At 41.9% G+C, this 136,526-nt stretch overlaps 1 protein-coding gene across 4 annotated transcripts; it reads right to left on the reverse strand.

Moving 5' to 3' along the window:
• Nucleotides 1–16,799: 16,799 nt before the first annotated feature.
• Nucleotides 16,800–94,360, reverse strand: ADAMTS20 (ADAM metallopeptidase with thrombospondin type 1 motif 20). Of its 4 annotated transcripts, none has more exons than XM_081928908.1 (39): nt 92,573–94,360; nt 90,879–91,225; nt 76,109–76,274; nt 71,883–72,142; nt 70,039–70,122; nt 69,388–69,512; nt 68,834–68,874; nt 68,474–68,579; nt 67,397–67,543; nt 66,366–66,507; nt 63,647–63,751; nt 60,746–60,891; nt 59,102–59,283; nt 58,869–59,005; nt 57,881–57,998; nt 57,051–57,146; nt 56,589–56,755; nt 56,354–56,483; nt 54,791–54,917; nt 54,274–54,484; nt 53,815–53,979; nt 53,051–53,215; nt 52,476–52,598; nt 52,256–52,363; nt 51,324–51,488; nt 50,785–51,075; nt 49,539–49,700; nt 48,493–48,669; nt 29,746–29,913; nt 26,347–26,520; nt 25,385–25,555; nt 24,358–24,558; nt 24,119–24,248; nt 23,915–24,009; nt 23,736–23,830; nt 23,024–23,157; nt 20,878–20,969; nt 17,802–17,906; nt 16,800–17,362 (listed from the first exon to the last, which is right to left on the reverse strand). In XM_081928908.1, exons 1-39 carry the CDS (start codon nt 92,661–92,663, stop codon nt 17,273–17,275), a joined length of 5,739 nt encoding a protein of 1,912 aa, XP_081785034.1. In that variant the 5' UTR covers nt 92,664–94,360; the 3' UTR covers nt 16,800–17,272. The 4 variants fall into 4 exon arrangements, with proteins under 4 accessions (XP_081785034.1, XP_081785036.1, XP_081785035.1 ...); XM_081928910.1 differs by lacking the exon at nt 92,573–94,360 and adding an exon at nt 85,543–85,647 and having other exon boundaries at nt 90,879–90,995; XM_081928909.1 differs by lacking the exon at nt 20,878–20,969.
• Nucleotides 94,361–136,526: the final 42,166 nt, after the last annotated feature.

Below are 136,526 nucleotides of genomic sequence, written 5' to 3' on the forward strand. Positions count from 1 at the left end.
ATGCTTGAGTTTTCTCAGCCGTGTGTTTTAACGTCTCGGAAGCCACCCTGAACGGTTAAAGAAGCAAGGATATGTATGTGTATGCTGCATCAAAATATCCAAAAGAGGCCACAGACTCCCAGATCCTTAAATGTGCCATTTAAAAGGCGTCCTAGGATCCTTGGGGCAGTCAGACTGTTTGGGGGTGAAGGAGGCCCTCTTCCGTGTGCTTTCTGCCAAATCTCCACAGCCTTCGACGTCTGCACGAGGGTCTCTGTTCATCATTTCTGTTTATGAATGCTTGGCAGAAACATCTTGCCTTGGATCCAGACAAGAAAGTTGTGGGCTGTACACATTTGGACTGCGAGGCGAGTTTCTGTCTCTGTTAATAAAACATCTCTTGGAATTAACGCAGAAAAGAGTGGGCGCCACTTGAAGTCATGCAAAGCCACAAGTTTCCTCTGCTTTAAAATTCTGCCAGAGATACTACATCCTTCGGAAAACTGCAACTAGAAGTAGTACATCTGGCAGAAACACGGCATCTTCCAAACTCAAAACAAACTAAATCGAACATGGATGTTCCCAAGTTTTTTATATCCACCAAAGTGCATATACTTTACTGGGAGCTGGTACCCACACATATGTTATTTACATGTACAGTGGTACCTCAAGTTACATACACTTCAGGTTACATACGCTTCAGGTTACAGACTCTGCTAACCCAGAAATAGGGCTTCAGGTTAAGAACTTTGCTTCAGGATGAGAACAGAAATTGTGCTCCGGTGGTGTGGCGGCAGCAGGAGGCCCCATTAGCCAAAGTGGTGCTTCAGGTTAAGAACAGTTTCAGATTAAGAACGGACCTCCAGAACGAATTGAGTACTTAAGCCGAGGTACCACTTTATGGGGAAAGGCATTCAGATGCAAGACTGGTATCCATAGATGGACAATTTTTTCCTAGACCTGGTTCTCCTCTTCACTGTCTCAACCTACATCTTCGCCTGCCTCTCCGTCTGATCATAAGTGGCTCACCCAGGGGCATCGCATGGGGAGGCAGTAGCCCTGAGAGCACAATTTGGGGGGAATGAACCAGGTGCCCCCATGCAGAGATCCTTGTCCTGCCCTGCCTGCTGCCAGGGGTCTCTGGAGCCCGGCCTTGCCTTACTGCTGCGCCCGTGGCCCCCTCACTGAATGGCTGCCCAGCCAGCATTGGTGATTAATATACAGTGGTACCTCGCAAGACGAATGCCTCGCAATACGAAAAACGCGCAAGACGAAAGGGTTTTTCGCTTTTTGTGTTGCTTCGCAAGACGATTTTCCCTATGGGCTTGCTTCGCAAGATGAAAACATCTTGCAAGTTTGCTTCCTTTTTCTTAAAGCCGTTAATACCCAGTGAATCTGCGCTCCGCAAGATGAAAAAATCGCTAGACGGCACAACTCGCGGAACGAATTAATTTCGTCTTGCGAGGCACCACTGTACACAGAACAATAATTATACATACTTTATCAACCTTCTGAGAAAAATACAAAACATTAAACAAAGCCACAAAGACTTGCGAACCACCCAGCCTAAAATGAACTTATAATGTCTGGTTTCAATAGATTTTTCAAATGCTTAGCTCAGTCTTTTGGATAAGTTCATGAAGATACCAACAAAAGATAAGTTCGGTGATATTCACAATACCGAGAGGGGCTAGTAGAATTGTAGATACAGTAGATGTTAATAAAGTTGTAGACGACAGGGTGCCGGCGTTTTGCACCTGTTTCGCCCTGGTAGTCCAAGTAATCAAAAGGCCGCTGTTCGCCCCGGATGGGGCCCTTTAACTGGGGCTTGCAGGTAGCACACTCCCAAGATAGTTTTCTGGGCTTCTTCAGTGGTCTAATCTCAAACTCGATATATTGATATTCAGTCTTATAGTGAATACTGTCTCTTGGCTTAAGCTTAAGAGACTGATTTGCGGGCCCCTGAACCCTCTTTGTCCCGTGCCCATCCAGCAGCAGCAGCGAGAGCTGGGCTGGTGGGGGGGTGTTCATTTTCCACACCCAGCCCCCAGTCCTGCCCTGTGTAATTGAACTATATCCTTTATAACCAGTTTGGATACGATGCACTAAGTCTCACTGATTCAGGAGGACTTCCTTCTGAATGAGCCTGATCAGGACTGTTGTTTGGTATTTAGTTGAGGTCAATTTGACATTTTCTTCCCTAGAACGGCTAGTAGGTTTGCTGCCAATTTGCCGGTGACTTTCTTTGCTGTATTATGTTTTAAAAAAGAGAAAAGAGCCAGTTCTTTGCCTAACTGAATAATTATTCCTATTGGTTTTAGATTTATAGGTGTGTGGGATTTATAGAGTATCCCAAACCTATTAGTAATAATATAATAATAATAATTTATTAATTATACCCCGCCCATCTGGCTGCCACTCTGGGCGGCTCCCAATCGAGTGTTAAAAACAATAAAGCATTAAATATTTAAAAACTTCCCTAAACAGAGCTGCCTTCAGAACTACAACAGAGATGTAAGTAAGAAAGACCCCTGACCTAAGAAGTTTGTAATCTTTTTTTAAAAAAGGTGCTTACAATCTAAAATGTAAGCTCTCAGTTTATTATTTGCAGAATTTCCTATTCTGTTGCTCCCTTCATATTCAGATATATTCCATTCACCGATGTGCAACTGCTGTCATCCACGTGAACTGTCTGGACTGATGTGTGCGAGAGAGTGATTTATTCTAGTCTCCTGATGGAAAGGCAGCAGCATTATTCTTCCTTGGCGGGTCTTCAAACCTCTTTGGCCGTTTTGGCAATGGCCTTTCAGATGTAGGAATACTGACCCGGAGTGGCTAGACTAAGGTATTGCATGCAACAGTATTACTTAGTAGCACCACAGCTACCACCATACACTACTTCATGTTGTAAACCCCTAATTGCATTTATTTGGAAATTACTCCTACTAATGTTATTGGATCCTACAGCCAATAAAGTATGTACATGATCACTTCCACACTGGCTTATCTACTTACTCTCTTCTCAGAGAACGGAAATACAAATTTGCCTACTGAGAGAAATTGAAATGGAAAGCTGTGCCATCCCTAATGTGCAGAAGCCGACTTCCATAAGCAATCCCAAGATAAATCCACATTGGGTCTGGAAGCGAACATAGACTCATAGAGTTGTAGACTTGTAAGGGACCGTGAGGGTCATCTAGGACAAACCCCTGCCTGCAATGCAGAAATCCCAACATGAGGTCGCCCATCCAATTTGAAACCATACCAGACTCTGCTTAGCTTTACAAATGTGGCACTATGAGGCCAACACTCATCAATATCATCTATCTATCTATCATCTATCTATCTATCTATCTATCTATCTATCTATCTATCTATCTATCATCTATCTCTATCTATCTATCTATCTATCTATCTATCTATCTATCTATCATCTATCTATCTATCATCTATCTATATCTATCTATCATCTGTCTATCATCTATCTATCTATCTATCTATCTATCTATCTATCATCTATCTATCATCTATCTCTATCAATCTATCATCTCCTGCTGATCTATAAAGTCCTATTTGGGAGTGGGAGCAGAGACTATGCAGTGTTTCTCAAACTCGGCCCTCCAGATGTTTTGGGACTACAACTCCCATCATCCTTAGCTAGCAGGACCAGTGGTCAGGGATGATGGGAGTTGTAGTCCAACAACAGTTGGAGACCCATGTTTGAGAAATACTGATTAAAGACAGTCTATGGCAGGGTGCAGAACCTGTGACCCTGCAGGTGGTGTTCAGCTCCAACTTCCATCAGCCCCAATGAGCAAGGCTGACAGAAAATGGATGATGGGAGATATAGTCCAGAAGTGTCCAGGCTGGAAAACCACAGGATCAAACTCAATGGAACTTATTTTTGGATAGACGTGTATATGATTGCATTGCTAATTTTCTTCACAAGTCACGGCTTTCAAGTTTCAGATAACCTGGAGATATACCTAACTGGTGGGCCAAGTTAAAACCATTTGCTTTTTTGTGTTTTTCTCCCAAACTCCTTTGAACTATTTTTAAAGCTCTTAGCTCTATCATCAAATCCCTATCCTTTCCTGTTCCAAGTTTTCAAGATCCTAAAGAGAGAGCTTTTTTATTTATTTAATAAGTCCACATGCCAATTGTATGTCGTATAATTACAGCTTGAATTATTTAACTGTATAAAAAGCATTATATCCCTCTTGGCCTATGGAATGTCCCGTGAATTAAACTTGTTTTGCTCCTGTATCAAAATTGATGTTCCTTTTTCAGATTGGAATGACTTCAGATTAGCATTTCTCCTGCTGCACAAGGCCATCTGCATTAAATTGGAAGAGGGGAGATCTATATGAGGAACTTGTAATGGGATAAACTGTGCAGGAACTGTTCTTTTGGCCATTTGCTTGCTTAAAGAATGGTTGTCATGAAGGTCATTGTGGAACAGACATTTTCAGACAACCTCCTTCCATTGAGGATTCTACTTGAGGTGGCCATAAAAGTTACCATGCAATGAGGATAACTGGCCTCTAATTTCTGCATAGTCCTCTTCAGGAGCTCGTTTTGAACATTCAAAGGGTAAATGAGTGTGTACAGGATGCAGCCCACCTCCTAAATGAACCTGTGTACGTCAAGGTCTAATTCCTCTGTTGCAAACCCTATGTGTAAGTGTGACACAACAGACACGCCACAAAGGAATGGAAAACCAGCTGCAAGATGGGGAAAACTTTCCCACCTCTCCCCATCCAGAGAGGAAGCACATTTAAAAACAAAAAGCCAGAAATATCTGATCCCAAACTGTCAGCAAACATCACAGCTACAAATGTGTAACAATTGTCTATGTTTCCTATTACAGCTTTTGGGTTTTACCAGGTTTTACTCAGAGTTGACCCATTGAAATGAATGAACCTAGGTTAGACATCCTAGCTTTTGGGTTTTACCAGGTTTTACTCAGAGTTGACCCATTGAAATGAATGAACCTAGGTTAGACATCCCCCTTCATTTCAAGGAGTATGGTTAACATTGGATACAACCTGGTATCTTGTGTTATTCTAAAGCACCAAAGCTGCAGCAAGCAAAGGCAGCACAGTCTGCTGCTTGTGGCTGGAAAGCCAAACAGGATGTTTGTGACTGTTGCCATGGGAACAAAGGGGCAGTCCATTCTGTACTGAGCACCGGATGTTAGCTCAGTGGGTTTGTCATATGACCTGTACAGGATGTACATGGGTGGAGTTATGGTTTTTTCTCTCTGTTTGTTGAAGAGAGCAGACATGTTTACTGGATGACCGCTGAAAGACACTAATAAAAGGACATGTAGATACGTTACTGTCTGTGTCTGATTCCCCTCCCTGGGGATATGCAGGGAGGAGGAGAGGAGGAGAAGCAGTTGGTGTGTTTTCCTCACAGCCTGAGGAAGATCGCCGGAACGGACCTCGTGTTTATCCTGCCGGGAGTCGCCGGAGGGAGGTCTAAGGAATTCAGCCGGTGCCTGATCAGATAGGCACATACCGATGACCGGGTAGCAGAATTCCAACATTGGTAGCAGAGGATGGTTCCTGTTTTCATCGCCCTCTGCATCAAGAGGTGGCTTCCATGGATGCCTGACCTGAGAAAGCTGATTCTCTGCAGCCAGAAGCTGACCAGAGCAAGCTGGAAGCAAAAGCCACGGAGCCCAGGTATGTGATTTTCGGGTTTAGAAGAGTGGATGCAGATTGAGTTATTTTCTCTGCTTCGAGGGAGCAGCGTATGGGAAACAGCTCCAGTTAAAAGTGAAACCGCATACCAAACATTCCTGTGGTTTCTTCTCCAAGGGATTGGAATGTGCTGTTGCTAAGCGACGCCTTTCAGTGAAGGCTAATCCTCAGAGAGGAGAAGTGAAAGCAACAATAGAATGTTGTGGCTGGAACAAAGGCTGAGGAGCTCCTGGAAATTTCCAACGCAGCCAGCGTTGAGAGCTGCCAGGTGCACAGAGTGTAAACAAGCCAGCTTTTGGATTTTAGAGGCTTGTGTTTTAAAGAGTCAATGCAAGGACTCAAAATGGATGCCAAGAAGGGGGGAGCCCTGCCTTCTCCGCCCCTTTTGACCAGTGACAATTATGCATCTTGGTCTATTAAGATGAAGGCCCTGCTGCAGAATCAGAGACTGTTTGACGTGATTGAGAACCCCATTCCTGCAGCGCCAACGCGTGCTTGGGAGTCACAGGATGTGAAGGCCAGAACTGCTATAATTCTGTGCGTGTCAGATTCGCAGTTGATACACATTCAAGGCTTAGAGCACGCGAGAGATGTTTGGAACACGCTGAGAAGGACACATCAGAGAGATGCAGGTTCTTCAGCGTTGCTGTATTTTGAGAAGCTGACCAACCTGAGGCTTGCGCCTGATGGAGATGTTCAAGCACACCTGACGGAAATGAAATTTCTGCGTCAACAGATGGTGGAACGCAATTTCCGTCTGCAGGAGGAAGTGTTTTGCTTCATGGTGATCAACAGCCTGAATCGGACTTACAAAACGGTTGCCAGTCAGCTGGGGTCCCTCCCAGCAGCTGATCTCACGTCGGAGAGGGTCTTTGCCGTGGTTCTTTGTGAACATGACAGACTTGCCGCCCTGGACGTGAAGGACAAGGGGAGGGAAGAACGGAGTTCTAACACCCCCACAGCTCAAGCTACTGGAGGAGATGCTGTAGCTATGAACGTTGTCCGATGCTACAATTGTGACCAGACTGGGCATCTACAGAGGAACTGTACGAAGCCACGTCGGAAGAAAGGAGCTAAGGCGAGCTCCACAAAGTCTGAGGCGTCAGACAAAGGTCACACCAAGCCAAAGGCAAAGACTGCAAAGGCTTTGATGTCGCTAAAAGCCACACCAGAAGCGGGGAATTTCTTTGTTTTGGATACTGGAGCCACAGTTCATATGTGTCGACACAGAGGACTATTTTCTACGTTTAAGAAACAAAGCTTCGCTGTGCAACAAGCCAACGGTCAAGAGCTGGAAGCGACCGGAATTGGGACTGTGTTTCTTAAAAGTCTGAACTTGACTATAAGCAATGTTTATTTGGTTCCAGAATTGAAGTTTAATCTGCTCAGCGCTTCGCAGATTGCCAAGAAGGGACTAAAACTGTCCTATGATGATCAACACTGCGAGATCTACAAAGATGGAGAGTTGTATCTTTCTGCCAAAGAGAAAGATGGACTGTATTTGTTGATTTTTGATCAAAGTGATTACATGAAATGTAATTCTTGTGATTCTAACATGATTTCTTTTGCAGGTGTAGCTGAGAAAGACGTCAAGCAGGTGACCTCGAGGGTCAAAAGAGCATTTAAGCGGGTGTATGCTGATGTGATTGGTCCTTTAGAACCATCTAGAGGCAATGCAAAGTATTACCTAATATGTGTTGATTCTTTTACAGGTTTTGTCTGGATCTATCTTTTGGAGAGACCGAAAGAAGCCTTAGAAAGGTTTAAAGAGTTTTGTGACAAGGTTAAAAATATGCATGATGCTGACATAGATTGTCTTTGCACAGATGAGAAGCCAATTTTTCTTTTACAGGAGTTCCAGAGGTTCCTGAAGAAGAAAGGGATAAGACACAGACTTGCAGCTTCCGAAGCATCTTGGCATAAATGTGTTTGTGTTAGGGTGAACAAAGAATTGCAAAAGGGAATGCATGCGCAATTGCTAAGTTCACATCTGCCACATGAGTACTGGGCTGAATCGCTAATGTCATTCTGTTACACGTGGTTGAGAAAGTTTTCAAAAGAGTTGGGAAGTTCTCCTTTTGAGAAACTGTTCCACAGAAAACCTTCTGTTGCCCATTTCAAGGTTTTTGGGTCTCATGTGAGAACAGAAGCTCCAGGTGGAGTAAAGAATGCCAGAGGCATTTTTGTGGGTTATGAAAAGGGTCTCTACAGAGTAATTTTGTCTGAATCTGGAAAGGTGATTCTCACAAAATTTCTAGAGAGTGCTCCTGAACAGGAGAGAGTGATTGTTCACACATTTCCCACAGGTGATGATGATTCTGATGATGATGATGTTGATTTTATTGAGTTCAGTAGCACTGATGATGACAGCGATAGCTCAGACAGCTCAGTTGTCACAGTCATTGAGAGGAAATCTCACATAATGACTAGACCCTCAGAAGAGGAGGACGAACCACTGATTAAGCTTAGTACTGGTTCTCCAGAGAGTTCAGAGGCTGAACCAGAAAGCAGAGAAGAGCAGCACCTCTTACGTAGGTCTGAGAGAGCAACGAAGAGTGTACCACCCAAGAGGTATTCACAAGAGTTTGCTTACTTAGCTGTTGCTGTTGTAAACGACCAAGGTCAGATTGAAGCTGTGTCTGAGTCAGAGACAAAGGCACAACAGAGAGTTGTTAACCAAGGTAATGCAGAAGCACTCATTCCTTGGAAGTCACACAACCAGAGAGGTACATTGGTAAAACCAGTGGCGGGTAGTTCCAAGGGTGGAACTGAAACAACAGGGGAATGTTATAAGTATAACAACTGTTTGTTTTCTTCTCTGGATGACGCTTTGCTCGCAGCACGCATTGATACTTTAGGGGGAGGATGTTATTCTAAAGCACCAAAGCTGCAGCAAGCAAAGGCAGCACAGTCTGCTGCTTGTGGCTGGAAAGCCAAACAGGATGTTTGTGACTGTTGCCATGGGAACAAAGGGGCAGTCCATTCTGTACTGAGCACCGGATGTTAGCTCAGTGGGTTTGTCATATGACCTGTACAGGATGTACATGGGTGGAGTTATGGTTTTTTCTCTCTGTTTGTTGAAGAGAGCAGACATGTTTACTGGATGACCGCTGAAAGACACTAATAAAAGGACATGTAGATACGTTACTGTCTGTGTCTGATTCCCCTCCCTGGGAATATGCAGGGAGGAGGAGAGGAGGAGAAGCAGTTGGTGTGTTTTCCTCACAGCCTGAGGAAGATCGCCGGAACGGACCTCGTGTTTATCCTGCCGGGAGTCGCCGGAGGGAGGTCTAAGGAATTCAGCCGGTGCCTGATCAGATAGGCACATACCGATGACCGGGTAGCAGAATTCCAACATCTTGATCCATCTTTACAAAATAAATAAAAATACAGATAATATTGGAAAAATATGTGTAGGCTAGGAAATCATATTGCAGTAATGTAGACATAATCCCCAAGAAACTTTTTCGAAAAGGGTTTCTTGGATGTAGTGGAGAATCGGCCGTGCGCCAGATCAATGTGTGCACAGCTGTTGATGTTTAAGGACAGACTACAGACATAAATATAATATAGCCAGAGATGCCTGTCTTGTGCTATGGTATTTTTCTTCAGCAAAGCATATTCAAAGGGAGATCTGTCATAACTGAACTCGAGGGGAAACTTATCAGAAAACAGAGCACAGAATCTTTTCCTACAGCCAGAATAAACACACCCAGTACCTATGAAGCTGAGGCCTTGTAAAACGAACCGCCACAAACTGTAAAAGAAAACCTTTATGTGTTAAAAAGGGATCTGAAGCCAAACAAGCCAATTCTCTATGGGCTTAAGTATAAAAAAGGCCCAAGGATGCGGAGATTATGTACTTGCTATTCTCAAAATTATGGCCATCTTTCCCCCCGAAAAGAAAATCCTAATATTTGTGTTAAACTGTAGGCTATGTATGAACAAGGGAGACTTTACAAAGCAGTCAGAAAGCTCAATTCTTCTTGCTTAGGACAGCACACTCGCTTAGGATGATATACACAGTGGAAGCTAGTTCATTAGGGCAAGTGAGGCAATGGGCCACAAAATCCACTCCATGCTCAGTCAGTCCCACCTGCCACAGGGGGACACCAGCTGTCTGCCTGCTCATCCTTAGTCCCAGTGTTGCCCTTATAAAAATGCAGCAGTTGTCTCCACCTACCACTGGCTCTAGCACCATCAGCCATTTGCTCTAGCGACCCCTACTGTTGTCCTCCCTAACTTCTACCTAGCAGTATCAATTAGTATCAGCCTCAAGTGGTGGCACAGCCTATCACATTCGATTTTGTGAAAACCACATTTAGTGTCGAACACACTGATCTCCAGCAAACCAGGAACGATTGCTTTGCTTAATCTGAATAACGTAGAAGAACTAACTCTTCTTCTTCTTCTTTTTTGGAAAATAATATTTATTAAAGTTTTAAATGTTACAAAAAGAAAGAAAATAAAAACACCATATTAAACAAAAACAAAACAGCACATCACAATAAGAGAAGGGGGGGGAGAAAGAAACAGGGGGGAAAAACAGAAAAATAGAAACAAGTAAAAAACACATCAAACCTTCCCATAACTTATCTTTCATTTGCTTGTTTCCTTGACCTCCTCACACCTCCCTTTTTTGTATTCTGGTTCGGTTAGCAATTTCAGCAAATCCTTTCCATCTTTTCCAGTTTTTGTCCTGTAAATTATCTTAATATAATATAACTTAACTTTCCCTCCTTTCACCAATTAACAGTCTGTTTTTTCCTAAACCTTTATATCATTTCTGCTAAAACCACATAGCTTCATTCCAACATCCTTCTAACATTCATTAATTTTACAATGTTTCTGTAGATAGTCTTTAAATTTCTTCCACTCTTCCTCCACCGACTCTTCTCCCTAGTCTCGGATTCTGCCAGTCATTTCCGCCAGTTCCATATAGTCCATCACCTTCATCTGCCATTCTTCCCGGGTGAGAACTAACTCTTCTTCTAAGGGGAGGGGGAAAGGACTAAAGAGTGCACAGATCTGTCTTAAAACGTTCCTACTTGCAAATGAATTTAATGTAAACAGGAACACAATGTATTTTGCTATAGGAGGAATGACTGCAGCAAGGTGATCAGCTGCGACTGGCAAAATTGTTGCAAGGATCTGAGCAAACTGCCTCCTAACTATATCCAAGGCTACCCTTCCTGAATCCCAAAATAGTTTTCGACCTTCTAGGCGGACAGTGGACATTATTTTCTCTGCTCTACAGCCTCAATAAAAATGCAGAGATCAAAACCAACCCCTGTATACAGCATTTATTGACCTGACTAAGGCTTTCGGCACTGTAAATCGTAATGCCCTGTGGACTGTCCTTCTGAAAACTGGCTGCCCAGATAAATTTGTGGACATCTTTTGGCTCCTCCATGATAACATGACAGCAACCATTGCAGATAACAATGACTCTCAAAATGAACCATTCACAGTGGGATCAGGTGTTAAACAGGGTTGTGTTATCGCCCCAACTCTGTTTATTATTTTCACTGCCATGATTCTACACATTGTCAAAGCGAAACTCCCCACTGGGGTAGAAATCATATTTCGAACAGATGGAAAGCTCTTTAACTTGAGTAGGCTGAAAGCAAAGAGTAAGGTTACCATAACTTCCATCATAGAGCTTCGATATGCTGATGACAACGTAGCGTGTGCACACTCGGAGGATGAAAAGCTTGGCGTATATCTCAACATGATACAGGAGGCCAGCAAAATTAACCCCACCACATGGGAATCCCTTGGAGACAATCGCAGTGCCTGAAGACAATCAGGTTGTGTGTCTACAGCAGTGACCAAAGGAAAATAGAGAGAAGAAACACCATGGAACACCTGTAGCAGCAAAAATGGACGCCTTCATTGGCCTCACCTGCAATAAAACATGTCTCTTCTGTTTTGGTCTCAGCCACAGCAGGCATTGTAACTTTCATTGACTTTACCCCCAAAGGCACACTCTTCCATCATCTCCCGAGACATACAAATGCCAACAACTGCCTCAAAACTGCACTTTTCCAGCAAAGCATTTTATGCTTGTTTATAGGTCACTGGGCTTAACATCTGTGCATTAAATTGTAAAGATGGTTATTTTGAATCAGTGTAGTTTATAACAATGTTAAGCATAGCCACTAGATGGGGCTGTGCACATTATTCTACACGCACACATATCAAAAAAAGAAATAAGAATAAAATAAAGAGTGCTCTGTAAGTTTTCTGTCATTTCACTTAAGTAATGGAATGGAAATTCAACATGAACATGATATCACTGAAGCTTTCGTTTCAATATTCCACATTTTAACCCAGCAGCAAGTATGTTCAATCATATCAGATTGTCAGATTTGATATAGATGTTATAGACATATGGTCTTGCCAGACTTCAGAAGCTGACCACTCCTGATTTTTTTTTTAATCAAATATAAAAAGTGTTGACTTTCTCCTTCCCATTTTGAATCCTAAAGCTTAGGATGTCCTGAAGTAGGTCACAAGAGTGAAATATACTCCCTTGAAAGTACTGAAAATTAAAGATCTAGGCGAAAAACTTGGCATTCATTTCTTGCTTTGTTCAAACTCCATCTTTCCTTCTGTAGCTGTGAACTCAGAAATTCATCTGAAAATTTCTGACTTTTTTCTCAGGACATAGCCTTCAAGCTGAACAATGCCTCCCTTTGTATGAGCACCCTGTGAACTAATGCTGATTACCTTAACATCTCAGTCTGAAGAAGAAATTGTCTAGCGGAATATTATACATGCACTAAAATATGAATCCCCTGAGCCTGAGCCCCTACCAAGGTTGGATAAGCATGTTTCCATTTTCACTGGTTTACCTTGGCAAAGCAGCTGGGCTCCTCACCCCTCACCCCGCTTTCCCATCTTCCATGCAGATGTCATTGTGACTTTCAAGTACAAAGAAAGTCATTTGCTAATGCCTCAGATCTTTTCTGTGGTGAACAACAAAACTGAGGTGCAATCCCAACTGAGCCAAATAATAATAATAATACAGTGGTACCTCGGGTTACATACACTTCAGGTTACATACATACAGACTCTGCTAACCTAGAAATATTACATTGGGTTAAGAACTTTCCTTCAGGATGAGAACAGAAATCGTGGAGCGGCAGTGCAGCGGCAGCAGGAGGCCCCATTAGCTAAAGTGGTGCTTCAGGTTAAGAATGGACCTCCAGAACGAATTAAGTTCTTAACCTGAGGTACCACTGTAATTTATTTCTACCCCGCCCATTTGGCTGGGTTTCCCCAGCCACTCTGGGCAGCTTCCAACAAAAGATTAAAAATACATTAAAACAACAGTCATAAAAAACTTCCCTAAACAGGGCTGCCTTCAGATGTCTTCGGAAAGCCAGCTGGTTGTTTATTTCCTTGACATCTGATGAGAGGGCATTCCACAGGGTAGGTGCCACTACCAAGAAGGCCCTCTGCCTGGTGTAACCAGGCTTCTGTGACTCACGTTCTGGTACCCTTCCATTTGGGTTAATGTAGTTTGTTCCGGAGGTCCGTTCTTAACCCGACACCATTCTTAACCTGAAGCGTGCTTTCACTAAAGGGGCCTCCCGCTGCCGCCATGCCGCCACCGCCTGATTTTTATTCTCATCCTGGGTCAAAGTTCTCAACCTGAGGTACTACTTCCGGGTTAGCGGAGTTTCTAACCCCAAAGTGTTTGTAACCTGAGGTACCACTGTAATACCCTATGACCAGGGCTTTCTTTTCCAATTGTGTGTCATTTGCAGACCGACAATAATGAAAAGAAGTGAATGCTGATCATATTCCCTTGATGGATTTCCATTTCAGATGCAGGGGGAATAAGTGAACTCCAGCAATTTCTATTCCAATTTCTGTGTTCATCGGAATTATCTGATATTGCTACTCTCAGTGGTACCTCGGTCTACGAACAGCCCTGTTCACGAACAATTCAGACAACAAACTCCTCAAAACCAGAAGTAGGTGTTCCGGTTAGCGAACCTTGCCCTGGAAGCCAAATGGAAGCCGAACGGAGGAAGGGCACCGGTGGCGGGAGACTGCCCCTCAGTTTAAGAACGGTTTCGATTTAAGAACTGACTTCCAGAACGGATGAAGTTCGTAAACCGAGGTACCACTGTACAGAGAACTGCAGTCTTAATAAATTAAGTTGCACAGGCTCTTTCTTCCCAATGTAGAGAAAAATGTCAAAGGTTGAAGAGACGCTGAATGATTTGCACAAACATCCCATAAGTGATTTGCTTACACATTTAAGCAGTGTATTTAAGCAGTGATCACATGGCATATTTATTACATAAAGTTTTTTTTATAATTTATAACATAGGTATCGTAAATGTAAACATTTCTAGGAAAATAATGTTACAGTTTTCATGTTTACAAGTAGAATAAGGCACATAGTGCAAAAAAAATACTTTTCTGATACAGAGGTCACAAAATAGTTATCTATATGTGTTAGCTCAAAGGCAGTTAACTGCCCAAAATCCCGTGGTATGACTTAGCCCTTATTTTAAATATCTTTGTGGGTGATATTAGTATAGCTGCCATTTTTTCCTCTACCAATGCTTTACTGGCAGTTGACGGTATTTGGTTTAATTGTCTAGGTTGCAATGCTGATCCATTAAGATGAATGGGGCGTTTGTCACAGACTTGAATGGAATGAGGATTGTACCTTTAGCTGGTATTTGGCTTCAACAGTAGGCATCACAAAGAAAACAGAATCGTACTATATGCTATACATTCCAAATACCTGAGAACTTGTTATGAAATAGTGTCAAAATTCAATGTAATATTAATTATATTATTATAATAATTAATTAATATTTGGGGTTTCTGGCAAGTCCAACAACCAGAACACTTCTTAAAGACAAAACTCTCTACCTATGTGGAGACAAAGTGGCACAGAACAATGACTTCCTGATGTGGAAAAAGCAGGACACTTGAACGAGGACCACTAGGAGCACTAGAAATCTAAACTAGATCTCCCTAAAGTTAATGAGCTCTACTTCCTACATAGCTTCTTGCATGAGAGTTTCAAAGATGCAACAGAGGTTTCCTTTAACATATAGTATGGGCACTCATTTTGAAGTATTTGGGCAATCGTTGTATACTTCCATGTGTGTATGTGTGTATATGCACAACTGAATAAAAAACCCCCTATAATATACAAAATTAATTTGTTGTCATAGTACATAGATGAGAGGTAGGATCGCTAACATTAGGTTCAGAACTATGGTGGTTTTCCTTATGTGATTACTTGCTTTTAGCCACAATAGACATTAACTTTGCTAAGCATGTGCCAAGGAGATTTCTGAAGCTGAGCTGCGTCTGTGTAAGTACCAAAAATGTGATGTGAAAAGAGGACAGGGGCACAATGAAGAAAGCTACAGGAACTGTATCAGCAGAAAGTATATTGATATGCACCTATCTGAGATAGATCTGGGGACAAGTGTAATCCCTGGCAGGGTTTTGCAAAGTTGATCAGTTGCCATCCTAAAGCAACTTACTAGAGAGTAAGTCCCAGTGAACCTAGAGGGATTTAAAGATGATTAAATATATTTAGGATTATGCTGGGCATTATATATTTCAACACCTTCCGTGCTTTCTAACGTAACTGATCAAGCCAGCTTAGCAGATGTGAACTCTTTGTTTTGTACAGTAATAAGGATTTTAAGGGACGCGGGTGGCGCTGTGGGTTAAACCACAGAGCCTAGGACTTGCTGATCAGAAGGTCAGCGGTCCGAATCCCTGCAATGGGGTGAGCTCCCGTTACTTGGTCCCTGCTCCTGCCAACCTAGCAGTTTGAAAGCACGTCAAAGTGCAAGTAGATCGATAGGTACCACTCAAGCGGGAAGGTAAACAGCGTTTCCGTGTGCTGCTCTGGCTTGCCAGAAGTGGCTTAGTCATGCTGGCCACATGACCCGGAAGCTGTACGCCGGCTCCCTTGGCCAATAAAGCGAGATGAGCGCTGCAACCCCAGAGTCGGCCGCGACTGGACCTAATGGTCAGGAGTCAGTCCAAGGATCTTAACTTATTCATTTAATAAACAACTTTACAAAAAGCCAGTTTGAGTTCTCTTCTCCTTTTTGCCAGGGGGTCGGGTGAGAATGCTCTTGTGCAAGTGAAATGTGCACAAAGGGAGCGCCTTCACAGGACGATCACATGTACAGTAGCTCGGTTGGTGAGAGCGTGGTGCCCATAACACCAAGTTTGCAGGTTCAATCCCCAAATGGGACAGCTGCATATTCTTGCAATGCAGGGGGTGGACTAGATGATCCTCAGGGTCCCTTCAAACTCTACGATTCTATGATTCTAATGGAATCATAGTAGCAAGCCCTACCCCCCTGGCCTCCATGCAGCCACGTGCCTATCTGTTTGGTTTCTATGTGCATACAGACTGTGCAGAGAGGGCCCGAACCTGCAGTTTGGGACTTTACTTTTTTGCAGGGTTGGTTTGCATATAGGACCTTGTTTCGGAGTCCCAGTGTTGCCCCGAGGGGGACTCTGATTCAGATGATACTCCAGTGTCACACTTAAGGGAAGTCCTCTGTACATTTGGCCTGAAGTTGTGGCTCTTCCATCAGTGCCAAGTAGCGGGGGTTGGCCCCCCTAAATTTGCAATGAAAGAGCCAACCCCCCCAAAAAAAGTTCCGGAGTGGCCTTGCTGAGAATCTGCTATTTGTAACCATTTTCTCTGCAGGTCCCAATCCCCAGCAGAACAGGATAAAAGGTAAAGGTAAAGGAACCCCTGACCATTAGGTCCAGTCGTGGCCAACTCTGGGGTTGCAGGGCTCATCTCGCTTTATTGGCCAAGGGAGCCGGCGTACAGCTTCTGGGTCATGTGGCCAGCATGACTAAGCCGCTTCTGGTGAACCAGAGCAGCACACAGAAACGCCGTTTACCTTCCCGGCGGAGCGGTACCTATTTATCTACTTGCACTTTGACGTGCTTTCGAATTGCTAAGTTGGCAGGAGCAGGGACCGAGCAACAGAAGCTCACCCCGTCGCAGGGATTCGAACTGCCGACCTTCTGATTGACAAGTCCTAGGCTCTGTGGTTTAACCCACAGCGCCACCCGCATCCCTCTAGCAGAACAGGATACAGACTGTGAAAGAAACATGCCCAGGTTGGAGCAGGCTACGTCCCCATGTAAATTCACTATACATTCAGCCAGTGTGTTCAGAGTGCTAGGAAGCTGCAAGAAACCCCGGATCTCAGAGAAATGTATTTATATGCTATGTGCATTTGTAATCACGTTTGCCATGTTCATGTCACTCGTTGCAGTTTTATGTGTGCGCATAAAACACCAAGGGGTCCGTTTTCCTTTTAAATGGGTGAAATGGCCTTAAGATTGTGCCCAGCAATCTGTGCAGGAGGTTGTGGGTGTGGCAAGAAGCAGAGTTGCCGATTAACATAGAAGGAGGAGTAGGAATTCAGAGTAGACAAACACTGCAGAGTTGAAAGGATTGAGGAAATAACAGCACCTTCAATATAATTCTTAAGGATTTCTTCTCCTCCTCCTCCTCCTCCTCCTCCTCCTCCTCCTCCTCCTCCTTCTTCTTCTCTCTAGTTTATTTGAAGTTGGAGACCAGTGTTTCCATTAGGAATGCATTTCCCACAGAATCCTCCACATCTTCCATATATCTTAGTATCATCCTGAAAAGAACAGAAAATCACTTCGTGAGAAGCATGAACTCATAGCTGCCTTGGAAGCAACAGCGCCCCTTCGCTGCAGTGATGCAGAAGTTATCTGAGAACCAGGAATCATGGGAAAGAGATGAAGCATTGACCTGCAGGTCCTCTCCTTCTGTGCCATGTGGCAGGCAACTCCAAATCACTCCCCACCACCACCCCGCCCCCAGCCGCCCTGCCTTAAAACAGGCCTGCTTCTTCCAGATGTCTGCTGCCACTTTCTTTGTTCTCTTGCTTAAGAAGTCTTCTGAGATTAAGTCTTTACCGCCTCTTCTTCTTCTTTTTTAATGCCTGACGCTTTCCAACTCCTTAGTACCTGACTCAAGGTTCCTTTGCTGCTAATTGAAGCAGCTGGAGCAAACACTCCATCCCTGCAAATAATCATTGGTGCAAACAGACTTACTTGAGATTTGTGTATCTGAACTGTGACGTAATTTCCCTGAGCGATCCACTTTGCCGTAGGGGATAGCCTCAGCCCGGTGCCTGCCAAATTGATGCCAAACTGCCCCTTTTCAAGTGGAGAGAGAAAAAACATACAGATCGGCTTTAGAGCTAGGCTAGTAATATTGCAAATATTTGTGCAGGTGCGCCCAGAAATGAACAGCAGAAGCGGCAATAAAAGAAAGATGAGGCAAGGAGGGCTGAGGTGGGGTGGAGAGGATATGGGGCAGCATCACAAATGAGGAGGTAAGAAAGGGGGATAAGGGGATAAGTGGGGGGAACGTGACGTAGCAAACAGCACAGTGACGTGTAATTGATTTAGAAAATCTTTCTGCTCTAGCTACCAATTGGTTGGAAAGCAGATTTTAGTTCCTGAAAAGCTGTCGTATCACCCAGTGAGGAGAAATGTCACATGGTTCATACCCCAAAAATGAAGAAACAAGCACTTAGAAGGAAAATTTCAATACAGTGTATATAAGACCCTTAGTATTTCCTCCATCCTTCCTTTAATTTCTCTCAGTGTGTGTGTGTGTGTGTGTGTGTGTGTGTGTGTGTGAGAGAGAGAGAGAGAGAGAGAGAGAGAGAGAGAGAGAGAGAGAGAGAGAGTGTCAGCTGTATGTGTGAGTGTCAGGTGGGCAGAAACATTGTCAGGTATGTGTGTGTGCTTTTGTTAAGTGTGTCAAGGGGTGTGTGTGCATGCGTTGTCATCTGTCCAGCATTGCACATTTTTGCTCCCCTGCCTCCAGCCCATCTTCAACAGGCACCAGTCGCTACCACGTTAGATATTTGAAATAATAATAATAATAATAATAATAATAATAATAATAATAATAATAATAATACAGTGGTACCTTGGGTTACATGCACTTCAGGTTACAGACTCTGCTAACCCAAAAATATTACATTGGGTTAAGAACTTTGCTTCAGGATGAGAATAGAAATCGTGCTCCGGTGGCGTGGCAGCAGCAGGAGGCCCCATTAGCTAAAGTGGTGCTTCAGGTTAAGAACAGTTTCAGGTTAAGAACGGACCTCCGGAACGAATTAAGTACTTAACCCGAGGTACCACTGTAATAATATGTACCCCACCCATCTGACTGGGTTATCCTAGGCACTCTGTGTAGCTTCGAGCACATATAAAAACATAATAAAACATTACACATTAAAAAGCTTGTCTATACAGGGCTGCCTTCTAAAAGTTACATCCTAAATACACCTGAAAGTGGGGGAACCTGCCATGGATTAGGGCAGTGTTCTTCAACCAGTGTGCCATGGCACCTTGGGGTGCCTTGAATGATGGTCAGGGGTGCTGCGGGAAACACCAGCCGCTGTCCTTCCTTCCCTCCCTCCCTCCAATGCCTTCTCACATCTCTGCCTCCCAAAAGCTTGCACAGCTGTTTGTTGCAGCAGCCCTGGCTACAAGCTCAGCAGGCAAATGGTCCTCTGGGGCTGGTCAGGGGAGAGGAGAGGAGGCTGAGGGAACACTCTGCAAGGGAGGATGTTCGAAAAGGGGCTGCCAGCTCTGCAGGCAAGGGACTTCTGAGGTCTGGAGCACATATCCCTACAGGGGAGCCACAGAAAGAATGTAGTTGGTCAAGGGAGCCATGGACTCAAAAAGGTTGAAAACTTCTGGATTAGGTCAATGCCTCTGTCGTACTGCTCTGAAAAAGACTCGACCTAAAGCACAATTGCTGAAGAGAAGTTGTGAGATCACAAGAGGGCAGTGTTGCATTGCAGACTCCAGATGCAACGGGTCGGAAGGGAGAGGGGGTCTACAAGAAGTGGCGAGACAAAGGAAGAGTGAAAGAGCAGGTGAACAGAAAGAGGGGGTTTCAAGAAAAGAGGGGAAAGGGTAAAAAAAGAGAAAGAAACAGGAACAAAACACCTCATGGGATTTGGGTACTGATTTCTGCCAGACACTAGGAAAATTCTCACATCTCTACAGTGCTTGCCAATGGCTGAAAATCCCTCACACTGCTTGGGAATGTGCCCCATCAAATGCAATGAATGGCAAGCCAAATTCTACAGTCCTTCTAATCATTGGAGTCACTGAACATTTGAAAACGGATAAAATGTGAGAAACCAGCTGAAGATGAGGCCGAAATGAAATAAAAAGGGAGCAAGCAAGAAAAGAGGGATATTTGGGTATTTAAAGATTTCAACAAAATCAACTATATATCTTGGAAAGTTGTTTGTTCACCCCTTGTTTGGACACTTCTGGACATATTGGAATCACATTTGGTTCTGAGATCAAAGAGTTTGTTTGTTGTCCATTTGGACACAATTTTCAAACAAGTTGGCAAACTTGACTTTCAAACCTTCCGTGATATTAACCAAATACAGTACGGCATAATGGCTCCTAAGATCAAGGGGGAAGGTTTTCGCCTATGTTTGGATACAGTTGGACGCCATTTTGACTCAAGATGGCATACCAAGCCTTTCAAAACTACACTGATTCTTTCGATTTCTGAACCGGAGGAATCCCAGCCTGCACAGGAGTCCCCGCCTCCAGGGCCGGCTGAACTGGGGCAGGGCCTTGATTCTGAAGCGCCTGCACCTGTGCCGGATCCTCAGGAGCAGGCAGCAGGTGAATCCACTCTGGCTCCAGAGGTGGTTGAGGACTCAGTGCCTACAGGTGAGTCTCCCCCTGGGCCCAGTAACCCTTCAGCCTCTCCTGAACTGCAGAGGCTCAGGGCAGAGAGGCGAAGGGAACTGGTTTCTCCCAGGAGGAGTGCTCGCCTTAAGGCCAGGAGAGGCGGGTCTTCTGGGGGCCAGGACCGCCCCTGGCCTCAGAGAAGATAAAGGCCAGTCAGCCCGGTCCCAGGTTGCGGGAGCAACGTCGTTGATGAGCTGTTTCGGCCAGCATCCAGTCCTGTTTCCCCCAGAGTTCCTGTCCTTGCCCGGCTTCCCGCTGTGGACCCCGCTTCACCCGAGGAGGACTGTCTGCCGACCCTCAACTCAGGTCCTGGACCTCGCCCCACAGAAACCTCCCCCCTGGACCAGCACAAAAACTGAGTCCCATCTCTATCCCTGACACGTACCTGTGGGCATCTAGCAGCGCTGTAACAGTCTCCAGCTGTGGCAAAAGGAACGGGCTTCCCAAGTATGGTGTGAGCAAAACGGAAGTCGGTGGCTAGCAAGCAAAAGTGAAAGCTTGTTATGGCCAGCAAAACTAGTTTATTTCTTGATTCGTGCCCGCCCTATGGAAGGTAAGGTAAAGAACCCCTGGACAGTTAAGTCCAGTCAAAAATGACTGTGGGGTTGCGGCACTCATCTCACTTTCAGGCCGAGGGAGCCAGCGTTTATCCACAAACAGCTTTCCGGGTCATGTGGCCAGCATGACTAAACCGCTTCTGGCTCAACGGGACACCGTGATGAGTGCCAGAGAGCATGGAAGCACTGCTTATCTTCCAGCCGCAGTGGTACCTATTTATCTACTTGCACTGGTGTGCTTTCGAACTCAGTGGTGTAGCGTGGGGGTGCAGGGGGGCCAGCTGCACCGGGCGCAACATCTGGGGGTTAGGGTTAGGGGGCACAAATCCACGGATTAGGGGGCGCAAATCCACAGGTTAGGGGGTGCAAATTACTTGCCTTGCCCCGGGTGCTGACAACCCACGCTACGCCACTGTTCGAATTGCTAGGTTGGCAGGAGATGGGACAAAGCAACGGGAGCTCACTCTGTTGTGGGGATTTGAACCGCCAACCTTCTGATTAGCAAGCCCAAGAGGCTCAGTGGTTTAGACCACAGTGCCACCCGCATCCCCGTGAAAGAAAGGGTGGATGAAGATCTACATTGGGAACAAGGAGGGGAATAAAGGTCTACAATGGGAACAAGGGTGGGAGTGGAAGATCAGCAGCACCTCTTATACACCAAGACGCTGCTGTAGAGGCAGCATGGGGAGGCTGCCAGGGAGGAGGCAGAGCTGGTCTCTAAGGAAAGTGCCAAAGTTGTTGCTGCTACCTCAGCAGCAGCAGTAGCAGCAACATCAGGCAATGCATTCCCTGGAGGCCAGATCGCTGCCCCTGTGGATCCTGCCATCTGAGGCAGTTGCCTCAGCTTGCCTCATGGGTGGACCAGCCCTGCCCTGCGCCTTCAGAACTCTGAGTTGATGGAGGCCTAAGTGCATGGCAAACATGGAACTACACCACTCTATTTCTCTCCCCCCCCCCCCCCGTTCCCTTAAAGCATCTAGTTTAAGCGCTGGAACAGACATGGCCACGGAAGTGCTTGAATAGGTCTCAGGTCTCTTTAAACTTTTGCAAATAGCAACCACCGTGGGGCGCTCTCTCTCTCTCTCTCTCTCTCTCTCTGTGTGTGTGTGTGTTAGGACATGTCAGGACAACAGGGGAGGGAAAATATAATCCTTTCAAAGAGCTATTTCCCCGCTGAAAATGGCCTTTCTGAAGTTACTATCACCCTATCAGGGCAGGGGTAGCCTTGGCTGCAGTAATCTATGGCCTGGGAAGCTCAGTACTGTACTGAATTGATACAAGGAGCTTTATGTGGGTCTGCCTTTGCAGACTGTTTGGGAAAGCTGCACTGGTTGCCTCTGCATATCCAATACAAAGGACTGGTTTTGACCTATAAAGCTCTGTCCATCCCAATAGATATTTGGAGCGCCTCTCCTGACATGAACCTACTTAGATCCTGCCGTCTTCATGTGAGGCCCACTGCCCCCTCTGAGGGAGGTTGGGAGGGTGGCAAAAAGGGAGAGCTCTTTCCACTGTCATTCCCCTTGTGATGTTGACATTAGTGCCATTAGGAAAACCATAAAAGCCTCATTTCTGCCTTGATCTGGATTGTGGTTGCTATTTACAAAAGTTGAGAGAGAGCAGAGATCGGATGACAAATCTCTAGCATTGCACTGAGTTTGGCCTTTGCACAGAATGAGAAGAGAGAACAATATGGCCGGCTGCTTTGGGGAGAGGCTACACATACAAGCTCACCTCTTGATAGGAGCATCACACCATAATGATGTACGCATGCGAAAACCTATCACAAATCAAACCCCACCAAGAAGATATTTCATTGAATTTCACATCACCTCCAATATATCATTATGTAATGAAAGACGGGGGGGGGGGGGTAGACTTTTTCTTTCAAAAGGGCACTACTGGGAATACAATTTGTGTTTCCAACAGTCACTCAGTCATTGCAAAACACAGTATTATTACATAAAGACTCACTTTTAATCTCCAAAGAACTGAGGTCAATTCTTATTTTCCTAAAAATGGTGTAGCCAGCTGCAGGGTAGTCATCTCTGCACATGCAGTCTTGCCGTCTGCTTCCATTAAAAGGACACTCGTATGGATTTTGCAGCCTACAAATAAACGTTCTTTAGTTTTTGCTTTCATCACAGCAAAGTGCTATTCCTTATTAAAAGCCTGAAGAGGGTGAAAACTAATGAGGTTACATTATGCAACACGGAGGGTTGTATAAACGCCTACAGATTTGCAGCTGAAAGCTGTGAAAACAATCCAGGAACGCTAAACATCTTTTAAGTCCTGTTGATATTACGGAGAGAGGTGTAAGCATGTCCTTAACTCTCACATTAAAAATAAATAGGATTTAGAAATTCTTAACTTTGGCTGGATCATGCCCAGCATATGGAGCCACTGCAGATGCAATGGTTAGAAATAAGCCATGCTCTGGTTGTGAGTTTTGGTAGAGCTCTGGCCAAATAATAGCATGGATTATGGGAGCTGGAGATGAATTCTGAAACTATTTGCACATGCTCAGTTTGGAGCATGCAGGGTACGACCATTTAGCAATTCCTAGCTTCTTCAACATTAATTCAGACCATAACAAGGAACAGACATATACGGTAATTCTGCAACTTACATATGAATACAGTATATCTACAAATAAAGAAAGGTTAAAAAATTAAAATCACAGTACCTATATCCATATACTTCTGAAAAGTTATCTGCTTCCCCTTTGGCCAGTGTTAAATATTCTTTGGGATCCTCTAGCCACATGTCTGAACAAAAAATCTACAACAGAAACATAGAATTCCTTTAGAAAAAGATGGATTTCCTCCACGTATCTCCCCTCTCAGATAAAAGGAGTAACAATACCTTTATCTTTCTTCCTTTAATGTTTAGCAAATATTCTCCATCCTTTCTAATCTTTTTTCTGATCTGGATTTCTTTGCAGCTGGTTATCATCTCACCTAAAAATAGACGTGTCAGGTCATTTGTGTGTGTGTGTGTGTGTGTGTGTGTGTGTGTGTGTGAATGAAGCATTCCATTGTATCCGCTGCACATATCTGAATTACTTACAGTCTTTTGCGTGGCAAATCCTTCTAGCTGCAGGTTTCAAATGTGACAGACACAAGTCACTGGGTGAACCACTTTGGGTCATGCATTCCACTCTTCTTCCTGCCGTCCCCTTTCCACAAGGTGCTGAACACTTAAACAGAGGTCGTAGAAATAATTTAGACAACAGCAAACAAGTCACGATGGAGGCCACAATTCCTTCCTGGACTGAGGCATCTTAACCTTGCTGAGTCAATACTCACCTGACTCCATTTCCCCACATTCCATGATGCGGCAAGTGGACACGCCACAACATTACATTTATTCATCAGTGGTGACTGAGCCAGTGGGCAATTTCTGTATGCTATTTTCCGAAGGCTGTTGGTATGGCTGCTCCAGGCATTGTGGGCTTCTACGCAGTATGAGGTCTTCTGCTGGTTCTCAAGATAACAACCAGCTGGACACTAAAATAATATAATTACTGTCACAAAAGGCACATGAAGTTAATTGTTATTATACTTGTGAGTCGAGGACCCGCCACCCGCTTGAGGATAAGAAAGACACAAGGACAAAGTATATAAAAATTCCTACCAGGCCCCTTGGACAACCAAGGCGACCAACCACAGGTCCATAGCAAGGTCAAAAACATGGAAATGAACTAAAGGGAGGATGGGTGGGTGATCCGTTGAAACCCAGCAGCGCAATGAGAGGGCAATGCTGCCGCTGCCGCATTTGAGCAGCTAAACCCCATCCCCTCAGCTTCCACCTGATTGGTTGGTTGCCAGGGAGTGCGGCACGGCAACTGGGACAGCAGACGAAGGGGCCAGAACGCCCCCTGCCGACACGGGAAATGGCTCCCGCTCACAACTCCTCCCGTCTGGAGATATTGCAACCTTCTTCTATGCATGTTTCCTAGAAGGAAGTCCCTTTTTCAATGGGCTTACTCCCAAGAAAGTAGGCATAGGATTTTATCTCTTGGTAGTTCCACCTCCCTCAGAAATTCAGGGTGGCAGCTGCTCTGCAGAAGACTTTTTTTGTGTGGCAACCCCTAAAATCTTTAGGCTACATGCCACAAAATACAAAACTTTTTCAACATAAATAGATGTTCATGTTGGGAAAAGCAGCTCCAAGGTCTATAACCTTAATAAAAGCAAACTGAATTGGTGAGAGAATTCAATGAATGTTTTTGAACTGTTGGTAGGAGAGACTGTTTGTACTCCCATGCTTTTTTTAAAAAATGCATTTGTTCTTGTTAGGTATAAAATCAGTCACAAATGCACATATACATACCTGTGAGGAGTCAACTGTAATGACAATATATTTACAGGAAGCCAATTTGCATTTCTTGCTGGATGGAGGTTTCATGCCAGAATCACAGAGTCTTTCGTTTACTTGGATTCCGTTTTCATCCACACACCTCACCTTGCGGTATGTTTCCCTTTTTTGACATGATGAGGAACACTGTAGATGACAAGAACAAATCCTATAAGATAGACTACATTTCTGAAGCTGAGTTTTTCCCCCCAAAGAAGCTTGTCCCAAATGTGGCCACTCTGAAAGCAAGTGGAATTCTGTAGCTACTCGTTTTTATTAAAGCTTTATATATGATATTAAGCGGTTGGTGCTAAGAGTAGCATTTCAGGGTGGGCATCTCATGGAAGCTACATATTTCATGTCTGCCCTAGTGGAGAGCTGTTCAAGTTGTTCCTCAATCAGGCATTTGGATTTTCCACACTGGGTGAAATATGTCTATTTCACAGAAGACCGAGAGTCAACGGAATAAGGAAGTTCACATCAAAATCACTTCTTGTTCCCTGTGTGTCATCATGACATTCAAAGCCACTCAGAGTTGTAAAGGAAAATGTATCACTGTTTTGATTTCCCCATTTGCACTATTGGGGCACCCTATTAATGCAGCCATAGAGTCATATATCATAAAGCAACCTTCAGATCTTTCTTCAACAGATCGCCTTTGATCCTTAAAATATGTGTGTCAGTAGCGTTACCACCCACCTCACTTTATGGGCATCTTCATTGGCAGGGACTGAAGTAGACAAATATGTGGGCAAACAGCAGAATGCACAAATAATACACATATGGGAACGGTGTTTCATGTCACCGTTGAAAACTATTATGGTCTTCCCACTGCAAATATTTTTTAACAAGTAGTATAACTGCAGCCAAACCTGCAGACATCTGTAACTGGTTTAAATAATCTCAAACAGGATGATTATTTATTGGCCTATACTTACATCTTGCCATTCATCAGTCAGCCAGTGATACTGTACACAGGCAGGTAGCCAACAAGGCCTCTTACTAGGTGGTTGCATCAGATAATTACACAGCACTTCATCAACTCTGCCGCTGCCTCTCAACCTACAGTAAACATCCCGGTGTTGAACTCCTTCTCCGCAGGTCACAGAACACTGAAATAAATAAATGTGCACACACAGACATAGAAAAACCAGGGAAATGAATGAATGAGACGTAACAGGGCAATCCAAACCATATCTGCACAGAGGAAAGCCCTGATGAACTCAAGGGTGCTTAACCCAAGTACGTATTGTTAGGAATACGACATTCATAATCTTTAATAGTCACTAACTTTGCTAGGGTATACATACTCTAAAATAAATCAGTGGGGTTTACACCCAGGTAAGTGGAAACAGGACTGCAGCCTACCTACTTACCTTGGAGTAAGTCCTGTTAAACTCAGAATGACACTTATGAGTAGGCAAGTATAGATCTTTGCTGTAAAACAGCACAGGAAATCTTGCTCTATTAGTGGGAGACAATTGTCAGTTGTGAGCCATTGCACCCACAAGCCATATATGGAGAAATATATCAGTGTCATTTTCTCTCAGTTCCCCATTTTTCTGATTTTAAGTTTAGATTTCCACATCAGTTCATGGTCTCTCCTAGAATCCACCTTTTCATGTGAAATTTTGCCCAATATCTACATTTTTTTTTTTGCAAAGCAGCTTTCCTTAGTATAATGCATTTTATGTTGTTTTCAGTAAAATATACTGTATGCGCTTATATGCACATTTTACCTTGGTTTGGGCATCTTAGTACACATTACTTGGCTGAAGAACTGCATTGCAAAATTCAGGACAGTGTGAATTGTGAAGGGTGGCCGAACCTCAGTTTGCAGATCATTTTGGGAAATGTGGATTAAGTTCACCTTTAAACGCAGGCTGAATCAAAATTATCTCCCATCCCTTGTTGTGTAGGCAAAAGTGGAGAGTTCCGGCATTGGAAAACCACAATATATGGTTGTTAGCATGTATTGTCGGTCACGAGCTGTGCAGGCTTATAAGGGGGGCTGGAAAGCAACTGAGCAAATGTTCTCTTTATTTCTTAGCACTCGTACATGGCATTCATGTAACTGGTAAAGAGGGAATTTATTCACATGCTGATGTCACTTGCCTTCTCTCTCACGCAAAAATCAAAGGCCCCATGCTTTCAAGCAGCTTCATCTTACCATTGCCAATGTTTTCCAGACTTCAAAAATGACTGAATCATATTTAGCCATTATTGCCTCCACCCTTTCATTGCATATTTGTTTCATTATTTTTTTAAAGTCATACTCTCCTCTGCAGCCTTTTAATGTTAATTCTCCATGGCACATTTCCTAAAATGTGTGCCTCTTGAAAAGGCAGAATATATAGGCTTCTTGTACGTGAGTGAAAAAAGCACATACCACAACTTGTTTCCATTAACTTTATTTGAAAATCGCAGATGGGGAGCTGGAGTTTCTATTCTCCAGACTCATTTGTATCGTAACTATTAACTTTATGGTGATCTGTATGTAAGCATGAAAGGAGAGCAGATCCTCTATACGTGTTTTGCTTTGTAGTCATCTCCATCAATTGCATTCGCTGACGCAAGGCACATCCCTCCACAGAATGTTAATTAACTTCAGAACTGCATTGACACAATGCGGCACAATGAAAAATGATGTGTAATAATTTAGGACACATATATGACCGCATATATGGCCACTGGTCCCATCACCTCCTGGCAAATAGAAGGGGAAGAAATGGAGGCAGTGAGAGATTTTACTTTCTTGGGCTCCATGATCACTGTAGGTGGTGACTGCAGCCACAAAATTAAAAGAAGGCTGATCGCCAAAGAATTGATGCTTTTGAATTATGGTGCTGGAGGAGACTCTTGAGAGTCCCATGGACTGCAAGAAGATCAAACCTATCCATTCTTAGGAAATCAGCCCTGAGTGCTCACTGGAAGGACAGATCCTGAAGCTGAGGCTCCAATACTTTGGCCACCTCATGAGAAGAGAAGACTCCCTGGAAAAGACCCTGATGTTGGGAAAGATGGAGGGCACAAGGAGAAGGGGACAACAGAGGATGAGATGGTTGGATAGTGTTCTTGAAGCTACCAGCATGAGTTTGATCAAACTGCAGGAGGCAGTGGAAGACAGGAGTGCCTGGCGTGCTCTGGTCCATGGGGTCATGAAGAGTCGGACACGACTAAACGACTAAACAACAACAAATGACCGCATTGTCCTAATCATAAAGGAAGGGCTGTAGATGAATAGTAGAACATTTTCTTCCCATGCAGAAGGCCCCAGTTTGTATCTCTGGCATCTCCAAGGTAGGACTGAGAGAGACCTGAGACTATCCTGGTGATGATTCAGTATAATGTAGCTTCCTAAGGTCCTATTATGCTTTCACCACATGTTAAGAGAGACTAAAATGAGATGGATGGAAGGGGATGATTGTAGCAGGCTTGCACAGCTTATGGCGTCTCAAACTGGCGACAGCTCTTGAGCCAAATATTGTGGCCTGCTTGGTGTCTGACATCCCATGCCAGCCCAGGCAGACCCCCAAATTCAAGAGGCCTTATTGAGCGGCTGGTAAGTTACTGTCTATTGTTGGCTCACTGTGTTCAGCCCAGTGGTGTGCAAATTGTGCATTTCTGAATTATAGCAACGGTGGTCCAATGTGTTCAGAATCAACCTGTGACTAGCCTAGTATCACAGATTTGCCACTTTTGTGAAATATTTCTGAATAACCGGAACCACACAATACAAGAGAATACTGCCTAGTGAAGGCCAAACACTTAAAAACCTCATTTATTTCAATGGGAGAGTTAAAATCCAGTCAAATCCTGTGTTTACTCAGGATTCTTCAATGGGGCTTATTTCCATGTGACTATAGTGTCCAGATAATGGCCTAAGAAAATTAAATGCTGTAGCAAAACTGGATTAGTACCCCAACTTGGAAGTGTCTTAAATTCTTATTAAGAATGTACTTGTCCCCCACCCCCAACATTTCCCAAGTGTTATTTTTTAGATTGCACTGCTTGGTGTCTTTTGGTATTTTGTTCCTTGAGTTTCATTGAAAGTTTGTATTTTCAGTTAATTTGTATTCTATTTTATGTTGCTGTTGTTTTACCTTGTAAAACTCTAAGAGCTTTTTAATACATTAATTGGTCTATAAACTGATTAAACAAATAAGTAAATAAATAAATAACAACTGTCATTAGACAGTAGATTGGACCATACGAGCCAAACTCTACTGGGTGCACCACAGTACAAAAAAGTTAGGTACTATATTTCATGGCAGAAGGTATGACCTTCTCTGTACTGCAGGACTGTATCATGACTTGACTGCAAGACTAAAAAATACCTCATTCCACTGGTTGGCCTTCCATCCAGGACATCGGGCAGCTCTGCAAACTTTGTGGGTTCGAGGCTTCTTTAAATGCTGGCACATATTATCACCTAGTTTAATTTGGAAGTTGTTAACGCAATATATGTCGCGATCCTTTACACCCTTCCCACAGGATACAGAGCACTGTAAAAGAAAGAAGAATCACACGTTCTCAGCTGTTTGACTTTAGAATGACATTTTCATAGCAGAACCATGGCCAATTATTGGTACAAATATTGCATGGCAAAGAAATGCTACTATGTTGAATCAGGTCCATTTGGGCCACAATCATACACCCACTTAAGGGAGAGGGCCCTATTGAAGATATTGGCACTTACTCGTGAACAAACACTCATAGGGTTCTACTGTGTGGTCAGCCATGTGAGTCTTGAAGTTCTCAAACAGGACATGTTGGCCAGTGATGCAGTTACACAATTTTGGAATCCAGACTTAATGGTCTTACAGAGAATCTCTCTGTGTTGCTTTGCTTACTTTGAAGTCAGCCCCGCAGTGTTTGGTGGTCCCCCTACTCACTCTGCTAAGTGGGTCCTCCTCCGATTCTACTCTCAAGTCCTGCCCTGGCACCACCACTGATGTTGACAGTGGACCATGTCCTGCTCTTTGTTCCCATGGCCTAGCACCCAAACATTCCATTTTGCTTACATGCTTAATAGCATGTTGATGTATCTATCCTCTGTGTGACCATCCATCTCTGTATGATTCTTTACTCTGATTCTCACCAGTCTTATAACGGTGAGAGGAAATCTTACTGGAAAGTCAGGTGGAGTTAATACCAGAGCTGGTCAGTACCAGAGCACCCTACGAGGCCCTATCACTAACAATTCTCTTTCTGTTTTCTGTTGCCCTGATCTGCCCTGGGCTTGGCAGACATTTAAATTTACCACATTGGCAGTGACACTACTACATGGTGGGCCATAATGGGAACTTAAAATAGCAGTTAGACCCAAATGCTCAGGGCAGCGAAAATAAGTCGGCAGTTGCCTGCTTATTTGTAGTTGTGTTTAAGATTTGCCTACTTCAGCAGCCTTACTTTCCCGAAAGCAAAAATTAATACAGTTCTTATTTTCAGCAAATGGAAACATTTCTAAGGCTACTGACTGAGACTTGCATTTTACATCGCTGTATCTAGCAAGTTGTCTCATATTTCTAGGGAAGTTACATATAGATTGTATGGTGGAACTTGCCTATAGTTTTACTGAAAAGTAGGATTTACTTCATTGTATATACAGCTAGGACTAGGGATGTCAGCGTATTTGTTTTCTTATGCTAAATTTTCAACACTACAGGCTTTGTATTCTGTTACACTTTGAGGGTATTCTAATGAGGGGGAAAGACCCATGCGAAGGATATTTGATATTTCCTGCAAGGTATTCTTTTCTCTTATCCGAGCCCTTGAGCATGAGGCGACAGAGAACCTGCCACTTTTGCAAACCTTATCATTATAAAGGCATTTCAAAGAGCCAGTGCTGGAAGGATTAAGTATCAAAGGACCCCAGTGATAAGCTCCACATTAAAGTCTTTACACTGTAAACAGAACTTGATAAATGGTGGCACTTAAGTAAGGCAGGTGTTTGAAAAAGACACAACGTATTTCCTATTGTCTCAAAAGGCTCATCTTTTTTCTTTTTTTTAAAAAAAGTTCACTTATACTGTAAGGCAGATCTAATCATTTAATTTCTTTATCTGAAGTACCAACATGAAAACAGATCCAGTGTCAGTGTATTAGGCTGTCCCCTCCTTCCTCAGCGGTTTCCATTTCCGCAGTATGAGCTATTCCTCACCAGACACTTTACTTCCATTTTTCCTCTGTTTCCGAGGTCTGCGGTTTCCAAACAATATTCACCGAAGGCAACAGTGTTAAGGTAAGAATGTTGTTCTGTTCTTTACTTTCATAGCAAGGAAACATGCCTGGTCTATTCAGTGATTACCGTATTTTTTGCTCTATAAGACTCACTTTTTCCCTTCTAAAAAGTAAGGGAAAATGTATGTACGTCTTATGGAGCGAATGCAGGCTGCGCAGCTATCACAGAAGCCAGAACAGCAAGAGGGATTGCTGCTTTCACTGCGCAGCGATCCCTCTTGCTGTTCTGGCTTCTGAGATTCAGAATATTTTTTTTCTTGTTTTCCTCCTCCAAAAACTAGGTGTGTCTTGTGGTCTGGTGAGTCTTATAGAGCAAAAAATACGGTAATAATAAAAAATTAAGGGTGCAATCCAGCCACAGCTAAGCAAGTCCTTTTTTCAGCAGGAATTCACCAGAGTTCAGTTCCTGCACCTCTCAGGTGGGCACCATTGACATTATAAGAGAGCAAAGCAGGCGTTCATCGTGAGTTCCGGCATCTCTTTTTCCAGAAAAACAGCACTGCTTTAAAAGCACCATCAGTTTCAATGGAATAATTAAGCCAGTGCTGAACTCTCCCCATTTGAAATCTACAGGATTTGCATTAGAAGGATAATGCTTACAGTGCCAATATAAAAAAGCAGACGGCTGTTAATTAGTAATTCATACAGCGGCTTGTTATAAATGTATTGTTTGAAATGTAAAGATATAAATGCTTTAATTGTGACCTGCTGAATCCCTCAAATGTATAACGACAGCATGCAAATGCTCTGAAATAAAACCAATGCTGTCTTTGATCAAATGGGCACCAGTTTTGCTTGCAAGGAATATGGGGAATATTTTGCTGTTTACAAAAAGCTCATTTTAAGTTGTGCTTGTATAAAATAACACAAAACAGGACGCAGACAATCTATACTATAGAAGATGGTGTTTGTGCAAGTGTGTTTTATGAAGTCACTGTAGTAGGTTTAGCTTCTTAAGAGGATTTCTTGATAATGGTCAATGAAGTGTCAATTAATGTACAATAAAATAATGACAAAACAGACAGAGTATAGAGTGGAAGTTAGTAATTCAGAAAGGATAAAGGAAAAAACATTAGCTGTACACTAGTAATGGAAGGAAAGCAACAAGAAGTGCAGCAGCTGTGGAAAAAATATTAGGAGTGGGGAAAGTACCAAATGTATGGTTTTAAAAAAAGTCTTCCTTGGCCTAGTTTGATGATGTGACACTGCTTATAAAAAGTTTCAAAACATACATGCAAGAGAGTATTGTACTCTACTGAATGGGCAAGCGGATTCATCTGCCTTAGATAAAGCAACTGGTCTATTGCGACAGGCTGATGCCTGAAACATATTGGGAATTAAAATTATCTCTTTGTCTACTACACAGATGGTGCCAGAGGGCAGGATCCATCAAAGTTGTTCTGTCAGCCCAAGAACTCCAGAGCAGATTTGGGAGAGGCATGGGGTGTGAGGAGAGCAGAGGGAGGAAAGTTCTGTTGTGAAGACGGAAATCTTTGTGCCAGCGGATACATATAGAAAGAGCCCTTAAGTGTTAAGACACTTATTTGCTCTAGATGAAAAAGCTAAAGGCCAAAGACTCATACTCCAGTGTTGCTCTCTACTGAATTTTACTAAAATCTATGGGATTTGTTCCTTACACATAACTGTGCCCGACTGTGTCTCTCTATTATTAACTTTGCACTAGTGATGGGTGAGCCTCCTCTGCCTCGGTTCACTTCAGGTTGGCTTGGAAAGAAATTGAGTTATCTCCTCCCAAATTGGGTCCACTCCCAACCTCGTAGTCACTCAAACTTATCTTCCGCCGGTACCTCAAAATCCCCCCCCCCTTATCAGGTGGCAGTTATAATAATAATAATAATAATAATAATAATAATAATAATAATAATTTATTATTTATACCTCACCCATTTGGCTGGGTTTCCCAGCCACTCTGGGCGGCTTCCAACAAAATATTAAAATACAATAGTCTATTAAACATTAAAAGTTTCCCTAAACAAGGCTGCCTTCAGATGTCTTCTAAAAGTCTGATCATTGTTTTTCTCTTTGACATCTGGTGGGAGGGTGTTCCACAGGGAGGGTGCCACTACCAAGAAGGTCCTCTGCCTGGTTCCCTGTAACTTGGCTTCTCGCAGCAAGGGAACTGCCAGAATGTACATTAAGCTGTAGGGAGACTGATGTAAGGGATGCCTTTCCTTCCTACTCCTCTTCTCTTGATACTTTTGTGTGATATGTAGCAGGGCACCAGACCAACCAAAAGGAGCCTTTGGGGATGTAGTCTGCATCTATTTGTAGCCGTGGCCTAGGGGCAGCACATTTTCCAGGGCCCACTTTGCCTGGGTTGGCATATTGCTACACCCCATGGAGATGGGAGGCCTCTCTCTGTCACCGTTCCCTGTAGCCTAGACACAGTGCAACTTGCTGCTACAGCCATACTGTGGTCTTCACTGTAGTCCAGTTAGTGGTGTGGGAGAGCAGGGTAGGGTAGAGGGGCCTGAGGGAATCAGCTGAATGGAGAGGGCTTGGGACACAATGAGTACAAGGAATTCTTCTCTAGCTCAGATCAAAATCTGAACTGAAGAAAAATTCAGGGATCATGTTTCGTGGTTGAGCTACTACTACCCCTTGAAACATGGATGCGTTCCTTCCAACATGTCTCCAATGAAAATAGGAGTGTCCTACCTATTCCATCATCATCACCATCATAATTTTATATATGCCCTGCCCACCTAGCTGGGTTGCCCCAGCCACTCTGGGCAGCTTCCAATATATAAAAACACAGCAAAACATTAAACATTTAGAAACTTCCCTAAACAGGGCTGCCTTCAGATATCTTCTAAAGGTTGTATAGTTACATATCTCCTTGGCTCAGGGGTGGCATAACTCCATACCTTCCAATGTTTCTCTGACAAAAATAGGGTCATCCTACCATACCTTCCAACATTTCTCTGATGAAAATAGGGACGTCCTAAGGAAAAATGGGACATTCCAGGATCAAATCAGAAACCGGGAAGGCTTCTGTAAATCTGGAACTGTTCCTGGAAAACAGGGACACTTGGAAGGGTCTGTGGTGTGTCTCAGCTTGTGGGCACATAAATTTCATGAAGGAAGTCCCAAACTCTGAGATTTGCATCACTTTCTTCCTAAGTAAGAGGACACACTAGCATGTAGTATACTAAGAAAACTATCAGCTGAAAATTCATGTGATCAACAAGGTGTATTTTGCATTCAGCTATCCATATCTAAGTGGAGAAAAAAGCACTAGGCCAGCATTTAAAGGTTCAGTAAATAATCTCTTGTTACAAAGGTAGTTTCCTGTAAATTGCCCTAGACATTAATCTCTATAATAGATTAATAAATGCATTTTCCCCCTAGCCAAAGCACTTTAAACTCCCACAGGTTTCAACAGGAGAGATTTATGCATGTGCTTAAATCTCCCACTGAAATTAATAGGACTTAAAAGTGCTTAACTTTGGCTGGATCGTGTGAATTTTATTGCAAAGTTAAAAGTTTTTTCACTGCTGCCACTTAATTCCATCTGTAAAACTAAACTGAGAAGTCTGTTCAGGTTTGTGTTCAAAAGCTTCTTTGCTTGCGCTTTAAAGGGTCGCTTTTCAGGAAACCGTACAGACAGGAACTCTTCATATAGCTTTTATATCTTTCCTTTCAAGAAACACCCCACATATGTGCCACCAAGGGGCCTCCATCATTTGGACTGCAATTTAGATCAATCCTGCCTCTTCAGTAGTGGAAAACATTACCTTTTACAAAAAATACTGTGCGGCTATTTGGAAACAAATAAAAGCAGACTATTTTATAGCTACAAGAAAGGAGTAAGATTGCTTGAGATATCTGTTTCTAACTATGCATTTCTGCTTGTTTCAGGGCTTACAACAGCTGTGCAAGGAACTCCAGTGCCCAAGAAACAACTGGCCACATCTCTCTAGAAACAGTATATAGAGTGCATAATATCATATGTGTAGAAACATGGAGATACACCAAGTCAATTCTGCAGGTTCCAATCCATTGGATTGTGTCTAAGATCACAGGCCTAGGTTATCTAAATGGGTGGGTTGTGCAGACAGGCCTGGTTAACCATGACTTTAGGGTTTTTCACCTTTCTGATTTTCCCTATCTAAGTTATTGGTTGCTAAGGGGTGGTGGGTGGAAGGAGAGTGATGCAGTTTGGGGACAATTTAGGGCAAAACCGACCCTTCTCTGTAATAATGGGATTGTGTAGGCTATGCCAAAAGTCACTGCATACTTGTTTCCCCTTCCCTCGGGAGTCCTTGCAATATACGAACTCTTTCTCCACAAGCAAACTGTTCATCAAAATGATGGGTATTTAGCGAGCAATAATATAGCTGCCAGTTAGTGTCAATGGAGTAGAACGCTGTCCTTCCAACTTAATAAACACAATAGAGTTATCACTGCTGACACTTGGAGGATTTAACAAGTTTCGTTTTGTGCTAGTTCAGTGCCTTTTCCAGGGAAGGTACCTGCTGTCTGACTCCTTTAAAAAATGATCGTATGTCAGGGACCGTGCTGAGGAGGGCTGCACTGAGGAGGAATGGAGGGAGCCTCCCCCTCCCCCTGTTCCTGATCAGAATCCTGAATCTTCCCAGGACAGTATAGATTTGGAACAGTGGTTTGCAGAGGGGCATAGTTCAGAAGGCAGAAGCTGGGAAGTACTAGATGGGGAACAGCTAGGAGGAGGAGAACCGGGAGAGAGTTAACAGACTCACTGTCACTTGAAAGTGTTCATCTGCTCAGTCCAAGGTCAAGAAGAGCAGATAAGGTGGCAGCAGACAAAGCGCAGTGGTTGCAAGATCAGGTTACAAGATGCAGTAGTGACGGGGTGACTAGGGAGGAAGTGGGTGGAACCCTTAATTGGGAGCACCTTCATTCCTAGGAATGGACTCTTTGCTCTCTCGCTGTGATCATTAAAGTTTCTAACTGGTAAGAGACTCTTTTATCTTTGTTCTGCTTATCTACTGCCAAAGGGGGAGGAAGGAAGCCAGTTCCCTGAAGCCTGACATCCTATCACACCCATTGGCACTTTATTGCATAAGTAGTTTTTGGCAAAGTAATCAATTGCTTGCTGCATCTCACACAGACAAAAGAAATAATTGGCTCTAGCCTTAAGGAAAGGCCCATTGATTCCAGTGGGTTTACTCTAAAAAGGATAATCCTAGCTAAAGCTCAGAAAAATAGTATAGTCCCTTATAGGCAGATGCACACACTTTCTACAAAAGTGCCCCCCACCGCTCTGTTTTTTCTAACCATTTTATTTCTCTTTGAACATTTTTGCAATTATACTGTTAGAAGATATGCAGCACAATAATCACAATCATCTCTACATCACCACTCCAACATAAGTCTTATCATTGTCCATGGGACTTACTGCCAGGTACAAGATTTCAGTCTTAAATCTTATTCATTTGATGATTTATACAAAATACTTGCATTGGACGTAGCATACAGAAACCATTCGCCATAATTTGAAGAATCAAATATACCGACTAAATTGAAGCTGAATGATCTCTTATTTATGCTAAGATTCTATTACTTATCTCAACTGGACTAAACTAACATCTGTTGTATGGCAGATTCTTTTAAAAATATTAACACATCAAAGGGCAAAAGCTGGATTTGATTAGTATTGTTCAAAGTCTGTAGGCTTCTCTGGTAACTGGGCCTTTGTCTGCTAAATCCCCTTTTCCTTTAAATAATAACATTCAAGGGAGATCAATCAAATGCAGCCGCTGGAATACAAATGAATTCATATGATACAGGTGTAATATTCACATTCAGACACCTCAAGACACAGTTGATTGCAGAATCCTGAATAGTTGGGATGTTCTGCAATAAACTGTACTGGAAGAGATTGAGGTGACAAGGCCTGTGAAATTTCATGAAGCCATTCACCATTTGTATCCCCACCCTCCTTCCCCAGCTATAGTTCCTCTTCTTCCTTTTTGCACCATCTTTCTCCCCTCTTTCCTTTGCCTTATTGAGGAATTTTTACACTCAAGCTTGAGCTTTCAAGAGGCAAGAAAAACCTTCGGAAAAACCCCACACCCATCACAGTAGCCTTTCAGGTTTTCCTAGCCCCAATAATATTGTTGCTTCAGATCCATCTGCAGTGATTCTTCTTCACTGAATGATCCCAACCAGTTAGGGATTACACAGAGGGTCCCTCCCAACTTAGCAATTCTATGATTCCATGACTGCAGTCTGACACAGCCAATGAGATTAGGCCACATCACTAACAGATAGTGAAACCACCCCTTCGAACAGTGGAGATGCGCTTCTAATATTCTCGCCTTGCTGTGCTGTGCAGGAGGTTACATTGCCTATTTAGCCCTGCACAACCAGGCTTTGTCCCCAGTCCAACTCTAGTGGCACGTTGCTGTGTGTGGCTAAGTGTGGTGGAATGTGGATGAAATTAAATATTCGGATGGAAAAAAAGCAACGTGTTGTGAATTAGTGACATCAGCTTTTGGCTGTGCATCCAAAGACACATCTTCAGCCTCATTCGGCTGCAACTGTGTCGGATTGGATCAAGATGAGAAGTATCAAACCAGTTTCTCTGGCAACAACAGCACATTCCCCCCCTCCTTTTTAAAAATCATTTTTATTGATTTTCCAATAAAAAATATCCAATCATAATCCAATTAGAACAAAAAAACTAAAATAAAAAAGACCAATTTATAATCCAAATTGTAATTATTGATTTTTGGGGGCTCCCCATAGTCTGGACCTCTGAAGCATATCTCCAAATCTCAGTCCTGCCTCTCCTTGTTGTTTTCATATTTTCCACATCCCAATTTAACCCTCTCTCCTCAAAACACCACCCTCTTGCAACCCTCCACAAAGAAGTGCTTAAATATTATATCAATCCATCAATCAACTGTCTTCAGGCACAACAAAGCACTTCCATCTAATTATCAGGACAGTTATTGGGATATTAGGTGGAGGGGAGCCAATACCTCAAAGCTGAATCTATGAAAAAACAAAGATGTTGTGTGCCACAAGTTCTCATGCCTGGGAAGTGGGGAGACAGCTCATTCTGGATGGGGTTGCACTCCCTTGCAAGGCGCAGGTCCAGGGGTGACTCCTGAATTCAGCACTGTCACCAGAGGCTCAAGTGGCCTCAGTGGCTAGGAGTGCTTTCCCCCCTACTCTCACTGGTTTGCCAAGCTCTGGCCCCTTTTGGAGAGAAATGACTTGGACACTGTACTCCATGCTCTGGACACCACCAGATTGGACTACTGCAATGCGCTCTACATGCAACTGGCTTTGAAGATGACTCAGAAATGTCAACTGCTCAAAAGTGCCGTGGCCAGATAAGAGGTTGCATTTAGATCTCTGTTTCAAAACAGAGACACATCTGAAAATGTCACTTAATGGCTTTCAGCAAACGCTGAAGTCTCAGCTCTTTACCGTGACCTTTGATACCTGAGATACATATTTTTAAGACCTTATTTTGAGATTGTAACTTTTTTAAAAAACTGTTTTTAATGTTGTATTTGAAATTGTTGCAACCTACCCTGGGACTTCTGAGTGAAGGGAGGGTAAAATATAGCAGCAGCAACAACAACAATTTCAGAATCATGATTCTGACTTGGTGTGCTAAATTCAAATGGACTGCAGGACCAATAATTTGCCACCAAGCAAGGAACACACCCATATTTTAAACCTGAAAATAACTCATCTGTCTGCATCACTGATCATGATGCAGCAATCATTGATAGATTTGCACCTTTGTGCTTAAAAAATTAGCTCTGTAAAGAATAGAGTTGAATGTGAATTCAATTCAATTCAGTAGAATGTATTCTCAACTATTTATGAAGCATAGATTTTTTGGTAATTGCTGAATATTATAACAATTTGATTATTGTGGGATATTAAGAGAAAATCTTTATTGTATTGCTAATTGTTTATACCAGGAATAACAATGACTTTAGTATAGATTGTCTTCAGCTCTTAAATTGCCTGATTGTTTATATAGATATTTTTGTATGTATAGGATGCTTATAAATAAATACATTGATTTGAAAATGAACATCAGATTTCAAACTATAAAGATAATTCAATAGTATATTGTGCAGGAGTATTTCAGGAGGTCACTAGGCCATTATGTTTGACATCTCTATTGCAACTGAAATCTCTATAATAAAATCGTGTTGGTCTACTCTTCTCAGCTATGTCCCCCCCCCCCCCAGGATTAAACTACATATTGGAAAAAATATAATGCTTCTAAGATTCAATTATTATTGAACAATATGTAAGTGTGTCACTATATAAACTGATTTTCACACTGCATAAAAGTTTAAAATTACTTATTCAATACTTACTATCAATACACACTTTCCCCCAACTGCACAGATATATCATCATTTCATGCAGTATAATATGCTTTTTAAAAATAATAAAAAAGACATACACACAAACTTGTTACAACAGAAGGAACTATTATTTTTGCTTTTGTCTTAACAGGGGTCTTTGCCGTGGCATCTGATTACCATCCAAGAATCAGAAAATATCTCTCTCTCTCTCTCTCTCTCTCTCTCTCTCTCTCTCTCTCACACACACACACACACAGAGAGAGAGAGAGAGAGAGAGAGAGAGAGAGACTTAATTTTTCATTTACTCATGTGGTGGGATCAGCTGTCAATAAATTTCCTCCCTACTTCACAATTTGAAGGCCAGTCATTATTTCAAGTACAGATGCCATTACAATATTATCACCAGCTGGTAAAATGGCAAAGTTTTAAAACCGCTTGATATATCAATCATATGGTTACTGTATGCATAATCACAAATGTCTTCCCATATAAACTATACACAAGTGTGTATTGTAAGAAAGGTAAAAAGGAGTCCTGGACAGTTAAGTCCAGTCAAAGGCGGCTATGGGGTTGTGGCGCTCATCTCGCTTTCAGGCCGAAGGAGCCAGCGTTTGTCCACAGACAGCTTTCCGGGTAACATTGCCAGTATGACTGAACCGCTTCTGGTGCAACGGAATACCATGATGGAAACCAGAGCGCATGGAAACGCCACCACAGTGGTACCTATTTATCTACTTGCACCGACCTGCTTTCAAACTGCTAGGTTGGCAGGAGCTGGGAAAGAGCAATGGGAGCTCACCCCGTCACAGGGATTTGAACCGCCAACCTTCTGATCAGCAAGCCCAAGAGGCTCAGTGGTTTAGACCACAGTGCCACCTGCATCCTATCTATGCATTATATTGCTGTTCAGATATAATCCTTTACTGGATATACCCTTTGCCAGTATACTGAAGTGCACCTTATGAAGTAATGATTATAATAATTGGGTATCTATTGAGGCTAAACCAAAACAATGACTTTGCAGCTCTGCAAAAACGAGGATCCCTTTCCAACATCCTTCTGGAAGGCTCAAAAAGGGGCAAAGTGTTTTTAGCATGGCTGCATAGATGTACTCCTATTTCCCTTTAGGTTTCATTCTGCATTACCTGTCAGCTGGATGGTGTAGAGTTGGATGGTCTGGTGTTCATCTATTTCTGCAGCGCTATTTCTCTTTAAACTAGTTATTTTCCCATAGAAGCAAGTGAGTTCCTGCATAACCAGATTTGGTCACATGAGATTATCACTGAGAACCAACAAGCTAATTCGGAGTAATGTTCAGGAAGCATTGCCTTCACTCTGAACTGATTTCATTTGGTTTCAGTGATGTTGCTATGTAGCAACACCTGACGGACATGTGATGATGCCATTATTACTAACAAGATACCTAAGCTACTTCTCTTTTAGAAAGAAAAAAGTTCAACAGCTGATGAGGCTATGTAGGCACACTAAACTAGCATGAGAGAATGAGATTTTCAGGGAACATCTTGAACCACCCTAAAACACCATCCAAAATGTTTAGCTGGAACTATCAATCCCTCCACCCACCTGCTTCAGAAATGAGGAATGCATGCATTTATCACAAGATGAAAGTCACATTAGGGAAAGAACACTGACAAAGATGATGGCTGGAATGATTCTGTCAACAGCAACAAAAGAATTCACACACAAAGATGAAAGTACGAATAATTTGCTAAAAGATCACAGAAGAACCAAAGAATATTTCAGCATGTTCCTCTTCAAATGTAAGAAAACTATTATGCCAACAATATTGAGACAGATGTACTTTTACAATGTACCTGCAACTGTTGGGCATGCACAGGAGCGAACGCAGGGACCCATTTGCTGTGTGTTGGGTCTAGGTTAAGCATGGTGAATGGCAGAGGGATCTGCTGTGTAAATCAAGAACATTTCAGCATGGATTGACAATATGGACAGACTAGTTACATACGAACGAATTGCATATTGACGCAAATTAAGAATGGATAAATATGAAGAAATCTGGAAGGAATACTTAAGCGATAAGGCGGGAAGTGGTGGGAAGTAGGGAGGGAGAGGTGGGGAAATATTGTTAAAAGGGTGTAGTTATAGGTATATCAGTACTCAAATCTGAATTGTTAAATTGTATTATTAGTGTTATTGTGGTATTGAAAAAACGATTAAATAATTTTTTTAAAAAAGAACATTTCAGCAGGGACAGCATTAGAATCATGAATCATGAATAGGACTGATGACATTAGTAAATTACATCATATTATTTAATATATCTTTAGGAGCTTATTAAGAGAATTGATGATATTCTCTAACCACATTATATTACTTAATGTAATTACATATATTTGATGATAACAATGAAACGTTAATATTGAAGCAAAAAATATCAATAAAATGGTCGAAGAGGATATGTTTGAATCACCACTTGCTTGACAAGAGTCCTGCTAGAGAACAAATAGCTGTGTGTGGCAGAAAAAGTAGGTTTCATTGAATTTCCATGCGGAACTGCTGCAACTTTTACAGGAGCAGATTGGAACACGTACAGTTTGATTGACTGATTCATGTGTTTCAGGAACAACAAAAACAAAATAGATTGAGACATTCTGTTTTCACTGAGGAATACCCAATTAAGGCAGATGAAATTTAGGATTTAAGAACATAAAAATAGCCCTGCCTGATCTCAGGAAAGGCACATTTTTGCAAAACCGCAAGCGAGACAGGAGGGGGAAAGCCTACCCCTGCTGCTTCCTCCCAGAAATTGGTATTCAAAATCATTCTTCCTCTGAACATGCAAGTAGCCACTGATAGACATATTCCCCATGAATCTGTTCAACTCCTCTGGTTCCATGTCATTTATGTACATAAGAGTACCATACACACAGTTTAGGGGTCACAAATGCCTACTGTGGGTATAGTGATAGTTCTGCATAGTATAGTGATTGTTCTGCATGAACAGAAGTACTTTCCAAACTAAGGCAGCTCATATTTGCAGCCGTTGAACGATCTAGCAAAATGTACTTTAAAAATTGTTGTAGGGAAAACGGCTCAACAACTTATTATAGCTAAGCAACTTAAAAGCAGCTCATTTTGTACATACCTCTTCAGGTTAGCTCTTCGTTCTTCCCCAAACAGGGTAAAATATGGTTTGGGATGCTGCAAAAGAATGAGCTACAACTCAAACCATGTCGTTTCACAGATCCCCCAATGCCTGTATTATGAACTTGGTGGAAACAACCTCAGGATCCAGGAAGAACTGCAGGCACCAAGCAAAACTGAAGAAGCAGAGCTCACTCCATCAGCTCTGCTGCGACAGGCCAGCTCCATCAGGCCTCCTCTCCCTTCAGCTGTCCTCTGGGCGAAGCCATTTCATCAGGCTGCCTCAGTGGGAAAGATAGGAAGCAGGGTACATTGCATCCACTTTTCTGGAGCCCCAGCTCCACCAGGGACCTCCTGCCTCTCAACTGTGCCTGAGTTTCAAGTTTTATTTTCCTCTATCCTCCTTGTTCCTTTTCCTTTGTGTGTTGTATTTTAAATTATTTATTTGAATGTAAGCCTGCAGGTAGGGAGTGTCTTGCTTTGATTTCATGTAACCTGCTCTGGAAGCCTTTTTTGGCTGCTCTAAATAAATAAATGTGCTCTAAATAAATAAATAGATGTACACACACACCCATCTCTACAAAACAGAGTTCACGTGTAACAATAAGCAGCTAGGACTGCTGGCTTATGGTGGATTGTTGTGCATAAGAAACTTCCTAGTTTATCACTCCTGCTTCATTCCTTCCCAGGAATGAGTAGAGAAACAAAGTAAGACATGGTTGTGCTCAACCTCCCATTACATCCAAACCTAAGATCAAAGCATGTTGCACTCCAACAAGCCAGGTTTGGAAGCCAGGAACAAACCACGGTTTAAGGCTGGCTAGCAATCATGGCTTGCACAACCCTGGGTTTGGTTATAACAAGAAGCCAAGTTTGGTTCTCCCAATTGTGTCAGAGGAGTAACGAAGCTGGAGTAAGCAAATAGTGTGTCTGCACACAATAAACCATGTTACACCAGCAACCCTAGTTACTTGTGACATAAGAATGTGGCCAAAGTACACCACAATTAGTGTGCATATTTAATCCGTATTAGCTGTTAATATAGTTACTTCAGTGCCAAAGGCAGAAAAATACCACCTTTCCCCTTCCCTTGTGGTCAATGACAATTGCATATTAATTTGATAACAATTTGTATTTTTTCTCTTTCGTAACACCCAAAACCTACTACTTGAGATGTCTAAATGGTAAAGGACCCCTGGACATTTAAGTCCAGTCAAAGGCGACTATGGGGTGCGACGCTCATCTTGCTTCAGGCCAAGGGAGCTGGCGTTTGTCCACAGACAGCTTTCTGGGTCATGTGGCCAGCATGACTTAACTGCTTCTGGCACAACGGAACACCGTGACGGAAGCCAGAGCGCACAGAAACGCCGTTTACCTTCCCGCCACAGTGGTACCTGTTTATCTACTTGCGCTGATGTACTTTCAAACTACTAGGTTGGCAGGAGCTGGGACAGAGCAACGGGAGCTCACTCCATTGCGAGGATTCACACCGCCAACCTTCCGATCAGCAAGCCCCAGAGGCTCAGTGGTTTAGACCACAGTGCGACCTGCGTCTACTGTACTCCACCTAATGGTAGAACCAGCCCTGATTGAAATGACACAGTCATACTGAAATAGTATTTGTTCTAGATCACATTGGTTAAAGGATTCAAACTGCCATGAAACTTTAGTAGTTATGGAATGATTTCCTCCTACCTGAGGTATTTTTCTTTCTGACACAGAAAGGAATGTACCTAGATTCCACCAAGCGCTAAGTGTCTTTCTGGTTCAGAATATATTTTTGATAATAGATAATATAAGTCCACACATAAAGGCCATGACAAACTCTACAATATTTCAATCTTTAATTATTTAAGGGTGTTGTAACAATTATTCCCCTATGAAAGCATTAGCACTGAAGAACAGCACATTTATTGTCATATAAAACACTTCCACATCAATGGTTAATTCCAAACAGCAATCCAAAAACAAAGGATGAATTAATAAAAGCACATTTAATTATTAACAATTATGAAGCCACGAAAGACAAATGACACAACAATTAAATCAAAAAGCAATTATTTTGCATAGACACCAAGTAGTATCCATATAATTAAATTAAATTATCAGACATAAATTATTATTTATTATTTTATTCTGTTAACTACAAGGTAATAGAACATTAACATGGACATTTTTAAACAATAACAACAACAACAATACAATCAACACATTAAACTTGTTTGAGAATTTTAGAAATGTCTATTTTGTTCTCCTTTTTCAACACAATTATGCGCTGGATGGAGTGTCAAGTGTTTAGAGTCTTTTGATTTCATTGTATGAATTATGTCAGACACTGGCAGATCATTCTTTTCTCCCAAAGCATTAAATAAAATCAGCAATCAGCGTATAGTAAGACTGAAGTTAGTAAACAAATCATTGGACAAATATCAGTAATGAGGTATTCTGACGCTTGACAATATTCAGCAGCAGAGGAAGAAGTACGTAGTTGGTTTTGAAAGCAAGATCCTGACTTCCCTTTTAATATAAAAGACTATTAAAAATATAAATACTTTCAGGCACTATAATAAGTGAGTGGAGGCACTTTTATGACAGAAAATTCCATCTTTACATTAACACGGGTCAAATAAATATTCTTTTACTTATATATACTTCATCTGACTCCAAGGACTACTGAAGCCAAGAACAGATGGTGGCCCCTGACGTAATGGTGAAAGGGGTTGAAATATATAAACACAGAAGAGGATTGATAATATCTACTGCTTCTTGATCTACAAAATAAAAGGAAGCTAAAAACTGCACAGTAAATCTTATTTGTACATAATTTCAATAAACAGAATTAGTTACATCCTGAGCAAGTTAGTTGCACTTGGACCCCACTGACAACAAGGAGAAATATCACGAGGAGAAGGAGTTTGGATTTGATATCCCGCTTTATCACTACCCAAAGGAGTCTCAGAGTGGCTAACATTCTCCTTTCCCTTCCTCCCCCACAACAAACACTCTGTGAGGTGAGTGAGGCTGAGAGACTTCACAGAAGTGTGACTAGCCCAAGGTCACCCAGCAGCTGCATGTGGAGGAGCGGGGAAGCGAACCCGGTTCACCAGATTACGAGACTACCGCTCTTAACCACTACACCACACTGGCTCTCAGCAATCATGACTAACTTCCCACTGATTTTAATGGAGCCCAAATGCAATGAACTTGCTCTGGATCCAGCCCAATGTACTGCTGAATTAATGCATTTAGGATAAAAATGTCAGTTCACTTATAAAGCCTTATGAGAGAGAACAGAAACCCATCTAGGAGTAAATACAGAAGTTCACAGCTTCACCAAGTTGGTTGGTTACTTCCATTCACATGAGAGGGTATTGGAGCTACAAATGAAGACAAAAGTAGCTTCACATATTCTAATAAACTTAGAGCCTAAATAATTTTCTATTGCATTTACTTTTAACTGAGTAAAACTATTATTCTTTCCAGTACTGGCGGCTTTGCCATGTCTTGATCTTATTTTCATTTATGTTCTAGAATCCATGCCTCGCTAATTGGGTTACTGGCATATTCATGCATTAGTTCCAACATCATTAGTTTTTACCATTTCAGAGAGTCATTAAGGAAAATAAATATTACGAGGTATGACCCAGACACATCTTTAGCACCACTGAATTCAAATGGAGAGAATTCAGCCAGAGTTTAATTTTACAATTTTACAATTGTAATGAGTGCAATTTAAGCATGGAAATGCTTTGCAAAATATTCTGGTGCTGAATGTTCAGTATGCTTTAGATTGAAAGTTCTATTTGCAGCATGAAAAGGTTTTAAGAATTACTTAAATATTTTTGGGCATATAAAATATTTCTTTATAAAATTGACTTCGAAACAGCGGAAGAAAAATAACTGCAAATGGATATTATAGTATTAACCTGATAGATATTGACATAGTTAAAGAGAATGCTGAACAATTTTGCTTGCAAAATTGTTGTTAATAAAACCAGAGGCTTCTAATAAATGCAGTGAGTTTTCCAGCACGATCTGCTTAGCTAGACTAATCAGTGTTGTTCTGTTATCCAGTAACTCCCACTATCCAATTCTACTCCCAAAATAATAGTATTGTGATTATGCTAAGAACATGACTCAAGCATCTTTAACTACAACCTACTTAGGGCTCATCCATGCTTACCTTAGCTCCGCACAGGTCTGAACTTTCCAAGTCTGAGTGTCTGAGCGCTTTTGTTTCTTGCCCCAGCACTTTCTCCATGAAAACCTGCTCTTTACCATTGAATCGGAGCAAATGGCAATCTGCAGAAAACCTGAAGTGCTGTTTGCTCCAATTCAGTGGTAAAGATTGGGTTTTCCTGAGGGAAAATAGCACTTGGGCACACACTGGGAAAGTGCAAACCTGTGTGGTAAGCATGGATAAGCCCATTAACTGCTTAACTTTGGCTGGATAATTCACATTTTTTGGGAGGGGAATGGCACTTGTGAAAGCATCAATGGCAATAGCTATGTATGTTTTTGGTACAACCAAGGTGTGATCTTGTTCAAACACAACAATAAAACATGCCTTGTTGCTCTCCCCTTTGTGTGTGAAGGGAGGAGACTTAAATCTCATTGGTTTGTTCTAAACCATTTTTTCCCCATTTCATCTGAACTCAGGCAACTGCAGTCTGTACAAACCAGGAATAGATACTTTAAATATCCTTACTCACACACAAATAAGACGGGGGGGGGGAGGCGGGGACACAATCCCTAGACATGTGCAGACTAATGCTTATAACTTCAAATCAAAATCTATCTGAACCATAAAATGAAGGCTGTTGTATTTTATACACAATGCAGTATTATACATATTTCTGTAGCCAACAAATATGAGTCTTTATCACACACTGTATGGATGGCATGGTATACATTACTGAATATAAGGCAAGCCAGCTATATACACAACAAAGAGTGTTCATTATTTTCTATGTACAAAAATAAATATGTAGAAAACATTATAGACTTTTACGCTGACTTTTAAACAAGTCCCCCTTTTCGTTGTCTTCAAAACCAGTTAGTAACAAAAAGCTTAGTCACTCTTGATGATCAGAAACCTACATGTTTGTTCCCACACCCTAGAGTGTACAAAGCATCAACTTGACTTCTATTAGAGTCACTGAAATTGCCACCATTGACTAGCCACTTCCAAGGCTTGTAGCAATGCAGCAGTTACAGGGGTTTACACCAAGTAGCAAACTACATATACAAAATGCATGCTGAATGCACTGTTCTTCTTGTATTTAAACAAAACTTCTACTTAATAAACAAAAAGGCAAAGGGGAAAGGAAGAAAGTAAAATAAACATGATAGTGAATACTACCGTACCGATTTCCATGGTCCACGATGCCATGAAACTTCAACAGGACACGCATGTATGTTGCACTGTGCTCTTTCAGGTGGTTTCTCTAACAGTTCACAGTTTTGATCATTCAGCACTTGACCATTTGCAAGCTGACAGATCACCAGTCGTGTCTTTATTCCATCGCCACATGTCTGAGTACACTGGAAGTTAAATACAGATCAGCATTTTCATGAATGGCACTGTTATCAAGAAGAGCCTGTAGTTTATTGCTAATAATTTTAATTATCAAAGACATCTGTATTCCTTATTCCAATCAGCTGTGTGTGGCATTCATTGGGCTTATCCTTTCCATATGAGGAAAACAAAACTGGTGTAGCCATTTCTTTTACATAAATGTGTATACTGCCTGGTTATCTAGAACTGGTGTTTTTTTTGTAAGGAAAATAGCTATATTAGCGTTGTTCTTACGTGGTTAGGCTGATACAAGGTGATTGATCCAAGGTCACTTCATGGGTGAGTGGAAATGTAAACCCTGGTTCCCCAGGTCCTAGCCCAACAGTCTAAGAACAACTACTATGAGTATTACCATAGAATGCTTTTTCAAAAAAGAACTAGCTAAAAGAGGAAGCCTATATGGGTCTAATGGGTTTACTCCCAGCAAGTGTAGTGAGTTGCAGCCTGTTTTATATACCTGTAGAAAAGGCGTACAATAAAGAAGACATAGATATTTGAGAAGCATGACACAAAATGACAGGTGAAAACAGAAGAAGATAAGGGGGGGGTGGATTATTGGAAATGAGATGGAATATCCACTGTTAAAAATACAACAGACAGCAGTGAAATTAACGTTTCTTTACTATGCTAAAACATCTGCAAGTCAGCCTCATTCTCATTCCCTACTTGTGAACCAGGGCTGGGTTTGTCTAGAAAATGGACTAAATTGGTAACAAATGTTATATTGCTGGGTTCATAATGCTGCGTGGAATTTGTCTAACATCAAATAGTAAGTTAGAAAGCATTAATAGAAATAAATACTCTTTTTTAACCAAATGGAGTCTAATCATCTTACTTCTCCCCAGTCCCCATAGTTCCATCTTGGACAGGGACCAGAATCGCAATGGCTGGAGTCAGGTGGTTTCAGTGCTTCATCACAGAAGCTAGCACTTCTTCCTTCCTCATCTTGGCACACCACGACCCGGCGGTGAAATCCACCAGCACAAGTACTTGAGCACTAGGAGGCAATAAACACAATATGCTGCCCTAGTTGTGTGAATACCAAAAGAATACAATGATCCAGTTCACACTTAGCACAAAACGCAGTGGATACACACAGGTGTGTTGGGTCGAGGAAATGAGATCAGAGTCCCTTTGCTCCATCTTTGGTCCTGCATCTGCTGTGGTGGCTGTGAGCCGCTCTGAGCCCAGCTCCGGTAGGGGAGGACGGGATACAAATAAAAACTTATTATTATTGGCTAAGTGTGCCAACTGAATTCAGGCATGAGGTTTGTGGTGCTTCAGACAAACCAGGAGCTGCAACAAAGGCTTGCTCTTGGCTTACAGTTTGTGGTTTGTATGGAGTAGACAAAGTACAAGCTTGGGTTCAGACAGCACACAAAGTACAACCATGGCTTAGCTCACAGCTGCACCGCAGCAGCAGGTCTATAGGAGGAGCAAAGTGGCAGCAATCTCCTCTCTGGAAGACTGTATTTTCACACTATGCCATCCTTCAGTTTAGAGCAAGGAAGGAGAACCTGGTTTGCACCTAAAATATAACATCAGGGTTATATATAGTTGTGGTGTTCAGTGAGGGAAGGGAAACATGTAAGGAAGATTACAGTATATGTGTTGACAGTTTGCATGTGGACACCTCTGGATCAGGGACCTACAGGATGGAAAAAGTGAACGGCAGCAAGATCTGTTCACCTTTAAAGCCCTAAAAGGCCTCGGCCCAGTATAGCTGAAAGAGTGTCTCCACCCCCATCGTTCAGCCTGGACACTGAGGTCCAGCTCCGAGGGCCTTCTTGCGGTTCCCTCACGGTAAGAAGTGGGGTTACAGGGAACCAGGCAGAGGGCCTTCTCGGTAGTGGTGCCTGCCCTGTGGAACACCCTCCCATCAGATGTCAAGGAAATAAACAACTATCTGACTTTTAGAAGATATATGAAGGCAGCTCTGTTTGATATTTTATCACCTTTTTTCTGTTGGGAGCTGCCCAGAGTGGCTGGGGAAACCCAGCCAGATGGGTGGGGTAATCATCATCATCATCATCATCATCAAATGTTTGCAGAAAAATGTACACAGACAATGATTTACTTACTGCTCCCCATGGTCCTGTTCTCCACTGGTTTCCTTGAGGAGAGTGGTGATTCCTTGAGTTTACATTGTCATGTGAATCATGGACCTTGTGTATTGGAGGATAATCCTGGTGGTTTGGATGTTCACGTGTATCCGGATTGTGGTGATAAACTGGCTGGCAGGGTGGCATGTTACATTCTTGTTCTTTTGCAGGGTGGCCTTCGGGATCACAGTAATTCTCATCAATTTGTTGATGGTGGTTGACACAGACAACTTGCCTTGTTACTATTCCATTACCACATGTAACTGTGCACTGACCAAAAATTAACCCAACATTTATGTGACACAACGTAACAGGAAAAAGTGATAACCAATGATTAACAATTATTTTTAAAAATTGCAATTAACAATTATCTACATTTGTGGAGCAAGGGTCAAAGCAACTCTACGCATGCCTCACCAGAAATTAAACATAGGAAGTCTTTCTACCTAGGTGTACACTGGCGTTCTAATATAAAATAGGAAAACAAAAAACGAAATGGGAAAAAGAGTAATATTTACAGGTGACCAGCTTCCAGATTGCCAAACACCACAGGGACTAAAGCAGCTTGAAAGTTCTTCGGGTCGTGGCAAATGTGCACAAAATGATTCTTCTGCTACTCTGCCATGACCATCCCGGCAGCTTACGTAACGAGCGTGGTTCCCCTTCCCACAAGATGCGGAACACTGCAAAGACAGACCAAAACTGTTCTAACCAAACAGGAACATACTCAGGACCCAGAGTGAAGAAACCTCTCCTTCCCTAAGTGTAGCTAGGGTATGTTCCTTAGTTAGGGATGGCATGCTAGTCAGCTGGGCGCCTATGGTCAAATACTGCCAAATATTCAATGAAGTCAAGAATGTCACTGTGTAGTTGGCAGTTTACCTAGATTATTTTCATTATGGTGCCATTTGTTAGCACTTGACTCCCTAGCCCTGCAGCTGTCAAGGTAAGCCATCCTGCACAACAAGACTTCTTATAGTGGCCTTGCTTGAACCCCAACCGGAACAAAGGACCCTGACCAGGACGACCCATCTTACTCGGACAGCAGGTGGGCTGTTCTATTACTGATCCTTGCCCCATGCCAAGTCAACCCCATGTTCTTGCTGTAAATTGCAGCCTGTTTTTTTTTTTTAACCCACAACTAGTCTGCCTACCCATTATTCTGCTCCTGGGGACAAGGTGTCCTATGCATGGTGCACAATTTGAAACAAGAGATAAGACCAGCAAACAAATGCATAATGTTGTACTATAAACGTTGCAAAACAAATGGGCTAAATTAATTTGCCGAAAAGCGATGCAGGAGTTTTTCATCTCTTTTTCATATCAAGAGAAGACAATTCTTAGGATCTTATCCTTATCCCAGTTTACATTTTGAAATGGAGAAGTTTAAGTAATTGTGAAATAAAGAAGGAAAATGCATGTTTGATTGCACCATTGCAACATCACTCACTGGAGTCCATGATCCATATCTCCACTGAGCCGCTTTATCAGTCTGGATCACAGGAAGTGATGTTGGCCACAGCTTGATGGTCTCTGGACAAGAAGCCATTTCACATTCCTAAAGGTGACAAAGTACATTTTGGAAACATGAGATGGCTGGTAGGGTAGAATAAAACTCACTTAATTGTTATTTTTTCACAGCACTTTCTCTAAATACTTGTTTTGCTTACTTGGCTGTCTCCTGGACGAATTGCAGCGCTGCACTCTCTGTTATCGTCCAAAATAGTTCCATAAATGCTAGCAACACATTTGACTGCACGCACTTGATACCCATGCCCACATGTGACAGAGCACTAAACACAAACAATTCCATAAAGATAGAACAGATTAGACTTAGGATCCACAGAGATAAATGGAAAATTCTTCAGTTCCAACTGTTGCTAACCATGTATTCCTCTTCTTAAATTTCTACAATGGATTCCTATACTGCTTTGAATGAATTTGAAGGTTCTAGCTCTTGCCTTTAGAGCTCTCTATCTCCTGGTTCTCTTTCTCTCTATATATATTCTCTTCTCCCATAAGTTCCTCCATTGCCTGTTTGTCAAGTTCTCCACCTGATCCTCAAAGTCTTTCATCAAATATTCTTAGGCCATGTACAAAGACTTAGGCTGTAATAAAGATTTTTTGGAGCATCGTTAACCTCAGTGTACCTGTCCCCCTGTCTTTACAGAAATGGTTTAAGAAGAAGCATTTTAGTGGTGAAATGCTTGAAAATAATATTATGTAAGGACTTCTATGTACTCACTGCTCCCCAGGGTCCCACTTGCCAAGCTGCACATTCATTAAGTTCACATGCTGTCACTGAATGTGGCATAGAGTTTGGATTGCAGAAAACGTTTTCCAGTTGTTCGTCATTCAGTTGACACCATACTTGTCGATGCCTCATTCCCTTCCCACAAGTCACAGGACACTAGGCAGAGTATCAGAGATGGTAAAAGGATTTGAGTGTTATTTGTTGATTGATTCATGCAGCTTTTATATTACATCTCCTCCTCCAACAAGGCTCTTGGAAGTAACAAACAAAGTAATAAAATCTGCATAAGTAAAAAGAAAAATCCTAACTTTTATTATCACCCGCTATAAGTTCCTCACACTAATAGCATGTTAAACCTATGTTAAAAGCACAAAAATCAGCAAACCTATCATGCCACTCCCTGCCAGGTGTCTGACAGCTGTTTTAGAGGTGGGTGCCTGCCACTGCCACTTTTAAATGTGAGTCAAGCTTTGCTCCCATCCATGGCAACCTAAAATGTACTGTCCAGCCCACAGAATTATGAAATATATTGATTTTAAGTGAGGAGTGGGAGCTGGGTAAGTAATGAGTTTGGGCAAAAGGAATTTAAGTTGAGAAGGGATCCTAGGATGATGAGAACTCCAAACTCAGCCTAAAGGCGCAGTTCACCAGGAATCTCTGGCAATAAGAGACCTATTGGCATTCTGAGTATCCTTAGCACCGAGTGGAAAGGGCTTAATGGCTTCAAAACAGTGAAGTCAATCTGCACACATTACCTCGCTCCAATCACTAGTGGTCCAGCTGGGGCACAAGAACTCGTTGCAGCTCTCCGTAATAATCTTTGGAAGTTCGTGACACTCTCTATCTGCCAGCCGGCGGCCAAAGTTGTTCATACAAAAAGCTTCTCTGGTTCTCGCACCTCGTCCACAACTCCTCGAACACTGGTTTAATCGAGAAAAGACAAGAAACCTATTATTATAAAATAAACAAGTGTGTGTTAAGGAATAGAAGCACAGATATACATCAATGCATGCTTTGGGCTGGAAAAGATTTAGCATCTTGTTCTGCGGTTGTTATAAACTGTTGAATGAATGCTTAAAAAAAATTCTTATGTTCGAAAACAGCCGGTGGTTTACACACGAATGGAGCTTTCTGTTGCTTATCAGAAAATACAGTGAGGCTACAGGACACTTTTTAATGCAAAAGCGAATCATAGGAAGGTTCTAGATCTGTACCTCGGACCATCCTGTGTAATGCCAGCTTGTTAGAAGACAGTCTCCATGACAGGGTTCTCGGATTGGTGGTTTCTGTTGATCAGCACAGTATTTATCATCCACTGGAACACTCAGTCCCTTTGAAACAGAGTACTTCATACAGTGGATGTCTAAAGATCGAAACCCCGGGCCACACCGAGTTGAACACTCACTTTTGCCAGTGTTATGCCACCTATAAGTATAAACTATTATATAAAACTAAATATGTTTTAGTGTGTAAAGGTAACCTAAATTATGAAGGTCTTCAAATAGAATGGGGAGCAAACAAACAAACATTAAGCTTACTTTTTATTATTTGTAATCATTCAATGCAAGAAACAAAAACTCAAGGAATTTTTTAAACACTTAAGGAAATCATATAAAAAAAAATCCAAACACAGTGAATTAAATGAGTTTGTGGAACACAAAAGGAAATCCAGAATATGTAACAGTTTGAGTTAACGTTAATCTAGTCATACAATTTGATAAATGTTTATACCTTAATTCACATTCTGTATTACACTGTTCTGTTACGGCTGTGGGACGGGTTATATGCTCACATCTTTGGTCAGAGACCACCAAATGATCACTCCTTCGTATGCATGTAACCTTCCTCCTGTGAAGACCTTAAATAAAAGGTTTAGAAAAAGTTAAAGATGAGATTTATACAGGATGAAAGTAGATTTTATTTCAGGCTTTAATCTCATCAAAGCTTAATCTCATCAAAATTTGCAATAAACATTTTAGTTCCCCTCCCCATCTACCTTCCTTGTTCACTTCAGAGAGCTGACAGTCTCCAACATCAGGGAGGAGACTCAGCATTGATAAAACTGAGGTAGCCATGAGGAGTTCGATTCAGAAGTTTTCAGCTCCATTTGAATTAAACACAGCCTGTCATATTATTTGAGCCCAATATGTGGTTAATCTTACTTATGGTTTGTTTGAAACAGACACCAACCTGTGAGTTATGAAGCTGTTGTGTTTAAACAAACATTGGTTAACATCAACCACATTTTAGGACTGAATTACTTACTAAACTGGAGTTAATTAAAACCAGTGAAAGCTGCCCATCTCTTTGCAGTCTTGCCTTGAGGAGGAAGGGAGAAGTGTGAAAGTGAGAGGCTCAACTCTATTCCTGCCACACTAGTAGTTTAGCACAACACCAAAACACAGGGATCGTACATATAATTTGCAACTTAGTTATGAACAGGACAGCATTCACAAAATGCAAATTTTCTTGCATGGACATTTCATAAAGATGGGAGCTTCTCCCTAAGCTTCTTGGTATACTGAACTAGAAATGTCATTTATTTATTTTTATTTTTTTAAATTTGTTTTCATTGAAAGATTCTCATGGATAACAAGGGTACATACAACATCTCTGTTTTCAATTCATAAGATCTTTTCTACAGGCCAGTTACATTTGGGGTGAGACATTGCTCTGTTAAGCATTGTGAGGTTGGGAGGAAAGAACTGGTGAGTGAGAGGGGGAGAAAGAGGGGGGGATAATGTTATTTCAATCTTTTGTGTCTAGAGGTTCTTTATTTGTCTGTCTGTCTGTCTGTTTGTTTGTTTGTTTGTTTTGGTTGGTGGTAGAGATGCTGGGAAACCCAGAGCACAGTTGGTTGCATTCAGTGAATCACAAAGTGTTTTGTTTGTGTATGAGAGGGGGTGGGGGGTGCTGGGTCAATTTAGCCATATCAGTCTACATGCTGTCAGGGGGATTGTGTTGCTGTCTTGCATATGTAATAAAAGGAAGCCACACAAGGGTGAAGGCATCCTCTTTTACTTGTCCCCATCTAGTAGAAGCATCATTTCCGATTATTTTTCCATTGTTCCAAAGTTTTTAAAATCAGAATTTCCTTGCTTTTAAACAGTGAATCTTAGGAAAATTATGAAGACGGTCTACCAAGTTGCGACCTACACAAAACTATGTTTCGCACACACTTCCATGATCAAACCACAGCAAGGTGAAAGAGAAATAAATATAATTTATAGCAGGTTAACAACAAGAAATTTTGAAATATCTTAAAAATCACATCAACCAAGGAAACGACAATACCTTGACACATTTTGCTGCAGTCCTGCCAAAGCCCATAGGGGTCCCATATAAACAGATCCTGGCCTTCTTCTACAGGAACATTGAATGAGTAGCGAATGTCGGGGTTGTATAAATTCCCTACGCACAACACCTAAACAAAGATGTTTTAAAAACTGTTTTTCAATGAATTTTTCCTCACTCCTGGTGCATAAAAAAATGCAAATGCGTACTATTAATTAACATATTGAAGATTCACCTGCAAAAGAATCTCCTCTTCCAGCTGGCCAGTGCTGTTTATTCGCTCCACTGTGTTGTTTGACCCACTGTACTCAAAATTAGTTCCGTACATACTGATTTCTTTTTTAGACAAGCTCACAACAAAATTTCCATTCAGGAAAAAATGCCCCTGAGTGTTGGATAATGCTATAACAACATTAACAGAAACAATCACCATTAGTGCATCTTTCCTTCATACTTACATGCATTTTGCACATTGGTAATGATTTAAATATTGCTAGGGAATTACAATATGGAACATTAAAACAAATTCCAAGATTCAATTAATTGTAAGAATTAATCTGATAAATACCACTGAACATGGTAAAATACCACTGAGTCAGCTTATAGTAATATTATGCAAAGGTGTTCAAGAGAGTCTTAGGGCTGTTGGATTTCTCATAGGGAATAAAGCCAGTAATGGATTATCTGAAACACTTACCAAGATAGTTGTCGTCTTCTGGCTTCCCTGAATAGCTGTGCTGATGTATGTCAAGGTTTGTTGCTCCTTTGGGAATTTTTACTACAATGTTATAGCCTAGAATATAATTAAACTTAAATTAATCCTATGAAAGATTATGCTTGTAAACAATAAACTTCCCAAGAGAAGTGATAAACCTGAAGAGAAATTAAAGCAGCTTTTTGGTTTGTTTGTTTTTGTCCCCTGCCAGAATAACAAGTTACCGCTAGATAATCACTTCCAAGGAGCAACAGAAACAATTTATTCCCTATATAATATTGCTTTGTTTATTAATTATCTTAATCACAAGCCATAACAACAAAGACAAAATAAGAAAAAGAAAATTATGTATCTCACAAGTAAAAACACAGCATTGGTAATGCATGTTTGGGTTAAAGGTGGGCCCCAGGTCTGAAAAAAGTTTCGAACTACTGATTTAAACCATTAAAATATGTGGCACTATACTAAACTTGCTCATAACACTCCAACAGCTTTCCTTTCTGTAGCTGGGTTTGGGAATGAAATGAAAGTGATGTTAGAAATAAAAAATATTATAATATAGGGGTTTGAAATTACAGCCTTTTTTGAAAGGAAAATATGTCTGGCATAGTGGACAGCATTGTGGAATGTAGAAAAAACGATTTAATGCCAATATTTATTATTTTAATTTTGAATTGTTTGAATTCGCTACTAGAAAAACACAGCTGACTGCACACACACAAAATCAAACTTGAGAATCTGTTTGGCATATGAAAGCCAGTGTCATATGCAATTAAATATGTAAATAGATAGATGGATATCAAGAAACATACCATAATGAGCGCTATTGAAAGTTCCTGCAAGAGTTCTACATGAAGAATCATCACCACCACAGATTCCACATTTATCTCGCCTTGCCTTAGAGTTTAACACATGATCACAGCCTGCTTGCTATGGAAACATGTCAAAATGTTTTTAAGTACATGCAACAGCATTCAATTTACAGGTAATTCAAATTGCTCATTTTAACCTCTCATTCCTCACACCTTGCAAGTAATAATTCATTTAACAATTCTCATAATCAATAATGCATTTGGTGCTGTGTTGCAACAATGACTAGCTTTACTAGTCTATAAAAGAAGATTTCCAAACAAACGAGCACACCAAAACCATACTTCTAATTCAAGTCTGTTACAACAACAAAATATGAAAAGCACAGGTGTGCTGGATTGTATCTAGGAGCGTGTTCGAAACAAATGGAGAGGTTGTGCTCAGGGGAGGAACAATCAGAAACGGGGGTGTGGCAATAAAAAACACCCACCAACGTGTCATCACACACATCATCTGTCTGCAAATGTTTTTTTGTTTATTAATTGGATTTTCCATGCTCAGGGAAAATTCAGGTTTAATATGAAAAAGTGTGTGGACTGGCATTTTTATGATGACAACATCATATGGACATTGCTGTACATGTATGTTTGTGTGTGTGATCAGGAAGCTCCCTATGAACTTGATTTTGTGGGCAACAGTTCACAATACCAATTTCAGGATGTCAGTTTTATCAACTCCAACTAGGTTGGGTGTTTGTTTTCTAATGACCACTGTTTTTAGCACTATTTGTACTTCTCTATCTTTCATTTCCCTCTGACCTCTCGCTGTTTACAACTCCACCTCCCAACAATGCACACATATGACATCTGCTATAGTTCATGAAAGCTTATGCCATAATAAATATGTTAGGACTTTAAGGCACCACAAAACTCCTTGCTGCTCTCAAACAGTTTCCAAAAAGATTTGTGTTGTTTTAGTGAACTCAATTACCCTGCATAAGCCTTGCACACATATATCATGAGTGTCTGTTCCACATGGAGTACCATCAACAACCCTGTCTTTCAGTTGATAGTAGGATGTTGTGCCAGAAACACGGCAAAAAAGCTTACAGCGATCCTTCGTAGAAACTGTTGGGACAAAAAAAGCCAAGTATGTTTTTTGTCACATGTGAAATTTTACGCAAATAAATATTTAGTTTAAAGAGGAAGTTTCTCATTACTTACTGCCAGTGTATTTTGGAAGCCAACGCACGGTAGATGTTAGCCCGTTGATGTTGAAATGTTTACCATCAAACTCGGAGCACTGCTGCTCCCGAAAATCTTTTCTGCCTTTGGGACATGAATCAGTATTACAGGATCGAAATTTCATCCTGCGGCCAACGCAGTATTGTCCTCCATGCTTTGGCCTAATGAAAATTGCATTGCAAGCATGTTAAGCAGAGACAGACAGTCACATTCAAAACAAACTTTCCAAAGAGATCTTACTGATTTAATCTAAATAACATGGATGGCTTTAAAAGACGATTGGACAAATTCATGAAGGAGAAGGCTATCAATGGCTAGGCTTTGCCTGCAGAGGTAGTGATACTTCTGAATACCAGTTGCTTGAAATGACAGGGAGGAAGACTGCTCTTGTGCTCAGGTCCTCCTTGTGGGTTTCCTACAGGTTGGCCACTGTGAAAACAGGATGCTGGACTAGATGGGCCATTGGCCAGACTCAGCAGGATCTTCTTAAGTTCTTAAGGTGATGGCCACCATTGCATAGCTTTAACAGACTTCTATCACAACACTATAAACAATATTTTCAGAACTAAACTACACTGCTGTGATTTTCGTTTATTTGAATACACACACACACACACACACACAGCCTTTCAATTAAAAATTTCCAGAGCAGCTTTCAATAGGTAATAAAACACATTGCAAGCAAGAATATTTAACACAGCTTAACAGCTGTAATGTGCATCATGGTGGGAAGCCATTTATACAATTGCAAAGTGAATGGGAATTAAATATAAAATGTCATCATTGCATAAGCATGAATTTTTACAAACCCCACCACATTATTCTTAGGCTTCACTATCCACTGCCAAAATGCCAGGATTAAACAAACCAACTATTACAATATACACAATAAAGATAGCTTATGTTTCATTTGGCTTTGGGTAATGCACTATTTATAATTTCTGCCTTTAAATTTCAAAAGACACATAGAAATTATGATCCAAGTATGGTAATGTGTCTTTAAGAGCTCGAACAGGCATGCTACTCTTGATAGATGATTCAAAGTATAGCAGTTTGAAAGCATACCAGTGCGAGTAGATAAACAGGTACCGCTGCAGTGGGAAGGTAAACAGTGTTTTCATGCGCTCTGGCACTCGTCATGGTGTCCTGTTGTGCCAGAAGCGGCTTAGTCATGCTGGCCACATGACCTGAAAAGCTGTCTGCGAACAAATGCCGGCTCCCTCGGCCTAAACTAAGATGAGTGCCTCATCCCATAGTCACCTTTACCTTTTACCAAAGTATAGTCATGTGTTTTTAAGAACTCAGAGGCAAACAGCCATGCCTGCCTGCATCTAACTAAACAGAACAATAAAATTGGGTTCCAGATTAATAGCATCTGTTGTGTGGCCTAAGGGGTTGAAAACAAGCTTTGCGGTCCACCACTCACCTGTTCACATGTGGCAAGTAGCAATTCCTTCCAGGTAAAGTAGGTGGTTTCAAGTGATAATGGAAAGGCTAAACAGTATGTCATTATCTGATATGCTATGGAAACCTGCTATTAATTTATTATTGCTTTCAGAGGACTAAGCAGAGTAAACAAAGTCTCAATGGACATATATTTAAAATGAAGAACAAAACACATACTCTGGCCGATTACACAGTCTGGTTGCGCTTTTGATGCCACCTCCACATGTCCTGGTACATGAACTGTAGGGTCCCCAGGATCCCCATTCTCCATCTACAGGGAGCTTTTCCTTTTCTTTGCTTACACAAATCCCATGCCGGCAATGCTGTTCAATTAACAAACATAACAAAAATCATCAAAATTAGAAAAAAAACTAATTCAGTGTGCACAGACTCTGATAATCAAATAGGAGAACAGGAATTGATATCAAAGAAAATCAAATTGGTGTTAGAAGATTACTGTGTCATTTAAACACTATTTAACAAATTTTACTTTCAAAATACTATTAACAATCTGGAAAGTTCAGCATCTAAGCTTTCTTTTATGCATTTAAATGAGATGTCTAACAATTCAAAAGCAATCTGCTCCTAGTATCTTTCATTCAGAACATCAGAAAATCTGGCAGCTGATATTTTTACACATACACTGTGCAAAGAGATAAGCATGAACCCTAATTTATGCTGATCAGAATAGAAAGCAAACCTAAAACATGTGCAATAAGATGGGCCTCCAATATGCAACAGACTAAAGGAGTTTATGTGTGTAAAACTAGTGTTTATGTACAATGGATTTGTTCCTATGAAACATGGGACAATAAGAAAACCAGCTGTTTTCATAGCACTTGTAGAAACTTTTTCATTTTCCACTCAGACAGGATAGATTTCCTGCTTTCATTCCAAATTAAGGGGTTTATTTTCAGTATGGTGTGCAGCCACACAATCTACCCATAGCATGTGAGTAAACGATGGAGGCCTTATGCAACCATGCCAGTCCAGGCAGGGGGCAAATAAGGTACCTTTAATCAGGGGTGCCAACATGGTGACCTCCAGCTATAGCTGGACTACAACTGGTATGGCCCCAACTAATAGTCTAGCTGCAGCCACTGAGAATATTCCCCCCTTACCCCAACTTGTTTCAACTTTTGGTTGTAGGCATCAAGTTGTCTTCAGAGACAATGCAAGAGTGTGCCATTGGGGGTAAAGTCAAACCATTAGAAAGTTAGAGCGCCTGCTGTGGCTGTAGAAACCAACAGGACACAGAGAGGGGCCTCACCTTCTGATCTTAAAAGAGTGGACAGGATAATATGGCATGATACCTGAGAGCGAACTGTGTAGCACATGAAATAAAAGTGGAGTTAGTTTTATATTTGCCTGGAAAGACGATTCTGGAATGTTTGAAATTAAACCTAGAAATATTGTACTAATATGGCCACTTCCATAGAACTGGAATAAGCCCATGTTAACATCTGGGATTTAATAGCTTATTCGATAAAGATGTATCAGTTTTTTATGCTGTGCAGCATCTCTACAGAAAAAACAAGATGAAGTCACAGTAGAAAAATTACACACCAGACCCATCCCAGATGTTCGTGTCATACAGTTTTTCTTCAACCTAGCAGTGCTTGTGCTTCAGATATACTTATTTTATTATTTATATATCAAGCACTGCACGCAAGACTTGTAATCCATGAGCACAAATGCAAAGATAGGAGTCCAAATTAAAGGGTAAGAAGAGCCATCTCCACTGATAATTAAAGCTGTGATAATAATGCCTTTTGCTACAGGGCATTACTGAAGCAAGTACCCCGATTTTAGGTTTGTTTAGTGTATTTCACAGGAAAAAACTTTATGAAATGTTATCTACTGTGAGAACAACTATGTACTTCCCACAGTAAATTCCAGTCATAAATCAGCCACTGTCTGTTCTGGATACAAGGAAAGGGCAATGGGATTCCCCCCCCCCTTGGCGATTAGGTCAGTGGCTTTAACACAGCAATTGCTTTCCCACTCTGCCAACTACCTCAACTCCTTAGAGAAACCATCCCTCTATTCTAGCCATGCACCTCAGAACACAGCAAGATATAGGGACAGCCTGAGCTTAGAGAAAATATTTCCACAGTCACTCCAACCATTTTTGTTGCTGAGGAGATCAGCTGGAGATTAGCCCCTGTACAGTGGTACCTAGGGTTAAGTACTTAATTCATTGTGGAGGTCCGTTCTTAACCTGAAACTGTTCTTAACCTGAAGCACCGCTTTAGCTAATGGGGCATCCTGCTGCCGTCACGCCGCCGGAGCCCGATTTCTGTTCTTATCCTGAAGCAAACTTCTTAACCTGAAGCACTATTTCTGGGTTAGTGGAGTGTGTAACCTGAAGCGTATGTAACCTGAGGTACCACTGTACTTGTCCCTGGAATATAACGCTGCTAACGACTGCCACTCGTGAGGGCTGTAGACTACCTTCAGGATGCTATAGGAATAGGATGCCTCTGAAATCTAGTTGATGCCTCCACATACCAAAGGCTACTGGTGTTCAGAGACATTCATTCACTGGGACAACAACAGAATGAGAGGGCTATTGTGGGCTTCCCATTGGCACCACTGTGAGAAAGAAGATGCTGGACGAAATAGGTCTTTGGTCTGATTACCCAGTGTAAGGACTCTTATGTCACATGTCTCTACCATTGTCTGGACTGGGTACAGGGAAACACTAGGCCAGATTGCTTTGCACTACATCTAAACTTCTGATGGGTTTAATGGCTGCCTTCTAGTGGAAAAACGGATTACAGCAGGAAATAAGATACTGTTTCCCTCCAATGGAAGCATAGATACGTTCTGAATTGTTAATTCAGAATTGCCTTCTACATCACAGTTTTCATTCAGAGGAGACCTCCAGCAATGCACTCCACTAATGAAAAATCAAGATTGATTTCTTTCAGTATTATTGGTATATATATATGGATGTAACAGCAGAGAGATAAGGGATGGCATGAAGACATTTCAAGATAAGGATAGATCTAGATGTGGACAGAAAGCCAGTGATTTAAGGAAAGGGAAATGGTAGACGTGGAAAAGAAATCTTACCATTCCATGGCCACATTCTGTTCCATCGGCCAAAGGCATGTGCTGTGTACGGCAACCCTTATGAATGCCTTCTGCACTTGTGCACCACAAACGTTTGCATTGTTTCTACCAAACAAACAGGATACACTTATTTTTCATCAATCTATAGATGCAATATCCCCAACTTAAACTATGTTTTGGTTTTAAGCTACAGGCCAGACCTAGTTGTCAACTGGGAACAACCCCAAGGGTGTCTGGAAGAATGCAACCTAAGGAGAAGGATGTTTTACAGAATATTGGGTGGTAGATATTTGGTAGATCCCAAAGTAGATCCCTTAGCATAAGGCACCGTCCCCAAAATTTGCTCTGGAGGGTTGTGAGAACTCTCGGAACAGTTGTGGGAGAGAAGGGACTGGAGCCAGAACTATTCCACAGCCAGAAGTCCTTGCACCAGCAAAAGTATATCATTAGATACCACCCATGTGTCCTGAGTTCGAACACCAATATTCAAATATATTGAATTAAAAATGAAGCGTGCAAACATTCTTAAATGTGTCTTCAAATACTTTGAAGGAGCAACCAAGAAAAGATTGTGGTTCTGTTTACATTTTAAAGTGAAAAGCCCTGTTTGAAACATGGACCATTTATCTTGAACATGATCCACATGTATTTTGTACTTAGATATCTGCCTGCCAAATATACCGTATTTTTCACACCATAGGACGCACTTTTTCCCTCCTAAAAAGCAAGGGAAAATGTGTGTGCGTCCTATGGAGCGAAGGCAGGCTTTCGCTGAAGCCTGGAGAGTGAGAAGGGTCGGTGCGCACCAACCCCTCTCGCTCTCCAGGCTTCAGGAAGCTATCCGCTATCCGTGGGAGACCCCACGGCTAGCGGAGCGCTGCATTAATCCCGAAGCTTGGGGCGTGCGGAGCTCAGCGCACCCCAAGCTTCTGGGTGCCGGCAAGGTCTCCGCTAGCCGTCTAGACCTTGCCGGCACCCAGAAGCTTGGGGCGCGCTGAGCTCCGCACGCTCCAAGCTTCGGGATTAGCACTCCGCTAGCCGTGTCTAGGCTGCGGATAGCAGCCTGCTTCCCGGAGCGTCGGGTGCCCTGAAAACAGAGCACCCGGCACTTCGGGAACACATCCACAGCGTGGGGACCCCTGCAGGAGATCCCCGCAGGGCACCCCACGCTGCGGATAGCAGCCTGCCACCGTGCCGGGCAGACATCCGCAGCGTGCGGAGCCCTGCAAGAGTTCCCCGCAGGGCTCCCCACGCTGTGGATAGCAGCCTGCCACCCGGCGGGTGGGGCCCGCTGAAGTAGAGCGCCCCGTGCGCCAGGCAGACATCAGCCAGCCCCACAAGCTTAGGGGACAGCAGGGAGGCGCAGCGCCACTATCCCGCTGTTCCTCGACCTGGTTCGGTTTCCCTGACCTGCTTTTGGGGGGGAAATAAAGGGAAATTTTTTCCCCTTTATTTCCCCCAAAAAAACTAGGTGCGTCCTATGGTCCGGTGCGTCCAATCGTGCGAAAAATACGGTAATCTTGTGGTGAGTGAGGCTAAGAAATCTCTAAATGGTCATGTTAGAAGATACTCAGCCCACTAAAGGTACAATTCTATGGCTATCCTAAAGTGAATAGGAGTTTGGGGGATCTTCCTCTCCATGGCCAAAGCAGGTGGTTCACCTGTTTGTTGCAGTTGCAGAAACCACAACAGCTGTCTCTGCTCCAATGGTGGTTGGAGGGAGAATGGGCATATCAGGGATGTGCTGAGGGTAAATGGATTTAATCCAAAGCCCTCCCATTTCTAACATGCCCTCAAATAATGAAGTACTCCACTTTGGGATTGGGATACTTATTTCCCCTCCCCAGTGGGACCAACAGGAGTTTCAACAGAAGAAGCAGGGGATGAAATATGCTTCTTCCACATTCTGTCAGGCAAAGTGAGTCCATTTTTTATTATTATTTTGGATATGACAGTAACCACTCAGTCCCCCAATCTGGTAGGACTGGTCTGTTATTAATAAAGTTTACATTATAAACTTTTGGCCTTGAGCTAAGATCCAAAGAACTACACTAGGTAAACTTTAAATTCCATTTTGGAATCAAAGGAGGGGAAAGAGGAAGGAAGGGACAAATCTATGTATCTGATAATACGTCTCTTTCTTAGCTCAGTGTGATTAAGAACTATTCACAAAATACATTTGGGTTACTTTTAGATTAGCTTTTGTGAATTTGCTGCCCCTTTACTATCAAACTCTATTTCGATACTGCATTTCAAGCAATATCTTACTTCTTCTGAATATTGTCCTTTGCAGAGGAATGAACACCTCTACCTTGGCAACATTTTTTAAAGATGCTACTTTATCATTTTATTTATTTTATCATTCTTTTATCTTGCTGCTAACCTTCCTTTATTACCGATTACTGAGTTAACAGAGTTGATGTATTTTGTTTCCATTAAAAGTATTCATTAAATGTTGTTAAATATTTATTTCTAGCTCCTCCATTACCTGGGTCACTAACAAAAGAAACAATTAAAAGCTAATAGAAATCTTGTGGTATGGCACTAAAATGCAGGATACATGTGTTTTCAAGGATAGCAAAGGAAACAAGGAATTACAAATTAAAGGGGGGTGCCAAAAACATTTTCAACCATCTTCTCAGGATTTCAAGATAATTTCAGCCAAGTTTTGAAGTGTTATGCAAGTATTATAAATTGTGTTTTGCATTACGTAACTTACCATGTAAGGACATACTTGTGACCCAGGTCCAAACATAAGCTCACACTGCTTGTTCACATCATAGAGGGAACCAGGCAACTGAGATTGAAAGTCATAGATTCTTCCATTTGGTTTGTCAAGAAGGCATTCCCCATAACCAGTGCTATAATAAACAAACAGAACTTCTCTTAAACGACCCATTGCTTTTGACTCAAACATACTTTGTGTCCGGGAACTGACATCGGAGCCAGAGGTGGAGGCAAGGCTCCCAAGCGATGCCGGAGAAGGGCCCAGCAGGGAGAGAGGGAGCTCATCGGCTGGGGAAGGAAATCAGCGTAACACCAGGGATAAAGGGGGGCAGATGGGGGAATCGGCAAGGGGCTCCAGGACTCCTCGCCGGAGACCAGCGGGGAGAGCACGGGTCCTCCGCTACCCACACCCACCCTGCGCAGAAGACTTCCGCACAGGGAAAGTAGGCGTAGACTTGGTGTCAAAGAACTTCTTTGCTGGAAGAAGTTCAAGAAACGCCCACTGACGGATTCTGCTAGCGACTGAAACAGCCACGAAGTGAAGGGCTGTCCAGCCAGGAACAGGTTTAACCAGGCAACCTAGCCAGGAGTGGCAGCAACTTACGCACGAGCAACCCCATATAACCATTACACTTTGTAAATAAATTTTAGGACTGGGGTTGATTTGCTATGGCGCACTGCTATTAAAGAATTCAACTTAATGCAGTGCTATTACAAGAAATCAACTCTGGGTTTGTGAATTGATGCATAACCTATGTTCTGACACAAAATAAGCACATGTTCAAATGTAATATAGTTGTGTTCTAAACTATGATGAATTGTTTTTACCTTTTGTAAGGAAACCCCAAAATGTTAATTTATTTGAAGCTTTTCTCTTTCTCCCCCTGCCCCTCATTTAACACCTATTTTAATAAAGTTAAGGGTTGAAATTCTGCATGACAGAGAAATCACACAAATGCTCACCACTACAACGTCCATGTGCTAAACATATGCAGAAGGTGGCTGGACTGGAACCATACTTACTCAAGAAATTCAGTAATGTACTTCTCACTGCATTTTGACCAAGTCCATGGGTTTGAATGGTAGTTTAAAGTCGGGGCCATTACATGATATTGATGTTTAATCCCAACTTCTTTACATTTAAAGCTATCATCATGGGGAACATTAAACCTAATACAAATACAAAACAAATTCAGAAATAGCCTTTTACTTTTCAATAACGATACGAGCAAACATTAAACTGATGCATCGCCTCATTGATTATGACAGCACTTAAATAATATAATGGGGTTATTTGCCTTTTCAACAACTCACCTATGGAAATATATAATTTGAATCTCAGCAATGTTTTTAGAAACTGGGAATGAAGATATTGAAGAGTAAGAGCTGTGCATATTTGGGGCAGAAAGTGAAAAGACACAGGCGAGTCTCAACACAATCATATTCTGGCAAATTCCTACACAACAGCATGGTGGGGCAGCAGCGCTCACCTGACCACTGGCCAGTCACGTTGCCGCTGCTTATCAGGAGGTAAAAGTGGGGAGGAGGCAATGGTAAGATTGGCATAGTACAAACACACTGCGGAATCACTCTACTGCTCCCACCAGTGCATTTACGTCTCACTAGCCTTGCTCCTCCCACTCTACTTCCTGGTAAGCAGCAGCAATGCAACCAATGGTCAGAAGAGCACTGCTGCCCTACTGCCGTCTACTACTTAAATTCATTTCAAAATATGCCAGGTTTTGATGATAACCTAGAGTAGCACAGTGGCCAAGATATGATACTAATTTACACCAGAAGGCCAAGATTCAAGCTATTCTCAGCAACGCCACTTGCAATGACACGAGATATCTTACGATGTTCTTGTTGGGAATCAGTAAGATAAAGTACTGTATATGAACCACTACGAACACTCCCAACTTTAGAGTCTAAACTGCTATATGAATGCTAAGTATTAGTATGTAAATACAGCACTTCCTTGCAAGCTCATGCTTTTTCAGCCAATCATGCAGAGGCTTCCCTGCAAAATAAAAATAAAAATACTGTGTCCCCTATGTAAGGCAAATGCAAGATTTACTTGGTAGAAAAGACAAGACTTACACGTGTCCAAGTTCATGTGCTATTGTGAATGCAGCACTTAATCCATTTTCCTCGCTGATGGAACAGCTACGCAGTGGGTCACACATTGTACCCAGTTCAGCTAAACCTATAAAATGGAATTTGTTACCCGATTGCAAAACAGGTTATATAGCAGCAGTGTTGTCTTCACAGACAAATGCAGGCCTAGGACTGTGATCCAGATATTTATCATCATGTAACCATATGCTTGAAAAGGTTCAAAATATGTTCAAAAAGTTTACAAAACAAGATAAATTACATTAAATACTCATTTACAATTTAAAACAACAATTGTTTTTATTTGCAGAAAGATGGTATGGTCATCTTTTTGCTTTAACTTACCTAAAGTGTCACATTTTTCTCTAGCTCTGCAGATATCTTCCCTTAAAGAAACAAAGGTTTTCTATGAAAATTTCAGTCTTAAAAACAACAGGGAAAACATATTCCAGATACCTATACATACTTTTCTGAATCCCCCTCCCAAATGGAATTCTTTCATTAAAATTTCAATGGTTTTAATGGGCAAGTGCCCCATTTGACTAGTTCTTAAAGATGTACTTGGAGTAAAGCAGCACCTTGGGATCAAGGGGCCTAGCTGTGACCCTAAGCATACATATTTTTTATTAAGATCAATGGCACTAAATTCCAAAAGAACATGCCCCACATGTTTACAGGTGTAATATCAGCCAATCCTCAACTAGACTAAGACCGGAAGCAGATCAGGGGTTTATGCATTCCTTGTCAATATCCCTTCCCTCTTATTTGCAAATTCCTCCTCCTCCTCTTCTTAATCCTGATTGTTCACACAAAGCTTAAGAGGGCCCAATGGTATTTCTATGCAGTAATGTTATGGAACAGGGATAGTAATGAAAAATGAGTTTTCTCAGATACTGTACCTAGTGATAAGAACTGCAGTATCGTGGTGGGAAGGATGAGCATCATCCATAATGTTTTGTGTTTGCTGCCATAAACAGAAGTTGCGAAGAGTGGTAGCTGCGTTAAAACTGATAGCTGGTCCTTCCTGTACATAAGTTGCCAAGACAAAACAAGGATGGCAAGTTTAAGTCCATTGCAGTTATATTATAACGCAAGACCAGCTGTGGAAAAGATATCTCAATGGTACATATCTGTATGAATTTTGAGCAAGTTGATGACCAGAAAGACTAGTTGGCAGAGTCAAGGCTGCGCCTGGTTAATATTAAAATATTATATTATTATTATTATTATTATTATTATTATTATTATTATTATTATGCCACCCTATGCCCGGAGGTCTCAGGGTGGTTCACAGAATAAAATAGCCCCCCCATGATAAATAATAAACCTGGCCATGTTAATCAGTATTAATAGCTAGATCCCAGTTCTAAACATTTACACCAGCCTGTCTGCCTGCAATGTATGTACAAAATACTTGGCAGAGCAGCTAGCAAATCTCATTTCAAGATTTCATTTCAATACTTTTAAAAACATTAACTTCTGAAAGTACACATTAAAACTGAAAATTGCAGCAAGTTACTCTGAATCGTGAAATGAATGCATTTTCTTACCTGTTCATTGTGAACTACAATTAATTTTACAATCATAATATTTATTTGATTTCCTATACTTGAATCTTTGTAGATTGTAGCAACCTAGATAAATAAAAGCCAGAGTGTTAAAATTCTATGGTACTGTACATTCAGTGGATTCCAACATTGCATTGAGCATTCATTCAACTCCTCTGCCCTATTTGATTTAGCATGCAATCTTATCCATATTTTCCAGGCAGCAAACCCCACTGAATACTGTGGGTCTTACTTAGGAATAATGAAGCATACGATTGCACTGTCTGAACCAATTTTCATGTCACATTTTCTCTAACTGCAATATATACACAAGCAGAGAGACTAACAAATGCCACCTTAATGACAATTCCCGGTCAGAATCAGCACGACAGTTATTTAGGCAAATGTAATATGAAAATTAGCTAATTGTCCTGTTGTCATCAATGGGACAAACCCATCAAACTTGAGAAACTACTGGTACATTCTTGCCATACCAGGAAAAGGTCATGTATTATGGCAAACCTCTGGCACAGTATTCAAATCTCTCCCCTTCCAAAAATTCTAGTTATTTTCTAGGTGCAGCAAGTATTTTAATAAGCCTGTATACTGGCTTAAGTTCCTATTTTTATATTTAATAAAGGCAAAGATAATTCTTATGATACCGTATCTGTGCTTTAATAAATATATATATACAGTGGTACCTCAGGTTACAGACGCTTCAGGTTACTCTGCTAACCCAGAAATAGTACCTCAGATTAAGACCTTTGCTTCAGGATGAGAACAGAAAGTGGCGGCAGCAGGAGGCCCCATTAGCTAAAGTGGTGCTTCAGGTTAAGAACGGACCTCCGGAACGAATTAAGTTCTTAACCCAAGGTACCACTGTATATATATAAGTTCCATGACTGTCTTAGCTTTAGACCTCATCCACAACCCAGTTAAGGCAAAGTTCTTTAATTTAAATGAAATGAAAAAGGTTTATTTTAATCCATATTGGTCTGAACTGTACCTAACAGATTAGTAGAAGCAAATCTGACATTATATGTATTCGCAGCATTATTTGTGGATATCTGGGGCTCAACATTCCTCTGACATCATTTTTAGAGCCAAATTTACTGTCAAAAAGAATTTGTCACTGGATACAGCCAACCAAGTAATATGGGCCTGGATCCAAAGAGCTGCCTGGGCTTGTGCCAGGTTACTATGCTAGCCCAAATGAATGTTGTTGTTTTTCTTGAATAGCCATATCATTCCTTCTAAAAGCAAAATGTGTGACCCTGTGCCAATCAGCTTGGAAGCAAAACTGGACATTCACAAACAAGGTATTTTCTGCATACACAGGGGAACCCCGGGATATACAGAAGCCTACTTCTTTCCTCTCTATAACCCCTTCCTGCAAAAGAGAGTCAATTTTTCTCCAAATTAAAAATGTTTGCATTATGGAATCCTGGCAGCAAGAGGCTGGAGTGCAGGTGCAAATCTTTTGCTCTGTAACTGTGAAATCCCCTGTCTCACAAGGCTGTTCAAGCTGGGGAGCATGTTTGGCTAATTCTCCAACTCTCCTTCTCGCCTGGAGGAAGACCAGGGAAATTGCACTCATAGGCTCATGGATACACTGCAACATGTCATCCGGTAGGGGAAGGTTGCCATTTGGGGGGGACGACACAAAAAGCCTTTGATCACAATTCTGGAGGTTGCAGTCTAAATGGTACGTTGCTTAAAACAATGACGGGGAAGCCAGGAACAGTTGTCTGGGCTCTGCTTTGGTCCCTCCAGGCTGACAGGGATACAACATTAATTCTCCTCAAGTACCTGTTGGAATACATCTGTAATAATATAGGCTTACTTACTATTGACATTAGCGTTAATACATAATGCTGCAAGTTCCGTCCATGGTGCTGAACCATTCTGACATCAGCCGTAACCATCACCTCTACGTATCGTGGATAGGAAAGGAAGCGTTTCCTCCGGGAATGTGGGTTGTTTCTATCACTCTCGACAGAAAGGTTTTTAGAAGCATATTCTACAACGGTGCGCTCCTGAAGTACATTTATGTCTTTCATTAAGCTGCTCTCATATGGAAATAGTAAAGTGCTTTTCTTTGGCTCTTCTGCAAAATAAAAACGAACAATTACTATTGCAAATACAATTTGCAAGGCTAACACCCTAATGCTAAACATATTTCTTGCAGTCCCCTTTCAGCTTAAAGGATCACACACAAAGTGAGGGAATCGGCTTGAAGAATGAACCTAAGTTTTTGTCTGTTTGGATTTCAATTCCTCCCTCTGCCCTTTATGTGCTAGGCTGAAGAAACAAGTTACTTGCTTTGTTTAGGTGTTAACTCCGAATTCTGGCATGTGCGGGCTCACACCTGAGTTCTTTGTTGCTTCACATGCACACTTCTCAGTCCCTATGACCTCTTTCAGGTCATTTGGGAGGATAGTTTATATATACTGTATATATAAAAACCAGTAATGGGATTTGCTTGCATACTTAAGAGGACTCTTTGCACCCACAGGAACTCAGTTCTGCCCTTTTTGTTTTTCTTGCTTTGGGCACCATTGTACAAACAAGGGGACAGATAGAAAAGAAGATTGGAATGTTACCATTCTGCCCAAAAGAGAACAGAAACTAATCTATGCTCACTTGTCTATGTATGCCAATAAGCAGAGTCAGGCTAGCATAGAAATTTGTTTACATTCAATGTCATTACTACATTCAATAGCTAAAATTTCAGCTTGGGCTATTTGGGCAACACAAGCTCTTTCTCTGCCAGTCAATAATTGCCTACAGGCACCTTATAAAGATCCAGGACGCATGGGAACAAGGCCAACAATCCCCAGCCCTGAAAAAGAAGCCTGAATCAGTCTTGCTCATATTCTTCACCCCATTCCAAACAAAGATGGGGATGCTGAATACCAAAAGAAAAGATGTCCTAAACTTGCTAGTTTGCCTGAAGGCTTTCCTATAACGCTCTACTTCTGTTGTTCTCGGTGGATAAAGCAACTCTGAAACTTGGCATTTGCTACATAACACATGCACAATAAGAACAAAAGTGTTATTCCAAAACCCATTGGTTAGAAATCCAGACACCATATGGCAACACCTGTGCGTGGAAACGGCAACCCTTAAACAGGCCTCTTCACTGCTGGCTGTTATCCAGTACATAGTGTGCTTCTTCAAGTGTGTAATGCTTATGGAATATTGTCTACCACCTTTCTTTTTTTCCAAGTTTCAATTTCGCTCAAAACAAACTTTAACAAGAGTACCCCTCTTAGTGCTATTGTACCCACTACCAATGTTTTATGTACTGTGAATCTTTTTCTGCTTAGTTCAATGGCTTAGCAAAAAGGTTTCTTTTCACAGAAAAAGAGGTTGAGAAGATACAACCTATTTATACACAATGTGAGTTATCAATTACAGCATTAGGGAACAAAAAAAAATATGGTTGAGATGCAGTGATAGAAAAACAACTGGCCAGTGAAATTAAAGATACGCAAAATTAAAAATACAGGAATGAGTCACAAAAATGGCAGACTGATAAACTGTGAATTATAAAGTAATAAGCTACAAGTATTACATACTTATAAAACTGCGTTCCTACCTAGCTATATGGGGGGGGGGAGAGACTTTCATAAAGAAATGGCAGTAATGCACAGTGATGAACATGGCTTGGAAATTAAGATGCTGACTCTCATATGAAACAGCGAAGAACTAATAACACTGCCTAATCTACACAAAAATACGGGATTGCACCACACAGACCTTCCTAAGGTGACACAATCTTCTTGCTAAACATACATTTCCCTACCTAGTTTTCCATGAATGAACATGTTATATCTGAAGACTCACTTTGCAAAACTGGTATTATATGTCTTGACCACCTATGATACCATTATATACACAATAAAAATTCCAATAGATTTCTACTCACACTGTCTAAATCCCACAAAGTTAAATGGAACAGATTTCCAGTTACCGTAAATGTGTATCGGATTGCAGCCATCATTTTTTAAACAGCTATACTGCAGGGTGGACACCAGGGGGTGACAAATGTAAAGCATAGAGAAGCAGATGTTGCTCTGATGCAGGTGGAGAAGAGTGACACCACAAACAGAAGGGGGTGCCATAGATTTAATTTAATGCAATCTGAGTTTGATTAGTCACAAATATGACATAACCACCAAAAATCTCAATAGGCTACATAATGCACAGGCTTTCTAAACCCTAGTAAGCCCTTGTACAACTCCTGCTTTGTCTGGAGAGAGATAAACCAAGATCCTGAATGAAGATGCAACATTAAGCCAAATCTTAGGCTTAGGTCTTCATAAACGCCCAGAATTTATTATGCTTTATTTTGAACTCAGTAGTTGTGATTTTGTGGGATTTGGATTTTTCCATTTTCTAGCAGCAGGGTGAGTAAAAAATGGAGAAGTAATTTGAGGAAGCAATGGAAAAGTCTGATTGGCAGGTGATGTTGGGAGGTAGCGTTGGCGTATAGTTATGTTGGACACAGAAACTCTACTCCCTGTACAATGCTGCCTCTTTCCCTAACCATAAGAGGAATCGTGGTATACAAGAAATGCCTTTTTAAACAAAATGCACTGAACAGATCCTCACAATTATTTCCTATGTATCAAATTAAGAAACAATTCTGCACATGATGAATTGCAGAAAATTGCCAATCTTGCTTCATCAAACCAGAATTGAAAGGCTAAAGTATATCCTAAAGCATGATGCCTTCATTTCTCTCTACCGCCCTACTTCACAAAATACAGTACTGTTTAAGGGGCATTCTGCATTATTCACAATTGTCAGAATATTCTTAATCTGTATGCAAGCCCTAGGCTGAGCGCTTGGCAATGGTGCCAACTCTCAAAAACGCATGTGATCTAGTTAAGAAAAATGCTGCTCGGAGAGCATATGTTAAAACAACAGCACGTATCTACCATTTTTGCTGTTTCCAAATTTATAAACATAAGCCTTTTCCTTCAAAAGCAAACAAACGCTTATCCATTTTTAATAACAGTCCCAGGTTATCTAATTGAAAATCATACAAATTTCCACTACACAGGAATTACTGGAAATGCTAGGTCCAATTCCTAGAAAAGGAATGGACACTGTTCAGTAGCCAACTAAAAATGGTGGGGGGGGGGGAGAGTATTTTGGCATTATCTGATGCCTGATCAGCCAAGTGTCACGACACACCTCCAGACTGCAAAGCCTTTTAATGAAAGGAAGCCATGTAAGACTAAACGAAGGAAGAAAATGGCCTGTTCACATCTTCCAATTAAATTTCTAAAGCTAAACAAGAACTTTATCCAACCTGATTCTGCAATTAAACCCTGCTTGGTATTCTCCATACAAGCGCCATTCTCCTCTGGAACTAAAATACACAATACAATTTTTAAAAATAGCTCTAGTCCAATCATACCAAAGGACACTGCAGCCTTTAAGATGGAGCATCTAATAAAGAACATGGAAGAAAATGCTGGCCAGGTCTCTTGAGTACAGATCAGAGCAGCCGTATTTTACTAACCAGCCAACCTTTCTTAGATGCCAGCAGTAGCAGATCATGTCACTTCAGCACAGATACTGAGAGGACAGCTACACTGCAGACTTCAACTAGTTTAACAGTCTTTCCCTGCTCCACAGGAAATGGGAAATGCAGTTTTGTGAAAAAAGGTGAGGCTCTCTAATATAATTCTCTGTCTAATACCAATTCCTAGAATTCTATGTGGTAACAAGTCTGTTAAATGTGAATTCATTACTTAGATACATCCTTCATCTTCAACAATCATGTACAGCAGGTATAGGGAACCTTTGACCCTCCAGTTGTTGCTGAACTACAACTCCCATCAGCCCCTGTAAGCATGACCAATGACCAGCATCTGCAGGGCTAAAGGTTCCCCACACCTGACTTACAGCATCTTACCCAACACCACCAACATGATAGAGAAACACAAGCATATCTCAATGAAGACTAATATCACCATGGGATAATATCAACAAACCACTGGTGATTCTAACAAGATAATAAATATATTGTCCATCACTGTTTAAGATTTAGTTGTACCTGAAGTTTCACAAGGTTTATAGGAATTCTGATAAGAATCTTTCTTAAATTCTTTGTGTTTATATATTAGATGTGGTTTATTATGGTCATCTTCTTGTTCATCTTCAGCTGCTGTCATCAAAGGTTCCAAAAAGTATTCACCGTCATGGGACTTAAATGTGCCCATCTGAAAACGAAAGAGAAGGTGTCACTGGAGAAGCTGCAGCAATCCAAATGTGAGCAGGTTAATGCCTTTAAAAACGTAATCACAGTTGCATTATTTATTATATGAATTAACGGTCCTTAAACGTTACAGGAGGGACGCGGGTGGCGCTGTGGGTTAAACCACAGAGCCTAGGACTTGCAGATCAGAAGGTCGGCGGTTCGAATCCCCGCAAGAGGGTGAGCTCCCGTTGCTCAGTCCCTGCTCTTGCCAACCTAGCAGTTTGAAAGCACGTCAAAGTGCAAGTAGATAAATAGGTACCGCTCCAGCGGGAAGGTAAACGGCATTTCTGTGCGCTCCTCTGGTTCACCAGAAGTGGCTTAGTTATGCTGGCCACATGACCTGGAAGCTGTATGGCAGCTCCCTCGGCCAATAAAGCGAGATGAGCGCCACAACCCCAGAGTCGGTCACAACTGGTCCTAATGGTCAGGGGTCCCTTTATCTTTACCTTTAAAGCTTACAGGCAAAACTGGGATTTCAAGCTTTTTTATGACGCTGAAACACTGATGTTGCACTCCTATATGCACTTACCTGGGAGTATGTCAGAATGAACAATATAGGGTTGGCGTATTTCAAAAAGTGAAAATCTGGACACAAAAGGGGGGGCAAATCTAAATAAAAAAAGGAGATGTTTTTGAGCTATTTTGGGGGAAATTCATGCTGAGCTCCAGGGATATGTGCATTTATCAGACCAAAATCAACCCAGGCTTGCCCATCTGCTTTGATGATTCTAGATAACATTGGGTCAATCACACACACAGACACAGACACACACACAGACACACACACACACCCCCATGGCGGCGGCAACACATTAAAATGTTTGCCCTATCAACTTTTGATGGTACTTTCTGTGCCTACCATGGTGACCAATCAGTTACGGTTCCTTTGTTCACTCCCACCGTTCCTTGGATAACTGTAGTAATTCTAGAGCTAATAAATGCCAACAAACTTATTATAGGATTGCCATATTTCAAAAAGTGAAAATCCAGACACAAAAGTTGTCGAACGCTTTTCCCCCCTCATTGCAAAGTTGTTGAGCTTTCTCTTTTTTGGGTGGGGGAAGAAGGAAATCTCTTCGATGAACGAATCCCATCTATGTCCAGGAACTTCCGAATGCATGGCAGCCAGAAGACATGCCCAGGATTTCATTATTATACTTGTAGGTAGTTTCAAGTCATCTACAAGAGCCTTTATCTGAATGCCATATCTAACTTTTAAAATTAATTATTGTATACTAAGAACGTATATTAAATTAATCGCTCTCATTTACAGCATTTCTGGAAACTGAACAAAATGCTTCTGATGTACCAGGCACAAAATTCTAGAAACAGTTGCACAATTTACTCCTGCCTGGAAATCTGTAGTAGTACCATTACAGATCTACATTCTTATTTTATAACAGCACTGAAATGTGTATTAAGGTATTATAGTTTTGCTTTATGAACCTTTTCATTTTCTCTAGAAACTGTGGTCAGTGAGAATTCATGTCACCTGAGCACAAGAGTGTCTGATTTATTATTATACTGAATGCATACCATGCTGAGCACTGGATGGTTGGCAAAACAGCATCCACTACAGTCTGCTTTTGCAGCCTAAATTGCAGCAGCTGAAACACAATGTGGTGTGGGCCTTCCACCGAATAATATTTTACTTTGATGTTGAACCAGGCAAACCACGTATTCCAGTATCAGTCTTAAGTTGTTGAGGGTTTTGCCTTTAAGGCCATGTTTTGAAACTCATATGCAAGAAAGCTTGTTTGCTGTTGTTAACCACCTTGAATGGCTCATTCAACTAATTTCAAGAAGGGCCAGATCTGTGGGAAGTTTTCCTATCCTTATTGCATGTGTGATCTGATACCTGTATGCTTGATCAGTAGACAGATCCTTTACAACATTGTCAATCAGTGAAGTAAGAGGCTCTCCAATTGAGAGTTTGGTGAATGAAAGCTCAATTTCAAGTTATGTAGAAGTGTCTAGTATCTTACCAATGTTACCTGTCCACTTGTTGTTAGAGAAGGTGTTCCCATCAAGTGTTGTGATCTAGTGTTGCAAGGGTAGGTCATTGGTGCAAAGAGCACAAACCAACCAGATCAAGCTTACGACCAATCTTGACCTGTACCCACTGCATGGTAACATGCTCCCAGCCAGTGTTAGCATTTGTATAATCACTTTCAATGGCCTGAAGGCTCTTACCAATGCCCTTCGTCTTCATGACATCTACAAGATCATTAGCAATAACATCAGCTGTTTTTTTCTCTCTTTGAGCCTTTTTCCAGAGTGAAGTAGTAGAGATATATTTCACCTGGCTCACTGTACACAGAATAATGCTGTTCTGATGCTGGGGAACTGGGAAACTGCCATTGTGAATTGTCTGCTTTCAACATAACTTTAGTTGTATCTTCATGACTATCAGAGGAGATGCAGTCAATTTCACCCTTCTGACAAAGATAATCCAATTCCTGATCCAGAGACTACATAACTTTTTATTGGGCTCCCTTGACTTTATTGTGATAAACTCCAAGTCTCTTGTCCTCTCGGTGATCAAGCCAGCATCCATAAAGGTGGTTATGGTGATAGCAGCTGTGGCACGCAGGCTAACACCCAATCCGATGCTCTGCATAGCAACATTATGTATTTCTAATGATGTTGTACTCTGCCTTTTTATTAGAAGTGGAAGGTTTACTTGGTTTTCCTAAAGTCAATTCATAACGTCCATCATTTCCATCTTGGACATCAGGTATTTGTTCTTTTATTTTCATCAGCAGAGAAAATTATTTCATTTGATGGTATGGAAGCATCCTGTTTACTTCTTTGCTTATATCCAGCAAGGCTTCTTCTCTTGCCTTCTTGCTGCTTCCACTTTTTGACTTGCCTGTTATTTTTCCCAAGCAAGAGGATATCCCACTGAGTCCAATTCTTCAGCCTTAATTCTTCCAAGAACTTGGAAAACTGCAGTTTATGTAACAGCAATTGCTGGCTGCTCATTTCGTAATACTGTGAGATTTATGTGAAACAAAACTCAGAAAAGTAGCTATGGCAGGCTGCCATGGGTTTTGGTAGACTTGGGCCTCCAAGGACAGCTGTAAGTAATTGAAAGATGGCTCTTGGGGAATTGTCAGTCACTGTATAATGAGCCCCAGGTGAGAGGAAGATGGGGCTGATTAACAATAACAAATCTTCAGCCAGAGTAAGCTTGAAGAGGATGTTAGAGAGTCTGGTGGTCTCTGATCAGGATTATTGAACAAAAAATATAAAGCTGAATAAAGGGTTGTCCAGTAAATGAAATCTTATTCTGGAACCAAGAACTGGAAAATTAATGCATTCAGAGAATCAGGAAGCATTTTTGAAGGTTATAAATCCAAGTGTATGAACTTATGGGTAAAGGTTTTCCTTTGAAAATATGTACTTCAATGAGGGATGGATCTACACACGGGGGGCGGAAACCACTATAAATAAGCTATAATTTAAATCGTTATAACAAAAGAAAAAAACCCACTATGTAAAATTACATAGAAAAGTTTTGTGCTCTACAGTGTCAACTGGTGTTGCATACTTATAACACATTTGAAATGCTGTTTTTCGACTAATGTAGCTGATTCCAATATGATGGTTCGGTGCTGATAGAATGAGGTCACCCCTCTGAGGTGCATCATGCTCTGACTTTGCTCTTTCTTTGCTGACAGGTGAAAATACACCTTTCAGGAGGGATAAAGTGCATTAGGTACCGATAGCACCTTCTGTCACACTGTCCTGATTTCTGATTTTGTTGCTGCGGTTTTATCGCAGATGTTTACTATCAATTGTTTCTTGATGATGTTGATTTTTATTTATCTTGTTGTTGTATTATTGTATTTGTATTTTCTCCCCTGGAAACATTGGGTGAAGAACAGACTATAAATGCTTGCAATAAATAATACGTTAGTTTTGGCCATCCAGTAAATTCAGCATGGCATTTTTACAATTAAAACATTATAACCAGTGAACATAAACAAGTTCCAAGGCCATGTAACTCTAAACATGATGAAGACATGAACAGCTATTTCAGATAAGTGTTTTGTCGTCATCTACAGAGGCAAAGAGCGTTTGCTCAAGATGGCATACACACACACACACACACACACACACACACACCACACACACACAACTGGCAAGTCTGCAGCAGGGGAACTATGACATCCCAATTCAGACATAATGACCAAAAAAACCTGACACTAATTTTGAAATGGCTTTACAGTATTATATGGATTATATGAAGACAGGAAAAACATCTTCGAATGGCTAAAGACCACTTGTAGAAAGATGGTTACACACTTCTGCACTAGCACATGCACAAATAAACATAGACTTGCACAAACTATCTTGCTATTTTCAAAATAAATACCCCAGGTATGGACAAAGGCAAGGTGGGGATGCCTACTTTATTGACTGATCTATCTGCAAGTCATAATTTAAGAATGGAACAAAATAGATAAGTTGCCTCTTTTTCTTCCCAGAATGAGGCAAAACAAAGACTCCTGCATTCCTCTTCCCCATACAAAAAAGAGATATCTTTTTTCTATCTGTTTTTAGCAGCAACTCTTTTAAATAGGTTTTGGATTTTGGTGAATTATGGCACAATACACTCTGGCCCACACAGCTGCTTATGCAGCCAGGTTCTCCCATCAGAAAACATTAATAAACCAAGCTTTGTTCATGTCCCCCAGAAACTCCCATTCCTGACTGACACAGCCTACTCGGACATGCATGGGAATCAGCGGAGAAAGAAAAGGCAGGATCAGATTAATAAAGGCTATGGTGACCTTGCAAGAACCCACATGGCAAGTGAGCGAAGGTCTCAATTTGCCTATTGAGAGAGGACCAAGGGTTTCTTACCCCTGCTGTTTATAAAGAATTATACATGATGGAGCAGGGAGGCTGCGTTTCTAAATGCATTCACTTCAAATAGAATTTTAATATCACTGCACTATGTGATAAAACGGTGAATGCAATGTGCTGTAAACAAAAGCACATAACAAACAAGCTTAGCACTCCAGGATAAATCATCAGTTGAATCAAGTCAAATACTCCTTTGTAGAGCAACAGACCACAACTCTATCAAAGGCTGCTTTAAAGCCCACTACATAGCCATGAGGTCAAATTCTGCCTTTCCATCTACAAGTTTAAACCTCGTTTACTTCAATTGGAATTGTACATGCATGAAGAGGACAAAAGCCCTTTCATTTGTGCATACTAAATGATAGAATGCATGTTAGAAGGATCTTCTCAGTCTCCAAGTTAAAGAGATAGAAAAATGGTGTGTTGAAAACATTTTACAGCTTGGCAATAAGGTGTGCTGACTCTGAAAACAATAACCTGTGCTCATTGCTTAACAAAAACAATATTAAACACACACACACAAAAGGAAACATGGAGGCAATCAACTGGAACATGGCAGGCACAAAAAGAACAATGTGTAGATTTTACCCTGGATCATGTTCTGGACCTAACCACTAGCCTAAAATTTGGGTTAAGAAACATTTAGCATTGGACAGCAAAGCAAGTTTTACTAACCAGGTCACATAATAGGATTAATGCATATATACCAGGGCTTTCCAAGCCATGAAATTTTGTGCATGTACTCATGTATGCAATGATACCGTTACCCTTCTAACTTTACTATCTGTTAATATAATCAGTTCAAAATTCTATGAATGGAAAGACCTTTGGAATGAATGTGAGCTCTTTAAATATTACCAAAAGAGGAACAGTTGCTGAAGGCTATCTTAAATAAACAAGACTTAAAACAGTAGAATACAAAATGGCAGAACAACACTCCTTGGAAGAAGAATGTCAGATTTCAGGACAGTTTTACTTGTTTGCCTAGGGAAGGGGTGGCGAGATTCTTGTCTATGAGCCAAATGTAGCTGGGCATGGGACCCTAATAGACCCATGAGGTCATTTCCCCAAAGCCACTTTCACCTACACCCAAAAGGTAATGATAGGGCAGCTTCAGCTTGGATGAAAATGATTTTCAATCTGGTTTCAAGTCTGGTTTGGGGTACTCAAACTGCTTGGTGACCTGTGCTGGGAGAGGAACAGGCAAGAAAAATGTTGATCCTCTTTGACATCTTGGTGACTTTTGACACCATTTACCGCACTGGGGCTACTGCCAAAGGGTGGGACACAAAACTCTTAAATAAAGAACTAAATGTATTTGATAAGTCTTTCTTCCACTTCTTGCTTTCTTGATGACTCATTTAATCACATCAGTCAAATTGCACATATCTTGTCATGCATATATTCCCAGGTCACACAGAGAAGCCCCATCCCCAGACACTTCACAACTTATTGCCAAGAGCTTCACTGGTTAAACTAGTTCCCATTATGCCCAGTAATACTGGTATTATTACTGCCTTGCAATGCATGTCATGGAAGGCTTAGACCAGTCAATAAGCTATATAAGAAATGTATCATCTCTCCTCAACAATATCAAAACAGCAACAGGAAATTCCTGAGTCCGCTCAGATACCGCAAAGTTCAGTGCCACCTAGGGACATACAATTACACTATTTACTGAGTATATCACTAAACTATTACTATATAATTGGTTCTATATGTAAGCACCAGTTAGGCGCAATCACTAACTCAAATACTAAATGACAAGCAAGTTGTTACCCACATATATTCATGTAAAATTCTTACATCAACTAGTTTGTTACAACAGCTTTCTGTCTACAACTACTACTACTTTAATGAAGTTTCACATAACTCCAACACTAATTCTACCGTATAAAGTGAAAATATGTAGTTTGTTACGTTATAGTGTGCATTATCTAATACTATTGTGGCTAACAGCTTCAACAACAAAAGTTGTGAAGTTGAAAGCAACTTCACAAATAGTCTTTAAAGCAATTCCTAATACTTTGAGGGTTTTTACAATCAAGTGGTTATAAAATTCTGATGCACAGCCCACCGATTCAAAACTGAAACAAAATAAACAAAGGGATTCAAGGAAAACATACCATGCAGTAAAGATTAGTGTGAAAATGTTTGTCAAATTCTTAATTCTAGACAGTGGCGTAGCATGGGTTGAGAGCACCCGGGGCAAGGCAAGTAATTTGCACCCCCTAACCCGTGGATTTGTGCCCCCTAACCCGTGGATTTGCGCCCCCTAACCCTAACCCCCAGATGTTGCGCCCGGTGCGGCCGGGCCCCCCTGCACCCCCCACGCTACGCCACTGATTCTAGAGCAATAATTGTGTTGTAGCAAAAACAGCAAAGAGTTTTATGGTGTCTTAAAGACTAACAGCTTTATTGGGGTATAAGCTTTCATGGACAAAAACCCACTTAATAAGAATAAAGGCACTGGTGGGAATTACTCCAGTGATGAACTCCATATTTGTATTAAATGAGAAAAAGAATACCTGTGACTGACTTTTTTCTGTAGATAAGGATAACACATTACGATAAAATAACTGCTAATACTTGGGGGGCGGGGCGGGGAGAACAACACCCAGTTGTGTAGCAGAAAATTCCCCAATGCTTTATTTTTCCAAGGTAAATTCTTTATTTTTGAAGTTCCTCAGTAACAATGAACGGGTACGAATTGCAAATAAATATTATGCAATATGATTAGTTACAAAGTAGTTAGCTTTGTTGACGAAATACAAGTAAAACAAACATGCTGAAATAAATAACCTTCTAGGGTCTCAGACCTTTTTCCAATGAAAACTGAAAATCTACAATACAAATTACTATATGCAAATTTACTTAGGAAAATTTTCTAATTCAAAATTATGGACTCAACTAAAAATTGCAATGATTACTAACAATGTGATCCTGACCTATGGTATCACAAACACCATTTAGACATAAATCTTGAGCCCTAACATTTTCTGTAATGGAGAACTACAAAGACACCACAGAGCCAAACCTCCTAGCAGACCTCGCAAACAATAAATATTGAATCTTTAACTAAAGTGGCAGCTCCTAGATTTTAAAGTATGAAGCCACATCACTGGAAATGTGTTTTATTGTAGAAAAGTAACTCAGTCATCAGACTCTCATCAATGCTGAAGATTGCATGCTCACTGCTTTTCATGAAGGTTGTTTAATAAAGAAATAAAGAAATAAAGAAATAACTCATACTGTTTTGTCAAAACTGGACAGAGTAACAGCTCCTGCAGGAGAAATATCCAACTTTCGACTCGGACGTGCCACAAATACTATACCACCTGATTCTAATACCACATTTCCCACCTACTAGATTGTCTGAAGGCATTTTCAGTAGGGCTGTGTCATTTCTATGTTTAGAACATGATCTTACAGACCACAGGCATCTAGCAGACTATGAGTATCAAATAATTATTTAGCAGCAGCAGCGGTGGTAGTAGCAGCACTATAGTCATTTTGACCCTATATAACAAAATGGATCATTCGCCGTGCAGTAACCCTTCCTTAAGGTTCGCAGAGTATATCATGACGACACAAATGAGACCCAGACCTATATAGATCAAGTAAGGGTAGACCCATAATGAGTGAACCAAGTGCTTCTGGGCGGATAATTAATTTTGGAGGAGATAAATTGGGGGGAATACATTTAAGATGGCTTTTCCTAGATGATTTGGGAGTGATGGAGAAGCATTGGTCAAATGAAATTAAGAGTTATTTGGAGCAGGACCTGTGAGGAAATTAGTTTTGGGTAAATGAATTAAAAGATGAATGGATTTCAGGTGAACTAGGGTGGGATGCAAATGAACTTACTATGAATTAACTGAATATATAGGGGTTATCCTGATCGAAAATTAGTGAGTTTGCCTTCTGTAACATTTAAATTATATATTTGCATACACAGATAAAACTTGGCATATGCAGATATTATGCAGATTTGTGTCTACGGGTCTGTGCCCTGTATCTTTCAAGCAACTAGCAATACCCTAGGACCATTTAGAGATGGAAAGCTGATATCTTAACCACATATAGCAGAATTAGATCCACAACATCTGGAACTATGGAAAAGTGAGGTAATATTTGACCATAAAACTGGTTTAATTACAGGTAAGATGTTTCACCAAATTTATTGTGTCTGCCAAGAGTAACACCAGATTCTCCAAGAAGCCAGGTCTTTTACATTAGGAAAGGACTCTGTCCTATTGAAGAAAGACTGCATTGTGGTCAATTGTATACTTCACTCTGCCTTTCTTAACAGACTTTGGTGACAACTAAGTTTAATAAGAATTAATATATTTTACCTCTTTGTTTCCTCTCTGGACTATGTTTAAGAGGCCATTTTGATCCACCTGCAGCCACTGAAATCCTCAGCAGATCTGGTTGCCCATTTCTGTAGGAAGCTAAAACTGACCAATGAAGTGAAAGTAAAAGAAAAATATAAAACTTAGAAAAATGTAGTTAGCTTGTGGTGTCTAGAATGAATTCTAAATTATGTCTGCCTGCCTGCCTGCCTGCCTGCCTGCAAATGATCAGGCACATGTGTCATTGCACATAACTCCTGTGTCCTTTGGTTACAGCACTGATACATATTTCCATTTTTCCCCTTAGCTCCCTTTTCAGTCATTCCCTTCTAACATCTGCATGCCAGAACGTATGCACATTGCATGACTGAATCACATCTTTAAGAAATGTTTCTAGTTAGCCCACAGCATTTATTCAAGAAGTACTTATCATATGCTTAGAACCCCTTCAGTGTGTTTGTGTGTGCGCGCACACACAGCAAAAACACTGCCATGTAAGCTGCTTGACAGTGGAATGGTCTCCTTCAGGAGGTTGTGGTCTCTCCTTCCTTGGAGGTTTTTAAGCAGAGGTAGAATGGCCATCTGTCATGGATGCTGTAGCTGAGATTCCTGCAATGCAGGGGGTTGGACTAGATGACCCTTGGGGTCCCTTCCAACTATTCTATGATTCTATGAAGAAAATGTTATATACAATGGTATGTTTACACCTGGCAACCTATACATAGATTTTCATTAGATGTGCTTTCCACAGAGGAATTTTGTCATATCTGAAGCAGTGCTTGTAGAAGTGCCCTCTTAATAGTACACCCCTAAACGTGACTACTCAGAAGTAAATGACTTTTTGTTAAAAGGGGCTCACTCCCAGATAAGTACGTGTAATATTGCACACTGGAACCCGCAGTGAACAGTAATGAATGTATCTCATTTATTTCAGGGTTGAGTACATATATTTGAGTGAAGGACTGCAGTCACTGCGCCTAGACCTTCAGTCCTGCCACTGCTATAAACTCTGTTTATTTAAACAGGCTTGGACAAATGCAGAATTATGATAATATACTCTACTCAAGTAACTATATATCTGATTATATTCAGGCAAATTGCATGCACATTCAGTATATGTTTGAAATCTTAGCTTGTAAATGTCTTGTAGGCTTTTTTAAGTCCTATTTTTTTCTTCCTCTGACATTTACAGCAATGATCCATTGCAGTTCCTCACAAATATGTGAAAGTGTGTGACATAATTGTCATCAAATCAATCAAAGGAACTTCTCATACTTCAATTGCAATAATGAAAGGAACTGTTCTCTAATGTATCAGGGTTTGGCACAAAATGAGGAAAGATTTTTTTCATCTGGAATCATTTTCACACTGCTTATTATATAATTATTGATATTAATATAACTAGCCTTCTACAAAATAGGATTGCATCCCCATAACTCCAAAAAAATGATGCCACTTGATAATGACACAACTTGGTTATTGATATTTTGAATGATTTACAAATGCTGAAGACATGGATTGGTTTGGATTTAATATCAAACTATGGTTTGGCGCTCTTGCAATCCTGGTTTGTCTGGTTTGGAAATACTTCCTCATATGGTGTAGAATGAAAACAGAATGCAGAACACTCATTAGGTAACAAAAGCATAAACATGGGTACTCACGAGGAACTCACAGGAAGAGAGATAGGGTAGAAAAAGATACATATTCCCCGCCCCAAAGTTAGAATATCCTTCAGAAGCTTGGAGGACCATTTCCACTAAACATTAGGTATTAAGTGCTGAGCCAATTCAAGACTACCTTTGCCTGGAGGGTACCAGTAGATTGAGAGGCCTTTAGAGCAAACATGGGAAATGTGTGGCTAGACTACAAATCACATCACCTCTGGCCCTGGGGTGGGAATAGGCAATAAAGATACAGTTTGATTCCACATAGCCAGAGTTAGAGTCCTGGCTGCCAAGGACCACACCTGTGTCCTAGATTTTTCTTGCAGCTTTAAAGTATGCTGAGAAGCTTTCTGCTGCCTTGTGAAAGAAGAACAAGGGTGAGGGAGGTGTCTGTCATGGGTAGAGACCATTATCAACCCTTTAGAATTCCCCCCCCCCCCGATTTCTCAACTTCTGTATTAAGAAGCATGGAAGGGAGGTTACAAGTAGGTTGATAATTACAGATTTTCTGTGTAGCAGACCCAGATTTGTCAAATAAAAAGGGTTTCTTTGACTACGTTCAAAGAAAGAGGAAGAAGAAGCAAGCAATAGGTCTCTTGAGTGAAGAAGATGGAGAAATGCTATTGGGTGACAGAAAGAAGGTGGAGCTGCCTCTCTCTTCACCCAAAATGAAATGGTAATGGTAATGATTATGTTATTTGTCCCAGCCACTCTGGGAGGCTTACAACAAATTATAAAAGTACAGAAAACATCAAACATTAAAAATTGCCTATACAGGGCTGCTTTCAGATGTTTTCTAGAAGTCAGATACAGTGGTACCTCAGGTTACATACGCTTCACGTTACATACGCTTCAGGTTACAGACTCCACTAACCCAGAAATAGTGCTTCAGGTTAACAACTTTGCTTCACGATGAGAACAGATGAGAGCAGGAGGCCCCATTAGCTAAAGTGGTGCTTCAGGTTAAGAACAGTTTCAGGTTAAGTATGGACCTCCGGAACGAATTAAGTACTTAACCTGAGGTACCACTGTAGTTGTTTATTTCCACAGAGTGGGCAAAACTACAGAGAAGGTCCTCTGCCTGGTTCCCTGTAATCTCACTTTTCACAATGAGGGAACTGCCAGAAAGCCCCTGGAGCTGGATCTCAATGTCCAGGCTGAATGATGGGGGATGGCGATGCTGCTTCAGGTATACAGGGCCGAAGCCCTTTGGGGCTTTAAATGTCAGCAGCAACACTTTGGATTGTGCTCAGAAATGTGCTGGGAGTAATGGATTCTTTAGCTGAGATTCCTGCACTGCAGAGGATTGGACTAAATGACTCTCCAGGTCCCCTCCAACTATCAATTCAATGTTTCTATGAAATCTCTTTTTGTTGACTGATAATAGGCAACAGTGAAGCTAGAAGATACAACACTGTTAAATTATAACAAATAAGACAAACTGAAACCACAACAGCAATATCCTATTTTGAAGTTACAGTATGCTCATAATGTATCTCTTAGTATGCAGGTTTGCCAAAACGAAATTGAGAAATAGGGGCTGGAATAGTACTTAGGAAACAAACCAAAACGGCAAGCCACAAATTTTCACATCTTAAATATGCATAACTCTAGATCATAAATCTCAACACACTTTGAGCCATAAATGCACTTCAGCAAAGGGCCGGAAGAGATACTAGAACAACTACTGAAACATGTGTAAAGATTAAGCACCAATTGCACCATCAATTCTACTACCTAGGAAATAATAGTAAATAAAATGAAATCCTAATGTGATTAATACCAATAATAAATAAAGGGGTTTTTTTGTAAATAATATAAACAAAGGTAAAGGTACCCCTGACTGTTAGGTCCAGTTGCGGATGACTCTGGGGTTGCGCACTCATCTCGCTCTATAGGCCAAGGGAGCCGGCGTTTGTCCACAGACAGCTTCCGGGTCATGTGGCCAGCATGACTAAGCCGCTTCTGGCGAACCAGAGCAATGCACGGAAATGCCGTTTACCTTCCCACCAGAGCAGTACCTATTTATCTACTTGCACTTGACGTGCTTTCAAACTACTAGTTGGGCAGGAGCTGGGGCTCAACAACGGAAGCTCAATCTGTCGCGGGGATTCGAACTTCCGACTTTCCAATCAGCAAGCCCTAGGCTCTGTGGTTCGGACCACAGCGCCACCCACATCCCTGAAATAATATAAATAGCTTTCAATAAAAGAGCCAAATGGTTCTCAGGAAACAGTTAAAAGACTAGAAAGCCAATCATTTCAACAGAAATTACCCAGGATACAATCCATTCCCCCTTTGCATTTAACCCATCACTTTTCATGCATGGGGATTTCTTCCCACTGACCCATCCCCTCTCAGCAGCCCTCCTGTGGCCAAAAACTGGACTCACAGGACATTTATACATGCTCAATGGCATATACTAAATGGACCTCAATTGGACACATGCTCAATGGACCTTTCCATAACCCTCTGTTCACCTTAAGTACCAAAACACAGCTGGATCTCACAGTGGAAATGCCTTTGTAGGTTTAAATGGCTTGCAGAATATAGTCTATTTAACTCCATTCATCCATGTACCAGTAAAGCCTTATGTCAAAAAGTGTACAAAAGTGCAATAGCTAGATTCCCCCATTCTTTTCAAGATTCCAGCACTCAAAGAGTTTCAGTCTTCCATAGCTCAGATCTCAAACAAACTTCCTTAAAAAGAACTTAAAATGTTAGTTAATCTGTTGACATTGCTAAAAGTAGATCTGGACATAAATTAAGTCATAGCTGGAAATATGAAACACGGGCTGAAATTCAAAAGACCTGAGTTATTCCAGCAGCAGATGATGAATCCACTTTTTTGACACGAATCTAGGCTCAGAAGGGCTAGCTGGCTGTAGAAAGTGCTCAAATATCACACCCATAGGCAACACAGTAACTTTTTAGAAAGCAGATAGCACATGGGACCTGAGAGTTCTGCTTCCAAGCCCTAGCACAGACTGTTGCATGGTCTTGGATACATCACTTCTCAGCCTTAATTTCCAATCTGTAAAAAAAAATACATGAATAAAGCCTTGCAATTTGCTAGTGGTGTGGAGCACTTTCCCTAGTGAGTAAGGCGGACAAAACTTGAAATGAAGTGACACACCGTGTATGTTGCAACGGTTCTTTATAATCCCTTCTGAGTTTGCAAAATCTCACAAAACAAAACACGAGTTTTTCAGCTGTTTTTAATGAAATTAACCAAAAGCTACACTTCCTACATTTATGCGATTTCCAACATTTAACCGATTTCCGCCCAGACGCTGTTTAAAAAGGACATATGGCAACCCTATATAGTCCCATTGGAAAAGGTATATTCTACTGAATTCCAGCATCATACTGTACTTTGGACGGAGAAAAGAGACTGCCAGAATCCCAAACCGCAACACAGTTTTGTTGCATTTTACAAAGTTCATGATATCAGACAGAATGCCATTAAGGTAAATGTAGATATTATATATAAGCGCCATATATGTATCCCAAAGAGTATCATCTCTGTTTGAAGCCAACAGTGCTTCAGAATCTCTTTCCTTTATGGTCAGCAACCCATAAAATCTCCACTTCAACAGTCAGCTGTCCAACAAGTCCGCTCTCCCATTCAGACAGAACAAACCTGAATAAAAGAAACACAGTACTTACCAAGCCACCACAAATGCTGAAGATTGCTGTGTGCATTTCCTGTGCATTAACATGCCCACGGTAGAAGCAGTGGCGCAAATCTGAGGGGGGCTGCCTTTCAGTGGCCCCCACATGTACTTCAATATAGTGAGGAGCGATGAAGCTGGTGTCAGCACTCAGATTCAGCTGGAAAACCTGTCCATAGGCACTGAGGCGGTAGTGAGTCCTGAAAGGGATGGGTTCCACACCTGTCTCCATGCTCCTTTTCCTCCTTTTGAAGTGGTGAGTATGAGGAAAAGTTTCTCCAAATTCATTCACCCGCGTGGGTGTCACTATTTCATAGGACGGCAGATGTTTCACCAAAGTCTCTGCAACAAAACAGCAAAGGTACACACTTTGAATATGGTGCAGATTCCTGATACAGGCATGGGCTCCATCACAGGCTAGACTTCCTATTCTTTGGGGAAACCAGTGCAATACAATCTGCCATTTTGAAAGCAGAGAGGTTGAGCAAATAATCTGCACATGCACCAACTCCAGATAGGATTGGGGCAAAAGCCCTGGTCAAGCACTTTGGCAATCCATTGCCAGTCAGTGTAGACCAGGCATGGCCAAACTTGGCCCTCCAGCTGTTTTGGTACTACAATTCCTATCATCCCTGACCACTGGTCCTGTTAGCTAGGGATGATGGGAGTTGTAGTCCCAAAACAGCTGGAGGGCCAAGTTTCGCTATGCCTGGTGCAGACAGCAATAAGCTAAGTCGGCCCAATTCTCTGACTCAATCTTTCGGTCGTCATGGTTTGAAAAAGATGTAGAAACTAACAATGGTGCAATACATGCATCATCAATATACAAAGGGCAAAAACAATGGCTTTTGCTTCACTCATACCTGACCTTCCTAACAATACAATACAGGCTATATTCTGGCTACGCTCCTACGCACCATTTTAAAACTTCAATACTGATGATGTTAAGTCACCAGATGAATAAAACCAGTCCAAAATCTCAGGGCTCTTTCTAGCATTCATTGGGTGCAAATTGATTAAAATTTGCTCAGAGTACACATACTAAAAATTAACGAGCCTAAGTTAATCATGCTAATTCAGTGGGCTGACCCCCGAGTAAAATTTAGCTGAGTTAACACTGAAAGTCTGGCATATTCCAAAACACATCCTATGATACAAAACTGAGAAAATGTTATTTCCTCAGGAGCTTATGAATTAATCCCGACGTCCATGCAAGAATAACAGAAGGCCAGCGAAAACAGGCACTGCTCCTCTTTGACACTGAATAACTAACTCCAAACACAACCCAGGACAAATGTCTTTCTTATGGGTGCCTGAAATGTTATTTGCTCTGGCCTATCTGCCACAGTGTAACCATGTACGAGGACGGGGAGAAAAAGGCCTTCCAGCAGGCGGGAATGCACCTGAAAGAGACCAGCGCCCAGTCCCAGCCGCCAACCCCGGGCTCTGCCTTCGCGTCGGCGCGCGCCGCGCGCCCTTCCCGCACGTGCGAGGCTCCTTGCGCACGCGCGCTGGCCTCACGCCGCCGTCCCTCCTCCTCCTCCGCCAGCGCAGCGCCAAAGCCTCGGGTTCCTAGAAAGCGGCTGCTGGCGGAGAGGGGCGTGAGGCGAGTGGCCGGGGCTTTTGGCGCGGGTGCCCGAGCCCGGGCGGGCGGGCGGGCGCGCTCTTGGAACCGGCCGGCTCTTTTACCTTGCTTGGGGTGCAGGCGGGCTTCCCACGTCCTGGCGGCGAGCAGGGCGGCGAGGTACAGCAGCCGCGCCAACCCCTCCGGACCCCGCATGGTTCCGCCTGCCTCAAACGCCTCGGGCGCCGCTCCTTGCTGCCTCAGCGGCGGCCGCGGCAGCTACTGCAGCCGCTCGCCGGCTGGGCCGACCTCGGACGGCGCGGCTCCCTCATGTTCCCGCGGCGCCCGCGCTGCGCCCGCCGCCGACGCGTCTCCTCTTCCTCCTCCTCCGCCGCCTCTTCCTCTCCGCCCCGGCGTCCCCGCTCGCCTGGGACTTCTTCGCGAAAGGCGACGCTGCCGGCTCGGCGCGCCCTGCTGCTGCCGCTGCCGCCGCCTCCCCTCCACGTTCGCTCCCTCCAGAGCTGCTGCTGCCGCCGCCGCCTCGCTCTTTCCTGCCGCGCAAGGAGGGAAGGGTGCCAGCTTCGCGGACTCTCCGGCCACCCCGGGACCCCCGACATCAAAGACTCTGCCCGCCCCCTTGGGGCAGGGACCTGACCAGCGATTGGAGGAGTCGCGGCGGCGGCGGCGCTACCGACTCGCTCGCGCTGGCTCGCTCTCGCACACGGAGCGGGCTGGAGGTTGCGCGGCTGGCTTGCCAGAGGCCGGTGGCGGAAAGGAACCGGCCCTGTAAGCAAGGCGTGCGGTTCTTGATTCCTGCATATAGGTAGCCTCGGGACAATAGAAAAGGAACCGGTGCAAAAATCCACCTTAAAAGTTCTGGGAAAGAAAGCACGAGAAATCGAATCCCAGTTGGGTTCTAGGGTTGCCAGATTTCGAAAAGTAAAAAAACCAGGACACCCCGAAAGTTCGTAGGAAGACCCCAAACTGCTGAACGCTTTTTTAAAAGGAAACCACCTAAATCATTGAGCTTTTTAAAAGGGAAAGACGTGGAAAAAACCCCATGATTTTTCGATTGACTTTCCTGAACTCCAGGACAAAGCACCACTTTTGGGAAGTTCCCCCCCAAATGTCAATTCCGCCTTTGAAATCCCAGTAGTGTCCAGACGTATGGCAGTCCTAAACCCATAGAAGGCAGCCAGAACAAACCCCCAAAGTAAGGCGGTTAGTCTCACTGGACTGGGCAAAGATGCTTAGGGAGGAGAGGGGGCTGCACTCTAGGTTGATGCTTGTCTGCTACTGGATTTTTTATTTTTTTAAAAAAAACAAGGTGCTGGGGCCTGGATTCAGTGGTGTCCTGATATCTGTAAGTTGTGTGGCATTGGCTCAGAAGCCACAGCCATCCTTCCAAGAGTCTGCAAGGCAGAGTTGTGGGAAGCAGTTTTGTAGCCCACACAAAGAGAATGCAGTGCCATCTTCTGCCTTTTATCTAATTGGCTCTTGTTTCTTTTTAATGCCTCAAACTGATAGTCCTCAAAATATTGCACACCTCCAAGAGGAAGTATGGTGTCAGTTATCTTGGGATGGGATAGGATACTTTGGGCTGAATCCAGGTTTTCCCTCCCCCCCCCCCCAACAAATTATCACCACTGTGATGATGCCACCAAAGCTTGTATACAGTGGTACCTCGGGTTACTTTTCACTTCAGGTTACAGACTCCATTAACCCAGAAATAGTACCTCGGGTTAAGAACTTTGCTTCAGGATGAGAACAGAAATCGTGCTCCGGTGGCACGGCGGCAGCAGGAGGCCCCATTAGCTAAAGTGGTGCTTCAGGTTAAGAACAGTTTCAGGTTAAGAACAGACCTCCGGAACGAATTAAGTACTTAACCTGAGGTACCACTGTACCTTTGGGGGGAAATAAACAACGACTTCTTCATTTAAAAGCAGAGTCAGTTAAGGCTGACAATACACAGTGCTTCCTGTCAATACTGTAATTAAGAATAAATAATCATAAAATTGTAGAGTTGGGGACTCTGAGAGTCATCTAGTCCAACCCCCTGCAGTGTAGGAATCTCAACTAAAGCATCCATGAAGATGGTCATCCAACCTCTGCTTAAAAACCTCCTAGGAAGGAGAGTCCACCACCTCCCACAGGAGTCCATTCCACGCTTGAACAGCTTTCACTGTCAGAAAGTTCTTCCTGGTGTTTGGTCGGAATCACCTTTCTTGTATCTTGAATCCATTGGACTGAGTCCTACCCTCCAGAGCAGGAGAAAACTGCTTGCTCCATCTTCCATGTGACAGCCCTTTCAATATTTGAAGATGGCTATCATATATTGCAAATTAGTGATGCTTGTTCAGTGGAGTTTTATGGAAGAATGTTCTGAAATGAGGGCTTTCAACTATAACCTATTGCTGCCAGGTAGAAGGGACCAGTTTTTAACTGATACCCTAAAATAAATGATATTTGATGAAAGTGTTATCTTCAGTGATGCACAGCTGTTAGAATATAATCTTTGGGTTGCCCATGATTTTCATATCCCACCTTTTACCAATTAAGAATTAACCTAAGGCGAGTAACTATGCACACAACGTGGATTAATATTCTCAAACCTTTAGCATTAAACCATTGACACTTTTTTCTTATAGTACTCCAAAAAAGTTTTTGTCAGATGGTTCAGACTATTGGACTAGGTCAGGGATGGAGGACCCTTTGGTCTGTGGGCCTAGTTTGGTTGCTAGGTCTCTCAATCTGTTTCCCAGCATTTGCCATGGACTAGGATAAGGATGAAATCTGTGCCTACCCAGTTCAACAGTGTTGATCTGCTGAAGGGCAGGGATGGTCTGACTTTCATCTCGATTGTGGTATGCTGGATGGTGAAGTTTTAACCTCCGTGCCTCACACACAACAATTGGGAAGACACCCCCCCCCATATTTACATGAATCATCTTATGAATGATGGTTCATCCCCATTGTGGCACACTGAACAGGAAGGGTAAAACCTCCCCAGTGCACCACAATAGGGATCAAAACTGGACCTTCAAGGGATCCACGCCAGTCAGCTGAGGAGCAGGGAGCTTCACTTTTCATTCCTATCCATGGCCTCCCTGCCCACCTTGTTGCGTTAGGGATTAATACCAGGTCTTTCCCACTAGATGATCCTCCCAGGGAGGAGAAATTACAGATGTGGTGCAGCTACCAAGGAGGCTCTGCTCTACAAGAGTGCCAGCCTGTCTTCCAGCTTTATTCTTCAACAGTAGGGATGAGAATATGCAACACAGTTAAGGGAAGGAGAATTTAGACTTATTACAGTACTATCTTTCTCCATAGATCAATAAATACTTTTTTTCTTTTCTTTTTACAAAATCCATTCCCCATTCGTTCATTGTAGGAGGGAATGAGAAATCCATTGCTCTGTAATTATTCTAGCGAGAAGTAAAATACAAAAACATTCATAGCTTTGACTATGTAGAAATTGATTGTTACTATAAACAAAGTTAGTCTGATGAAATCCATAGTAATATGCCAAGTTACACATCCTGGAACCATAACTTCTGGTGAGGAAACGTTTTCCGTTTCTTCAAATCTGCATGCATATTGTTGTTGCTAACAAAGAATTGCCTTTGAGAAAATAGTTCCAACTGCAGTGAAATGAATCCATCCACTTACATTGTCTAGTAGAAATGTATGGAATGATGTGCCTATGCCAGTTCCTTCAAAAGCCTGTATATCAAAAAACAAAATCTGTGCTTATTCATACTTTCTCCTTTCAGTTAAAATTGCAGTGATTTTTAGATCTTTTCAGTGGTGATGTATGCTGAAATGAATGTCCTGGAGATTCCCACTTAAAATTCCCCTGCATCTTACAAAGACACCATTGTATCCTAGTACTCAGTCCATTAGCCCTAGTAGCTTTGGGAGAAAAGTTCTCTGAAGGGGGAAATAAATATTCCCAGCCTAACACATTGTAGGTACATCTACCCGTACTCACCATTTTACCAGGAGAAAACTCCTACTGTTGGATTGATAAAAAGCAGTACCTACTTTTCGTTGGCTCCGTCAACATTTCTCTGGCCTTTTGGAGTAAACCACCATAGTTTCTTCCAGATTTATATCCCCCTTTTTGAAAACACTGGTTCATAGTTATCCCACAATGTGTTGCTATGATTAGAGACGAAAGTAGGGAAGAACTCACTCTGTGCAAGCAGAGAAGTAATAAAACTGCTTCCTGCTTCTGTCCGCGCTGCAAGTTGAATTACAGTCAGAATAACCAGTGCTTGATGTTTGGTAATTAAGTCAAACTGCAACTGAGTTTGAAGGAGTTACCACTGGGGGAATACAGGATATAGGAGCAATTCAAGTAGAGGTTGCACCTCTAAAACAGGTAAAGAAAAAGTGTGCATAAACCTCACCTTAAAAAAAATGCATACTCCTCTTTGCAAGTCTTAAAATATATGACTTCACATTCCATGTGAATGAAGAGGCAGGTTATAAATTCTAAAGAGAGATAGGTGTTGAGTCTGGCATTCCAGTATGATACAGTAGATGCAAAACTGTTGCCAACCTGTGCTACAAAAACTCAAGAAATCTTTTAACATTCTAATTTTTTTAAATCACCCTTTTAGTTTATTAGGGATGTTAACCTTTTAAGCCAACCTCCTTTTATTAAAATTTAAAAAACAAATATAGGCAGTTTGTTATAGTGACATTAGGGCTATTAAAACGCACTGTCCTTTTTTAGGTCCACAAATGGCGCAAAAAGAAATTGGTTTAACGAACAGGTGCATGTTCCTCATTAAAAAAAATTAATACAGAAAAGTATGAAAAAAGTATTTACTCCATGAAATGTAGATTCTTAGTATTTTGAGTGCACATTAGACACTAATACCTGCAATAGTACCTGCAGCAGAGTAACAACATCTTAACATCTTACATAAGGTTTTCTCAGAACTCAGATATCCTGCTTCTGTGTGAGATGTGCAATGCCCTGCAATCATCATGTACTGTAAGCAGATACCAAGAGCAGAGAATCAGAAGCTGGCAAATGGTTACTTCGTTTATGCTGTCGGGCTGGAAACAGCAACCAGAGAATGGCACTTCAGCCTTTTTTGGATCTCCTTCAGCACTGTACAGCTGTTATGTCAGCCGGTGGGAATTTTCAGCTACACAGGGGAGGGGATGGAAATGCAGGTCAGTGCAGACTCCATAAATATATAAGCGTGCATGTGTGGAAAGCAAAGAACTTGCACGAGAATTGAGACTTGCTTCACACAAAACACAAGCATGAAAAAATACTGCTTACTCCATTACTACAGAGTTAGAAAGTTTGGACTGTCATTCTGTCCTGGAGAGTCTTTTACTTCTAATCCTTAAAAAAAAAAAAAGATTACAGTTGTCATGAGCATTCTGCAGCTGTTATCTTGGTGAATGAGAAATAGCTCTCACAAGGAATAGATCAAAATCATCCTAGTATAACTCCACTCACATCAGCAGTATTCCTACAGAGTTCAATCTGGCTCATAAAGGTTTTTTCTAATGACGGATCCCATTTTCCTCATGATGTTCTAGGAACAGCCATGATAGTTCCACAGTGGTTTCATAACACTAATATTATATAATCTTACTTTCCACAATCACTCCCCCCGAATCTATAGGCCATGAATTTTTTATTTTATTTTATTGACATAATAAAATCAGAGAGTTGCAATAAGCACAACAAAACTGGCTAAACCACAGATTCAACATAAAAGTTCTCCAGTAAAACAAGTTGCCTCTTGAGTCCTTTGTTTAAAGGTTAGTCAAAGTTTAGTCAGTGCATAAAACGTCCTGCCTCAAAAAAGAGCTCGGTGATCAACTATGTCCCTGCCAATTTGATTGTTCTGTGCACCCCAGTCTCATAGAATCATAGAATCATAGAGTTGGAAGACACCACAAGGGCCATCGAGTCCAACCCCCTGCCAAGCAGGAAACACCATCAGAGCACTCCTGACATATGGTTGTCAAGCCTCTGCTTAAAGACCTCCAAAGAAGGAGACTCCACCACACTCCTTGGCAGCAAATTCCACTGTCGAACAGCTCTTACTGTCAGGAAGTTCTTCCTAATGTTTAGGTGGAATCTTCTTTCTTGTAGTTTGGATCCATTGCTCCGTGTCCGCTTCTCTGGAGCAGCAGAAAACAACCTTTCTCCCTCCTCTATGTGACATCCTTTTATATATTTGAATATGGCTATCATATCACCCCTTAACCTCCTCTTCTCCAGGCTAAACATGCCCAGCTCCCTTAGCCGTTCCTCATAAGGCATCGTTTCCAGGCCTTTGACCATTTTGGTTGCCCTCCTCTGGACATGTTCCAGTTTGTCAGTGTCCTTCTTGAACTGTGGTGCCCAGAACTGGACACAGTACTCCAGGTGAGGTCTGACCAGAGCAGAATACAGTGGCACTATTACTTCCCTCTCAAGAGACCCCAGGGATTCCGACACATATCCAGGATTCAGATTCCTTGCAATGAAGGTCAGTGGAGACTGTGATATGTTTATTATATGTTTTCATATACGCAGATATGCCACAGACTCTTGGCTTATTGTTCCCCATGCTAGGATGATGTGGCACCAAGCTAAGTGAGGTGGGAAAAGGCCCATACAGTTGTCTCTATGGCATGCATCTGAAACTGGTTCTCACTCTGTGGCCCTTAGCTTTATTCCGAACAAATTGGTTTATGTGTGTTTCTTCAGGAATTCCATGTGCTTTTGGTACATCTCTGACTCTTCAAATCCTCCCTGTGAATGTGGCTTTAATAACAGTCAGAAAGTTAACTTTCACTTGAGCCCGGCATGCTGCCGACATGAATTCTGTGCACTCTCTTTATAAGTCACACGAGTGTAGCATACTACCATTGTGGAAGCATTTCCACGTGCATACATTTTATACAGTTTCCACGGAGCTGTAGAACTGGGCGCTCTTAATTCTGGACCCAATGCTGTGATGAAAAAGATGACAGTTTCTCCAACAACACTCACTGTACTTCTGGAATTTTCAGCTGAAACACATAGGATGCATTGTTGACCGTATGGAACAATCTGCCTTTGTGTCGTTCAGTGGTGGGTTGCAGGGATATTCCAACCACAGAAAAAAAGATACTATCAGAAATATGGTAATGCTATGCTATGCCTTTCATCTCAAAATAGAATCTCATACATCTCATGCATATCACACAAAAGAAAATAAAAGTGACATTTCGTGTCAATCTAGGGGAGGGGAGAGAAATTCAAAGCACACCTTCATAAACTTATTTGAATTATGGGCAGCTAATTTTTAAATAAAGGGCAGCTAAATTCGCACACCAGTTAAGTCAAAATAGTACAGCCAGTTAACCAGATGCACCACTGGCAGAAAAGCAGAAAGAATGAACGAGGCAGAAGCAGCGGCGGTGCTGATTGTCGGGTGATTCAAGGCTAAATATGAGAAACAGCCATACACATGAAAATATGCAATATATCCACTATAGAGACCATTATTTTACCCAAAGCATTTGTTTTAGCAAAACCACACAAAGCAATCTATACTAGGGGTGGGGAACCTGCAGCCAGGGATTCGTTTCGACACCTGAGGCCCTTCCCTTCAAACCATGCTGTCCTGCCCCAGAGGTGATGCCATTTGTGACTATGGGTGTGGGGCAAGTAGAGATGCACAATTACTTGTGAGAAAACATGCATAGGATTGTGCTACATGTAGCTTTAACAGTGACCAGCAGCCTGCTGATCCCAGATTCTCCCTTCCAGCAACCTGGCCCTTAAAAGACAATAGTTGAATCCCTGTATCCATTGGTTCCATCTTGCTGATTCTACTACACTTCAAATGAATCAACAAAAAATGCTGGGGAGGTGAACATGCCTGTCAATGGGTCTTAAGAAATGTAGTAATGTAGGGTTGCCATACATCCAAATTTTCCCGGATGTATTTGGAATACAGTACTGAAGTCGGCTTCAGTGTCCGGATGGAAATTGGATGTATGGCAGAACTAAAAATAGCTCAAAAACTTTGCCCCTGCCCCCTCCCCAAAAAGCTTCAACCTTAAAGTTACGTCCAGACACTTGGTGTTCCAGTATTCGTTTTTACTGCAGGGCATTATAATTTAGCTGGCACACTACCTAAATTTAGATCCTTAAATCTTACTGCTCTGGGACTCAGACCAGAAAGCCCCACAGTACATTGTGCAAGAGATAAGAAGAGAACTTTGTTGCTTCCCTTGGCCTGTTCTATCTGTGTGGTGCAGTGAATCGGTTGCAACCAGTTATTCCATGCAGGGAGTTGAGGAGTGACTGGCTGAGTTAGAGGTCTGGAACAGAGGTTCATAAGACCACGGCATTACATCATGCTCTGGTTCCCAATTGGTGGTCCACAGGCCCCTAGGGGGTCTACATAACCCATCCTTGTGGTCCATGGCACCATTCACATAACAATAAACTACCACAGAGATATCAAAATTGTGGGGGGCCATGGTTTGGCTTTTGAAAAACGGAGTCTGCAGTTCTGGGCTAATTGGGAATCGCTGCTCTAGAGGTTGCCAGGGTGGACATTTGCCAGTAGGGTGATCTATTACCCCCAAAAAGGAGGAGGAAATGCATCATAATACCAATTTATGTGTATACATGAAAATTTAGAAATATGTTTTACTAATTGTTTAGGTTCATTTATTACAGCGCTCTTAATTTAGAAAGCCCCAGAGTAGTCAATTACTATGGTATAGTGGAGCAAGCTTTTCTGAGGTAACTGCTGTTCGGGTGCTAATTGCTGATGAGTCGCTGTAAGGGTCCTGCCCTCCTTCCTTATGGTTCTTCACCTTTAAACTGGGCTTTGAAAATGCATCTCTTCAAGAAGGAGGCAACTACAAAAAGAGCAGATGCAGGGAACCTTAGGCCCAGTGGTTGAATGAAGCCCTCCAGACTTTTCTAGCTGGCCCTCAAAACTCTCCTCAGGCCACACACCTCATCTCCTCTGAGCACACCCCTCACTTGCCCTGCTTTGAGCTCCAAATGTTTTGGTCTGACTGGAATGTGTCCCTGGACTCTGAAAACACCTTTTGCTTATCTGAAGAAAGGACATAGAGGTTTGTGTGTAGAAACTAGCCTACAGTACTTTTGCCTCTGGCCCCAACCAACACTGGCACATGTAACCCTCAGAAGGTTTCCCAAAAGCGAACATGGCACTTGGGATACAAAAGGTGTCCCATCCCTGAAACAGGAGGACCGTCCTGCGTAAAGGAGGACACATGGCCACCCTATTTATCAATGCCCCATCATTCGAGAAGTGATACTATTTTGCAAAGCATAACAAAGGAGATCAGATGCAGCCTCGGGGAATTATCAGTTCACATGGATTTATTTTTCCAGGTTAAGGGGCTCGACTTAGGCTGCCACAACATGAGAGCCCTCAAATTCTAGAGCCAGTGTTGCCTGCCATACACACCAATAAATGATCTACAATTACAAGAAAGCTAAACAGTGTGCTGTTACGAATTACAGTCCACTTTCCAAGTACGGCATGCTAATTCCAGACAGAGTTAGTAACTATCTTATACAGAGAGAGAGGGTGTTTCTTTCTTTCTTTTTCTTTTTCCAAATGCAAAGGGCACCACATGGCTCCTCTCCTGAAAGTCCATGCCAGGAAAGTCATCCATCAGGATATTCTGAATTCAGCAACTTCTGTTACACTTTACCCCATTGACCTGATAACTGTGCCGAATAAGGTGAAAGGGCAGCAGGCCAGGGGTGAGGAAGAGGCAAGGAACTTTTGGTAGTTCGTGCTGATGGCAACAATCCAAGCACATGCTACTATCTGCTATGCTACTATCTACTGCGCTTGTGAAGGCTGCAAGAGTACAGCAAAAAGATTTTTGCAAAGAGTTTTGCAGAATGCTCACATTACAGGGAGGACAGAAGGAATCAACCACCTCACCTTTTGTTGCAGACTGGCTCAGCCTCCCGTTAGCTACTGTTCTTAGAAGACAACACAAGGAGGCGGGCACAATTTGACTAAAACCAGAGGGAGCCATAACCCTGACACTTCCTCTAGAACCCAAGCCCAATTTTTGGCATTCACTTCACGAAATTCAGTGTGCATTTTATCTCATCTCTGGAAATCTGAAGCAATATTAGAAGGAAACTTAGCTACCACCAGGCAGGAGAAAGTGAAAGATCGTAAGCTATTTCAAAATAGTTTGCAACCTCTGTGAGTTCCTTGCCTTAGACAGGGGCCCATGTCTCCAGTCTCCCACTTCCGCCTTTTCAGTCAAATGCCCTTTGCTTTGCTTTCCCTTCATTATGACCCTTCCCATCATAAAATTAGTCAGTTGCAAAGTCAGACTTGCAGCATAATGTTGCAGTGTGGAGTTCCTGATCAGGATGTTGCCATCCACACTCCTTCCCGGCCAGTTTTCTGCCCATCTTCTCCTATTCCCTGCCCTGCAATAATCAGTCAGCATCCCATGGCCACTGTGCATACTCAGATTTCATCATGGAATTTTGGAGTACCCCAGGTTAGGAATTTCAACCTAAAGATTATATTTCTGCAATTTTTTTGGTTCTCCAAGCTTGCCATTATCTATCGCATGGGCGCTGCTACAAAAGTACCAATACTTGGAAAGGTGAGATCACTGTTAATATATATGATTTACAGAATTGTTATCCTGCTCTTCAAATAAATTCCCAGGGCAGCTTATGAAGATATCATAGAAACACTGAGAAACATAAAAAGACTCCAGAAGTGGTAAAAGACTGTTTTCCATCCAACTGTTGCTGAGCAACAGCATGTGCTCCCTTTCTTGTAGAATTAGCAAAACGGCAGATGAAGGAATACAGACACAACTAAAGCCGGACTGGAGGGGTGGAAGCCAGCGAACTCCATGCAAAATGCCCTGAGTTGGCAGGCTGTGGAATATTTGTGTAAAATGAATGTTTTCCCTCCATGGGCACTTCCAGACTGTCATTATTCTCGAGTCAGAACCAATCGCATACCAGAAAATTCAGGTTGCACAATTAATGCTGATTTGCAGCCCTTGCGCAACAAATCCCAAAAGATCAGGCTTTTTTTAACAAGGAAAGTGATGAGGAAATGGGAAGTGTGGAAGAACCTTTGCTTTGATACAACATCGCGGAGCCAACACCATCTAATCTCCATGCAAACAAATTAGGATGAATGTTCAATAAGCAGGTCATCTGGAAGTGTCCTATATTGCCACAAAGACCTTTATGGGGTGGCTTTTTAATTTTAATATGCAGATTCTAATTTTTATAGGTAGCAATAAGAAGCAGCATCAAAAGCAAGCAGCAATACAGATCTATGGAGACCGGAGCTGGACCATAATTTTTTTGGAAGTTGAAAGTTGTCTGAGAGAACGGTCACTTTCCATAGAGTACATGCATGATAGAAGAAGAGGAGTTTGGATTTGATATCCTGCTTTATCACTACCCTAAGGAGTCTCAAAGCAGCTAACATTCTCCTTTCCCTTCCTCCCACACAGCAAACACTCTGTGAGGTGAGTGGGCCTGAGAGACTTCAAAGAAGTATGACTAGCCCAAAGTCACGCAGCAGCTACATGTGAAGGAGCGGAGACGCGAACCCGGTTCCCCAGAAAATGAGACTACCGCTCTTAACCACTACACCACACGGGTGTACACCACACTGAGGATGGGCTATAGCTCAGTGGTTGAGGGCATGGTTTTCATGCAGAAGCTCCTAGGTTTGATCCTTGGCATCTCCATCAGATGATAGGAAGGATCTCTGTCTGAGACCCCAGAGAGGCACCACCACTTGGAGTGGACAATTATGGGCTAGATGGACAAATCATAGAATTGTAGAGTTGGAAGGGGCCCAAGGATCATCTAGTCCAGGCATGGCCAAACTTGGCCCTCCAGATGTTTTGGGACTACAACTCCCATCACGCCTAGCTAACAGAACCAGTGGTCAGGGATGATGGGAATTGTAGTCCCAAAACATCTGGAGGGCCAAGTGTGACCATGCCTGATCCTAGTCCAGGCCCCTGCAATGCAGGAATCTCAGCCATCCAATCTCCGCTTACAAACCATCAAGGAAGGAGAGCCCACAACCTCCCGAGGGAGACTGTTCCAACAGCTCTTATGAAAAATCAACGATATGAGGCAGCTTCATGTGTTCTTTTGCTGGGAGGTTTTTGGAAAAATAAGAACCATGCAACATCTGTTTGCTAGAGGCACAAGTGGGCAAAATGTTTGCATCCTTCCTCCTTCAAGTTCCCTTCTATCTGGAAAACTATCACTTATGTCCCACTGCTCTGTTTGAATCAGTGGCTCACCAGAATAGAGATATATTCCTAGAACTAGTATTTGCCTAGTCATTTGCCAAAGGATCAAGTAACACCAGCATAACTGTCATCATACATATATATATATATTCACAGCAGCATCACTCAACACTGAACTTAAATGGTCCAAGTTGTTAGCAAAACAAAACTAGTAACTCAATCTGGCATCCCATGGAGTCAAGTGTGTTTGGCACTGATTGTGGCATGGCAAGTTGAAATCTTCAGTTATGGGAGAGGGCTGTGTGTGGCTCAGTGGTAGAGTATCTGCTTTGGAGGCCAAAGTCTAAGTTTCAACCTCTGGCATGTTCAGGTGGGGCTGGGAGAGATCCCTGCCTGAAATCCTGCAGTCAGTGAAACAGTACTGAGCTAGATCTACCAATGGACTGGCTCAGTTTAAGGCAGCTTCTATGAAATTCTGCTGAAATAATGTAGAAGCTTGATCTTAACACTGGGTAGTTTGAAGCAATGGATGCCTTCCAGATCCTTAGACACACCTTCAAAGAGCCATACAGTGGAGCCAGCTCAATCGCAAAACACTTGACACTGTTTTTATAACTGTTGAAGTTAATGGAAGAGCATAGCCCACTTTTCACATCTAATTAAACTATTCTGGGAGAGACTGCAAGTTTCCATGATATCTGTTTGCTAAAATTACATGCAGATGGTGCCGGGCACTTGTATAAACTTGTGCCTAGGGACAATTTGTAAGCCTTTAAGATCACAGAGTCAGTTTTTGATAGAAAACCATCATTAGAAACACAATAAGCTATCGTTTCTTTTACACTTCAGTGGAATAAACCGTTGGCAAAAGGAAGTAAACATGCCCTGGAAAAGCTGTCAGTGTATATAACTAGAAAGATTCTCTACTTTCCCCTCTCTGGCCCCTGCCCCACCTCTCTCCAAAGACGTTATTAGAAACATCACCAAGTTTTATTTATTACTGAGGTTTATATATAATATTGATGCCTAACAAGGGACTTATAAAGTATGGCGTAATTCATAAAACTATTTACAAGCTGTTTGTTTTCATATGACCTTTGATAAATATAGTTATGTTTAAAGGTGTGTTTTTTTTAAAAAAAGAAAGAAAAACGAATTACTGCAAAGTGTTTAATATGAAAACACAAGTTTGAAATATGCTTTTGCTCTGCCATGAATGGATGTTTGAATGAAACAGTGTAGAGCTTATTACTATAGCGAACATCTCTAAATATGTCTCTTTATGGCAGCCTAAGTATGGTGCTTTGGAAAGCAAATGCTACTCCCAAGAATTTAGGCCTGTTGGTGTCCAAATGTTCCTAGACTCCAGCTCCCATCATTCCAGGCCATTGGCCATGGTGATTGGGGCCAAGGGAAATTTGAGTCCAACAACATCTGGAAGTCCACAAATTCTCCAACTCTGATTTAGGCACATATCTCTTGAAGTTGGCATGGTGGCTAAATGGTTCTCCTACGAGTTCCAGTCCACTTTAAACCCATTATTAGCACTTCATTGTTGTGACACTTATTATAGGTCTCAGAAATGATGTGAAAAGTTAGATTTCCTTAGAGTTTATGTTGGTTGTATACTACTGGTCTGAGAGTAAATTCTTCTACCCATCTTCAAATGCATCAACAACTCTGCCAGGCTTGCAACATGGACAAGAATATGCCTTGGCAACATTTGAGACAGTGATTTGGATGGCTGTAATTCTCTATGTGGCGATACTTCCGCTAAAATGATAGCCGTGAGTCATTTCTTTCATTTCCCTCCCCTACTGTGTTTTTAAAACAGGCAGCATAAGCCTGAAATATTTTTATGACATGGCACTCAAGCATCCTCCCTGCTCTCTGGCATCCCAGGTCCTAAATACTTGATTTTAGTGGAGATACCTTCCAAGCCAATGTGCTGAAGATTGTAGCTACAGCCTGAGGTAATTTTTATTGAATTCTCTTATAATGGCAATAGGATTAGGAACATGGATCAGGAGATTTGTCAGATTTGTTTTCTCTTAATTTCTCATTTCCCAATCTTATCTTCAGTTTATTACATTTCCATATCAATTTGCTTAAAAAAAAAAAGTCTGCATCAAAATTCATCAGCAAATTTATCATAATACACGCATATTTGCATGAAAAATTTGCCTAATATACACATTTTTGCAAAGTGATTTTGCCTAATACTGTGCACTTTTATGTTGTCATCACTAATATATGAATTTTATGCATACTTTACCCTAGTCTATGCATTTTGATACACATAACTTTGTTGGAGAACTGCATTGCAAAATCCAGAGAAACGTGAATTTTGAAAGATGACTATGTTTCATTTTGCATACTGTTTCGAGAAGTGTGAACTAGGTAGGGAAACTGAGTTCCTCCTCATCTCTAACTAGGGTGGGTAGCGGGAGCCAACATTCCTGCAAGATCAGGGGCTTCTGTCTCATTTCTTTCATTTCAGAATGAGCTATAGGTAAATAATTGTTGGGTTATGCCTGCTGAACAGAGTTCATAGCTTCATATGAATACAATGACAGCTGCATAACCCAATTTAGCCAGCAAGGGTGCATGACTGAAAGACATTAAAAGCATTTACTTGCTTAAACAGAGGATGTTGCCACAGGATTATAACCTGGAAATGGCAGTCTCCGAATCTTGTTTGTGCAAGGAGGTCTTTGGAACAAAAAAACACAGAGTTAACTAAATGAGTCTGTGGTGGCCTCATGAACCCAAGTTTCCTATATTCTGTATTCTGTTCACTGGCTTTGGTTTAGAAACAACCACCATCTCATAATCCATTCCTGTCTCAGATTTCACTAGCTGAGGTGTTTGTTTTGTTTTAACTTACTGATTCAGAACTAATTTGGTGGGACTGTATCATTCAGCTTCTAGTGCGAAAGGTCACGGTGGTAAATATATCTGAGATCAAGCATATATACCAAGAAGAGACACTGAACATATTTCCCTACATGTAAAAAGAGAGCAAGCCCAAGAGGGAAACATGTTTTGCAGAATGAGTTGATCAATTATAAACAAGATTTAAACATTAATATCTGGGTCAGAAGCATGGTAAAGGTGGGAATCAGGAACAGCCCAGTTCAGAAGACAGTTTTACCAAGTTACTTGAATTTAGTTCCACTGAAGTCAGTCGCATTAAGCTGGGGCCTACCTTGACACACCACGGATTGAACCCTCACAGGGTGACCCTGACTCGATGCCGTGTCCTCGCCTCTGCTGTCCTTGAAGGGCGCTATAGAAAAATCTCATATTTGTAGAGATGCTGTCCCTGTGGCTCTGGCCAAATTGAAACTATAGAACACATGCTTTCCTCCCAGTGTTTGTTTTATAGAGATTTACGTTCTGACCTTATTCTACCAATACTCCACAAATATACTGGAAGTTCTGAACAGTTCATTGCCACTCTGTTGCTCCTAGATAATAATCCTGGTATAACATACAAGGTGGCCAAATTTTGTTCAGCAGCAATTAAAATGTGAAATACAATGACTGGCACTCAGGATTAGTATAACATGGACATTCCTAGTTCAGAACGGTTTTCTTTCTGACAGATAAATGACCACCTAGAACTGCTTTTCTATGGACATGTGATTTTACATGATTTTATTTTGCTCTGAGCTTTTAAATTTTGTGATTGGTGTTTTCGTCTTGATATTGGCCATTGACCGTAATAAAACAACTTGACTTGACCTGCAGGGATTGAAGCTTTGGCACAAAAGCAAATGCTTGACCACTGAGCTAGAGCCCTTGCCCATTGTATCACTGCCTCTGGGAAGTCTACAAGTAGGGCATTAAAGCAATAACCCTCTTCTATTATCAGAACCATTTCAACCTCTTATTGAATAAATGTATGTTATATTGACCACATTTTTAATTTAAAAGAAATAGGGTTCCGATAAAAAGGATCAGCAGTGTTATGTACTGAGTTGAATAGGATCCAAACTGCAGCAGTCTGATTGGTCCTAGAACAATAGGCTCCAAAAGGCAGCAGTCTGATTGGCCCTAGAACAATAGGATTCAGAATGCAGCAGTCTGATTGGTTCTAGAACAATGCAGCAGTATGATTGGTTAGCAGCAACCACCCAATCATGCTCCAGATAGAAGTGAATCCACAACCTGATTGGCTTACAGTAGAATTCTGGAATTAGCCAATCATGTGCAGCCCATTGTGTAAATAATGTATATAAAGCAGATACTTTGAGGGGACTTCCATTCATTCCTCCTCACCACTATGAGCTGAATAAAGAGCATGAAATCACCTTGCGACTCTGAGTATATTTCAAGCAGGAAGCCCATTTGAAATGGCACCTGTGCTTCCCACAGCAAGCTGTTTGTGTGAATGGGTCACCAAGTATATTGGTACCCAATGAATTTTTCTCTATGCTGTGAAATAGAGACTCCTTGTTTGTGACACTGAAGTAGATCTAGAATTTGAAACAGGAAAACTGATCCAAGAGCAAGGAGGCACAACCCATAAAATGTATGCCCCTTTTGGAACTTAGTTAGATGTCTTGTCCCAAATCAGACCATTGGTCCACCGAGTTCAACACAGTTCTGGCAGCAGCTCTCCAGGATTCCAGAGAGGTATCTTCTCCAACCTTATGGAGGTGACCAAGATTTAAACTGTGTTTGTGTCTATCCACTGGGCTATGGCCCTTGCCCATTGCTTTGGCTATTTCCCATGTCAAGGCGGGAGTCGGGAGCAAGCCAGCAATAACTCACAAGGTGACCGTGAAGTTAACTCTTTGTTTAAAGAAACAAAACAACTCAGAAACAAAACAACTAGTGATCCCTGCAAGGCTTCCCAGTAGGTCTTTGCCCCAATGAGGCAGTTGTGAGGACTGAAGGTCCCCGCCTTCCACTTCTCTCTAAGGCTCCTTATCCCGAAGGTCCTTCCCCAGCAACCAGAGGCTCCTTCACCTTGTCTCTCTTTGTTCCACCCTCTTAATTCCTCTTGTTCTGGGAGACCCTGGGGAGAGCTGGTTTCCACAGGAGGGAGAGACTCCCTGCTTCTACAGCAGCCTGCCTCAACTCTGCATCTTAGCCCCCCTCCTCACAAGCCTCCTCTTCTGTCTCTGATTCTGGACTGCTCTCTGCCATAGCCTCTTCCTGCTCACTAAACACTGTTACCTTTTCAACTTCCAGTGACTCCTTCTCCCATTCTTCATCCCACCACCAGTTCCCTGGCTCTGAACCTTGTTTCCTAGCTGGTGCCTCCTGCCACTCCTTTGCATTCAGCCAGTTCATGACACCCTTCCATCTTATCACACTTGGACCCATTTTGAGCAATACCATTGTTTGTCACAAATCTGCTCTGCCGTCTCTCCTTAATGGATGCTTCCACAGTGGCCTCCTTTGTAATCCAGGCCATGCCAGTGCCCAAACTATAGGCCTGAGCTCACAACATTTTTCAAGAAGCTGTGAACAGAATTCCAGTACTTCCAGATCATCGTTCTTTCAGTCCCAATTTATGTAATGGAATTACATAGCCCTTGCTAATTCAGATGAGGTTCATTCAGCAGGCCATATTATGTATGGTGTAATGTAACTGATTATGCCCAGAAACACACTGCAATTTTGTAATGGGCAGTTATTGGCAGAACAAATCTATTAGCAGTCTTTTCCACAGCTGCAAACAGGCCTTTGTGTGTTCTTTTTTTTTTTTTTTTGCTAGTAATCAAAATGCAGAATTCATTTCTATTTTGATTTTTATATCTCTCTCTCTTTCTCAAAGGCTGAAATACTCAGCCTTCTAGGAATTAAGATTAGGAGAAAGCTACCTTCTCAGTTCTTTAACTCGTGCTTCTCTATAGATATATAGCCATATGGCATAGATTCATTTGGCTCATAACAGAACAGCTGCCTAAGTGCCAAAAAGATCATGATTTCTTAAGTAAAAATGGCACTCATAAATGTTTGTGGAGGACTGGAATGCTACAGTTGATGCCTGATATTCGCCGCTACACTGTTATCTAAGAACTCTAACATTTGGGAATTCAAAAGGGTCTGACCCAGTATGTGCTACAAAGCTATACACAGATCCCCTTTGTGCTAAGGCTTCGCCGTTTGTTTTTCATCTCTGTAATGGTATCCACAGGATCAATAGCAAAAACTAAGAGATGTTCATCTCAGAAATTATCATGTGTCCTTTTGATGCAAAGAGGACTATAAGATGCCATCTTAGCCTATCAAATATTAAGTCTGAGCTAGGACCAGAGTCTTCCATTTCAAGCATTACTTTTTGACCAGTAATGGCTTGGGCTGCCGTTTGGCTGGTTTTAAACCAACTTACCCATATTTATTGCTGGGTTTATCACCTTCCCATTTATTTCTGCCCTGCTCGACTTCAGAACTGATCAGTAAGACAGAACAACTGTGTTAGTACTGACTAGGGCTTAAGCTTAGACAACTTTTAAGCTTAAAACAAGACCAGGGAGGGTAGAATATTTCATCTCGAAAGCTACCTTAGCACAAGAAGATCTCCTGCAGTTTCATCCTTCTTTGATACTTGCTATGGGAGGCTTAACTTAATATGCACCTTCAGATGATCTGAGAGTAGATTTGAGTAGCTTAATTGCATACACCTTCTGCCGGGCTAATTAATGGAAGTTACCAACATCCCCTCCTTTCCATTGTAAAATGGTCACTTGATGAAAAGATTGGCCAGCGTGCTCTTGACAAATGCGAAGTGACATTTTGCCAATGTCTTTTGTAGACCCGTATAAAAGAATCAGTTCTTCAAAAAAAAAAAAAACCCCTCCCCACCGGGTCGAAGTGAAAAAGACAATACTCATCCTTAAAGCGGGGTTGAGCTAAATAAGTGGTTCACACATCTTGATCACAAGAGATGAAAGAGGATGACTCTCAGCTCATTGTATATTTGATCACAGACAAGGAATCTTCCAGATCAAAGGGGAGCATAATAATGGAGCCTAACGAGGGGAACTTGATCCAAACACAACTTTAAAGGGTTAGACATCGACAGATGGAAATCTTCCACATTAAAGTATACTTACAAGAATAAAAGGTCTTGGTACATATTATGTCCCTTAACACACAGTTAAGAGAGAGAAAATAGATCATCAGCCAATAGAAAATCCTGGAATTCATCAAATGCTTTAGGATGAATGGACTTAAATGCAGGAAGACCACTCTGGCCTTTTCTACAAGCAGACAATACCTTGGAAAGGGGCAAGACTATAAACGTGGTGGTGACCTGAATAAAAGCTCCAGTAATTTCCACATATCAGCAGGATAGGAAATGAGTCTGATGGTCTTAATCCAATTCCCAGTGTACTGGACTCCACAGCATCAAACTTATCCACTACAATTAGCACTAATTGGCAACTTTTTGGCAGTCTCTTGAGAAAGGCCAAGGCCTGAGTGAGTCAGGAGACCCAGTCCTTCCTTCATTTATGCTAAGACATCATCTCTTCGCATGGGAGGGAGACAGATTGTGGGGCAACTCTGTGGAAGGTTTACACTGCTCCATTCTGATTCTTTTGTCTTGGGTGAGAAAGGTCTTTTAGGGGGAGTCACGGTGACACCTTGCATAACTTGGAGGTAACACTTGAGACAAATGTGAAGAGAACGCATGAAGGAGATGCAATTGCTTCAAACAAACAAAAATTTGACAAAACCTAATCAACCCCAATTTTTATAATTCAGTGTATTGTTCAGAGCAGCACACACTGAATTTTAAAAAGTTTGCACAGAAAAAAACCATAGATTTCCTCAGGCCTACTTTAAAAAAACACACAAAAACTTTCTCCAGAATGAAAGCATTTCCATCATTTTCTCCTCCAAAAAAGCAGCTAATGGGGTGATGGTTAATGCAAAAGATAATTTCTTCCAACAATGCTATACAGTAAGCCCACAACTTACATTAATTTAATTTGTGCAGGTTCAGCTTTACACACTTGGCAATTATATATATATATATATATATATATATATATATATATATATATATATATATATATATAAAATCTAAAGGGTTGGAAAGGGGCTGGGCATCCAGGGGAAAAGACTCTGGCAATCCTATCCACCATTGCACCCAATGTGTTTTGACTATATGCGATTTGGCTTTATGTAAAAAGAATGTAACCTGCAGAAAGTGAGGGCTTGCTGTACAGAGGTACCTCGGGTTACATACGCTTCAGATTACAAACGCTTCAGGTTACAGACTCCACTAACCCAGAAATATTACCTCGGGTTAAGAACTTTGCTTCAGGATGAGAACAGAAATCGTGCTCCGGCGGTGCGGCGGCAGAGGGAAGCCCCATTAGCTAAAGTGGTGCTTCAGGTTAAGAACAATTTCAGGTTAAGAACGGACCTCCGGACAGTGGCGTAGCGTGGGTTATCAGCACCTGGGGCAAGGCAAGTAATTTGCGCCCCCTAACCCATGGATTTGCACCCCCTAACCCGTGGATTTGCGCCCCCTAACCCGTGGATTTCCCTAACCCCCAGATGTTGCGCCCGGTGTGGCCGGCCCCCCCTGCACCCCCCACGCTACGCCACTGCCTCCAGAACAAATTAAGTACTTAACCTGAGGCACCACTGTATTGCCAAATGACAGCCATAATAACACACTGATAAAGATGGGCTTCACATCAACTGTCACCTTTACAGTTTGTGTAAATGGCCGTAGGAAGCAAGCCATGTGCATGTTTCTTCTACACCCCTGGATGATGGAGTCAGGAGGGTGGAGTCCCCACTCGTGATATTGTGTGCCTTTCCAACCCTGCCCTTAATAGCCACACATAAAGCATATATATTTTGCACAACAGAATAGAATGCATGTCGGTTGCATCAATACTGAGAGCACCTCCCTCATTTAAGTCAGCACCAATCTATCAAAGTAGCTTCTGGAGGGTTGACCAGTTCCAGATCCACCCCTCCACTGTTCTAAATGAATTGAGTTTCAAGATTTGAAACATCTTCAGACATAGCCTCCAACTTTCATTGGAGTGCGGGGACATGAAAGAGATATTTGATAACATTCCAGGGAAATGGGAGGTTTGGCACAATTAAATTAAATCAAGCTCACACTAGATAACACATGTGAGCAGATGGACTCGGATGGCAGCATATTGGAACAAAATAAGTACACAGTAACTGCTAGTTCATAATAGCACTGCAGATAAAAAAATGTTTGCAATATTTCCCATGCTTTCCCCCCACTTAAGTTGCAAAGTAAGAGTCTAGTCACAATTTGTACCCTCTGAGGTATTTTTAATAGGCTGTATTATGAGACTGCTAAATTACCGAAACAAAGGTGAAATAACCATCTCCCTTTGAGGAAGAAGGTTTTGCTCGCCATTTATGTTCACTTCATTCTAATGGTTGAAGCAAACTAGGGGGATCTCCAACTACGTTGTACTCAGAGTACAGTGGTGCCTCAGGTTACATATGCTTCAGGTTACAGATGCTTCAGGTTACAGACTCCGCTAACCCAGAAATAGTACCTCAGGTTAAGAACTTTGCTTCAGGATGAGAACAGAAATCGCATGGTGGCGGCGCAGCAGCAGCAGGAGGCCCTATTAGCTAAAGTGGTACTTCAGGTTAAGAACAGTTTCAGGTTAACAACAGACCTCCAGAACAAATTAAGTTCTTAAGCAGAGGTACCACTGTAGATGGTTAGGTAATTAGTCCATTCACTTTAATGGGTCTACTCTTGCTTGCGGTCCCTTACAACTCTACAGTTCTATGCTTCTATGAAACACAGTAAGTAGAGCAATTCAAACTCTCCTTACACCAGTCTCTCTCTCTCTCTCTCTCTCTCTCTCTCTCTCTCTGTGTGTGTGTGTGTGTGTGTGTGTGTGTATTTGAGGGTTGTGGGAGGGTTGGAACAAGAAAAAGCACACACACACACATTTCCCAGCTGACCCAAAACATGCAGGCAATACTGGATTATGCTGAAATGGCAAGACTGACTGGGAAAATCAGAAATCAGGAGGATCAAAACTTCAGCAGAGAATGGGACAAACAGAGATCATATTTAAAAGAACACTGTAAACACTTGAACTCTTTGGCATGCTTTAAATAACTCTTGCAATGTGACAAAGACTTTGAATACTATCTTTCTATCTTTGGAAGATAGAAATATGGCTGAATTTTCAATATGCAGTTGACAAAGGTATTTTAAGAACCCACGAAGGGGACGTCCTAAGAGTCGGAAGAATCTTGTTTTATTCTTAATTTTTGCAAGAATGTTAGTTGTATGAATGAATTTGTAAAACCATATGCACACACGTGCACACACAAAAGCTAGCAAGCAAGCAAATGGGGAAGATGCAAAATGGACCATTCCAAAAGTAGGAAGGGAAGCCAGCTCAGGACCCACTGGATCCCAATATGGTTTAACAATCATTGCCAGCTAGCACTGGATCTCATCTGGACCTAAGCTCTGCAGCAACCCAGGGCTGGTACAGGGACTGGGACAAAATCATTATGCACTCTTCATTTTCTGCCTTGAGCAGCAAATCTATGGTTACACTGATGGCTCTGCAAAACCCTGCCGGGTAAGAGGGTGGGATGAGAGGGATTAGGATTTCAGCCTAAACCATTAAAATACAGTACAATAAAACCAGAACCAATTGATTAAAACTGAAACTCAGTTTAAATCTCAGTTGTATGTGTACTGTGACCCTAATAATTTGTATTTGCTGGGTGGGAAATTAGGTCTTGTTTCCCTGCCGGCCTTTCCACAGAAACCTTTGTCGTGCCACCTCTTCGCAGAGTGACCTAAAGTAACTGGGAAGAGTGTTCGTTTTTGTTGGTGCTATGCAAGGTTCTCTCTCCGTATCCTCTTTCAGGATAGCCTTTGTGAATTGCAACACCACTACAGTGGTACCTCAGCTTACATACGCTTCAGGTTACAGACTCTGCTAACCCAGAAATCGTGCTTCAGGTTCAGAACTTTGCTTCAGGATGAGAACAGAAATTGTGCTCCAGCAGCACGGCGACAGCAGGAGGCCCCATTAGCTAAAGTGGTGCTTCAGGTTAAGAACAGATTCAGGTTAAGAATGGACCTCCAGAACAAATTAAGTACTTAACCCGAGGTACCACTGTATTTCAGTTTCCTATGATGAAACAGGCTATGGAATAAAGAGACCTGGGGAACTGGGATAACTTAAACACTAAAAGAAAGGGGAGATCATGATGTAGAAAATGGTGGTGGTTTCCATTTATCACCTGCCCTTCACCCTAAGATCCTTAAAAACCTGAAAAACAGCTTTTAACAATTACAAGAAATGCAGTCACACACAAAAATATGCATGTCAGGCATCAAAGATGCATCTTCTATTTCTTCTGCATGCTATTTTGGAAACTTGCTTATATTTAGCACCCTGTTTTAATCCATGGGCCAGCCGGCAATGCAACTAATTTTATGTGCTCAATAGCATTTTAGGTTTATGCTTCCGAAACAGTAGCCTAAGCCTTCCACATTCATGGCAAACTACTTTTGAAGGTGTAGGGATTACCTTCGAGTGAAAGATGAACAGACATTAGCACAAATCATTTGGCTTTTAACCTAATTCTTCCCATTACTTCTGTTGCTTGGCACATGGCCAAATTATAACTTTAATCTGTGAGTTGATAGAAGTGATAAGCAATGGTTTTGGTGTTAATCAGGTTCTGAAGTTTTGCCCTTTGTCAAATAGAATGTGACTGGTCTGTGTTAAAATCAGACCTACAATCAGGCCTTGCAGACTTAACATTGCTTTACTTTCAAACAGGTTTTTCTTTTAGCAAGCCACACTTTCCTCATTATACTTACCTTTGGGTGATGAATGCACTTGCTTCCTTTAAATAAGCTTGCTGTTTGAGCCTAGCATTCTGTGCTACAGTCAGGGTAAAAACCCAGCACATTTTTACCTGCAAATGGATCAAATGATCAATCTCTACATATATAACATACTCATCTTACCCTCAATGTGTTTTGAAGTGGTTTCTTTGAAATTTGATCTTCCTAATAACCTTCTTGGATACCCATCTCAAGCAAACAATCAATACAGAGCCTTCTTGCAAGTAATAAATCGTAATGTATTAAGTAGGTTGCTGTACAAGCGAAAGCAGTACAATATAATTTTCTTTTAAAAACCAGCTCTACCCAAAAGGTTGGCATGTTAAAAAACACACACATTAAAATCATTGCCCCAGTGGAACTGAAATGTAGACATTAGATTAGCAAGTAGAAAGATTTCTGAAGAGACTGAATTGGGGCAATTTCAGATGTAAGCCACTTAAATAATGTCTCTTGCTCTCAACTAAATGTTAACAATTTACATTGGGGTCACCGTAGACACCAGTGCATTCACAAGTCCATCCTATATTGCCCATGAAAGAGCTAAATAAATATACCCTCAAAAAAGTATATATTTTTTAATATCATACATAGCCCTGTATGAAAAGCTCTGTCAGGAGAGTGACAGGGAAAATGTGTCCCTGGCTTTTGATACCATCAACCATGCGGAGGTCCGAGTTGGGGCATGGGCAGCCCCACTTTGCGGTGGTTCTGGTCCTACTTGGGTGGATGTTTCCAGAGGGTGTTGCTTGGGGAATATTCTTCAGCCCCATGGAGCCTTCAATGTGGGGTTCCTCAGGGTTTGATCTTACCCCTTATGCCATTTAACATCTACATGAAACCACTGAATGGGGTTATCCAGAGATTTGGTGCACGTTGACAGCAATATGCTGACGACATACAGCTCTACTTCTCCTTTATATTGTTTTTGTTTTATTAGCTACTTCATGTTTTCATTTTGTATTTTTAGGTTGTCAGCCGCCCTGTGATCTTCAGATGAAGGGTGATATACAAATTGAATTGATTGATTGATTGATTGATTGATACATAAGGGACCGTTTGGTCTTCCTGCTCATTTCCTGTGTGCAATGGCTCAGCCCCTTCTACACTGAACACCCCTCCATAAATTTTCTAGGAGGTGCTGGAACCCATCTGCCAGAACTGATTTCCAGAGACCCAACCCTGAAGACACATTCTATTTCATAAACCCCTTAATGAAATATTGACAGCATTCCATGCACCTGTACTGTTCACTTCACTTTGCTGCTAAATAAACTCTCCCACAGGCTCTTAGTCTAATACACCCAGAGAGTTTCTGTGCCCTTGTTGTGTCTAACAGCTAGCTGCTCTTTTTGTAGCATTGATTCAAACATGACTCAATTTATGCCCAAAGTGGGGTGCATGGATTGTGAAACTGGCAAAGCCATCTGCAAAACACTGAACCGAGAGATGGGGGAGAAGAGTCACACGATGATAAGAGGCCTGCCAAGTTCCTCTTCATTTTTCAACATCCAATTAATGGAGCCCCAACAAGAAAATACTTTTTTTTTTTAAAGGAAACGTTTAATTGCTAGAAAAAAGCATAGAGCTCTTAGTGCTAAATATCAAATTATTTCTCTCATATTAATAAAAAAGACAAGGGTTAAGAGTCTATGCGAGAACCACTTTTGGTCAGCTTGGAAGGAGTCCTAAAGAATGGAAAAGCAAAACTGTGTATAGTACTGTCAGGAAGATGAGTTTTAAACCTCAAAGCACACTGCCCCTCCCTTCTGAATACAGTGGTACCTCGGGTTAAGTACTTAATTCGTTCCAGAGGTCCGTACTTAACCTGAAACTGTTCTTAACCTGAAGCACCACTTTAGCTAATGGGGCCTCCTGCTGCTGCTGCACTGCCGGAGCACAATTTCTGTTCTCATCCTGAAGCAAAGTTCTTAACCTGAAGCAATATTTCTGGGTTAGCGGAGTCTGTAACCTGAAGCGTATGTAACCCGAGGTACCACTGTACTTACAATAATTTGCTATGCTAATTCTGGGTTTCTTCTTTGCCCCTCACTCCCTAACTATTCTAGAGCTTTGTTAATTAAAGTCCGGCAATATATCTATATATGAGAGATATATGAGAGAGAGAGAGAGAGAACATTTTACATGATTTCTGCTTATTTGTCTGCTTATTTTGGACCTCTATATTGATATACAAGTAGGTTAAACAGTGATGAAATAGTGCAGATAGAGTTACAGTCATGGAACAATATAGTAATTACTGTGGGTGAAGTGTGAACAATTAACTTAATAGGCACATGACAAAGAATTAAATTAAAACTCAAGGATATGGGCTTGATAGACCACATCTCAAAAATAGGGACACTGCAGAGATCTGGCATCAATAGTCTATTCTTCTCGATACACAAGAGATCCACATTATGTTTGACGAACTGTTCAGGAGAGAAGGCCAAGACTTCACGGTAAGACACAGCTGACAAACCCCGATTAATACTTTGGCCATAAGACCCCAGCTTTTCACGAAAAGTGTTGTTTCAAATCAAGAATTATGCAGGGGCAAATTGTATGTCTCAGAAATAGATTTCATTGTGGTAGTGAGGGAGAAATGCTCTGTTTTCTCCTATGCATCTTCTATTTGAGAAAACTATTGCATTCTTACCAGCCAGCGTGTGTGTTGCTGCTATTGTGCCAAACAATAATCTTCCGAGAGTTCAGAAAATAAATGAAAAGGTCAGAGAAGTATAGTTTCCTTGCACTTAAATCTTCAAAGGCAAGAGGCAGCTAATCACCAGGGATGTAGTTTAGCATAGTACAAAGAGCATGAAACAGCTTATTCTAAGAATGGTTTAATAATCAGAGCATTTAGAACGGGGGGCGGCAGCAGGCACACAATGGCAAGCTTTTGTCTAAGAGCATCAATCAGAGAATGTAGCATTTCCATATCCTGAACAACCGTTGTACCACAAGGTCCAAAAACAAGAGTTAGAATTAGCATTGCAAGTTAAGCATCTATACATCTTGCACTGGAGCTTTTGGAAATAATTATTCCCAGTCTTTTTTAAATGTGCTGGTTTTCTCTGCACAATACAGAAGCATTCATGAGGACATTTCCTCACACCACCACCACATTGGCAGCTCTCCAAGCAGGGCCGTAGCTAGGGGCGCAGGAGATTGGGGGGTGCAAAACTGGCTAAAATATATGTCCATAAATATAAATATTGATTATAATAAATGGTTTTAAATAGAGGGTGGATTGATTGATTGATTGATTGATTGAATGGAGGGGGAGGGAGGGGGTGGAGGAGAGGCAGAAAGAAGAGTTAATTTGTTCATGGCTAGGAGGTGCAACCTGGACGGTTCTGCCAGGGGCACAAGAACATCTAGCTATGGCTCTGTCCCCAAGTGACTTACAGGATTCTGCCTTTTAAAGAACAACTAAAATGATGTAGTATCATCACACTGATGCATGCTGTCTCAATATTTCTCCATCGTATTCTAAAGTGGGAGGCAGACAGTTCTGAACTGAAAAAAGATATTGGATGCCTTTGTGGCAGCAATAAATGGCAACAGGTTTAGGTAGGCTTTTTCAGCAACAACTGCTGTTTTATCTCTTGAGTAGCTATGCTTGCTTGGTTGCTTTAAATCAGTGTTCCCCGAACTTGGATTTCCAGCTGTTTTTAGACTACAACTCCCATCATTCCTAGCTAGCATGACCAGTGGTCAGGGATGATGGGAACTGTAGTTCGAGAACAGCTGGAGACCTAAGTTTGGGAAACACAGCTTTAAATGTATAACATTTTTCTATTGCATTGAAGTGCATTGTGGTTGATACCTTGTTATTGGCTTATATGCTGCTGCAGAGGGGCATGGGATGGGCTAGAAAGTGGAATAGAAATTTTATAAACAAGCATATTGGGATACATAGCTATGCAGAGTACTCCAGTCATGAGTCCAGTCCTTAGTATTTTATGCACAAGCAATCATTGGGGGTGGGGGTCAAAAGGGTTAATTGGCTGGAATTCTCCTCTGCTGTATGTCAAATTTAAACTAAAAATAAAGTCCACTTCTCTTATTTTGGGTCGGAGGGCCCCCTTTCTCCAAGTTGCCCTCAGTATTTGTTCACAAACTCTGGCATCTGACAGTTATACATTCATAATCCCTCCAGGACTTCCGCTACTCCTCTGTTTTCATGGTGAGATAAACTTCATTCCACAGCCCTTTGGTAACTATAATTAACTCTCCGAGATTAGTGGAAGAAAAAAAGGGCTGATGGGGAAGATCTGGAGTTTGCCTGTTCTCTAATGCGAACAAGCTTCTGTTCAGCGTTCCTTATTTGATTACTGTTGAGTGCAAAAATTCTGATGCAATTGAAAGAAGAGGGTTCTTCTGACTGTATTTCACTGTCTTGCTGAGGCTCATCTGCCCTATAAAAATATTCAGCACTCCAGACATGACCATCACCCACATGAATGGACACAATGGCTAAGAACTGAAGTTGCACCTCTGCTTGCCTACCTAGGTAGATCTGTGTAGATCTGTACCCATAGCACCATATCCTTCGTGGTTCCCAAAGGGGCTGCAGAGGTAATGGAGTACTGTACAGGAAAGTCTGCTCCACAGGGTGGTGAAATTTTCCATAAGGGAATTGTCAGGGCCAGAGGCACCAGCATGTGAGGGCAGCGGTGTGGGCAATGTCGCATGTGAGCATTGCACGTCCCTTTCAGAAGGAGGTGTCAGGCCTCTGACAGGATGTTGGCTTGCTTCCCAAAGCTGGGCGAGCTTTGGGAAGATGGAAGAAGGGCTCTTGGACCCTGTTGGAGAATCATGCCTCCCTCCCTAAGCCAGGCAGAAGGTTCCCGGGCTTTGGGAAGGAGGCGCCAGGCTTTAAGAAGCATCTGAAACAGTGTCTCCACCCCCATTGTTCAGCCTGAGGTCCACCTCTGAGGGCATTCTGGCGGTTCCCTCACTGTCAGATGTGAGATTACAGGGAACCAGGCAGAGGGCCTTCTTGGTGGTGGTGCCCACCCTGTGGAATGCCCTCCCATCAGATATCAAGGGAATAAACAACTATCTGACTTTTGGAAGACATCTGAAGGCAGCCCTGTTTAGGGAAGTTTTTAGCGTTTGGTGTTTTATCGTGTTTTTAATAATCTGTTGGGAGTCGCCCAGAGTGGCTGGGGAAACCCAGCCAGATGGGCTGGGTATAAATAAATTATTGTTGTTGCTGCTGTTGCTGCTGCTGTTGTTAAATACTTTCTCTAATTTGCCAGGAACATTTAGGGAACTAACCTAGTTTCCCTGGTCCACTGACTGCATACCACTGCTGCTCCATAAATGTGAAGAAGAAATGCTGTTCCTTTCATGAAAGGAAAGTGAGGATTGGGATCCTGCCACCTGAGGTGGCTGCCTCACTCTGTCTCATGGCTGAGACGGCCTGCTGAGGTGGACAGGGTCTGATGCAACAGTGGGCAGAGGAGGAACAAATGGTAACTCTTACTTTTGTACCACAGATTTCATTCCAGTCATGCAAAAGTCAGAGGTTTGTATATACCACGTATCTCCTGTTAAAATTCCTGTTCCATGATTGCAGTCATGGAATTGTTGTCTATCGCATGGCGGTATATGTTTTGACTCCACAGAGTGGGAAGTGACGGAGACAGGATGTTTGTATTACTGTGTTCCATGAAGTGGGACTATTGTCTTTTGTTCATTTTTCTCTTTGCTGTCTGATGCTAGAGAGAGAGGGAGCCATGTTGCTGTGCTCCATGTGTGTTTATATGTAAATAAAGTAGATTAGCCAAAATGCTGAGTTGCTGGGGTCTGTTACACAAGCTGCGAAGACTCTGCGGATCCCTAAGTGTGCCGATGTCTGCTGGCATCGGTCTCTGTGATGTTCGGGCAGAAGAAAGCTTTTGAAGCTCCCAAATGATCAACCAGGAGGGAGAGAACATGCCAGTTGGGCATGTGTCTTTGCCAAAGTCCTGCTCGAGAGTAGGACGAGCTCCTGACATCTCCATCCTCTTTCCAGGCAACCAGCAGTCATGATCACAGGTCCAGCCAAGCTAATACACTCGAGGGGTGTGTGGCGTGGGATAGGGGTGCCAATTTGAACAAAATATTGAGGGGTCCAGCTAAGACCCAGCCTGCATAATTGATCACAAGATGCAGAGCACACACACCATTTGAATGGCAATGCCCATCAACTGGGGGGGGGGCTCAAATAGGTTATTGGGGGGCCAAAGTGACCTTGGTCCCTAGGAGTTGGTTTCTATGGCCTGGGGAGAGTCCCAAGGGACAAATAAAGAAACTGGGGTCTCGTTTGGCCTAGTCTAGTGCTTGATAAAATAATCCCAGAGATTTACTAGGTGGTGATCTAGCAATGGTTAATTACTATGGTCTTGAATGCTAAAATAGAAATGTCATTATTGTATACAATTAGTAAACTGTCCAGAATTTTTGTAAAGGGATTGTTTCATTTCCTTAAAAAGTAATCTTAAACATACTGCCCACTTATGTTTAAAAAAACCCAAAACTAAAACCCAACAACGACCCCTATGATTTTAATTCTATATGGAACCTTTTCCTTTTTTTAGAGATAAAACGATTGATAGGAAATTAATACTGAAGAAGAAAAGAATAAGGCACCCAATGTGTTACAATCAGGTTGCAGAGAGGTTTCGCCTTAAAAGCTTAAGTGGTAACATGGAATAAAAAGTGCTAATGTTGACATGAGGCACTCATATTAACATCATTGGTGGTGCAAGTGTGTGGTCTTCTGTGTTTTTAAAAATTATGTAACAAAACATGGTGCTGTCAAGTGATTAATCTACCCTTGTTTATTATTTTTCTTTCCATCTCACTTCTTTTCATCCCTGTGGCTTTCTTTCATGTCAACTAATACCTTAATTGGCATTAAAAAAAAAAGTAAAACAACACGGGCCTAGCAGACAAAAAGATTTAACATTGTTTTCATAAGCAGGGATTTTCCTCCATCTGCTGCTTAATTAAGTATCTCCTACTTTCAATAGGTCCGGTGATCTTCTTTTACCACTCATGGTTCTGCTTGACCAGCCTATGGGTGCTGGTTCAGAAGATCATAAATCAACCCGTGGCCTAGAGAACATTACCTTCAAATGAAAATTGCTTCTGTTAGCCACTTTTCACTTGTCAATTGCCAGAGTGGACTACCAATAAAAACATTTATGATAGGAATATACATTCTATCTTGTGGGCTGGATGCTTTCATATGCAAGAAATGGAAGATACATATAACCACCCATTACATGGACAGTGCTTTAAAACTGTCTCTGTGGCGGTTCTTACTCCATAATGCAATAAACCAAGGGTGGGGAATCTGAAGCCTGACCTTCAGCTGGACTCATCATCCTGACCATTGGCCTTTCTGGCCAGGCTGATGGTAGTCCAATGAAATCTGGTCCACAGGTTCCCCAGTTCTGCACCATTTCAAATTCTGAGTAGGCAAAGGACAAAGTGCAATGCAGGGAGTTGGACTAGATGACCCTTGAGGTCCCTTTACAGCTCTACGATTCTGTGAAAGTGATGCGTATATAGCTCACTGTACAACTGTAGCCCGTGTATATTTCTTCACATGGGCATGGGACTTTTCAAGCAGGCACTATGTAGTAGGTGGAGATTGCGTCTGGAAAAATGACGCTATCCATTTTCAGTGGTTACACAGAGGAAAGTGCCTTATACGGAGCCAGAACACTGGTTTACCTGGCTCAATATTGTCCACATGAAGAGTGTGGAACCTCAAGTCAAAGGCCAACTGTTGCCCTCAGGTCTCTCTGTCTGGCACCTGGGACTCTCTTCATTCGGCCCCAGTGCTCCACCTCCTTAGCTACTGTCCCTTCCTCCAGGTCACACCCCTCACCAGTCTACTGTTGTTGTTTTTTACATTTACTCTACTCCTTTTTGAGTGTTTTTGCTTGGCTGGAACATGTTCTGGAACTCTGATCACGCCTCTTGCTTTCCTGGATGAAAGATAGAGAGGGGTGCATGAGTAAGTGTAAAACTAGCCTACTGTATGTTTGAATCGGGGGATGAAAAGCCAGCAGGCTCGGCCCCAGCGGAAGCGTCTCCCCTCTCAGCCTTGCTGCTGTGGAGATCCATCAGTCATCCTCCCTGACATGCATCTGTGACTCAAGCTGCCGTGCAGGCTTGAGTACACATTACTCAGCAGTGTAAACTGCACAACAGATCAGGCTTGAGGCGTGGATACGATACTAAACTACACATTTATTCTACATAAATCAGGACAAAGAAAACATAGCTTCTCTCCTTGCTGTTCTTCTTGGAGAGAGAGAAAACAAAAGCAATACAGAGTGGAAGTTCCGCTCACGCCAGCAATCTGTGCTGGAATGTAAACAGACATGTGACATGTAACAATCCACATATCTGCAGCAAAGGGTGGAATGGAATTCCCAACACTGTACAACATTTTGTCTCCGCCCTCCAGCAGCTTGTGGTCCCAGGAAGCTTGCCTCGAAGGTAACATGTGCCTTGGTTTTAAAAACCCACCCCTGGTCCATACCCTCCAACATTTCTCTGATCAAATAGGGATGTCCTATTACATCATCACCATCATCATTTTATTTTTTTATATCCCGCCCACTGGACTGGGTTGCCCCAACCACTCTGAGTGGCTTCCAACAAATTTAAAAACATAATAAAACATTAAAAATTCAAAACAACAACAACAAACCTTCCCTATACAAGGCTGCCTTCAGATGTCTTCTAAAGGTTGTATACTTTCTTATCTTCTTGGATCAGGGGTTGCATAACTCCATATCCTCCAACATTTCTCCCATGGAAACAGGGACATCCTACCATACCCTCCAACATTTCTCCATTCTGATCTGAAAGGAGTAAACAAGCATTAGATGCATCTGATTGTCCTGGGAATTTCCATGGAAAGGGTGGGGTATTTTATATTTGAGTTAACAGTTTTACAAAGATCCTTGGATTTTGTCCTCAAGTATTATCAGCTGGTCCAAGCCCCTAAAACAGGGTGTTAGCCATTTATTACATTATTGTTTACATTTCTCCCCCCTCCCTTTTCAAGAACTTCAGTGCAGTGTAATGCCCTCCTCCCCCATCATATTATCACAACAATGGACAGTCCCGTGAATTATGTTAGGTAGAGAGATAGTGAGTAGACCGAGGTCACACCATGACCTTTATGGCTGAGCAGGGGTTTAAATATAAATTTCCCTATTTCAAATCCAATGCTGTATCTTTTACACCACTCTTGCTCAAAACTGCTTGGGGAATTCCTTAACCTCTGGTGGAATTGGGGCCCCTCCCCCTTGGTGTGTTGACATCATACCAGTCATTTGTCAAAGACATTTAGGCATGGATCATTTCCTGGTTGACAGCTCTCTGCCTGAGGTTGAATACTTAGAGCTGTGCAGGCCAGTCTTTTGTATCGTACTTCCTTTCTTATTAATACGCATCTTAGACTGCCCAGTGGGCAAGGCTCCCTCATGACTGCAAAACTATATCACTATACAAACGGTATCAGATAGATGTTTCATGTGTATCATTCAAGCTGTCTGCATTTTATTTTACTTTGATATTTGATTTCCATATTTATATACTGCCCAATGACAAAGGAGGGTGGAGATGTTTTAAATTGTTAAATATTACATGTTAATTTAGAGTTCTGTATTTGTGGGCTGGAGTATTGTTTAGGAGCTTTCATTGGGGAGTTTATTGTTTATTCGCGCATATACATAAGTATTGTTAATTGTTTTGATTATTTTGATTATGTTTTGATTATTTTTAATTTTTTTATGTATTTTGTTCTTTGACTATTTGTGTATTTTGTGCTTCATATATTGCAATTTTTTGTTGTTATGAACTGCCAGAGACCTATGGGTATAGGGTGGTACACCAATTTAATAAATAGAAAATAGAAATAGAAAGGTTTCTCTGGGTGGCTTACAGAGAAAAATTAAAGCCATATGATGATAAAACATAGGTATGAAATCTAGAATCAGATAAAGCCAGCATCAGACAACAGTATCAGTAAAATGATATGAAGAAAGATTGTAAGATTAAAAATCTTGGGGGAATAAAGCGGTCTTCATCTCATGCCAAAATGCTACAGTGTGGGTATTAGGCAAGCCTCTCTGGGGTGGACACTCCACAGCCAGGGTGCCATCGTTGAGAAGGCCCTGTCTAGTGGTCACCTTCCCATTTGTCAGGGAACTCAAAGAAGGGCTTCAGAACCTGATCTTACCTTCCGGTAACTGGATCCAAGTTGTTTAGGGTTTTAAAGATTAACAGCAGCACTTGAATTGGTCCCAGAACCAGCCAGTTTAATTTTCCGGCCATATGCATAACCTTTTGCAGTAATCCAAATGAGAGGTTACTACAGAACATGGATAACTGTAGCAATGCTATCTCTGTCCAGACAGGGTCACACTTTATCAGCCTAAGCTGATAAAAGGCACTCTGAGCTACAGAGGCCACCTGTGCTTCCGGGGTGAATTCAAAAACACCTCCAAACCATGAACCTGGGAAATGCAGCCTCTTGCAGAACAGGTTGAATGACAGCTAGGTAGACAAAACACTAATAGTAGGAGCTCTGTCTTACCTAAGTTGAGACTGAGTTTATTGGCCCACTTCCAGACCAGATCATTACCATGCCCAGACATGGATTCAGGCTACTACCTCACCTGAATTTGATAAAAATAAGAGATAGAGCTGGATGGGTAGAAACCTATTAGACAAAATACAAGCTATGAAAAAGAAAACTCCAGTGTTTTTCAATACCTTTTTGGCCCCTTCTCATGTCCGGTTTCAGAACATTAATCTAGCAGATGCTCTAACTTGTCCGAAGTACAGTGGTACCTCGGGTTACATACGCTTCAGGTTACATACGCTTCAGGTTACAGACTCCGCTAACCCGGAAATAGTACCTCAGGTTAAGAACTTTGCTTCAGGATGAGAACAGAAATTGTGCTCCAGCTGCGCAGCGGCAACAGGAGGCCCCATTAGCTAAAGTGGTGCTTCAGGTTAAGAACAGTTTCAGGTTAAGAACGGACCTCCGGAACAAATTAAGTACTTAACCCGAGGTACCACTGTATCTGCTGTGAAACAATAGACAGGGATGGAAGTGCTGTGACATTTAATTCCAGTGTTCATCAACAGGGTACCTTGAACACTTACGGTTCCAACCTTATACCCACTTTCCTGGGAACAAGCCCTGTTGAACTCAATGGGGTTTTCCTGGAAGCGATTAACATGGAAATGAGTGCTCAACTTCTGTTACATTCTACTATCTTTCCACAAGTGGCTTTTATGGCACGTGAAAGCTAAAACAGAACGCAGAGATTAGCAGTTGCTGAAATGTCAGATTTAAATGGAATGAACTACCATGTGAATGCAGATTTACTGTGTTATTCATGGATTGGGAAAATCTGGATTAAATTGGGGACAGGGCATGCAGACTGCCAAGTGGACGAGGACAATGTCATGTGGGTGAAATTGCAGACATCGGACACATCCACTCCACTTTCCCTGGAAGAGGGATTGGAACCAAAATAAAAAACAGCCACCCTTAAGTCTCATCTGTAGACCAGCTGACTTGCCCCAGTCAAATACTCAACAGGTTTTTCAGCACAGCTGCCAATTCCTATCATTGTCAAGACCTGTGTAAACTCTACAGCAGACCTTCTTGCAGACCAGCAAGAAGCCTCAAATGCTGGGTGTGCTTGCAGAACTGACCTCAGGAAACGTAATACTCTGTCTCAAAGTGAAAGCTGCTCTTGTCTATATGGCTGTACAGTGGTACCTCGGGTTAAGTACTTAATTCGTTCCAGAGGTCCGTTCTTAACCTGAAACTGTTCTTAACCTGAAGCATCACTTTAGCTAATGTGGCCTCCTGCTGCTGCCGTGCCACCAGAGCACAATTTCTATTCTCATCCTGAAGCAAAGTTCTTAACCTGAGGTACTATTTCTGGGTTAGCGGAGTCTGTAACCAGAAGTGTATGTAACCTGAAGCGTATATAACCCGAGGTACCACTGTATAGGTCCTTTGGCCATTGTGAGAGGAAACACAAAGTCACACACACACCCCTTGTTTATGGGGATACTTTGCCAAAGAACCCCAACCTGAGCTATACAGCTTAATAGATGCAAGGAGAACTCAGGGGAAGTTCACACTGAAACCAGAGACGGCTGCAGCATGGAGGAGTGTGACAGGGAACGCGAAGCAGGATAGCCGACATTAAAGGTCACATTTTTTGCCTAGCAACTACAGTACTATTTACAGGCTCCTAAGGTGAGGGCACTGAAGGGTGTATAAGGAGATGGCTTTGAGGGAAAGGAGCAAAGCTGGAGTTAAACAAAACAGAAGGAAAAACTAATGCTTCATTCAGACAAACTTGTTTGGCTGAAAGAAGCCAAAGGGGAGGAAAAAAGCCAACACATTCCTCTTTATAGAGTATGAACTGAAAATCCATGATATAAAGGCCAGAATGACATGCCACCACAAGATGGTCTTGCAGTAACAAGCCAAAGAGTTGGGGTCATTCTCTCCTCCCCTTTTTCTTCTTCTCTCTTTACCACACTTGCTTTTCCTCTCGTGGCTTCTTTTTCTAGGGGCTCCTCCACGTGACCTATTTATCAAGCATTGTCCTGAGTTGCTTGCACAAAGCTTATGGTTAGACGACGGAGAGGTTAGACCAGTCTTTACTGAGCCTTTGTTCCAATTTGTTTATGGAGACGCTATATGACAATGGGCATTCAACCTGGTTTGCTTATGGAGTGTTTTAAGAATTCCCATTAATTCCCCCCTTTTTCAATGCAATTCTATGTGAGTCCCATAACCACAAAAGTCCGGTTTTTTGGTTTTTAAAGCAGATTTGTATTTTCCAGGGACACCCCTGGAAAATTTAGAGAAGCCATCCTGGTTTCTTGTTTGATCCCAGAATGTCCCACTTTCCCTTAGGATGTCCCTATTTTCATTGGAAAAATGTTGGAGGGTATGGAGTTCTCCGACCCCCCAAGCCGTCTGAAAGTAATTTTATACAGGGGAGTTTTTGGGTTTTTTTAAAGTGTTTAATGTTTTATTATGTTTTTGTATATGTTGGAAGCTGCCCAGAGTGCTGGGGCAACCCAATAAGATGTGTGGGTATAAGTAGTAAAATTATCATTATGCAAAGAGATGCCACTATTTTCATCCGAGAAATGTTGGAGGGTATGGTACAGCTCTAGTGCCACTGTTAGATAAATAGGTACCGCAGCAGCGGGAAGGTAATTGGCGTTTCCGTGCGCTGTTCTGGTTTTGCCAGAAGCAGCTTAGTCATACTGGCCACATGACCCGGAAAAACTGTCTGAGGACAAACACCGGCTCCCTTGGCCTGTAAAGCGAGATGAGCACCACAACCCCAGAGTTGTCTGCAACTGGACTTCATTGTCAGGGGTCCTTTACCTTTTTATGAAATATCACAAGCTGAAACCAACCCCAATTTCTGCAGAAATGCATCCTGAAAATAAAATAAAATACTAGAATGGTTTTAGAGGCCTTTTCCTAAGTCAAGGCCCTTTTCCTCCTAAACAACATTTAACTAATGAAGAGAAAGAGATACTTTGTGGGGAAATTTAACTGAGTAGGCGACTTACGAAATCTTGCACAACAGTGGAAATCTTACTTGTCACAGAGGCCCCTTTCACTTAAATGGCCTTTTTTGTAATTCCTATGCAAATAAAAGGATGAAGACAGTGAAGTCAAGAAAACGTATTTGCCATTTCTCTCTCACACTAGAGCAACAGTAATTCAAAAAGTGCAGCGTAATATGTAGTTGAATGAGTTCTGTCACTGGCAGACCTACATTTGGGGGCCCTGAAGACTGAAGAGTTGTATGGGGCCCTTCACAACCAGCAATGAGGTCTGGGTAGCCACAGTTATCACACAGTTCACAACACCCCTTACAACATCTGTGCTACTGTCTCTTAAACTTTGGGATCGTTGACATATATTATACAACAACAACAACAAAACGAATCAATTTGAGTTGTGCAACTCAACTTGCGTCGGCTCGTCGCTAATTCAATTTCATTAGTTTCTTAATTGCTGCTGAGAGCTTTGCCTAAGAAGGCTGAAGCCAGCTAGTTCTCATCAGCACCTTCTCCTCTGTGTCCTTGGAGCCTGATCAGCTGCAGATGGAGTCACTCCCCCTTCAGGCTGCTGTTCAACAGGCAAAGCTGACTCCTGACCCATGACACCCCATTCCTGATGTAGAACTTCCCTGACACCTTCTTCACTGAAGGGGAATGGGGGGGTGCTCTTTTGGGACCCGTCTCAAGTGCCAAAATGTATTCTGCTAGTCCTCCCCCCCCCTTTGTATTGGGAATTAGAAACTACCTTTCATTCCTTGACACCAACCTGAGAAGTGACACCTCTCATAGCACAGTGTGTGTGTGTGGCCAGATTTAGGTTTGAGGAGGCCCTAAGCTACTGAAGGTAATGGGGCCCTTTATATTTCCAGCTGTCCTTTGTCAACAACAAATTGTTTCTGTTTTTTGTGTTGAATATATGCTATATGGTAATTTATGGACCTACCGGTAATAGGTATCTAAAGCCATTTGCATGTGTTGCCATGCAATCAGTCCATGCAGAATGTAGGCTCCCTATATATAGAAAGGGGCAAACCAGTGATATTTTAGGGAGCAGGCTAGCAGGTGGGGCCCATTGCTTACATCATAGGAACCTACACAACACAAAACACTGTTGCTGTATGTAGGTTTTATTTTATTTGTTTTTTATCTTATATTTTGGAAATGTACATCCAGGTTTTTTCCCCTTTAAATTTTTTTGGGGGCCCCAAGAGAGTGGGGCCCTAAGCTATAGCTTGTTTAGCTTATATGTAAATCCGGCACAGTGTTTGTGTGTGTGTGTGGAGGAGGACCAGACTACTGGCAGTGGCCCAGAGGCGACCAATGGCCATTCCTGCTTTAAATTATACTGACATAACCTCCCCAAGTTCCACTTCCATTCTGTTTTCTTCTCTATTTTTTGGATCTTTTAAAAATGTCTGCATTTTCAATATGCTTACACTATGCTAAATCACCGGAGGAAGAGCTTGTATTAACTCACATTCCAGGCTCAGACTAAAATACAATACAGTCAATAGAAGCATCTCTAAAAATATATATATTAAAAAATGGATACTCAGATGTGAATTCCTCTTGCCATTTTTGAAGGGGAGGGTTGGCATGTATGTCATTCCAAATTAAGTTTTCCTAGGTTGCTCTGAATTTCTCAGATATGACCTATGAACTTGAAGTCACAAGTTATTAATGGTTTCTACAGCAAAAAGAACTGAGGAAAGAGGCCGGGGTAAGGGTGGGAAAGAGTTATTTGCTGTCTTTATTTTTGAGTGCATTTTTTTAAAATGGCCATTAAGGAAATAAGGAGTAAAGGCATAATTCATGCCTTTGCTATTATTTAAGAACAAAGTCACTTGCTAGAAATAAATCTTTCATATGCAATGAATATTATAGTCAAATAGTACCACAGGGCAGTTGTGCTCCATATTTAAATGGGCATAAAGTATCTGTTTTAAAGATGATGGAACTGCATGAATCTGAACCTGTTTTATTATTGTTATTATTATTTGAATTTATATCCTGCCCTATACCCAGAGGTTACACACCAATAACATTTACTTGTTAATATTACTAATGTTATATTTATTTCATCAAGAAGATAATCATTAGCTGCATGTGCAAGTCTGGATTTGCAATCTGTATAGAAAAGGTTCGCTAGATGCAAGCTGACTGCAATGTAGTTACACTAATTTAGGATCTAGCTGTAAATTACATATACCCTTAGCCTCTGAAAATCTGTAATGTATACCATATGTCACGATCAGAGGAATAGGAAGAGCAGGGAACAGCCAAATTGAACTAAATCTATCAACATGTGCAGGAGTAATCAGAACTTCAAGCTTGAGGTTGCCAAACAGAGGTTACATTCACAACAAGGAATGGTCTATATAGTCAGAGTTTGTGAAAACAGTACTGGGCCATAAGTGAAAAAGCAGGGAGAGATTGAAGCAGGGTTAGCCTGGAGTAGCAAATCAATGGCTTAAAGACATCTCATCAGGAGCATTTCTCTGGTGGGTTATGTTCAACTTGCAATGAGCCAAGCTGACCTTAACCCACTAGGTGGATTTATAACCAACCCTGCTGGGGTAGCTCAGTCAGTAGAGCATGAGGCTCTCAATCTCAAGGTTGTCGGTTTGAGCCCCACGTTGGGCAAAAGAACAAGACAATTCAAGTTTAGGGTGGATTCATAGTTGCACAAGAATGGTGTAATAAAACAAGGAGCCAGTGTGGTGTAGTGGTTAAGAGCGGCAGACTCATAATCTGGGGAACCGGGTTCGCGTCTCCGCTCCTCCACATGCAGCTGCTGGGTGACCTTGGGCTAGTCACACTTCTCTGAAGTCTCTCAGCCCCACTCACCTCACAGAGTGTTTGTTGTGGGGGAGGAAGGGAAAGGAGAATGTTAGCTGCTTTGAGACTCCTTCGGGTAGTGATAAAGCAGGATATCAAATCCAAACTCCTCTTCTTCTTCTTCCTGCATTTCAGGTGGTTGGACTAGATCACACTTGGTCACCTTCGACACCACAACCTGGAAAGATTCTTGGACAGAGGATTCAGAAGAACTGCAAGAGCCTCTCACACATGCATCCATTCTTCCGGCTGTTGTGCAGAAGGGAGCTGCACATATCTCCTGCTGTGAGACAATTTTATATTCCATGCAAGGAAGAACATCATTTACATGGAGATTTCTGTGTGATTCCCACTTCACGCAAGTGAAGCCACTATTGGGGAATGAGATTGTTCACACGTTATCTGTACATATGCTGAACTCTTCCTAAGAAAAAGTGTATTGAAGCTGATTTTTAGAATGACTAAGTGAAGCTGTTTCCGGAATAAAGTTATGTTTTGCTCATGCATACATGCAATCTGTCCACACAGCTGTGGTTGTGAGCACACAATGGGGAATGGAGAAGCTTGTCGACTCTAGAACATGCACCAGCGCCCGTTGAGCTTTGGCTCAGACTAGCATAGCTACAGCATTAGTATTTCCTGATCCGAAACTCAATAATGACTGATCTGAAGCTCAAGAATTGCAACTTTCACATATCACTGCTATATGCTGAACAAGACAATTCAAGTTTAGGGTGGATTCATAGTTGCTCAAGAATGGTGTAATAAAACAATTAACAATGCCCTGGGAGATTTGCCTCATCGAGGATTAAATAGCCTAGGATTGTATATAAAACAAACAGAATTTATTTTCCAGGACTTAATGCAATATATTTTTAGTCTACAAAAAATGTTGTAATTCCCAAAGAATTAAACAAAAACTTCTGTAAGGCAATTCCTTAGATTGGACCAATTTCTTTTGCTGGTAAAAGGATGCAAGCTTTGTGATTTCACAGATTGGTTTCATCGGGCTGAAGAGATTGGCAATTTAAATTCTCAGATATATGAGGAACAAAGGGTGCTTTTTTATGTAACACAAATAGCGGCATACTAACTCTTTTAGCCTAACACAAATGCCTATGATAAACTCTAAACAGCACCTGTATATAGATGGTTATTGTCCAAAGGCAAATGGTCAACCATGGTTTTTTATTTTATAGTTACAAACCTGCATTTCTGAAGGACCATTAAAATACAAAATGCTCCATCTCCATTCATCTTCTATCCAGAACCCCTCTGACACATTGTCCAGTACCGTAACTCAAATTTGGTGGGGATGTAATGGGTAAAGTCTGTGATTCCAAAACTCACTTCTTGCTCATGTAATCCTATAGCCTTTAGAAATAGAATCAGAAGCTGAACCCCATAGAATAAGATGCATCAACCCAGGAAAAATCTGAAATAATACCAACAGCATTCTACACATCATTTAAATAAATGACTGGCATTGCTTCCCTCCCCCATTAGTTCCTGCAAAGTTACAGCGCCACCTGCAGATGAAGCAGAATGCATGCAACTAATGTCTATACGCTGCCTTACATCATATTTTTAATCTTTTTAAAACTGGTTAAGATTCCAAATCATCCTGCTTGTGATTTGTGGCTGCATCTCCCCCCATTTTTTTGCAGGGATTCATACACTGCACAATGACATCCTTCCCCTCTCTGATATGCTCTGAAACATTGGGAATACAGCTAACTGTTGTGCCTTTTAAGTACAGGGTGTGTATTCCCACTGTTTATAAAAGAAAAGGTTCGCAATGAGTAGTCGTTTAAAAGGCTCATCTTTTTGGTTGCTGATTTAAGATAACTGTAAGGCAGCTCGCAGAGGGGGCCACAGTGTTGTTGTTGCTTCTTAAACTGTAATGGAGAATCCACTTGTGGGAATGAAGGAACTCAGTCTCCTCCACATATAGGCGCTGATGCAGTAGGTTGAGTTAATGATTGCTATAAGGCAAATTACGCAGTATTATTTAACTGGAGATCATGTTGTGCAAGTATGTGAACTCCATTCACTCTACTGCACTATAGCTTATATCAGAGGTGGGTGGATTTCAAGCTAGCGGGTTTTATTTTGATTTTTGTGTACAACAGCCCTAATGTCTACTAGCTGGAACCAAGTGGAATACAGTTATTTTCATGGAATTGCATAATTAGAAGGGACCCTGAGGATCATCTAGTCCAACCCCCTGCAATGCAGGAATATGCAGTTGTCCCATACAGGGGTCGAACCTGCAACCATTGCATTATCAGCACCATGCTCTAGCCCACTGAGCTATCCAGCTCTTTGAAAGAGGGGTGAACATATACTTAGAATAAGGGGAAAGGGAACCTCAGAATACATCTCACCCCAGAAATTTTATTTTCAGTAGCAGACCTGACCTAGAAGTCCTTTAAACACAAAAACCCAGTCCTGGTTTACATTATATTTTCATTCCATTATACAACAGTTTAGTATTCACACAGGCTAACATGGCAGTGCAGCCTGTGTTGAAGCGTCAGAGCCTATTAATATAACACAACTGCCCACTTGGAACAATGCAATTCTCTGATGTGTCATTCTGGAGCCAGGCCCCAAAGCCTTATCTTAATAGCTGTTACTCCAGTCCATATAGGGCTTCTTCATTTACTTGCACTACAAGGATCTCAGGGCATAGCAACAGTTTGTGGATAAACAAACATAAGGAGGTCTCTTAGGACGATATGCTGAACCGTAGTCAGTTCGAACCCAACAACCCCACATGTGTTCCCTGTGCCTTATGCAAAAAGAGCTGCGTGATCTGGGGTCAAACCCAATGGGTCCATTTTCCTGACTTGCAGAAGGCGGTATTGAACTGGAAGTATAAAGGAAGGGCAGAGCAGGCAATGGAGTGAGGGGAGCAAAGACCTTAGATATGGATGGAAGAACCAAAGACCTAAAAAAGAGAAAGAGAAGAGAAACAAGCAGCTGAGGAAAAGAGGAGCCAAAGGAAAGGGGGATGGGAACAGGAAGGAGAGTGTGGTTTTGACAGGAAAGAGGGGGCTTGGTACATGAAGGATAGTTAGTTTTGACAGGATGCAGCAGCAGGAAAGACTAGGGAACTTAAGTCCAAAAAAGGCAGAGGGTCAGGAGGACAATATGCTCCTACCTAATGATGCTATGTCAGAAGGTAGCGCTGAGTGACCACTGCATTTCCACCCCCATCGTTCTGCCAGGAAACTGAGGTCCAGCTCCAAGGGCCTTCTGGTGGTTCCCTCACTGCAAGAAGCCAAGTTACAGGGAACCAGGCAAGAAGGCCTTCTTGGTGGTGGCCCCCACCCTGTGGAACGCTCTCCCATCAGATGTCAAGGAAATAAACAACTATCTGACTTTTAGAAGGCATCTGGAGGCAGCCCTGTTTAGAGAAGTTTTTAATGTTTGGTTTTTTATTG

The sequence above is a fragment of the Podarcis melisellensis genome, assembly GCF_964234715.1.
Source record: "Podarcis melisellensis genome assembly, chromosome: 10".
Taxonomy (NCBI): Eukaryota; Metazoa; Chordata; class Lepidosauria; order Squamata; family Lacertidae; genus Podarcis; species Podarcis melisellensis.

Coding starts and splice junctions, on each gene's coding strand:
- ADAMTS20 (XM_081928908.1), bottom strand. CDS start 92,663: ATGCGGGGTCCGGAGGGGTTGGCGCGGCTGCTGTACCTCGCCGCCCTG. Junction 72,143..76,108: donor TAAACCTTGTGAAACTTCAG/GTACAACTAAAT, acceptor TTTATTTTGCAG/AAGAGCCAAAGAAAAGCACT. Junction 59,006..59,101: donor GCTTCCAAAATACACTGGCA/GTAAGTAATGAG, acceptor TTGTCCCAACAG/TTTCTACGAAGGATCGCTGT.